We start from the raw sequence: 144,179 nt of genomic DNA on the forward strand, positions 1-144,179 counted from the left end.
TAAATTAAAGACCCAAGCAAGCTTCTCGTTTTAACAATAAATTGTCGAGGTCACCCCCTTTGCTGGGGAGGGTGACAATTTCGAAGCCTATATAACATAGAGACGAAATCGAGTGGTTTTCTTCCAAAAAGTGGGCCGCAACAGGGTAAGTCGAGTTTTTGCACCTACTGGTGCTCCGATATACGTACTTTTAATTTGTGCTTTGTTTTACTCAGAGCCGCGACCGCGGGGGGGGGGGGGGGTTATAGTTCTATGTGTTTGGCCTGGTATGGTTCCCAATCAGAGGCAGCTGTCAATCGTTGTCTCTGATTGAGAACCATACTTAGGTAGCCTGTTCCCACCTGGTGTTGGTGGGTAGCTGTTTTCTGTGTCTGTGTTTTACCATACAGAACGGTTTCGATTTGAATTTCTTTCCTGCACTTTGTTATTTTGTATTTTCTCATGTTCTGATTTAATAAAGTTAACATGGACACGTACCACGCTGCATTTTGGTCCGATCCTTCCTACTCATCATCAGACGAAGAAGAAGTTCGTTACACTACTTGGAACTTGTCTTTAATTTAAAGACCCTTGCTCCCTTCGGTCTTAACGTAGACTTTGATCTGAAGCCATTCTTGTGATTTTGCTATTGTAAATGTTTGTAGGCTTTGTTGCAATATTGATGTTATACAGGAAACGGAAACCAGTTGTTACTTACTTTATTAATGTGCTGATTGACAACATGCCTAGTAAAGTTTGCTTAACTATATATATATATATATAGTGCCGATTTTACAGGTTTTCCTACTTACAAAGCATCTAGAGGTCTGTAATTTTTATCATAGGTACACTTCAACTCTGAGAGAAGGAATCAAAAAAAAAAAAAATCCAGAAAATCACATTGTATGATTAAGTAATTTATTTGCATTTTATTGCATGACATAAGTATTTGATCACCTACCAACCAGTATGAATTCTCACAGACCTGTTAGTGTTTTATTTAAGAAAACCTCCTGTTCTCCATCTGTATTAACTGCACCTGTTTGAACTCGTTACCTGTATAAAAGACACCTGTCCACACACTCAATCTAACAGACTCCAACCTCTCCACAACGGCCAAGACCAGAGAGCTGTGTAAGGACATCAGATATAAAATTGTAGACCTGCACAAGGCTGGGATGGGCTACAGGACAATAGGCAAGCAGCTTGGTGAGAAGGCAACAACTGTTGGCGCAATTATTAGATAATGGAAGAAGTTCAAGATGACGGTCAATCACCCTCGGTCTTGGGCTCCATGCCAGATCTCACCTCGTGGGGCATCAATGATCATGAGAAAGGTGAGGGATCAGCCCAGAACTACACGGCAGGACCTGGTCAATGACCTGAAGAGAGCTGGGACCATAGTCTCAAAGAAAACCATTAGTAACACACTGCACCGTCATGGATTAAAATCCTGCAGCGCACGCAAGGTCCCCCTGCTCAAGCCAGCGCATGTCCAGGCCCGTCTGAAGTTTGCCAATGACCATCTGGATGATCCAGTGGAGGAATGGTAGAAGGTCATGTGGTCTGATGAGACAAAAATATAGCTTTTTGGTCTAAACTCCACTCGCCGTGTTTGGAGGAAGAAGAGGGATGAGTACAACCCCAAGAACACCATCCCAACAGTGAAGCATGGAGGTGGAAACATCATTCTTTGGGGATGCCTTTCTGCAAAGGGGACAGGACGACTGCACCATATTGAGGGGAGGATGGATGGGGCCATGTATCGCGAGTTCTTGGCCAACAACCTCCTTCCCTCAGTAAGAGCATTGAAGATGGGTCGTGGCTGGGTCTTCCAGCATGACAACGACTCAAAACACACAGCCAGGGCAACTAAGGAGTGGCTCCGTAAGAAGCATCTCAATGTCCTGGAGTGGCCTAGCCAGTCTCCAGACCTGAACCCAATAGAAAATCTTTGGAGGGAGCTGAAAGTCCGTATTGCCCAGCGACAGCTCCGAAACCTGAAGGATCTGGAGAAGGTCTGTATGGAGGAGTGGGCCAACATCCCTGCTGCAGTGTGTGCAAACCTGGCCAAGAACTACAGGAAACGTATGATCTCTGTAATTGCAAACAAAGATTTCTGTACCAAATATTAAGTTCTGCTTTTCTGATTTATCAAATACTTATGTCATGCAATAAAATGCAAATAAATTACTTAAAAATCATACAATGTAATTTTCTGGATTTTTTTTTTTTTTGGATTCCTTCTCTCAGAGTTGAAGTGTACCTATGATAAAAATTACAGACCTCTAGATGCTTTGTAAGTAGGAAAACCTGCAAAATCGGCAGTGTATCAAATACTTGTTCTCCCCACTGTATATCTTTGTCTGTCATGACTACAACACAAAGCATATTGAAACATGGTGACAGCGTTACTCAAAAGAACCTGGATCTCATCGATGTAAATGAAGAATACATCCCAGGCGGCAGTTTGAAAAAGTTCCGCGTTTACAGGCTTGACATCGCGCCGAACGTCAACGTTAGCTGGGTATCGTGAGTGACTCTATGCTAAAAGCTAGCTGGCTATTGAATACAAGCAGATTTGTGAGTAGCTAACGTTCCATTTTACAAATAAATCGCCATGGAAAATTCACTGAAACCTCCTGGAAAAATAGACTTTAATGATTGTAATTTAGCACTGACCTGGAAAAGATGGAAAGAGGAATTCAATTTGTACATGGCTCTTGCAATGAGAGAAAAACCTGAGGACTACAAAGTGAAGCTACTGTATTATCTCATTGGGGGAAAAGGCAGAGGGATTTGTGAGACCCTATGTGTGGGCAGTACAAAAGAGGAAGTAATTGCAGCACTGGATGCATTTTCTGATCCCAAGAAAAATGACACAATTGAGAGATATAATTTTTTCATGCAAAGTCAGGGCCAAGATGAGTGTTTATTTATTTATCTGTTATTTTACCAGGTAAATTGACTGAGAACATGTTCTCATTTGCAGCAAAGACCTGGGGAATAGTTACAGGGGAGAGGAGGGGGATTAATGAGCCAATTGTAAACTGGGGATTATTAGGTGACCGTGATGGTTTGAGGGCCAGATTAGGAATTTAGCCAGGACACCAGGGTTAACACCCCTACTCTTACAATAAGTGCCATGGGATCTTTAATGACCTCAGAGAGTCAGGACACCCGTTTAACTTCCCAGCCGAAAGACGGCACCCTACACAGGGCAGTGTCCCCAATCATTGCCCTGGGATATTTTTTAGACCAGAGGAAAGAGTGCCTTCTACTGGCCCTCCAACACCACTTCCAGCAGCATCTGGTCTCCCATCCAGGGACTGACCAGGACCAACCCTGCTCAGCTTCAGAAGCAAGCCAGCAGTGGTATGCAGGGTGGTATGCTGCTGGCATACCACCCTGCACACCAATTTCGGATGGGACGTTAAACGGGTGTCCTGACTCTCTGAGGTCATTAAAGATCCCATGGCACTTATCGTAAGAGTAGGGGTGTTTATACAAATATCTCACTGAATTGAGGACTCTAGTGGCCACCTGCAACTTTGGAGTAATCGCAGACTCTCTTATCAGCGACAGGATTGTGTGTGGCACGTGTGACCCACACTTAAGAGAGCTCTTACTCAGAGAGACTGATCTCAGTTTAGAGAAATGCTTACAGATCGGAAGAGCTGCAGAACTGTCCAGACAGAGAGCTAAAGACATAAATGTGCAGGGCCCTGTAGCAGTGCATGCAGTAACACAGAAAGAAAGACCGGGAGGGAGAGGAGACCCTACAGAGGGACAGAGCATTATACAATACAGATACTATGGACAGATACATGGGAGAAAAAAGGAAAAATGCCCTGCATATGGACAAAAATGTAAATCTTGTGGAAAAAACAATCACTTCTCTACGGTTTGCAAAAGTTACAGGGACCAGCAAGAGAAACAGAGTCCTGGCAATGGAAAATGTGTTAGCTGACTCAGAGAGCGGTGAGGATGTTCTCTGCATCACACTAGGGCCAAAGTCAGAGAGCATCAACGTTGTGCAGGAGAAAACCACAGACCCCAATGCAGCTCTCTTTGCAACCATGCTGGTCAACAAAACGTCAGTCAGATTTCAGCTAGATTGTGGTGCTAGTTTTAATGTTATCCCTGCAAACCTCATAAAAGCCAGTCACCTAGAGCCCTGCAGTCAGGTATTGGTGATGTATAACAAGAGTACTCTGACGCCACTGGGGAAGTGCACACTTAAAGTGATCAATCCACGCAATAAGAAAACACTTTTTTGGTTACTACATGATTCCATATGTGTTATTTCATATATTTGATGTCTTCAGTATTATTCTACAATGTCGAAAATAGTAAAAATAAAGAAAAACCCTTGAATGGGTAGGTGTGTCCAAACGTTTGACTGATACTGTATATATTTGCGCTTATCTCAGTGAACTAATCCATTGCGGACACCTAGACTAAAAGCCAATTTATGCTTGATCTGAAAATGTGGTCGGAGGCTCCATATGTGTGACGCTATATAAGAGCCTTCAGAGTCATGCAGAGGCTGACTTGAGCTCCGTACTGCATCGCAATGCGCCTCCCAAATGTTGTAACAATGCAGAGGGCCCTGTATAGCTCCGCATTGACATGACTGGTTGACTGTAGGTGGGGGCGGTACATCCTGTAGAAACACAAACTCACTTCCTTGACAACAGCTCTGCACTGCTCCGCAAAGCGCAAGAAGTATGAATGCCCTGACTTCTGCGTGGCCGCATCACCATAAATGCTGCATGGCCAATCTTTCCAGCAAAAATCTTTCCAGCTCTTTCCCTTTCGATAACCACTCAGCATGAAAGGGAAAAATCTAATGCTCTGATCCAGTGGAAACGTCATAAAATAGGCCTACCTGATTACTTCTTATCAGTGCTTGACTTGGACTGAAATAGGTTCCGATATCATTTTGTGTGCTGGTACTTTTTATATTTAGGTGCAGGAGCTCCACAATAGTTTTTAGCTAATATTCTATAAGAGAAACAGGAGCTCAAGCAGTGAAACATTTGAGGTGCCGGTTCTCAGCTCAAGTGAGCTCCTGCCTAAATCAAGCACGGTTTCTGATCCCTTGTGCAAATAGCCTACAGCTGTTTCTGTCCTGAGCTCACTAGCACAGGAAACTCTGAGGGCCCAGAATATTTTATACAATGTTGCAAGGTTGCTAGCATATTCGGGCCGGACCTAGTTAATAGTTGATACATAGTTGGCAGAAGTTACTTTTTAGGTTTTACATTTTTCCTTTAGATTTGGATCGAATTTTGATTAACTACATGTCAATGATTTTAAGATATGAAGACGTTATAAAAAAAAAATAAACTGTTTCACGTAAATTTGCATATGAAAACCATAACTGTCACTCAAATCGGTAGAAATGGTAAGATAAATTAGCATTCCATATGAGAAAGGTTGTATCCTATTGCCGGGAACTTAAGGAGAGTAATGGCAGAATCTGCGAAAGCAAGCAGGAGAATATATATATATTTTTTAGGAGGTTACCCATACTGTTACCCATTTTTCTGCCCAATTTCATGATATCCAGTTGGTAGTTACAGTCTGGTCCCATCACTGCAACTCCCGTACGGACTCGAGAGAGGTGAAGGTCGAGAGCCTTGTGTCCTCCGAAACACGACCCTGCCAAGCCGCACTGCTTCTTGACACACTGCTCCTGTAACCCGGAAGCCAGGCGCACCAATGTGTTGGAGGAAACACTGTACAACTGGTGACCGAGGTCAGCTTGCAGGTGCTGAGCCCGCCACAAGGATTCACTAGAGCACGATGGGTCAAGGACATCCTGGACGGCCAAACCCTCCCCTAACCCAGACGACGCTGGGCCAATTGTGCGCCACCTCATGGGTCTCCCAGTCATGGCCGGCTGTGATACAGCCTGGGTTCAAACCCGGGTCTGTAGTGACTCCTCAAGCACTGCGATGCAGTGCCGAATACCGCTGAGGCATAGTTGGGTCAGATTATCTAGATCTCTGGCGCCTTATTGAGGCATTTGTCTTATTAAAACACATTTGGTGTGTCTTTATATGGAAAATTGACGTTTAAAAATTTGGACCAATCGATTGATCGAAAGAACATACGACATTTGGTCGACCTAGATTTTTTTGGGGCCGGGGCAGGCCTAGTATACAGCAATAGTTAAATTAGTATAACAGTATGTAAACATTATTAAAGTGACAAGCATTACATTATTAAAGAGACAAGCGTTACATTATTAAAGTGACCAGTGAGTCCATGTCTATGTACATAGGGCAGCAGCCTCTAAGGTGCAGGATTGAGTAACTGGGTGGTAGCCGGTAATGACAGTGACTAAGTTCAAGGCAGGGTACTGGGTGGAGGCCAGCTAGTGATGGCTATTTAACAATCTGATGGTCTTGAGATAGAAGCTGCTTTTCAATCGCTCTGTCCCAGCTTTGATGCACCTATACTGACCTCTCCTTCTGGATGATAGCGGGGTGAACAGGCAGTGGCTCGGGTGGTTGGTGTCCTTGATGATCTTTTTGGTCTTCCTGTGACATCAGGTGCTGTAGGTGTCCTGGAGGGCAGGCAGTGTGCCCCCGGTGATGCGTTGGGCAGACCGCACCACCCTCTGGAGAGCCCTGCGGTTGCGGGCAGTGCAGTTGCCGTACCAGGCGGTGACAAGGCCCAACAGGATGTTCTCAATGGTGCATCTGTAAAAGTTTGAGGGTTTCCCTTTCGATAACCACTCAGCAATTTCTTCAGCCTCCTGAGGTTGAAGAGGCGCTGTTGCACCTTCTTCACCACACTGTCTGTGTGGGTGGCCCATTTTAGATTTTCAGTGATGTGTACGCTGAGGAACTTTAAGCTTTTCATCACCTCCACTGCGGCCTGTTGATGTGGATTGGGGCATGCTGTCTCCTGAAGTCCACGATCAGCTCCTTAGTTTTGTTGATGTTGAGGGAGAGGTTATTTTCCTGGCACCACTCCGCCAGGGCCCTCACCTCTTCCCTGTAGGCTGTCTTGTCTGCAAACTTGATGATTGAGTTGGAGGCGTGCGTGGCCACACAGTCATGGGTGAACAGGGAGTACAGGAGGGGGCTGAGCATGCACCCTTATTGGGCTCCTGTGTTGAGGATCAGCTTAGTGGGGGTGTTGTTTCCTATCAGGAAGTCCAGGACCCAGTTGCACAAGGCGGGGTTCAGACCCAGGTCCCTGAGCTTAATGATGAGCTTGGAGGGTACTATGGATTTGAAGGCTGAGCTGTAGTCAATGAACAGCATTCTTACATAGGTATTCCTCTTGTTCAGGTGGGATAGGGCAGAGTGTAGTACGATGGTCATTGCATCGTCGGTGGATCTATTAGGGCGGTATGCAAATTGAAGTGGGTCTAGGGTGTCAGGTAAGTTGGAGGTGATATGATCCTTATCTAGCCTGTGGTGATTAATTGCACTGTCAAGGTGGAAAGGAAGTCCAGGAAAATATATATTATTGTGGATGAGGCGGAACTGTTCCATGGACTGAAAGACTTCTCGGCTGAGGAGTTGCATGGAGTAACGTCAAAAGCCTTACCATCCTCTCAGGTCATAGAGCCTGAGAAGGGAGATTTGAAGATGTTTTTATTGTTTTATTTTGGGTGGATTAAGTTAGTTTTTCCTGTCACGTATGGGTTTTATTTATACGTAGTTTTTTCAACCCCTGCCAGTTGGTGGCAGTAATAAACCTTTTTGGGTTGTAGTCTGACATAAAAGCCCCAGAAGAAGAAGAAGAAGACTTGGGCGATCGCATCCCCGCTACGTCATCAGGAGAGCGACAGAGCCACTTGCGACAAATGTTTTGCTGAGCCAGAGTGGTTTGTAGTATTTGAAAATATGGTGAAATCTGGAAAATTAAAATCTGGGGCCGCATCGAAACTGAAACGATGGAAAAAGGGACACAGCAGCGACTCGAACCCCCAGACGAGCCGATTCAGACAGGCTGCCAAAAGCCGTTTCTTCAGCCGCCCCTCGGGTAAGCATTTGCAGCGTGCTCGGCCTGAGACGAGACAACACGTGGAAAGTCAGCCACCCAGCGAAGTTAGCAAGCAGTCTGTATTACACAATTTCTAAACAAAGAAAGGCTAGCTGTTTTCAACTTTTGTAACGTGCCCAACTTTCTGGAAAGTTGTCAGTGTCGTTTGAGTCCATTCTCATTGCTGTGTTAATAATACAGCTATGCTGACATATGAGCCAAATCATATGCTAGCTTCAACTAGCCTAGTGCCGACCATAGTAGTTCTAACTAACACAATCCTATGCTACGGGCTTTGGACGGTTTTATGGTTGGGCTCATCTTGACCTAGAAAGTATTGCACTAACAAAACACTTTAATGCAATATTTCTAAACATTCGAACCCAAAACAACCTATTGTACATCCTTCAGTCTATATTTTAAGCAATAAATCACGTGATCCGTCATGCCTCAGAACTGCGTTTATACAGCGGGTGGGTCTGATCCTGAATGCTGATTGGTTAAAAGTGCATTCCAGCCGGTGTCTATTCCACAAGTTACCACCGGCTAAATCTATGACATTAAAAAGCTTATTTACTCTTAGAAAGAGGAAGGGAAGCGCTACTAAGGTACACAATAGTACATTTTGGTAGACAGAAGGTGCTCTTTGGTAAAAGGGGTAAATTGGTCATCAAATTTGGCTGCATGGCCTTAGTCAGGGAGTACAAAAAAAATACAATGCCATTGTATTCTTTTTTTGTAGTCCCTGAGGAATGCCATGCAGCTGAAACACGTCAGATTTTTAAAACTTTGTTTCTATTGAACATGCCATACTAAAGGTGTTTTAATTAATTATATGAAGTGCCTTGGTCCTCCTTTTTGATCAGCCTATTTACTCTGTTCCATCTGTCTGCGCAACCCACTGTCTCATCAGCACAGGCATATAAACTTGATCTCCACTTTAAAAAGCATCTAGACATTATCGCACACTTATTTTAAACTAACTTTTAGTTTTCAACAGCGTGGATTTGTAAACCTTACTGTCTGTCTCCGACATTTGCAACATGGTTAAAATATTCAAATTCGATCTCCAACTGTCCATTGTAATGAACGTTAGGGGTCGGGAGTCAGGTCGAGAGGGATGCAGGCAGTGTTTCTCAGCCAGTCGAAATCATGAATCAGCTGGCATAGTTTATGGATGTAAACAGACATGTAAATTGAAAAAAGGTCAAATGAAAAGAAGTGCAGCTAGTTTGCCGTCTTTCCAGCTTCAGTTTGAAGTTGTTAGCTGTGTTGTTGGCTAGCTCCTCTGAACAACAGTGTCCTGACGAGAGAGAGCACAGTTTCTATGCCAGGTGAAATCGCGCCTCATTAGCTCATTGTTATGGAAGTATTAAAATTAATTTCACTAGAAAACAGCTTAAACAAATGCAGCTACTGTTATTCTGTCTGCAATGTTTGACGTGACTGTAAGTTGCCCGTAGTTGGCTATCAAGCAAGGGATAAGAACGTTGCAATCCAGTATGGCAATGGAACATTTGGAAAGAACGACAGGATCGCGTCCATAGATACAGAACAGAAAGACTGAACGACTGGGTTGTGTCGCTGGCAACCGAACCAATAGAACGACCAGCCGGCTTGGGTAGCAACCCTAGATTTGTTTCTGGACAATATCTTGTGCAAGGATGAAATAGTATTAATAAATGCATTTAAATAAGTTAATTAAAATACGTCAATCATTATTTGAATATGTTGGTAACTCGTTTGTCTCGGGCCTAACACTGGTTCCATAATATCCTCCAAACACAGACTTCTTGGGCATTGTCACTTGATTAGAAAATGATTGAATTTGTAATTGCATTACCCAATTTGAAAACCATCATCCACAAAGAGAACCTAATGTCAGTCAATAGTACACAACCCTTAGATACTGATATCTTCTCTCGCTCTCCAGAGAAGAGTGACCTGACAGTTGATGCACTCAAGCTGCACAACGAGCTGCAGGCAGGAACCCTGGAGAGGGGTGCGGGTGACCGGGGAGATGCCTGTATGGAGGAGACGGCAGAGCAGGCCCTTTCAGAGAGGAGCGCAGGGACCTTCCTCAGCGGGTTGTCGGACTGCTCTAACCTCACCTTCAGAAAGGTGCAGCGCTTCTGGGAGTCCAACTCAGCTGCCCATAAAGAGGTGTGTAACTCTGGGGGACTGTACTATTCTAAATGACCTGGTAATTGTACTTACAGTGCATTCGGAAAGTATTCAGACCCTTTGACTTTTTCCACATTTTGTTACATTACAGCATTCTAAAAAAGTATTAAATTGTTTTTGTTCCATCAATCTACACACAGTACCCCATAATGACAATGCAAAAATCGTTTTTTTAGAAATGTTTGCAATTTATTAAATAACATTTACATAAGTATTCAGACCCTTTACTCAGTACTTTTTTGAAGCACCTTGGGCATAGATTACAGCCTCAAGTATTATTGGGTAAGATGCTACAAGCTTAACACAACTGTATTTGGAGAGTTTCTCCTAATATTCTCTGCAGATCCTCTCAAGCTCTGTCCGGTTGGATGGGGAGTGTCACTGCACAGCAGTGAGAGACTTGTCTTGTAGCCACTCCTGCGCTGTCTTGGCTGTGTGTTTAGGTTTGTTTTCCTGTTGGAAGATGAACCTTAACCCCAGTCTGGGGGCTCTGGAGCAGGTTTGCATCAAGGATCTCTCTGTACTTTGCTCCATTCATCTTTCCCTCGATCCTGACTAATCTCCCAGTCCCTGCCTCTGAAAAACATCCCCACAGCATGATGATGCTGCCACCACCATTCTTCACCGTAGGGATGATGCCAGGTTTCCTCCATACGTGACGCTTGGCATTCAGGGTTTTCTTGTTTCTCATGGTCTGAGAGTCTTTGGTTGCCTTTTCCAAGCCGGCTGTCATGTGCCTTTTACTGAGGAGTGGCTTCCGTCTAGTCACTTTACCATAAAGTCCTGATTGGTGGAGTGCTGCAGAGATGGTTGTCCTTCTGGAAAGCTCTCCCATCTCTACACAGGAACTCTAGAGCTCTGTCAGAGAGACCATCGGGTTCTTGGTCACCTCCCTGACCAAGGCCCTTCTCCACCGATTGCTCAGTTTGGTCGGACGGCCAGCTCTAGGAAGAGTCCTGGTGTTTTCCAAACTTCAATTTAAGAATGGAGGCCGTTGTGTTCTTGGGGACCTTCAATGCTTCAAAAATATTTTGTTACCCATCGCCAGATCTGTGCCTAAACACAATCCTGTCTCTGAGCTCTACGGACAATTCCTTCAATCTCATGACTTGGTTTTTGCTCTGACGTGCACTGTCAACTGTGGGACCTGTATATAGACAGTTAAACCTTTCCAAATCATGTCCAATCAATTTAATTTACCACAGGTCGCCTCCAATCAAGTTGTAGAAACATCTCAAGGAGGATCAATGGAAATAGGATGCACCTGAGCTCAATTTTGTGTCTCATAGCAAAGTCTGTGAATGCTTATGTAAATATGGTATTTCTGTTAATACATTTTCAAACATTTCTAAACATGTTTTCGCTTAGTCATTATGAGGTATTGTGTGTAGATTGATGAGGGAAAAAATGTATTTAATCAATTTTAGAATAAGGCTGTAACGTAAAAAATGTGGGAAAATACTTTCCGAATGCATTGTATGTCAGGGTTTGGCCGGGGTAGGCCGTCATTGTAAATAAGAATTTGTTCTTAACTGACTTGCCTAGTTAAATAAAGGTGAGATGAAAATGTTGTAACAGAAGCTGACATCAACGGTGTATCACTGTTGTATTGATGTTATGTTAACCTCGCCGCTGCATAGGGTCTAAACCAATTACTTGCCAAAGATATTCACTATTCGTATCGGTCTCGTCCCATAGATATGTGCAGTGCTGGCTGCGGTGACTGAGGTGATTCGATCTCAGGGAGGGAAGGAGACGGAAACAGAGTACTTTGCAGCTCTGGTGAGTAGGGCCTAATTACCGCTTGTGCCTGTCTATCATAGTTTCAATATCACTAGATGAATGACCCTCCTACAAAGGTGTAATTGCGTTGGATGCTTGCACGTGCGTACGAACTGGAGGCATATTAAGATGAATGTTATTCTCTGTTGCATTATGCTCCTGCATTGGAGTCGATCAGAATTCATACGTACAGTGGACAATACTCTGGTCTAACCAGGAGAAAAATTGTTTTTCAGACTAAACTTGGTGTGTGTGTCTTTCTCTCTCTCTCTGGTTTCAGATGACCACCCTGGAGGCAGTGGATTCAGGGGAGTCTCTGGCTGCTGTAGCCTACCTCCTCAACCTGGTTATGAAACGGTTAGTCCCACAGTTCGTCACAGCTCTCACCCATGCTAACTGTGGTCACTAGCTCTGTTTCCATAAACTTGTCCAGTGATTTAACCTGTAGTGACGCCCAGCCGGTGAACGGGACCGTTATCATCATCTGACACTAATTAGCATAACGCAACGGACATAAATCTTCCTAGAAAATATTCCTATTCATGAATATCACAAGTGAAATATATTGGAACACAGCTTAGCCTTTTGTTAATCACCCTGTCATCTCAGATTTTCAAAATATGCTTTACAGCCAACGCTAGACAAGCATTTGTGTAAGTTTATCATAGCCTAGCATAGCATTATGCCTTGCTAGCAGCAGGCAAACTTGTCACGGAAATCAGAAAAGCAATCAAATTAAATCGTTTACCTCTGAACTTCGGATGTTTTCACTCACGAGACTCCCAGGTAGACAGCCAAAGTTAATTTTTTCCTAAAATATTATTTTTGTAGGCGAAATAGCTCCGGTTGTTCTTCATGTTTGGCTGAGAAATCGCCCGGAAATTGCGGTCACCACAACGCAGAATAATATTCCAAATTAGCGCCATAATATCAACAGAAACATGGCAAACGTTGTTTAGAATCCATCCTCAAGGTGTTTTTCTAATATCTATTCGATAATATATCAGTCGGGACAATTCGTTTTTCACTCTGACCGATTGGAGTAATGGCTACCTCTGTATTTTACGCGAAAATCTCTCTCGGAGCCACCAAATTTTGGAGAGTTTGGCTGTACGTCTACCGGCCTCTTTAAAAAATGTCTCCTATCTGCCATTTCCATTACACGTCATAATTATATTTTTTGCGACAATGCTTTTGTCAAATAAACCTGGGTCAATGGAAATCTTCCTACTGTTTTAGGTCTGACTGTGGTTTATGTGTTTTAAGTATTTGTTAAGTGATTTGAATATGTATGTTGTGTCCCTCAGGGTTCCAGCACCAGTGCTGATTTGTAAGTTCTCTGACACGGCCAAAGCTCTGATGGACGTCATGTCCACCCTGGCCAGCTCAGAGTCCGCCTCCGCACTCAGATGGGTGAGTGTGTGTGTGTATGTGTCCGTCCGGCGGGTACCTTTTAACATAACTTTATTTAAATGTTCAACGTGTGTTTTCTTTCTCCAGATCCTGTCGTGCCTCTCCACTCTTTTGCGGAAGCAGGATGTTACAGTGTGGAGTTACCCGTCTACTCTGCAGACATACCACGGTCTACTCAGCTTCACTGTCCACAGCAAGCCCAAGGTACGCGCGCCCGCGCACACACACAGAGTACCTTATATTCACAATCATTTGGCAATCAATTGTTTCCACTCTCCACCTCAGATCCGTAAAGCAGCGCAGCACGGTGTGTGTTCCATCCTGAGAGGCAGTGACTTACTGTTTACAGACAACGCCCCGACCCACCACCCTGCTGCCGCGATGGCCGCCAAGTTCTGCATCAAAGAGATTGAACAGGCAGGAGGTACAACCCCCAACCTTTGGGGATTTTTTTTTTGTCCATGGTTTTATTTGAATGCAGAGGCAACGATTTACATCTGTAATTTTATTTATGAGGTCCATTGTTTTAACTCTTTACTCTCAAAGCTTTGATTGACAGGGCTTGCGGCTTGTGATTATGCTACTGCAACACTGTCTTTAAGAAGGTCTGAAGCAAAGCTAGAGAACTCAAATCGCCCCTACATGACCCTTTAATTAAGCTTCTCTTGATTTGTTATTTTTATTCAGGCAGTAAGGAGGACACCACCACCCTGCACGTCCTGGGTCTCCTGAAGGACCTCATGGTCACCTTCCCTCTCAATGCCGTCAAGTCCTGCTGTGAGACTCTGCTCAGGGTGATGACCCTCAGCCACGTGGTGAGAACACACACACATTCATACACACACACACACCTCACCTTCCCAAACTGACCTCTCCCTGCTTTCTCTCTCTAGTTGGTGACAGCATGTGCCATGCAGGCCTTCCATAAGCTGTTCAGTGGGAAACCCAACCCTGTTACCCTGTCTGCTGAACTCAATGCTCAGATCATCACGGTAAGGTCACAAAGCTAAAGTCACAGCCTGGGATCCAAAAACACCACCACATATTCATACCCCCTTTACACTGTAAACCTGGGCTGAAAATGGGTTAACGGTGCTGTGTTATGTTCTTTCTCTCTTCAGGCCCTGTATGACTACCTGCCCAGTGAGAATGATTTGCAGCCTCTACTAGCCTGGCTGGCTGTCATGGAGAAAGCCCACGTTCACCTGGCCGGGTAGGGTACTGCACCCGGGAGGGTACACTACACCAGGGTACACTACACCAGGGTACACTACACCTGCAGCAGTAAAAATATATTCTTATTTTTAGTTAACTGAATGTTCTCTCTCTCTCTCTCTCTCTCTCCTCAGTGTTCAGTCATCTCTAAGTCTGGGTCATCTCCCTCGTCTCTTCTCCACAGCCATGTCCTGCCTCCTGTCACCTCACCCACAAGTCGTCTCTGCTGCCACCAATACACTCAAGGTAAGATACTTCAAGCTCACCACTTTGTTTACACCTACCCTGTTAAGTGGCCCTAACTGTGCTCGTGTGCTGTAGACTCTGCTGTCGGAGTGTGTGGCTCCTCGCATGGAGGAGATCGGCCCCGTCAGCCCCACCGCTTCCTCTGGAAACCCTTCCTACGTCTGCAAGATGTTCCGGTGAGAACGCACGCACACACACTCACCTAGGGATAGTGCGCTCGCTCACTAGGGCTGGGTGATACGGCCTAAAACTTATAGCCGATTCATGTTCTCTTTTTTTTTCGCCAAATAAGCTTTATGCATAATTAAAGGTATTTCAAACAGTCAGGAATAAAGTTATACCTAGGCTAAACATAAGACTTCAACCATAAGACCCACTAATAGTTTAATTGTTATATCAAAATAGTTTAACCTGTTTTTGTTTTGCAATAGTCACTGATCTGGCTTTCAAGTCTCTCTATAAAAATGACCTTTTTGTTACAAGTGTAACTAGAACCATGCACATCAGCTATTAATGACCAACTTCTGGTAGAAGGCATTATAGACAATTAATACAGGTCACATAATCAAAGACAAGCCCACTGAGTAGCCAGATAATCTTTATATTTAAAGTCAAGCCAACTTTGATCTATTTGCTTGCCTACAAGGTATAACAGTTGAGCAGTTATGAATACACCTTGTCTGTCTCCAACTGTTGGAACAACATACACTGTTCACTTTCTTTAGATGTTGAAATCAAAATGGCCTACCTGGATAAGAAGAAGCTTATTTCTCAGAATGAGAACGAGTTGCCAATTCCTTACACAAATATATTTTTATGCTCAGTGCACATTTTATAAAACACAGACTACAGCGCGCGTGCGGCATGAAATTGAGTGTTAGTTTTCCACAATCATTTTCATTGATACTCCTGTCTTAGTAGGCTTTGCCCAGTCCAACATTTTGGGAGTTGATACTTAAAACGGGTATTGTTACGTAGGTAAAGTTTTCCTCTATTACGTTAAAATAATGTCTCGATGTCTTTCGGTGTCCATATGACCGATTTAAAAAAAAATATTTTTATTTGTATTTTTTATGTCGGACCAAACCTCAAATGCAAATAGTGAGTGGAAACTGCTTGTCAGAGAGGAGGAAGGGATCTTTCGTCTCTTTGTTGTGAGTGGCAGGGGGAGGGGCTTGGTGTCTGTGCTAATGAAACAAAGAACGTCCTTGATTTTTATTGCGATACAGACATTTGGAACATCAAGCTAAAACAATTTCTGTGTCACTCACTGACTCACGCAGGGGTCAAGGCATAATTAAGGAGTATATATATATTTATGTTTTGATATCTAGTTTTATGCTGCCTCTGTGTATTGTAGTATCGTGGAGGAGGGTCTGTCGTATCGTTTCCACGCCTCCTGGCCATTTGTTCTGCAGTTGCTGGGCTGCTTCTACAGAGCAGCAGGGAAACACACACACCCGGTCATGACCAAGGTAACGCTCCCCGACAGGACCAAGTTAACACACACACACAGTGGCTTTGTCATGCCCAAATACTTACCACTTGTTCTATAACTGACAATCATTTGAACTTTGTTTCTCTCAGTCTCTCCAGTCTCTAGCGGACCTGCGCTCCACCCCCCGGTTCCCGTTCTGTGGTGAGCTGGACCTGGCTGTAGGTGGTGCTGTAGAGAGCATGGGACCTGAAGTACTGCTGACCGCTGTACCGCTCAACATCACTGGACTGGAGTATGTCTGCTACTGTGATTACTGTTTGTTACTAAGTTATAGCTGTTTATTACGTTAGTGGATTATATTTGTAATTTTTTTGAAGGTTAGTTTGTATTGTGTCTTTTCAGAGTTTAATAATTGTATGTGTGTGTGTGTGTTGGCAGAGACAATCTGGAGTTCCCTCGTAGTTGGTTGATCCCTGTCATACGGGATCACGTTAAGAACACGCAACTGGCTTACTACACATCATATCTCCTGCCGCTCGCTGCCACGCTCCGACAGAGAGGTAAATTAATGGTTTGTGTGTGAGTGGGTGTAAGCGTAAACAATGCATCGCTCATTTCTGTGCCTGTGTGTTGTAGCTGAGGAGCTGGAGAAGGCTGGACAGAAACTGGAGGCTAAAGTCTACAAGACACTCCAGCTGCAGGTAAGAATCTTGTTAGAATAGGTCTCCATGCTGTGAGGGTGTTCCGTCTTATCTGTCATTTTTTATTTAAAAAAAATTTATTTTTAAATGCCTCTTTTTCTCCCCAATTTCGTGGTATCCAATTGATAGTAGTTACAGTCTTGTCTCATCGCTGCAACTCCCGTACGGACTCGGGAGAGGCGAGGGTCGAGAGCCATGCGTCTTCTGAAACCCAACCAAGCCGCACTGCTTCTTGACACAATGCCCATCCAACCCGGAAGCCAGCCGCACCAATGTGTCAGAGGAAACACTTGTACACCTGGCGATATCTGTCATTTATACCACGGCATTGCTGAATACCCCATTCTGTTTGGCTAGAAAGAGATTCTAGAGTGGTCGTTAATAACATATGTGCGGACAGTTGGAAAAGATATCGGACATCTCTGAAGTAGTTCCAACAATAGGCACTGTTTTAAATCACTGCACCATGCAGTAGGGATGCACCGATATGACATTGTTGGCCGATTAGCAATATTTTCCTTGCCAAAAAACCCAATACTGATATTTAAAATTGTAATGGCCTTTTAAGCATTCTAATACAGCTAAATAGTTGAAACACACACACACTGACAAATGTTATTTTGTTGGCATTTAGGTATGTCCCCATTACCAGTGAAACATAATCAAAACCTATTTATTTCACTTACTTGCTGTGCTGTTTCGTTTTTCGTTTGTTCAGTCGTTTCATTCTCAACGGGGATTTCATCATACATGTCAAGCAGTGAAGTTTCAGCTCTGTCTGTCCGTGGCCTCTTCTGTCGTGGGTCCTCTTCCTCGGTGCGCACTGTCACTGTGTCCGTTTCCATCTTGTCCAGCTGTGTCTAACATTTCACGTAAACCCTGTTTCTTGTCTGCGTCGAAGTAGCGGTCCTTGTACCTAGCATCGAGCATGGTGGCAACACAGTCAAGAGGATTAGTGAGAATGCCACCGAATCGCTTGTTCACAGCCTCTACTAGAGTACTTTTCCAAGTTAACCCCACGGTCTGTGTCGGCAGTTTTGTTGAGCAGGTGTTTCAATGCCATGACAGAGGGTCTGCTGCAGACACAGTTGATGAGCTTATTTCTCGAGGCAGTTGTTCGAATGGAGCTTGGTGTGTGTTCATGTTTCAAACATCTCAAATGCCATTGAACTGGCAGCCAGCGGTAAGAGAACCAGCGCGTTCGGCTTTCCTCAGTACGAAATCCTCGTCGACCCACTGTGCTGTCAGACTGCGCATGCTCATGGGGCTGACATCGCTGGTCCAAATGTCAGTCGTGAAGCTAATAGCAAGTAGCTCATGGATGTGCGTTTCATTGGAAACAGAGGTCCAACAAGGAAAAAGCATTGATTTGGGCTCCCGAGTGGCACAGCGGTCTGAGACACTGCATCTCAGTGCTAGAGGCTTCACTACAGACCCTGGTTCGATTCCAGGCTGTATCACAACTGACCATGATTGGGAGTCCCATCGGGCAGCGCACAATTGGCCAGCGTCGTTGGGGTTTGGCCGGGCTAGGCCGTTATTGTAAATAAGAATTTGTTCTTAACGGACTACTTAAATAAAGGTAAAAAAATATTTGTTTCTAGAGATGTATTTTTTACAGCGTCTGAAGATAGTGAGCTTTGAGCATGATTTTCTCTGATCCCTCTTTTACTATGTTGCAGTCATGACGCAAGTGGCGCTCGTGCTCTCATACTCCAACATGCTTTTACGTTTGACCAGCTGTTTTCAGTGGAATTTGGTTGTCATATTGGCAGATTTTCTAGCAACAAACAATTTAGCTAGCTTCGAGCCTAGTGTTTGATTTGCAATGCCAATGAACAGTAAGAAACAGTGTCCTGACTCCTGGCTAGACGGGAACTTTTTCTGTACCAGCCGAAATCGGCCATCTGCATAGGCTACTTGTTATGGATGTATCCACATAAATGTCACTAGAAAACAGCTTAAGCCAATGCTGTTAATCTAGCGGCCCTGTTTGACGTGATTTTGTTAGCTGTGAAGGCAATGAATAAGAATGCTTCCAGCCTGCGTAGCAATCGAATATTATAATTAACTACTGGTGCACGTCTCTAGAAACCTTTTACCAAAATAACAAATGGCCAGTCCGCTTCTCTAGCAACCTAACCAATAGAACGAACGACCAGGTTTAGTGGAAGGATGAAATGGTATGAATTTACTTACCGACTGAAAGTATCGCTAAAAGTCAATTCGTAAATTTGTGCTTTAGTTTTGATTGGGTGGAATAAACCGCTCCGCATCGCCCATTATTCCCCCCCCCCCCCTGACAGTGTCAGTGTTTTATCCCTTACATATCTACCAGACTTGAGTGTTGTCTCTCTCCTTGCATTCCTGTCAAAGCTATTGTGTACGTCCTGTCATAGCTGTACTATTCCTACTTAGGCCATATACATTTAATGACATGTTTAACGGATGCCCCTCATTTTTCTTAATAAAACAAAAAAATTGCTTCCAGTAAAGAGAGACAGAACTTTCTCAAATTATGGCTGAACTATGCCTCTTAAACTCATATTTCTTGATTAGGCTGCTAGGTTTTGACTAATTTTTATTTTTTTTGCTCGCCTCACTTTAAAAACAACATTTAATACAATTTGTATGGCCTCTTGGTGTTCCGACACTGAGGTGTTGTGTGTCCCTGTCACATCTGCACCATGATAAGGTGTTTCGTTTTCTCCCGGTGATATGGTGTGTTCTGTGATAGTGTGTCCATTCCTGGACCGTACTCACTGGTGTGTTTCTGCTCTCGTCAGATCTGGACCATGCTGCCAGGGTTCTGTGTGGGGCCCTTGGACCTGCTGGTGTCGTTTAAAGGTGTAGCAAGGGCACTGGGCATGGCCATCAACGAACGGCCTGACCTACGACTGACCATCTGCCAGGCCATACGCACACTCATCACCAAGAGCTGTAACACCGGTACACGCACGCACGCACACAAACATAAAGCCTAGGCATTAGCTCAAGTTTCTCATGTGATGATAGTTCCCAGAACCTCCTCTACTACACACACACACACGCTATGTAGGTCAGTTGCTAAACTCTCCTCTGCTATGTTCCCCCTAATAGAAGAGGAGAAGGCGGAGGTGGGGCGTTTTGCTAAGAACTTCCTGCCCATCCTGTTCAACGTGTTCAGCCAGCAGCCTGCTCCTGGAGACATTGCCCCCTACAGGATGGCTGTCCTAGACACCATTAAAGTCTACCTGACTGTCACAGACCCACAGGTACACACTCTGGCTCCTTAACGATCACAATTTTTCTTTTGATTTCCTCGCCTCCTTCTCAAAACGCAATGGAGGATAAGTTCCAAAATTCTTCTCCTCTGACTTCTCCTCCCCTGAGTTTTGAGAAGGCGAGAAGAGAAGATTCACGGAACCTAGGAAAAACTGAGAGCCTCTTTCATGCTCATTCATTTAGACACACACCTCCATGCCTCAACAAAATGCCTAACAAAAATGTATGTTTTGTCTCCTGGTGGTGGTGTAATGTTTTACCTCTCAGATGGTGTGTACCTTCCTATCGAAAGCTACAGAAAGACTCAGCAGCCCAGACAGCACTGAGTTCATACGGTAGGAATGTGCTTAGTTAGTTGTGTTTGGGGTGAATTATAAGATTACATTTCTGTATTACAATTGAATTGCCAATTCAATTACTGTACAATGCCAAGACCACATTCCTATTAACATTTAACAAAATGAAATCAGAATCTTACATCTGTGTCTCCCCCCAGGTTGTCTGTCATGGACCTGATGGTTGCCATGGCACCCTGTGTAGATGAGGTCACAATGAGTCAGACCTTTGAGCTGATTAGGCCATACCTGGAGGTTAGGACACGTGACATTTTGACTGCGCAAAGATGTGGAGATGTTTTCCAAACCAGCCATATTATTTTAAATGCTAAACACGTCACTTTTAGCGTAATATATTGTTTAGATTACCAGGAGTTGAATAACAGATTTATTTCCCCCCCACAACTCATACATGTTTCCCTTTCTGATTTTTGGGTGTGTAGAATAAGGAGCCACACATGCAGAAGAAGGCATACCGTGTATTGGAGGAGATGTGCGGTGGAGAGAGGGAGGAGTGTAGATCTTTCGTTCTCTCTCACCTAGAGACGCTCAAACACGTTCTGCTGGGGACACTGAAGAATGCTTCATCTCCCGCCAAGAGGGTAAGACTGTGTGTGCTCCTCGCCCTTAACTGAGTGCAAGGACGGCTCAACCAGCTTAATTTTGTCTAACTCTCCCTCTTGTTCCCTTTTCCTCTCTCAGCCCAGACTAAAGTGTCTTATCCACATTGTGAAACAGCTGAGTGATGAACACAGAGACTTCATCACTGCCCTGCTACCAGAGGTATACACACACACACACGCGCACACATACTCACGCTAGCACTCACACACTTACACTATTCTTTAACTCTCCTAGGTGATCATATGTACTAAGGAGGTGTCAGTGGGAGCTCGTAAGAACGCCTACACTCTACTGGTGGAGATAGGAAACGCTTTTATCAGGTTCTGTGGAGATGCCAAAGGTAAGGATTACTCGACCAGAGGCATTTGGTTAGGCTACATGTCCTCTAGATTCTTACTGTCACGGAGAGTTACTCCCTGTCTTTCTGTCCCTGTCCCTCTGTAGAAGCCTTGGAGCAGTACCTACTGTTGGTCTACGTGGGGCTGACCGGCTCGGTCACGATGATCACATGTACAGTCCTGGCTCTCACCAGACTGGTCTTTGAGTACAAAGGTAAACCAACTCTATTCCCCTCACACTGACACTGTTTACGGTGTGTGTTTATGGTGTGTTTATGTCCCTCTAGTTCAGGGCTTTCAAACTTGTTTCATGGAGGGTCGAGTGTCTGCTGGTTTTCATTCATTCTTTCCTTTCAATTTGTATCCAATTAAGACGTAGACAACCAGGTGAGGGGACTTCCTAACTCATCAGTGACCTTAGTTGATCAATCTAGTACATGGGAGGAGTGGAAATCGCAGACACTCGGCCCTCCGTGGCATGGGTTTGACAGCCCTGCTCTAGCTGATTTCATCACTGGCGCAGCTGTTACAAAGTGTGTGTGTGTGTGCGTGTCAGACTCTATAGACATGGGATCGATGGAGCACCTCCTACACAACGTGTGCCTGCTGCTGACGTCTCGGACCAGGGAGATTGTGAAAGCAGCGCTCAGCTTCGTCAAGGTCATCCTCTTCGTCATGGACCCCAAGACACTGGCTGGACACGTCACTGTGATGGTAGGGTTGTGTGCGGTTTGTGTTGGGTTTCTGGGTCTGTGTAGCAGAAAACCACTTATGTTGGTGCTGAAGTTGGTTAGCTAAACTTTGCTTGAACATGGTTGTGTGTCTCTCTCAGATGGAGGGTGTTGGGAACATCAAGGATGACGTTAGAAGACACTTCAGGACGAAACTGAAAAACATTTTCACCAAGTTCATCAGGAAGTTTGGGTAAGTTTAGGAAACATATTTGATTTGACACTTTTCACTCTATCTTGCTAGAGGATTAGCCTTATGTGGATCTGAGTTGAAGAGTGGCATGCTGTATCTGTTTTTATCAATACCCACATGGCAGTAATGGACAGGGACATACGTGGATATTGTACATACATTGGCATAGATGTTCCATATCCTGTATGATACGTGTTTTGTCCGAGGTACTTGGTACACCCCTAATAATGATGTCATTCACAAGGGGGGGGGGGGCACGTCTAAGACCTCTCTCTCACACACACACAGTCAGTTCGCTGAGCCAGTAGATAATCTTTGGGGGAGATGTGCGAGAGGGACTGATTTTAAGTGAATTAATAAAGTTTGTGGCAATACGCTTTGCATATTTTGTGGGCGTTTCACAAAGAACGAGGGGAGTTTATTGATGTTAGCTTCAACTGTAAGCTAGCAAGGAAGGTTAGACGGCCAAGCTGAAATCTTATCGGTATCACCTTGCATTGTAAAGGCATTGTTTTTGTAACCGCTTCTACATGCCGTGTTGCATTATTCAAGAGTGTTAGCTCCCCACTCATGCTGCACAGAAGGGGGACATCGGCTGCGCTGATAGACTGACTTGATCCGTGAGACACAGTTGACATTACCGGAAGTAACAAACTCTAGTACCGAAAACAACTTATTTCATGTTCAGTATTGGAAGAAGTACAGAAGTTTCAGTACGCCGTTCAACACTACATGGGCATATGGTTTACATCATTTTCATGCTCATCAAACCATTGTGACCACGCTTGCCCTGTGGATGGGGGAATTGCCATGGTAGCCAAAATACCGGCCTGCCCCAAATTTTTATAGATGACTTTAAGCATTATGGGATGTTAGTCGGGGATGTTATACCTACCTACAGGGGTTCTAAAATCCCAACTCAAATGGCTAAATGATCCATGGTATGACTCTTACAACAATTCCATATGTTACCTAGATATCGCGAACCAAGGATGTAGACTTAACTCCGGAACCACACCTGTGTGGAAGTATCTGCTTTCAATATATACTATCGGTCAAAAGTTTTAGAACACCTACTCATTCAAGGTTTTTTATTTTTTACCATTTTCTACATTGTAGAATAATAGTGAAGACATCAAAACTATGAAATAACACATCAGCACTCCATCAGTCTCCTTCTTGGTCAAATAGCCCATACTAAGCATGGAGGTGTGTTGGGTCATTGTCCTGTTGAAAATCCAATGATAGTCCCACTAAGCCCAAACCAGATGGGATGGGGTATCGATGCAGAATGCTGTGATAGCCATGCTGGTTAAGTGTGCCTTAAATTCTAAATAAATCAGTGTCACCAGCAAAACACCCCCACACCATAACACCACCACCTCCATGCTTCACGGTGGGAAATAATCATGCGGAGATCTGTTCACCCACACCCAAAATCTCCAATTTGGACTCCAGACCAAAGGACACATTTCTACCGGTCTAATGTCCATTGCTTGTGTTTCTTGGCCCAAGCAAGTCTCTTCTTCTTATTGGTGTCCTTTAGTAGTGGTTTATTTGCAGCAATTCAACCATGAAGGCCTGATGGTTTTTGTGACAGCACTTGAAGATACTTTCAAAGTTCTTGAAATGTTCCGTATTGACTGACCTTCATGTCTTAATGTGATGATCGACTGTCATTTTCTCTTTGCTTATTTGAGCTGTTCTTGCCATAATATGGACTTGGCCTTTTACCAAATAGAGGTATGTTCTGTATACCTCCCCACCTTGTCACAACACAACTGATTGGGTCAAACGCATTAAGAAGGAAAGAATTTCCACAAATTAACTTAACAAGGCACACCTGTTAATTGAAATGCATTCCAGGTGACTACCACATGAAGCTGGTTGGGAGAATGCCAAGAGTGTGCTAAGCTGTCATCAAGGCAACGGGTGGCTACTTTGACGAATCTCAAAAATAAAATATATTTGTATTTGTTTAACACTTTTTTTGGTTACTACATATGTGTTATTTCATAGTTTTGACGTCTTCACTATTATTATATAATGTAGAAAATAGTAAAAATAAAGAAAAACCCTTAAATGAGTAGGTGTTCTAAAACTTTTGACCGATAGTGTACACTGAAAAATATATATAAACGCAACATTTAAAGGGTTGGTCCCATGTTTCATGAGTTGAAATATAAGATCCCAGAAATTTTCCAAACGCACAAAAAGCTTTACTCTAAAATGTTGTGCACTAATTTGTTTATATCCCTGTTAGTGAGCATTTCTCCTTTGCCAGTATAATCCATCCACTTGATAGGTGTGGCATAGCAAGAAGCTGATTAAAATCATGTGAAATACATTGATTAGGGCCTAATTCATTTATATTGACTGATTTCCTTATATGAACTGTAATTCAGTATAATTGTTGCATTTATATTTTTGTTCAGTGTACTTTATGTTCCCTCATTTACTCAAGTGATTCCATTATTTTCGCAGTTACCTGCACGTTATAAAACATTCAAGTTAAAAAACAAGTGAAATCATGACGATATGTACATTTAGGGCAATGTACATTGTGAAGGGGACTGGCCACCCCTCATAGCCTGTTTCTTCCTAGGTTTTGGCCTTTCTAGGGAGTTTTCTAGCCACCGTGCTTCTACACCTGCATTGCTTGCTATTTGGGGTTTTAGGCTGGATTTCTGTACAGCACTTTGTGACATCAGCTGATGTATGTAAGAAGGGCTATATAAATAAATTTGACTTGATTTGTAGGTTTGAGTTGGTGAAAAGCAAGCTGCCTGTGGAGCATCATAAGGTGTTGGTGAACATCCGTAAGGCTGAGGCCAGAACCAAGAGATCGAGACTGGCGGACGAAGACCACGACGACTCAGACAGCGGGGACGACAAGCCAAAAGCCCGGGGAGCGAGGTATACACACGCTACACTACTCTTGACTCCGTAATACACATCTTAACATTCGAGATGTGACTTTCTCTCTTCATCACTTCTTCTTTCCTCTTCCCTCCCTCAGTATTGAGGAGATCTTGGCCGAGTCGGACTCTGATATGTCAGATGACGAAAGGCCTAAGGGCGCTAAGACCCAGAAGAAGCCCACAAAGCAGAAGGGGCGGGCCTGGCTGAAGGAGGGACAGGGAGACGAACCACTCAACTTCCTGGATCCCACTGTCTCCCAGAGGGTCTTGGGTAATGGAGCCTTTATTCTCAACTTTGTGGTGTTGAAACTACTGCTGTGTTTCATTCCGGGGAGCGTATTTCCTTCCCTTTGGTCATTCAGATCAGGATGAAACGTCTAGAACTACTGCTAACATCCACCCGGTTGTCTCCGATCAACAAAGAGAAGTGATCGAGGGAAGGAAGGATTGTCTGGAATGAAATATGACTAATGTTGATCTAGATTTGTTCATTAGGACATGCAAAGGAAAATGTTTTAAACATTTTGCGATATGAAAATGAGCAGTTCTTATTCGACAAGTCAATGTAGTTTCTTGCTGTTAATGTCAGTTTTCTTTTTGGTGCTTAAGGATCACGACCCATGGTTTTTGGTAGACAAGGAGATTAATTGTTTTGTATGGAGAGTGTATGTATTGACCTGGGAGTGTGTGTGTGTTTCAGCCACCAACCCAGACATGAAGAAGAGGGCAAAAGTTCAGCACAACTTCAAGGTCACGTCAGACGGAAGACTCATCATCAAAGAGGACAATGACGAGGGAGACAAGACTAAAGGTAGTAGGACACACACACACAGACACCCAAACTCACTCTTTGTTATGGGAGTAGAGAGAGAAGTGATCTGAACTTCTCTTCAACCACATTTTCATCTAACTAATTAAAATAAAGTATATATTTTATCTTCCAGTTTGTGGAAATGGAAATTAGTATTTTGCCTTCACCCACATTACTCCATCTCTACATCTAGTAATAGTCTATCATAACCTGCTTCTGCTTTCTCTTTGCGGTCCAGGTTGGGTTACTGTGTAGCTAAATTATGATGTGAAAAGGGCTTTATAAATCCACAAATCCATCTTTTTTGTTCACATTTCAGTATGATGTTTCTCTCTTCCCTTACAGATGATGAGGGAGAGATGAAAGACATTCTGGAGGAGGCTGGAGTCAAGAGTGTGAGTATCCATCAGCGTTGCCTACTGATTTTCCACGTTACCATGGGATCTGTGCTCACTGTGGCGACTTCCTTTCCTAGACGCGGTACACGACCTCCCCATGTCCCGAATAAAGCTCCTTTCATGTTGTAGCATCGGGACAATATGCACAAACACTCGTGAAACCGGCTTCATCGGAGGGATTACAACCCGTTTGATTACAACCCAACCTGTTAAATGCGTCAACCCTAAAGTCCACTCAAGCCACATTTTCACTTCGGCTGCATTTACAAAGGCAGCCTAATTCCGTTTTTTTTTTTTTGGGCCGCTTAATTGGTCTTTTGACAAATAATTTGATAATTGTGCAACATGTCAGAATTGGGCTGCCCATGTAAACGCAGCCCAAGTCTCCCATTGTCATTAATTAGGTTGGATAAAGTTAGGATTTGCCAAAAAATGAATATCATTGCGTAAGAAGTTGCCTGCTGAGATTAATGACACAAGGGTGGGAAGAGTACTGAATATTCTACTTAAGGTAGAAGTACAGTTTAACCTCATTCGATGTAATGGCAAAACGTAGATTTCCGCCTAAATAGACATACCCAAAAGTACATGCTATTCATGTGTAATTACATGATTTTGACATGCAAAAACTTGGTATATATTTGGAAAGAAACAACTGGGAGATTGAGGAAATGATAGGAGTTGAAGTCGGAAGTTTACATACACTTAGGTTGGAGTCATTAACTTGTTTTTTTTCAACCACTCCACAAATTTCTTGTTAACGAACTATTGTTTTGGCAAGTCGGTTAGGATATCTACTTTGGCATAACACAAGTAATTTTTCCAACAATTGTTTACAGACAGATTATTTCACTTATAACTCACTATCACAATTCCAGTGGGTCAGAAGTTTACATACACTAAGTTGACTGCGCTTTTAAACATCTTGGAAAATTCCAGAAAATGATGTCATGGCTTTAGAAGCTTCTAATAGGCTAATTGACATCATTTGAGTCAATTGGAGGTGTACCTGTGTATGTATTTCAAGGCCTACCTTCAAACTCACTGCCACTTTGCTTGACATCATGGGAAAATCAAAAAAAATTAGCAAAGACTTCACACAAAATATTGTAGACCGCCACAAGTCTGGTTCATCCTTGGGAGCAATTTCTAAACACCTGAAGGTACCACGTTCATCTGTACAAACAATAGTATGCCAGTATAAACACCATGGGACCACACAGCCGTCATACCGCTCAGGAAAGAGAGGCGTTCTGTCTCCTAGACAGAATGTGAATGATGCTGGAGGAATGTGCTTTAGTACGAAAAGCACAAATCTCAGAACAGCAGCAAAGGACCTTGTGAAGATGCTGGAGGAAACCGGTACAAAAGTATCTATATCCACAGTAAAAACGAGTCCTATATTGACATAAACTGAAAGGTCGCTCAGCAAAGAAGAAGCCACTGCTCCAAAACAGCCATAAAAAAAGCCAGACTACGGTTTGCAGCTGCACATGGGGACAAAGATCATACTTTTTGGAGAAATGTCCTCTGGTCTGATGAAACAAAAATAGAACTGTTTGGCCATAATGACCATCATTATGTTTGGAGGAAAAAGGGGGAGGCTTGCAAGCCGAAGAATACCATCCCACCCATGAAGCACGGGGTGGCAGCATGTTGTGGGGGTGCTTTGCTGCAGTAGGGACTGGTGCACTTCACAAAATAGATGGCATCATGAGGAAAGAAAATGATGTGGATATATTGATGCAACATCTCAAGACATTTAGTCGGGAAGTTTAAGCTTGTTTGCAAATGGGTCTTCCAAATGGACAATGACCCCAAGCATACTACCAAAGTTGTGGCAAAATGGCATAAGGACAACAAAGTCAAGGTATTGGAGTGGCCATCACAAAGCCCTGACCTCAATCCTATAAAATGTGTGGGCAGAACTGGAAAAAGTGTGTGCGAGCAAGGAGGCATACAAACCTGACTCAGTTACACCAGCTCTGTCAGCAGGAACGGGACAAAATTCCCCCAACTTATTGTGGGAAGCTTGTGAAAGGCCTGAAACGTTTGACCCAAGTTAAACAATTTAAAGGCAATGCTACCAAATACTAATTGAGTGTATGTAAACTTCTGACCCACTGGGAATGTGATGAAAGAAATAAAAGCTGAAATAAATAATTCTCTCTACTTTTATTCTGACATTTCACATTGTTAAAATAAAGTGGTGATCCTAACTGACCTATGACCCGAGAATTGTTTTCTATTATTAAATGTCAGGAATTGTGAAACACTTTAGCCAAATACATTTAAACTTAAGTTTATGTAAACGTCCATATGTCCACAGTTTCTGGTTAGGGTAGATTCTAATAGTCACAGTGGGTACAACTTCTCCTATACACTTCCTGATAAACTCAGTCACCGTGTATCAGTGTATTCGTCTATGTTATTCTCAGATGCTTCCCGGAACATATCCCAGTCCGCGTGATCAAAACAATCTTGAAGCGTGGATTACGATTGGTCAGACTAGCGATGAATATTCCTTTTTCAAACTCCCGAAAGTGCCTAAACATTTAGCCTAGACATATCCAATGTATTGTCCCCACATACAAATTAACTGTTTCTAAAAAAAAAAAAAAACATATAAAAGCAACAGATATACACACAATAATATATAAAAATGTCTTATCAACTTGGTTACACACGTGTCCTTCACTAAAAAAGGTGCAAGAATAGAAATAAGCTGAACTTTACAAATGGCTTTTGTTTTGCATCAAAAGTGTAGATTAGATTCCACTTTCACCATAGCTTGTGCATGTCGTTACTTGTCTCTTGGCATGCGAGTTGGATAGTGGCACTCACCTTGTTGATAGTTGTGAGGTTGATTTGGGCCCCCAATTCAGCCATTCCCAACACCAACTGCTCTCGGAAGGCCAACTGGGAAAGAGGGGTTTGACCTTTTTGCTTTGGTCATCTGCTTGTGGAGATTTAACGCTTTTTTATTGTAGCAATGTCCACAAAGTGTTGAAATAGTCTTCTACTATTTCCTGGTCTTGTGGAGGACCTGGTAGTAGTGCAAATAGAAGCACAAATAAACAATGGTCATGAGAGTTTATTGGCCTCTCCAAAGTTACAAGGATGAAACGGCATACAGTGAACTAATATGAAACATGGACAATAACTACTTTGGAATTATATAACATTGAAATGACTTGTTACATAGGCCTATGTAAACTAAATAAAAAGCGCAAAATGCAGACAACTTATAACTACTCTAAAAGGGGATCCAATCCTCCCGGAAAGCAATCGGCCAAGTCGAAATCCTCGTTGTCCAAATATTTTGTACGTTTTTTTTCCCCTCCCCTTGAGAAGCCATCTTTTATGCTAAAGCGATATCACTTTAATTTCAGTCTGTTTACATTGTTAATGTAGCGTGCTCTGTGCGTCTTGTCTCTGAGCCAGGTAGCAATATTTTGCATTACGCATAAAAGGTTCTAGGCCTTGCTTTGTCCCACCCAGGTGAACTGCATATCCCTGGAAAGCTTATCTCATTGGCTACAAAACTGTCAATGTGCCATAACCAATCCACTGTGTAATGGATGCCTACAGTGTGTAAGCAAGCAACATATTTTTGATGCGCAAAGATATAGTCACTCGGTGGACATTCAATGTTGCTATTAAGTCATTTTCCGATAACATTGTCAATATGTTAGATTTGTTCCTACCAACCTAAGGATTCATTTGATACCCCCATGTTGCTATAGGTCAAACACAGACCAAATCGAAGCTTACCTTGTAAGATGTTTGGTGAAAACGTTGAGCGAAATAAACATTTTGACTCTTGGGGCTGGTGATCAATAACTGTAGGTCACAGGCAGACAAATAATATATTCCCATGATTTGTGGAGCCCTGGCTGTCGGTGTGTATCAACGTATTCAGTGTTTATTTTGTTTATGCTTCACAACGCTAACCGGAATGTAGGTAGTAGCCATCTTGAAATTAGGTCATCGGCTCGGCCTCCCCTTATATATTTGTATGCCAAAATATATGGTAGTAAATCACACCCAAGATTTAATTTCAGCTTTCCGTAGACACCCAGCTTTTGCAGATAGCCCCTATCGTTCTCATACCAGACTTTACAATTAAGAGGGTAATGACATTTTACTCAAGTAGAAGTCAAATTACTGGTGTAAAAAAACAACGTAATAAGTAGCTTATTTAAAAGGTACTCAGAGTAAAAGTAATTGAGTTATTAAAGATTGACCTTGAGAATTAGCTAATTTCGTTATTATAACAATTTTCAGGTAATCTTATCTTTTCCATGCATTAAAGGAAGATATTAAATTTAATGTACAGTAGGAACTAGGTTAATTTATTTTATCAGACTTCAATATTCTTCAGACTCCAGAAATAAACAATTGTAATTCTTTCAACCATCAATCACTCATTCACCCCTCTGTTACTTTTTACTGTCATGGAACTGGCTGATATTCACTCAATCACCCATTTACACTCTTTCCCTCACTCACATGCTCCCCCACTCACCAGGGTGGAAAGAGTACTGAAAAATCCCACTCAAGTAGAATAACTGTTACTGACTAAAAAAAATACTTGAGTACCAGTACTCGTAAAAGCTACTCTGACAGTAACAAGAGTATTTGAAATGTGTTACTTCCTACCTCTGCTGACACAACTTCTGAAACCTTTGACCCCCCCCCCCCATCTCTTTCTCTCTCAGATAAAGACTAAGAGGAGGACATTCCGGGATGGTCACTACGATGATGACATGGAGATTGAACCCCAGCTGAAATACAAAGGTACAGCTGACTATAAGTCTGTCTATTTGTCTGTGTGTTCTGGTTGCTGGTCTCAGCCATCTCTTGTGTGTATGCATTCATGCAAGTTTTCTTTCTTTCAGCTGGAGGCTCGGGGATCCACAGACCTCTGGGTGGGAGCAGAGACCTGGGGGGAGACTACAAGGCCAAGGTGACACATGCACACAGGCAGTGTGTTTAGGTTGATTTCAAGCGTGGACTATTGGTCAGCTCTTTGTTGAATCTCCGCAAGGCTGAAGTGTGTTTTTTTTGTTTGTTTTTTCTCCAGAAGGGTAAAGGAGATGTGAAGAGGAAAGGAAAGGTTGATCCATATGCCTACATCCCTCTGAGGAAAGCACAGCTCAACCGCAGGTAAACGCATAGCAATGAACTAGTAATAAACATTGTAGTAGAGTTGTAATGGCGAAAGCTTAATAACCCTTTGTTGTTGTTTGTGTGTGTAGGAAGAAAGCAAAGATGCAGGGCCAGTTTAAAGGCATGGTGAGAGGGGCCCAGAAGGGAGCGCAGTCTGGGAAGAGGATGCAAAGGAACAAGAGGAGGGCCTGAAAAGTTTACATCCCAATGGTTGAATGTGTGTCCTTCTGCCTGTTTTCCAAGAGGGTCTGTGCATAGAAATCTAATTAAAGCTAATTCTATGGGTCTGAGTCTATGCAGTTTATTGCTCAGGCATACCCCCCCCCCCCCCCCCCCCCCTGAACAAGCAGTCCATGTATGTCTGCGAGAAACAGAATGGGAGAAGGAACGAGAAGAGGATTTGAAAAGGTCTTCAAATGGATCTGTAGATTTCTCTTTTTGGTCGGTCTTGCCTAATTCCCATTGTTATCAATGGATACAATCAGGCATACACATGCAACTTTAGCTTTATAGGTGTGTTCAATTAAAATGTGTAAAGATGGATAAACATCTGTTTTTAAATGTATTTATGTTCCCTACTTTAAAGGATGGAAAAAAAATGTTGATGGTGTGAAAATTAAGAATGACTTGTTATTGCTCTGTTTGACCACTAGATGGTGGTCTAGATTGCGGTTGAATATAAACAAGAGTTGGTTAAAATTCATATTCCAGCGCATGAAATTAGGATTACTGTTTGAATGTATTAAACTATTGATTCATCAGACTTAAAACAGTTTTCTTTGTTTAAGATTGGCATGAAGGAAGTAGTTAACAGAAGTGGGTTTTTGCCGAATTCAAAATCAACAACTAGCCCCAGACACTTCTCCATTTAGATTTGATTAACATCAGCAATATGGCTTCTATAAGACGTACACTCATCCCTTTCTTCCAGATCTACAAGGCGGCATACCAAATTGGCTGTAGGGTTGGAGAGGCTGGGAGTTTATCCTTGGGAGGCTTTGGCTGTAGTGTTTGAATGAAGCAGTCCGTCATTGCTGTGGGGGAGCCCTGTTCACGCCGTACTAAAGCAACAGTGAACAGGAGAGCAACAGAATGGCTCCATTCATGAGATGACTAGAGTACTACAACACTCCTACTGTTCATTGTTCTGACCAACCCCTCTGACACAGCAGAGCAAAGGAAGTCTGGCCTGCTTGCTCTCCTTCCTTCCCTCACACTCTTTCTAATCTCGTCACCCAGACCCAAATAGCTGTGCTATCTATGTAAGTCTCATGAGAGAATGCCCTCTGTAACCTGAGCAGATTTCAAGATAATGAAGACCATGAGACTGCACAAGGGTTGGTGAGTGTGAGATCTGTGATCACTTGAAGCCTGAGTTCTTGTCTTTGGCTTGTGGTCAGCAAATTATTCATGTAAATTCAAATATTTTAGGGGTAGGGTCTAGGGAGGAAAAGAGCAGGGGGTAAGAGAAGGGGGGGGGGGGGCTAGGGAAAGAAGTGGGTTTTGTACAGACCAAGAAAGAGTCACCAGACACGCGAGTCATGTGAAGCCGTCACTTGTTACATAAATTAATCGTAGGGCTGCACACGGAACCGATGACCATTTGAGTAATTATCTATCTAAACCAGAGGTTCTCTGAGGAGACTTTCCCATGCTTCTCTGTTCTCAGGCCTCTCTGAGGGGGTAGGCAGATGTTCTGGCCCATTCTGGGAATAAATAGACAAACTCTTTATTGCCTTTTTGATATTTGGGAGCACTGAGTAATTATGAACTCATTCTGATAATTCATCAAGAGTTTCCTTACAGTACGATAAATTAACTACAATTTCCAATGAGGGCCTTAACAGAACCGAAAGTGTAATCTGTTTAATTAAAAGCACATTTACCGAAGATAAAAACATGACATTTTATTAACATAAAATAATAAATATATTTCAGCACCATAACTTATTTATTATACTCGTCATATCAGCTCAACTGGTTAACATGACTGGGAAAGTCACTCGCATATAGGGCTGGTGTATAAAGATACACCCCTTCAGCCACACCTGTTGCTGACAGGTGTATAAAATCGATCACACCGCCATGCAATCTCCATAGACAAACATTGGCCATAGAATACTGAAGACCTAAGTGACTTTCAATGTGGCATCCTTTCATAGGATGCCACCTTCCCAACAAGTCAGTTTGTCAAATGTCTGCCCTGCTAGAGCTGCCCCGGTCAACTAAGTGCTGTTATTGTGAAGTGGAAACGTCTAGGAGCAACAACGGCTCAGCTGCGAAGTGGTAGGCCACACAAGCTCACAGAAACGGGACTGCTGAAGTGCGAAGCGTGTAAAAATGGTCTGTCCTCGGTTAGAACACTCGCTACTGACTTCCAAACTGCCTCTGGAAGCAACGTCAGCACAAGAACTGTTAGTCGGGAGCTTCATGAAATGGGTTTCCATGGCCAAGCAGCCCGGCACAAGCCAAAGATCACCATGCGCAATGCCAAATGTTGGCTGTAGTGGTGTAAAGCTCACCGCCGTTCTCTGGAGTGATGAATCACGTTTCTCCATCTGGCACTGGGTTTGGCGGATGCCAGGAGAACGCTACCTGACCCAATGCACTGTGCTAACTGTAAAGTTTGGTGGAGGAGGAATAATGGTCTGGGGCTGTTTTTCGTAGTTCGGGCTAGGGAAATGCTACAGCATAAAATTACATTCTAGACAATTCTGTGCTTCCAACTTTGTGGCAACAGTTTGGGGAAGGCCATTTCCTGTTTCGGCATGACAATACCCCAGTGCACAAAGCGAGGTCCATACAGAAATGGTTTGATGAGATCGGTGTGGAAGAACTTGAATGGCCTGCACAGAGCCCTGACCTCAACCGCATCAAACACCTTTGGATCGGAACGCCGACTGCGAGCCAGGCCTTATCACCCAACATCAGTGCCTAATGCTCGTGGCTGAGTGGAAGCAAGTCCCCGCAGCAATGTTCCAACATCTAGTGGATAGCCTTCCCAGAATAGTGGAGGCTGTTGTAGCAGCAAAGGGGGAACCAACTCTATATTAATGCCCATGATATTGAAATGAGATGTTAGATGAGCAGGTGTCCACATACCTTTGGTAATGTAGTGTATTTTAAAACATTTTTAAAGGCAAATATGGACAATTCTTTTACTTGGTACACAGAATAATAATGCTGGATGCAAATATTGGAAAGAAAATGCTTTAATGATGGACAAAAATGTTTTTCACTGTTAACAGATGAACACAAAGCAGATTATCATTTTAGTCTCTAGTGAGGGACCTTTAGCCTGGCCTCCAGACAAACATTATACAGTTTAAGTTTGAGGTTACATTTAATTCCTCATCAGCCTATCAAAGATATTAAACTTTTTCTCCACCAACCAATGGCATTTCTTTAAATATGTCAACTCGGCCAGCAGAGGGATATTGTAAACTTCCAATGTCAAGGTTCACAATATCCCTCTGTGGCCGAGTTGACCTATTTACGATTCAATCCATGTACGATTCAATACCATTACAATTGGATTTCTGTTCATAAGACAACACAATTTGAGGAAACAGAATTTGTCTGCACCTCCTAAAGACCAGAGGCATTTAGTGTGAACTCAGTAGTTGATTTGGTATTCACCAAAATATGATATTTGCTGTCCAGCAACAAACCTTTGAGATCAAAGCCTGAACCCGTGTATTAAATAAATACCTTTGCTCTTGGTGGTGCGAGGAGAATGTTTTTGGGGGGTGTTACTACTGTGAGGGCGTAATAGGGGTTTGTCTTGTCCTCAAGGCCTGGGTGGCGGGCGAGAGGGAGGGGGGCCTGGGGGTGCACGGGCTGGAGGGGGGCCTGGGGGAAGTCGGCTGGACGGGGGGGCACGGGAGGGAGGGATGGAGACGGAGGGAGGAGTGGAGTGTGGGGGAGGAGAGGACGGTTGGACTAGAGGCCTCTGAACTGGAGGAGGGGGAAGGGTTTGAGAGCGACGGGCAGAAGGGGGTCGAATGGACTCCTTGTTTTTTACGCGTGTGAAGTTGATACAACGACCCTGCAACACAGACAGACGGAACCAAGTTAGACCAGGGGTTCAGGTCACAGACGCCTTTTCCAGTTAGTTACATCACTGTTTGGCTGCAGAGTCCTCTGATTAAAAGGTGACAAAGTAAACCAGCACGCACATACACACATGTGCGTGTGTATATGTCCTGTTTGCATCAAGATAGGTGAAGATTGGGGGGAACAATGCAAACTAAGAATAATGGTATTAGGGTGCTAATAAAAACAAGTGTTAAAGAATCCACTCCTCTAAGTGGTCCGAGTGTTGCAGAGAATTTAGAACTGGGCCGTTTAATTGGAAACAACTTTCCAGAGTCTGTAACACATCGTCTCTGAGCCACACACACACACACACACACACACACACACACACACACACACACACACACACACACACACACACACACACACACACACACACACACACACACACACACACACACACACACACACAACAAAGCCCCTTTACAAGTCCTTCACACGTCATTAACTGGGCAGAATACATCTTCAAATCTCGAGGTGAAATGGGGGAGAAATCAAAAGACAATGACTTCTCTAACTGTTGTTTTTCTGTATTGATATTTAGGGAGCCAATTTCAGATGCAAACACACATTTCTGTGAAAAGACAAAGCATTATCTCATCTCTGTTGTTTTTGAGTTATCTTCCAGGGTTTTATTCATACATAGGTGTTTTATTCATACATAGGTATTGGATGTATTTTAAAAATTGTCATACAACTTATTGACAAATCAAAACAACAAAAGGCACAACGACAAAAAGTGTAACAAAAACGACAAAAGCACACGGTTAAAAAGCACATCAACTACGAAAAGCACAACAAGAAAAGGCACAGGGATAACGAGCTCAACAATATAACACAAAGCACTAAGACATCCAGATCAATTATGAAAATCTCCCATCTCTGACAAACACACACATCTCACTCTCCCATCTCTCCACATTACTCTCACTCTAATGGGCTCATGAATGGCCATCAGCAGGTTACCAGTTTCTGCCACAATGTGTGTGTGTGTGTGTGTGTGTATGTCATCCTCTGTGAAAGCGCGTCACCCAACCAGATGGGAAGTTGAAAGGCCACAAGCCAAATTGTGACAGAAGAGATTCCCTTTCATTGTCCCCTGATGGCCCTGTCACACAGCGGAGAGGAGAGGAAATAGGGAAAAGTAGGAAAGAGGGAGGAGAGGGCCTTGTTTATTAAATATGCAACGCAAATCAGGACCTCCCATCTTCTCTCTCCACCAAACTCACAGGAACCTCTGGCCAAATAGAGATATCACATCTGCAGAATAAGGGTCTTGTTCCGCTATATGCATAGCGTGTGTGTAAGTGGATCCTTGGTTGTGAGATGGAGGGATCTTATACAGTTGCCTGTGAAGTGTGTGTGTGAGTGGATCCTTTTAAGGTCATGTGAGGTGACATGCAGAGTTGTCAGTTCAGAGCGCACTCTCATGAAACGCCGCGATGCGTGTGGTTTTGTTCTATCCTCGCAGGGACCTAAAAGTCCCCACAAGGATAGTAAAACAAGGAAAATTCTCCCTTGTGGGGACATTTCCCTCGAGGACAAAGGCTATTTTGACTTTAGGGGGCTAGGATTACGATTAGAATTAGGAGTTAACCCTAAAGCTAGGGTTAGGTTTCAGGAAAATTCTCCTTCGTGGGGACATTTCCCACATCCACACGAGGACAAAGGTTAGTTTAGGGGCTAGGTTTAGGGTTACAATTGGGGTTAGGGAAAATAGGATCTTGAATGGAAATACATTTTAGGTCCCCATGAGGATAGAAAAACAAGTGTGTGGGTGTGTGTGAGAGAGGGACTGAGAGGCTGGGTATGCTGAGGGTTGTAATGGAGCTGTGTTTGTTTCCCGCCAGAGGCAGGTTATGACTTGCCTGAGTAGTGAGTACCAGTATCTTTAGTTAACATTCCACTCCTTACCACTGCTTTCGGCAATCTTAACTATGATCTCAACTTTCAATATGTAGTTGTTGATTGGTAGTTGGAAACAACATGAATATTTTCTATGACGTTATGGAACACATAACGAAATTTGGCGCAATGTAGAATTTTTTAAGAACACAATCAAATCAAATCAAATTTTATTTGTCACATACACATGGTTAGCAGATGTTAATGCGAGTGTAGCGAAATGCTTGTGCTTCTAGTTCCGACAATGCAGTAATAACCAACAAGTAATCTAGCTAACAATTCCAAAACTACTATCTTATAGACACAAGTGTAAGGGGATAAAGAATATGTACATAAAGATATATGAATGAGTGATGGTACAGAGCGGCATAGGCAAGATACAGTAGATGGTATTGAGTGCAGTATATACATATGAGATGAGTGTGTAAACAAAGTGGCATAGTTAAAGTGGCTAGTAATACATGTATTACATAAAGATGCAGTAGATGATATAGAGTACAGTATATACGTATACATATGAGATGAATAATGTAGGGTATGTAAACATTATATTAGGTAGCATTGTTTAAAGTGGCTAGTGATATATTTTACATCATTTCCCATCAATTCCCATTATCAAACAATACCTTGATGACCTGCTGCGGTCATTCCCTTGTAAGAAGGCAGTGTCACTGCAAGATCACGTTGTTCAAAGTCAAGTGGCGAGAGAGGACTCCGTAATGAGAGAAAAAAAATATTTGGAAAATATCAGCCTACAAGATTTAATCGAGCCGCGTTTGCTTCAGTTGCATTCCATTAATGAGAGGAAAGAAACTCAAAAACCGGCCACCTGTCGTCATTCCTCGAACACATGCTGATCAGTGCTTGATATGAAAGAAGTGTGCGAGAAGTACAGGAACTGTTTTTTCCCCCCCAAGTTGGTACATTAGACTGTTCGCCGAAATTCACAAATTACATTATGCTATAGAGACCTCTTATTATTTATTCACTGTTAAGGTTTCATACACATTGTCCATGACTAGTATTATTATAGCTGACATGAAAAAAGTAACCATTAATGACACTGGAATGCTGCTGTATCTGATCGCATGCAGGCCTACCGTCTAATGCCGTTGTACACTTGATTGAGGCACTTAAACCCCCGCAAAGTAGAACTGCACTGTAAGTTACATGTGGCCAACCCACCATCTGCAGAGCTCCTGGGTGTGCAGGCTTGGCAGGCTTGGCTTTTGATCCAGCCCTGAAACACCCAAGTCTGCTTATCAAGGTCCTGTTGAGCAATTGGTGTTTAGGCTACAACGAGGTTAGTCCAAGGCTCGACGAAATGCCTGCACACGCAGTAGCTATCCTGGAGGATGGTTGCTACCCTTGATATAAAATATTGTTTAATTACAACCAAATACTTTGTTGTATTTATATAAAATCATTCCCCAATTCAATTAATCGGGGATCAAATGGATAAGGCTACTTTGAAGTAGCCTAACTAGACATGTTTATATACAATACCAGTCCAAAGTTTGAAAAGACCTACTCGTTCAAGGGTTTTTCTTTATTTTTATTATTTTCTACATTGTAGAATAATAGTGAAGACACATATGGAATCATGTAGTAACCAAAAAAAAGTGTTATACAAATCAAAATATATTTGACATTTTAGATTCTTCAAAGTAAACACCCTTTGCACAATCTTGGTATTCTCTCAACCAGCTTCAGCTGGAATGCTTTTCCAACAGTCTTGAAGTAGTTCCCACACATGCTGAGCATTTGTTGGCTGCTTTTCCTTCACTTTGTGGTCCAACTCGTCCCAAACCATCTCAATTGGGTTGAGGTCGGGTGATTGTGGAGGCCAGGTCATCTGATGCATCACTCCACCACTCTCCTTCTTGGTCAAATAGCCCATACACAGCCTGGAGGTGTGTTGGGTAATTGTCCTGTTGAAAAACAAATGATAGTCCCACTAAGCGCAAACCAGATGGGATGGCATATCGCTGCAGAATGCTGTGGTAGCCATGCTGGTTAAGTATGCCTTGAATTTGAAATAAATCACAGACCGTGTCACTAGCAAAGCACCATCACACCACCTCCTCCATGCTTCACAGTGGGAACCACATGCGGAGATCATCCATTCACCTATTCTGCATCTCACAAAGACACGGCGGTTGGAACCAAAAATCTCAAATTTGGATTCATCAGACCAAAGGACAGATTTCCACCTGGCTAATGTCCATTGCTCGTGTTTCTTGGCCCAAGCAAGTCTCTTTCTTATTGATGTCCTTTGGGCTCCTGAGTGGTGCAGTGGTCTAAGGCACTGCATCTCAGTGCTAGAGGTGTCATTACAGACCATCGTTCAATTCCCGGGCTGTATCACAACTGGCTGTGATTGGGAGTCCCATTGGGCAGTGCGCAATTTGTCCAGCGTCGTCCGGGTAAGGTTTGGCCGGGGTAGACCGTCATTGTAAATAACAGCAGCAAGAAAAAGTATGTGAATTACATGGACTTCTGCATAAATTGGTCATAAAATTTGATCTGATCTTCTGTTGTTGATTTACTTCTGTGTTTTGGGTCGTTGTTCTGTTGCATCACCGATCTTCGATTGAGCTTCAATTGGTGGACAGATAGCCTTACATTCTCTTGCAAAATGTCTTAAATTCATTGTTTCGGCGATGAAAGCTTCTTCCAATTCGAGGTGAGTAATCGCTGTTCTGATGTCCAGAAGTTATTTTCGGTAGCAGCAACATTATGTACAAAATAAGTAAAAAAATAAGTTACAAACAACACTAAAAAAATTATGTCTTTATATGCTTTTCCAAGAGAGAAATCACTTTGTTTAATGAAGCCTGATCACTGTTAGTTAGTGGGTGTGGCTGAATTATGATGACCGACAGCTTGTTGTTGAGTCATACACCAAGCGTTGGGGGTCATCGCGTCTTCTACCTTGGCAGTACTCTGCGCCTTGTGTCTGGCTGACTGTTCGTCTCTGTGATGGCTGTCAATCATTTCCTGTAAATCTCCAACGGTCCAATTTTCAAAAGGCTTGCACCTTTTATCTTTATCTTTCACCTTTATTTAACCAGGTAGGCCAGTTGAGAACAAGTTCTTGTTTATAACTGCAACCTGGTCAAGATAAAGCAAAGCAGTGCGACAAAAACAACAACACAGAGTTACACATGGGATAAACAAACATACAGTCATTAACATAATAGAAAAAATCTGTATACAGTGTGTGCAAATTAAGTAAGGAGGTAAGGCAATAAATAGGCCAATAGTGGCAAAGTAATTACAATTGATCGATTTACACTGGAGTGATAGATGTGCAGATGAGGATGTGCAAGTAGAAATACAGGTGTGTAAAAGAGCAGAAAAACAAAAACAAATATGGGGATAAGGTAGGTAGTTGGTTGGATGGGCTATTTACAGATGGGCTGCAGCGATCGGTAAGCTGCTCTGACAGCTGACGCTTAAAAGTTCGTGAGGGAGATATACGTCTACAACTTCAGCGATTTTTGCAATTCGTTCCAGTCATTGGCAGCAGAGAACTGGAAAGAAAGGCGGCCAAAGGAGATGTTGGCTTTGGGGATGACCAGTGAAATATACCTGCTGGAGCGCATGCTACGGTGACCAGTGAGCTGAGATAAGGCGGAGCTTTACCTAGCAAAGACTTATAGATGACCTGGAGCCAGTGGGTTTGGCGTCGAATATGTAGCGAGGACCAGCCAACAAGAGCATATAGGTCGCAGTGGTGGGTAGTATATGGGGCTTGACAACACGGATGAGACTGTGATAGACTGCATCCAATTAGCTATTTGCTATTTTGTAAATTACATCGCCGAAGTCAAGGATCGGTAGGATAGTCAGTTTTACGAGGATAGCCAGTTTTGTTTTACGCAGCATGAGTGAAGGAGGCTTTGTTGCGAAATAGGAAGCCGTTTCTTGATTTAACTTTGGATTGGAGATGCTTAATGTGGGTCTGGAAGCAGAGTTTACAGTCTACAGTCTAGAAGAGCATGCATTTAGTTTTACTAGCGTTTAAGAGCAGTTGGAGGCCACGGAAGGAGTGTTGTATGGCATTGAAGCTTGTTTGGAGGTTTGTTAACACAGTGTCCAAAGAAGGGCCAGATGTACTGTATACAGAATGGTGTCGTCTGCGTAGAGGTGGATCAAAGATTCACCCGCAGAAGAATGACATCATTGATATATACAGAGAAAAGAGTCAGCCTGAGAATTGAACCCTGTGCCAGAGGTCCGGACAACAGGCCCTTCGATTTGGCACACAGAACTCTATCTGAGAAGTAGTTAGTGAACCAGGCGAGGCAGTCATTAGAGAAACCAAGGTTGCTGAGTCTGCCGATAAGAATACGTTGATTGACAGAGTCGAAAGACTTGGCCAGGTCGATGAAGATGGCTGCACAGTACTGTCTTTTATCGATGGCGATTATGATATCGTTTAGGACCTTGAGCGTGGCTGATGTGCACCCGTGACCAGCTCGGAAGCTAGATTGCATAGCGGAGAAGGTATGGTGGGACTCGAAATGGTTGGTGATCTGTTTGTTCACTTGGCTTTCAAAGACCTTATAAAGGCAGGGTAGAATAGATATAGGTCTGTAACAGTTTGGGTCTAGAGTGTCTCCCCCTTTGAAGAGGGGGATGACCGCTGCCGCTTTCTAATCTTTAGGAATCTCAGACGATATGAAAGAGAGGTTGAACAGACTAGTAATAGGGGTTGCAACAATGACGGCGGATAATTTTAGGAAGAGAGGGTCCAGATTGTCTAACCCAGTTGATTTGTAGGGATCTAGATTTTGCAGCTCTTTCAGAACATCAGCTGTCTGGATTTGGGTAAAGGAGAAGCGGGGGGAGGCTTAGAAGAAGAAGTATCCTAATGTAATTGAGGATTAGATTGTCTCTCCAAAGTGCTGCCTCGGGATATTGTATTTAGCTTCAGGGTCTCTGCTTAAGTTAACGAGAGGGTTTCCACGGAGCCCAATCCTGAATATGTCTTTAGCCCGCCCCATTAGTCAGTCCTGTATCTCTTGCCCCTGTTCTGATATACTGCAACCCTTATTTTCCAAGTGAGCTTGCATAAGTTCTTGCCATTCAGTCACTGTGCACCGGTATGTGCTATAACCCCTGAAGTGGGGTGGTTCTCTGATGTCTGACTTCAGAATTAGATTGACCAATCGGGTATTAGTACTATGGGCTGGGGAGTGCTTGGAGCAGCCCCTGCTAGACTCGTGGCAACTTGATTTCCTATTTTACGGCCCAGTTGTTTGACCGACTCTGCTAGGGCTATGTTGATCTGGGTCGCGGCCCAAATCTGTAGCGGTCGTTATGTGTACCACGGAAGAACCAAGAAATGAAGAGCGACACCACGGCTGTCTTTTTTGGGCTTTAATGTAGATCTGCAATGGTATTAGGAAAAGTCAGGACAGGAATGAATCATTATTCAATGAACTATCTGACAAGTTGTTCTTTCTCTCTGTGTCACTGTTTCGTGAGCAAATTAGAGCAGATGGTGTTAATACTACATAGCCTTCCGGTATTTTGTTTCAATCCAAGCACATTCTGCCTAGTGGCACAGTTTTGGCCGCATGAGAAACAAAATGTGACTATTCAGCTAACCATCCTAAAATCTCATAAGAAAGGTGATGTTTTTGGATTAACAGTAAAGCCATACTATGCAAATATATTTGGTTCTGTTATGTAAAATACAAATGAATCATTGTGTGATCTTCCAAGACATTGATTCAGCTTTGATCTAACTTGATTAAACAAGCACCATTGTGAGAAGTGGTAGCTTGACACTACACCAATGCTTCCACTGCAGCGAACGAAGCGCACCAAGTAGACTATAGCCTACCTCCCGCAACATTTGGTGATGGCGAAACACGTGTGGCTTTTATGAAGATCTGGGAATATTTGGCCAATGAAACATTTCTGGTTCGTCTCAGAGAATGTAAAACAGTTAGGAAGGGAGACCTTTAAACAGTTTTGCATGAAGAAGCAGCAAATATGTTGAATGAGCAACTAATGATCATGGAGAGAATCACACGTTTGAGGAAATTACAAAGGGCTAAAATGCGGGACTGTCCCACACAATCTGGGACGTGGTCATCCTACTACCTGGGTGCCCAGGCCAGATGCATCGAATCCCCTTATTGAATATAACAGTTGTTCCCATTCAAGACAATGGTGGCATAATAGGTGGACTGGGGAGTGTACCCATAAGAGCAAAGCAGGAAGTTAAAGCATAAAGTAAAAGCAGGAAGTGTACCCATCAATCTGTGCTGTGATTTGTTGAGACCACTCAACAGACATTCCATTCCATTGTATGAGCCAAAGCTGATGTAATTAGCATAATTTGAATGTTACCATGGAAATTATTGCATCACAATACCAGGCAACCATTGCGAGTTTATACAACGGGTGGGTCTAATCCTGAATGCTGATTGGTTAAAACGGCATTCCCGATGTGTCTATTCCACAAGTTAACATTGGCTAAATCTATGACTTTAAAATGCCTATTTACTCTGTTCCATCTGACTGTGCAATCCACTGTCTCATCAGCCCAGCCAAGCAATTTATGAACTTGATCTCCACTATAAAAAGTATCTAGACATTATCTCACATTTCTTTTAGACTAATATTTAGTTTTCAACAGCGGAGATTTGTATAAATCTTGCCTTCTTTCTCTCCGACATTTGCAAAAAAATTTCAATAATCAAATTCGATCTCCAGCTGTCCTATAGGGATGAATGTGTAGGGACGAGACAGACAGACAGGCAACGTTTTTCAGCTAGTCGAAATCATGAATCAGTTGGTATCATTTTTATGGATATATACAAAGAAATGTCCATTGAAAACAGGTAAAACGAAACAAGTGCAGCTAGTTTGCAGTCTTTCCAGCTTCAGTTTGAAGTGATTGTGTTAGCTGTGTCGTTGTCTAGCTCCTCTGAACAACAGTGTCCCCATGAATGAGCATATTTTCTATGCCAGGTGTAATCGCGCCTCATTAGCTCATTGTTATGGACGTATCCAAATAAATGTCACTAGAAAACAGCTTAAACAAATGCAAATGCAGTTATTTTGCTGTTATTCTAGCTGCAGTTTTTGACGTAAGTGTAAGTTAGCCGTAATTGGCTAGCTAGCAAGCAAGTGATAAGAACGTTGCCAGCCAGTATGGCAATTGAACATTGAGAACGAACGACAGGGTCGCATCCATAGATACAGAACCAAAAGACTGAACGACTGGGTCGCGTCTCTGGCAACCGATTTGATAGAACGAAGGACCAGCCGGCTTGGGTAGCGTCCCTAGATTTGTGTCGGGACTATATCTTATGGAAGGATGAAATGGTATGAGTAAATTAATCAAAATAAAGTTTTTAATTCAAATATGTCAATCATTATTTGAGTATGTTGTTAACCCGTTGTATAAAAGTGATAACACCCTCGAAGCCGGTGTTTTGAGGATATACTGGCTTGGTCTCGGGCCTAACAACACCCATCCCAATATATCCTCCAAAACATCGGCTTTTCGGGCATTATCCCCTAATTACCAGTCAAATTGCCATGGTTAGAGGTTCCAAGTCTAGTCATTCTGATTTCCATGCCCATGGGTTTACCAGAAGGAATAAACCTGAGGTAGAGAATGGTGATGTTCTAGGTGGTCTACATAGCAGTAACACTACACGCAGCCACCAATGATTACATGACATGTTGTTGATGGCGTTGCACATTATACTGCCACTGCCATCATTAGGCTGAAAAGTTCAGTTGTGTCTCAAAATTACACTTGCACAGTGATACTTCTTGTGTAAACCTGTTCAGTCATTTTGCCACCAGCTCCTCCTCGGTTGGTTTTTCAACCGGGGAGATGTTTGGAGGTCAGTCTGGTGTGTTAACTTTGAAGTCTTTGTTTATGACCCATCTATCTTCCCGCCACTTGACAGCCTGCGGGACCAATCTGGTTCTAAAGTTGAATTTCTTCTCTTCAGACACTCGCTTCTCTACCCAGTCCTTGGCATGTTTGGAATACTCGACACGGCTTCTCGGATCTCCTGAAGGATGTGTGACAATAACGAAACATTTAAATGAGTCTTAATTACTCTTTCCTTGCATTCTCCTGAAAAAGTATTGGAGAAGGCATGTGTGGAGAAACCTTGGGTGTGAAAAGGGTACAAGGATACAAAGATGTGAGAGATTGAGCAAAGATACAATCTGAGACAGTATAGTTCATTGCCCTATCCTCATGTCTGTTCCAACAACCCCTTTCTTTCCATTCCCTCCGAGGCAGGTATAAAATGGAGTGCACAAGCATGATGTCAATCTGCTATTATTTTGAGCCAAATCAAACTTCTACATAAAGTGGGAATAGGGTCTGGTTTGAGAGTAAGAGAAAAAAAAAGATGATTACACGTGATAAGAGGGAAGTAGAGTGGCTTGCGAAATTATTCACCCCCTTGTCATTTTTCCTATTTTGATGCCTTACAACCTGGAATTAAAATAGATTTTTGGGGTGTTTGTAGCATTTGATTGACACAACATGCATACCACTTTGAAGATGCAAAATATTTTTTATTGTGAAACAAACAAGAAATAAGTAAAAAAAAACAGAACTTGAGCGTGTTTAACCTGTTGTAGCAATTACAGCTGCAAGACTCTTGGGGGTATGTCTATATAAGCTTGGCACATCTAGCCACTGGGATTTTTGCCCATTCTTCAAGGCAAAACTGCTCCAGCTCCTTCAAGCATTGGCTTTTTTCTGGCCACTCTTCCATAAAGCCCAGCTCTGTGGAGTGTACGGCTTAAAGTGATCCTATGGAGAGATACTCCAATCTCCGCTGTGGAGCTTAGCAGCTCCTTCAGGGTTATATTTGGTCTCTTTGTTGCCTCTCTGATTAATGCCCTCCTTGCCTGGTTCATGAGTTTTGGTGGGCGGCCCTCTCTTGTCAGGTTTGTTGTCGTGCCATATTCTTTCCATTTTTTAATAATGGAAATGGACTTCTCCACAACTTTGTCCCTGACCTGTTTGGAGAGCTCCTTGGTCTTCATGGTGCCACTTGCTTGGTGGTGCCCCATGCTTAGTGGTGTTGCAGACTGGGGCATTTCAGAACAGGTGTGTGTGTGTGTGTGTGTGTGTGTGTGTGTGTGTGTGTGTGTATATATATATATATATATATATATATATATATATACTGAGATCATGTGACACTTAGATTGCACACGGGTGGACTTTATTTAACTAATTATGTGACTTCTGAAGGTAATTGGTTGCACCAGATCTTATTTAGGGGCTTCATAGCAAACGGGGTGAATATATATGCACGCACCACTTTTCCATTGTTTATTTTGTAGAATTTTTTGAAACTAGTAATTTTTTACATTTCACTTCACCAATTTGGACTATCATGGACTATGTCCATCACATGAAATCCAAATAAAAATGTATTTAAATTACTGGTTGTAATGCAACAAAATAGGAAAAACGCCAAGGGGGATGAATACTTTTACAAGGCACTGTAGATGGGAGGAGAGGTGAGAAAGGGAGAGGATCAATCTGTTCATAAGAGGCATTAAACCAGATAATGTGATGTGTCCTGAAGCTGTAGTGGCTTGTGCGCGTCCTGAATTTTCGTTGTGATCCAGGATGACAAGAGAGGTCCTTGCCTCAATAAATGGATACTTAAAGTGAGCAAAACATGGGCTGTCTCTCTGTCGCAAAGGTTATTGATTCAACCTCCTACTCACAGAGAAAAAAATGGAAGTCAGAAGTCAAAATAAAATGAAATGGTAATTGCAGTCTATCAGGTGTGTGGAGTATAGTCTACCTTCGTACTATGTGTTGTTTGCTCCATAGCTGGGTTCATAGTAACTCCCTGATGTTGAGGGACCTCCTCGGCAGACCATAAAGAGGCGAGGCTGTAAAGGGCTTCTCAATTGCAAGCGCAGGACAAGTGACATCTGGCTTGGTTTCAATGGTGATGTTGGCTGGTGTAGCAGAGATTCAGTCATTACATGTCAGTTCAGGGCATAAGCTGATATTGTAAATGTTTTAATTTAAATAATGTAAAGGTTGGGCTAGTTTGCCGTCATTACAACTCATGCACCTAGCTAGGGCCAGAGCCATACATTTACCTATATGGCTCTGGCTAGGGATAAGTGTCCTACTCATGGACCATAGCTAGGGCAAGGAATTGTTTGCAATCAATAGCACTACAGGAAAATGTGAAGCCTAGTAGCAAAGAATATAGAATTTCTTATCAGTGTAATGGAAATTTTGTCACAAAGTTTTTCAAAGTTTTTTAAACAGTCTGTAGGACAGTATAACGTTAGAGTAAGTTAGTAGCTAAGCTAAAAATATCACAAACTATTTCAGGGAATGGCAAACAAATAACGTTATAAATGACTTTATGGTGACTAGCTACAGGTGTTAGCAACTTAGCTAGCTAGCAACATACCTTGAATGGTTGGATCTTTCCTGTCCATGGTGGAAAGACGGTGGAAACAGAACCCGGTTTCAACAGGTCACCATTGTAGTCAGTGGCCACAAAGTGATCACATGATCAACCGCAGCTGGTGAATGACTTCAGGTGTCATATCGACACCATAAGCAGGAAATTATTACAACACACCGTTGTAAGCATTTCACTGTACACCCGTTGTATTCGACGCATGTGACAAATATGTCGGATGGTCTGCAGCCATGCCTGACAAACAGCTCCATCGCGGACAGGAAAAGAGTGGAAATGTGCAGTGTACTATATTTGTATCTGACCTGGAACATTATCGCACCCTGGTACAATGCACTTATTTTTGTCCAACTTGACTTAGCTACTCAACTACTAACATTGTTCACCTTACTTTACTTCAGAGATGACTAACTGCTAGCCTAGCTACTAGCTAACGTTACCATCGCTTCTTCTTTTTCTTCTTCTATGGAAACAGGATTCCCCCAAAAACTGAACTACCAAAAAACTACCCAAAAAGATATAAACTAAATCAACTTTTCTGTTAAAAAATAAAACAGATCTGATCCCTACACAGGCTCAAGGGGAACCTGGGAGGGCTGGTCTTCCGTCGCCAGTACCCCTTTGCAAGTATTCAGATGTAAAATCCTTGAGTCTCAAAAATAATTCTGCCGCAGCCACAATAATGTCCAGTTTCTTCGACTTCTTTGAGACTTGTGCTGTACAACTGTGGCAAATAACGCAAAAAAAATCCACTTTTTTAACACACAGGATATATTTTGTCTAGCAGCAAACATTTACTACAGGCTGTTGTGTATCCACAACCATATCTTCACTAGCATCACTTGTTTTCTCAATTCTTTTAATCGCCTCCACATAGGAGATTCGATTGACCGCTCTAACTTTTGCCACCACAATTTCCTTCACCCTTAAAGGGCCCAGGAACTCAGGATCATGATTCCCAACACAATTGCAACACTGTCGTCCTTCTACACACCGTTCTTCAATACACTCTGTCCGTCTGCACACACTTGAAACATGGCCAAATCCTTTACAATTCTTACACTGTAATGGTTTGGGGACGAACGCTCTTACAGCATATTTTACATAACCAAGCTTCACATGTGTAGGTATTTGCTCTTTATCAAAAAACAACAGGACCGACAGACTTTCTTCTTTTTCTCCATTCACCCAGCGGGTCAGATGCCAGGCACCAACCACAGCAGGTATTCTCTTCAGGTATTCAACCTGAACATACGTCGTCACCCCTGAGATGACTCCTTTGACAGGTGCTCTACTCCGAATTTCAAAACACAAAACTTCTGTTGTCCGGATTCTTTTGAGGCCCGCTGCAATCTTCCTCTGCTCTTCAGAAATACAATTAATCAAAATAAAACCAATCCGGGTCACGCTGACAGACTCCACTTTTCCAAGTGCATACTTCCCAATTTTTGATAACTCAAACGAGATTCCCACATATGCATCATTATTCAACCAACGCATCCCAATAAGAAGCGATTCATTATCATTTACACACGTATCCTCCACTCCAATTTTAGACAATTTCCTTTTTGTTCCAGTTTTCAAATGCTACTGTTGTCCAGCCAGAACATTCGTCTTCACCAAATTTACTTGGCGCGCTTCTTCATTCTAACTCAGCATCCACTTCTGTCATCTTTCCACTAGACTGTAACTCCAAGACCACAGAGTGGAGTCTGACATTTGCAACGGCAAATATACTTTTGACACGTTACCATCTCATTGTTTACTTTAACTTTCGTTCTGACTTCCTTGCTTGAAGACCAATAGTAAGATGCTCCTTTGTCCCACCTGCGTCCTGCCTCCTGTAATTAATCAATCTAGGAACCACAAAGAAGAGTATCTACCAGATTACAGATCAAATGGAAGGCCTTTGCACTAGCATGAAGTAGGACTATGTTTTTTTTACACTTTTTACATAAAAATAACAACATTTATTTGGCAATTCAGTGCCGAGACATCAATCGCTGTTCATGTAACAATAAATACACATAGTTTTGAATGCATTTGAAGTACTTTTGGAAATTCTGCATTTTTATATTAAACAATGGACTTGAAAACTGTCTGGGGTACTGCCAGGCAAATGTTATCAAGTGGCCAGAAGTGGTTTTGGGTGAACTTCACCTTTAACTTAGAAATTAGACGTTTGGAGCAACTTCGATATTTGAAGTTTGAAGAAACTGAACAATGCTGAGCAGGAGTCAACCCTGGATGTCAAAAATAATTTGAAATTTGATGTTTGGAGAAAAGTGCAAAAACCTATATAATTCTACAGTGAGAGAATGTTGGCAATAAGCACCTGAGACACAACTCTCCCCTACCCCAAACCACATTGGTTACAATACACCCGGCTCGCCACGCTGGTTTACAGCAGCATATGGAGGGGATTCCCTCCTCCCTCTCTCTCTGATATTCATGAGCTTGTGTTCTCATTGTGTCCATATGCTGTCTCTGGTGTAGGTCTGCTACTCTGCTGCTTCCCTTTTCACGACCAGACCACCGCAGTCAGAACCAACCAGGCTGCCCACATCAATCTACTGTTGCTACACTCTCTTTTCCCCTCTCAACTCAACAATGGGACTCCTTCTCAATGGGCTGTGTAATGTCCCCTGTGTGACTTTAGGGCCTCTCGCTCTGTGTTTTTGTGTGTGTGACTTTAGGACCTATCGATGTGTGTTTGTGCATGTGTGCACATGTATGCATGTGTGAGTGTGCGAATTTAGGGCCTCACTGTTTAATAAGGTGTTAAATCAGACCACCAAGGTTCTGTTAAAGGCATCTCTAACCTCTCTCCCCTCTAACCCTAACCCATTCACCCAGTCAAGAAGGTGTGAAAGACAGGATAAGGGTACAGAGAGATAAAAACAAAGAGCACTGAGAGGGAGAATGAGAGAAAGATGGAAATAGAGATAGTGAGAGAAAGGACAGAGAAGGAGAGAGACAAAGAGAGAGAGAGGGAGAAGAAGAGAAAGAGGATGAAAGAGAGGAGTAATGTGAAGAAGATTCTCATTGAAAAGGAAGAGAGATAGAGAGGGCGGGTGGTCTCTGTCTCTCTCCTCCCCTTCTTTGCACAACAATAACACCAACATAACACAAACAATAGCAGTCATGAAGTAAACCTGACCCTGTCACATCCCAAAACATATTTTCTTCCCAGTGAATGAAACAGAGACTACTGGAAAGGTGGCTCCTATCTGTACTCACTGTCGTGTTAAATGACATCATCTCTGCCTGATCCTTTTTTTAAATCTCTTTTTAGGCAAACTACTGTATCTGAGCTCGCAGTTTCTCTCAGGAGAGTAGCAGAGGACTCCTACACAAAGCTGGAAACTCCAACTCCCGGTCAGTATCAGTACATAACTCTCCCTGTGTTTGAACAATAGTAGCTTTGTGTGTGTAGGACAGAAAGAGTGTTATTGGCGGTTCATTCAGAAAGTATGTGTGCACATGTGTGTGTCAGTAAGAGACAGATTTCAGCAGATTATTCACAGAGTTTATATAGAAACATCCATCTGTGTGTGTGTGTGTGTGAGGCCGATAGCTGTACTATGGGAGCTACCAGTGACTAATAGTATAGTACTGTGATTGTTTCACTAGCACCTGCCATTTCTATGGTACAGAGAGTGCAGATGCTTCATTGAAAAGGATCACTGGAACACACACAAACGACCCAGAAGAGCGCTTTAGAGGAACCAGACTCTATAGGGGATTCCTGTGTGTGTGTGTGTGTGTGTGTGTGTGTGTGCCTGTGTGTGAATAGTAACAGTCTCACCTTGTCTCCAGGCTGAGGTCTCATCAGGGACACCTGATCATATCCTCGACGACACAGAGCCCGCAGAGCATCCAACTTCCCCTGCGGATAGAGAAAGGGGAGTGGAAGAAGAAGGTTCAGGGGATCATATTAAACGCTGGGGGTAAAAAAAAGAAGCTTTTCTATGGTGCTCTATTAATTCTTTATTTATCTTGGTGAATACCATAGTCCTTATTCACAGCGGAACATTCTACCATAGAAGGCTATTGCATCGAGCTAATAAACTGTTGGTGTATAATGTCAGGACTGATAATGACAAAAATATAGTTTCAAGCAGCCATGCCGGGGGTTCAAGCCAGAGTTATGGACTCGAGTCACCAATTTGATATCAAATAAAATAACTTGAGACTTGACTTGGACCCTAGACTCAGGACTCGAATGATCTGGCCAGGTTTTGGACCGTTTTGTCACTCATTTTGTGGCACAGTGTCTCTGTGGATTATATTCTTGTAAAGCTCAAAGAGAATCTCATGACAAATGAAATTCAAGTTCTGTGGTTGCAGCTTCACGTGCCTCATCGAAAGCCTTTTAGGGTGCTGCTATAGGTCACCAAGTGCAAACGGTCCGTATCTGGAGAATGTGTGTAAATGTCAGATAAGGTCTCTGATGCCAAGAAAGAAATGTGTTTTCTTGGTGACCTGAACATTGGATTATTATAATCTAGTTGTCCTCTCAAGAGGAAGCGTCTTACTGTTTCTAATGATGTACCATGACCCAGGTTATCACTCAACCAACTAAAGCAGGGGTAGTAAACACTGTTCCTGGAGTGCCGCAGGTACTGCAGAATTCTGTTCAAACTTGGCGCCACACCTGACCAATTGAGCTAATTGATCAGTTCAGTGATTTCCTAAATTCAACACACCTGGTCTTCCAGGTCGGTTAAATCAAAAACATGAAGTGGCTGCGGCACTCCAGGACCAGGGTTGCCTACCCCCGAACTAGAAAGTATACCAACAGTGTTGGATCTGTGACATCCACTTGTATTGATCATATCTTCACTAATGCTGCAGAACTTTGCTACAAAGCAATATCAGTACCCATTGGCTCTAGTGACCATAACATTGTGGCAATAACAATGACAGCAAAAGTAGCAAAGGCAGGGCCTACAATTATTTATCAGAGATCATACAAAATGTTTTCTCGGGACTCTTTTGTTGACGATGTAAAACATGTATGTTTGTCTGATGTGTTTAAGGAGGAGAATTCAGATCCAGCACTTGGGACTATTTGTAAAATTATTCTTGACAAGCATGCACTTGCTAAGAAACTAACTGTGAGAACTACTGTGAGCCCCCTGGATTGATGATGAATTGAAAAATGGTATGGTTCAAAGAAATTATGCAACGAAGGTGGCAAACATGTCAGGCTGCTCAGCTGATTGGTTGACATACTGTATATATTGAAATTTGGTGGCTTAAGAAATTATATTACCAAAACAAGAGACATTTCATATTACCATGGAAAAAAACTTTGGAGCACCTTAAATGATATTATGGGCTGAAAATGCAATTAATCTTCATCGTTCATTGAAGTTGATATGATTGATATAGCCATTCATTTCAATGACTACTTTACTTGTAACGTGGACAAACCGAGATGTGAAATTAAAACATTGAACAGTGAACCAACATATCTGTGTATTGTAGATCTAATAATGAAAGAGAAGGATTGCTCTTTTGAAGTTGGTCAAGTTTGTGCAGAAGAGGTGGAAAAACTATTGTTATCCATCAATAATAATAAGCCACCAGGTGTAGACAACCTAGATGGGAAACTATTGAGTATGGGAAGAACTATTGGATAGAACTGCCGGGAAGAACTATTGGATATCAGAGCGACGTCAACTTACCAGCATTTTGACCAGGAATACGATTTTCCCGAAGCAGATCCTTTGTTTGAACCATCCAAGGCATTCAAACTGATTCCAGACGCTGACCCAAAACAACGTTGCCGCAGAATAGATAGACTGAGCGGCATTCTGGTCAGACTTCGGAGGCGTGCACACCACCCACCACTTCCGAGTATATTACTCACTAATGTCCAGTCTCTAGATAACAATTTAGACGAAATTAGGGCAAGGGTTGCTTTCCAAAGAGACATCAGGGATTGTAACATACTCTGTTTCATGGAAACATGGCTCTCTGGGGATATGCTGTCGGAGTTGTTACAGCCACCGGGATTCTTTGTGCGTCGCGCTGACAGAAATAAACATCTCTCCGGGAAGAAGAAGGGCGGGGGTGTATGTTTCATGACTCAAGTCCTTTTGTTCACCTGACCTAGAATTCCTCACAATAAAATGCCGACGTATTATCTCCCAAGATAATTCTCGTCGGTTATTGTCACAGCCGTGTATAATATATCCCCCCTCAAGCCGATACCACAACAGTCCTCAAGGAACTTCACTGGACTCTATGCAAACTGGAAACCATAAGTCCTGAGGCTGCATTTATTGTAGCTGGGGATTTTGAACAAGGCTACCTAAATTCTATCAGCATATTGATTGTAGTACCCGGGCTGGCAAAACACTGGATCCCTGCTACTCTAACTTCTGCGATGCATACAAGGCCCTCCCCTGCCCTCCTTTCAGCAAATCGGACCATGACTCCATTTTGCTTCTCCCCTCCTATAGGGAGAAAGGAGTCGCAATTCAACAGCTCAGACACGAGGCGTATGTGGCAGGGTCTACAGACAATCCCAGACTACAAAAAGAAAACCAGCCACGGACACCGACGTCTTGCTTCCAGACAAACATAACACCTTCTTTGCCCGCTTTGAGGATAATACAATAAGACATTTAAATGTGTTAACCCTTGCAAGGCTGCCGGGCCAGACGGCATCCCTAGCCGCATCTTCAGAGCATGCGCAGACCAGCTGGCTGGTGTGTTTACGGACATATTCAATCTCTCCCTATCCCAGTCTGCTGTCCCCACATCCTTCAAGATGGCAACTATTGTTCCTGTCCCCAAGAAGAAAGTAACTGATCTAAATGACTATCGCCACATAGCACTCATTTCTGTCATCATGAAGTGCTTTGAGAGACTAGTCAAGGATCATATCACCTCCACCTTAACTGTCACCCTAGACCCACTGCAATTTGCATACCGTACCAATAGGTCCACAGACAATGCAATCGCCATCACACTACACACTGCCCTATCCCATCTGGACAAGAGGAATACCTATGTAAGAATGCTGTTCATTGACTACAGCTCAGCCTTCAACGCCATAGTACCCTCCAAGCTCATCATTAACCTTGAGGCCCTGGGTCTCAACCTCGCGCTGTGCAATTGGGCCCTGGACTTCCTGACGGCCGCCCCAGGTGGTGAAGGTAGATCTTCAACAGTGGGGTCCCACAAGGGTGCGTGCTCAGCCCCCTTCTGTACTCCCTGTTCACCCATGACTGCGTGGCCATGTACGCTTCCAACTTGATCATCAATTTGACAGACGACACAACAGTAGTAGGCTTGATCACCAACAATGACGAGTGTGGTGCCAGGAAAATAATCTCTTACTCAATGTTGACAAATGTCGACAAAACAAATAAGCTGATCGTGGACAGCAGAGGGAGCACGCACATATCCACATCGACGGGACCGCAGAGGAGAAGGTGGAAGGTTTTAAGTTCCTTGGCATCCACATCACAGACAAACTGAAATGGTCCACTAACACAGACAGTGTGGTGAAGAAGGCGCAACAGCGCCGCTTCAAACTCAGGAGGCTGAGGAAATTTGGCTTGTCACCTAAAACCCTCAAAAGCTTTTACAGTTGCACAATTGAGAGCATCCTGTCGGGCTGTATCACCGCCTGGTATGACAACTGCACCGCCCACAACCACAGGGCTCTCCAGAGGGGGGTGTGGTCTGCACAATGCGTCACCGGGGGCAAAGTACCTGCACTCCAGGACACCTACAGCACCCTATGTCACAGGAAAATAGCTTCTATCTCAAGGCCATCAGACTGTTAAACAGCCATCACTGCTGCCTCTGTGTTGAAATCATTGGCCACTCTAACAAATTGATCACTAGTCACTTTATTAATGTCTCTTTAATAATGATGTTTACATGTCTTGCATTACTCACCCGGATGTACAGTGCCTTGCGAAAGTATTCGGCCCCCTTGAACTTTGCGACCTTTTGCCACATTTCAGGCTTCAAACATAAAGATATAAAACTGTATTTTTTTGTGAAGAATCAACAACAAGTGGGACACAATCATGAAGTGGAACGACATTTATTGGATATTTCAAACTTTTTTAACAAATCAAAAACTGAAAAATTGGGCGTGCAAAATTAGAGCATCCTAATCAACACCAAACCAAAAAGCAATAGTTTCTTGTAACTTTAATGCTTGAACCTCTAACTACAAAATGTATAAAGTTCCTTGTGTGTTTGACTCATGCAGCTATCTAAAAGTTGCATTTTTATGCTAGTGGAAGAAGTTTAAATTGTCAGAGGCTAGAATTGCAACAGAAAGGAAGCTGCAGTAGGAAGGAAAGATGGATGGATAAGTACGTCAGGCTTGATAAAAAAAGCCTGGAGAAAAAGAGATGAGTAGATATGGATCAAGAGGCCACCAGCATTGCAACATAAAGGAGTAAGACAAGTGAGGGGGGATAAGATATAAAGCCAGTGGCTTGAAAGTGTCACAAGGTCAGAAGCAGAAACAGAGTGTGTGGAACCAGCAGACAGATACCCTCGAACAAAATGTTCAATACTGAACATTCTACTGGCTATTCCCATCAGCGCCAACCATGCAGACCAAGATACAACATGACATAAGGTACTGTATATGAAGAAGGTAAAGCATATGACTCTTCCAGTAGGTATGACAACTTCTGTTTGATAGTCAGATCTGAAGCTGAAGAAAGCCGGCTGCTGTCTAACACGTCTAACCCTTCACATCCGCGTTGCATAAAGACTTAAAACCTCTTAGATGTAAAGTCCCCCTGTTTAGGGGATGTGCGTGGTTCTGGTACCAAATAGCTTGCATTAAGCGATAGACCTGTTTCCCCCAGACACAGTAGTATATTTTCTGAGCCAGTTTGATGTAGGATGTGAAACCTGAAACCACTTGCAGCTGGGATGTCTCTCCGACCATTTCATTCACTCTTTAGACTCTCCATCAACTCCTGGCTAAACCATATATCACACTGACAAAGCACATGCCTGCAATCCTTACATTATAGCACAGCAGGAAGGAGTGGTTTTGTCATGGTAGCACATTCAGAGATCGATTTATAGCCATTAATCTAAAATAAATGATAGATTTTAAACACAATAAAACTGTTCTGTTTAATATGAGATGAAAGGCGAGTTCCTAACAAGTTCAGGAAGCAAATGTAGAGCTCTGTGAGACGTTCACAGCGATAGGGGCAGATGTTTTGATCAAGAGAGACCATTAGAAAATATTCACTAAACATGCAACGTGTTTTTCTTTACCCCTTTTTCTCCCTAATTTCCTTGTATCCAATTTGTAGTTACAGTCTTGTCCCATCGCTGCAACTCCCGTACGGACTCGTGAGAGGCAAAGTTCGAGAACCGTGCGTCCCCTGAAAACACGACCCCCCAAAGCTGCTCTGCTTCTTGACACACTGCTCGCTTAACCCAGAAGCCAGCTGCACCATTGTGTCGGAGGAAACAAGGTCGAGAGCCCTGCGTCCTCCGACACATGACCCCGCCAAGCCGCACTGCTTCTTGACACAATGCCCGCTTAACCTGGAAGCCAGCCACACCAATATGTCGGAGGAAACACTGTACACCATATTTAGAAAGCATATAAGTGTAGTCTGGCTCAGTTGATTGAGCGTAGTCTGGCCCAGGAGTGGGAAGGTGAACGGAAAGGCTCAGGAGCAACGAACCGCCCTTGCTGTCTCTGCCTGGCCGGTTCCCCTCTTTCCACTGGGATTCTCTGCCTCTAACCCTATTACAGGGGCTGAGTCACTGGCTTACTGGGGCTCTCTCATACCGTCCCTGGGAGGGGTGCGTCACCTGAGTGGGTTGAGTCACTGATGTGATCATCCTGTCTGGGTTGGCGCCCCCCCCTTGGGTTGTGCCGTGGCGGAAATCTTTGTGGGCTATACTTAGCCTTGTCTCAGGATGGTAAGTTGGTGGTTGAAGATATCCCTCTAGTGGTGTGGAGGCTGTGCTTTGGCAAAGTGGGTGGGGTTATATCCTTCCTGTTTGGCCCTGTCCGGGGGTGTCCTCGGATGGGGCCACAGTGTCTCAGCCTCCAGTATTTATGTTGCAGTAGTTTGTGTCGGGGGGCTAGGGTCAGTTTGTTATATCTGGAGTACTTCTCCTGTCCTATTCGGTGTCCTGTGTGAATTTAAGTGTGCTCTCTCTAATTCTCTCTTTCTCTCTTTCTTTCTCTCTCTCGGAGGACCTGAGCCCTAGGACCATGCCTCAGGACTACCTGACATGATGACATCTTGCTGTCCCCAGTCCACCTGGCCGTGCTGCTGCTCCAGTTTCAACTGTTCTGCCTTATTATTATTGGACCATGCTGGTCATTTATGAACATTTGAACATCTTGGCCATGTTCTGTTATAATCTCCACCCGGCACAGCCAGAAGAGGACTGGCCGCCCCACATAGCCTGGTTCCTCTCTAGGTTTCTTCCTAGGTTTTGGCCTTTCTAGGGAGTTTTTCCTAGCCACCGTGCTTCTACACCTACATTGCTTGCTGTTTGGGGTTTTAGGCTGGGTTTCTGTACAGCACTTTGAGATATCAGCTGATGTACGAAGGGCTATATAAATACATTTGATTTGATTTGATATACGTCCTTTTAAGCCTCATTCATATAGTTTAATTGAATAGGAAATACATAATTAAATATTTCATATTTTCGATCATATTTGTACTGTGTACTTGAGCTTGTGTCCTCAAAAGTGACTACACCTCAGCAATTTATAACTATTTTTACCAGACAGGTTAGATTTTAACCGGGAGACAAATTCACCTTTCAGCCGGACAATAACCTAAAACACAAGGCCAACTACACACTGGAGTTGAAGATGTTGATTGTTCCTGAGTGGACCTAGTTACAGTTTTGACTTAAATCGTCTTGAAAATCAATGGCAAGACTTGAAAATGGATGTCTAGCAATTTTCAACAACCAATTTGACAGAGCTTGAATGATTTTGAAAAGAATAATGTGCAAATATTGTACATTCCAGGTGTGCAAAGCTCTTAGAGACTTACCCAGAAAGACTCACAGCTGTAATCGCTGCCAAAGGTGATTCTAACATGTATTGACTCAGGGTGTTGAAAACTTATGTAACCAAGATATACTGTATTTGTAGGAATGTTTTGCAAATTTTAGAATTTATCTTCCACTTTCACATTACAAAGGATTTTGTGTAGATTGTGGACAAAACGGGCCTCCCGGGTGGCGCAGTGGTTAAGGGCGCTGTACTACCAGAGACTCTGGGTTCATGCCCAGGCTCTGTCGTAACCGGCCGCGACCGGGAGGTCCGTGGGGTGATGCACAATTGGCCTAGCGTCGTCCGGGTTAGAGAGGGCTTGGCCGGTAGGGATATCCTTGTCTCATCGCGCACCAGCGACTCCTGTGGCGGGCCGGGCACAGTGCGTGCTAACCAAGGTTGCCAGGTGCATGGTGTTTCCTCCGACACATTGGTGTGGCTGGCTTCCGGGTTGGATGCGCCCTGTGTTAAGAAGCAGTGCGGCTTGGTTGGGTTGTGTATCGGAGGACGCATGACTTTCAACCTTCGTCTCTCCCGAGCCCGTACGGGGGTTGTAGCAATGAGACAAGAAAGTAGCTACTAAACAATTGGATACCACGAAATTGGGGAGAAAAAGGGGTAAAATATAAATTATTAAAAAAAATATATATTTCAAAAAGATTGTGAACAAAAAAATTGAATTAAATCAATTTGAATCCCATCTTGTATCAAAGCAAAATGTGGAAAAAGTCAAGGGGTGTGAATACTTTAAGGCACTAAATATTCTGAGAACATTGTAACCATGTATATATATAGATAAGTTCTGCTTGACCTTAAGGGAATGTTCTCCTAACTTTAACACCAAATAATGCAAAATAAATTCTCTGAAGGTTTTTGTTAACATAGATGGAATGTTCTCCGAACTAATGGAAAACTGGAAACTCAAACATTTGGTAACTTAACATTACAAAAACATTGTTAGCTGGGGAGGAAGAGGAGGAATAAGAGAGTGAATAAAAAAGAGGAGTTAAGAGAGAAGAGTGAAGATATCACATTTGCATACGTATTCAGACCCTTTACTCAGTACTTTTTTAAAGCAGCTTTGGTAGTGATTACGGCCTCGAGTCTTCTTGGGCGTGACGCTACAAGCTTGGCACACCTGTATTTGGGGAGATTCTCCCATTCTCTGCAGATCCTCTCAATTTCTGTAAAGTTGGATGGGAAGTGTCGCTGGACAGATATTTTCACGGCTCTCCAGAGATGTTCGATCGGGTTCAAGTCCGGCCTCTGGCTGGGCCACTCAAGGACATTCAGAAACTGTCCCAAAGCCACTCTTGCATTGTCTTGGCTGTGTGCTTAGGGTCGTTGTCCTGTTGGAAGGTGAACGTTCACCTCAGTCCTGAGCTCTCTGGAGCAGGTTTTCATTAAGGTTCGCCTCTGTACTTTGCTCCGTTCATCTTTCCCTCAATCCTGACTAGTCTCCCAGTCTCTGCCAAAGAAAAACATCCCCACAGCATGATGCTGCCACCACCATGCTTCACCGTAGGGATGGTGCCATGTTTCCTCCAGATTGGTATTCAGGCCAAAAAGTTCACTCTTGGTTTCATCAGACCAGATCAGATCTTGTTTCTCATGGTCTGAGAATCCTTTAGGTGCCTTTTAGCAAATTTCAAGCAGGCTGTCATGTGCCTTTTACTGAGGAGTGGCTTCCATCTGGCTACTCTACCATAAAGTCCTAATTGTTGGAGTGCTGCAGAGATGGTTGTCCTTCTGGAAGATTCTCCCATCTCCACAGAGGAAATCTGGAGCTCTTACAGAGTGACCATCGGGTTCTTGGTCACCTCCCTGACCAATGCCCTTCTGCCCCGATTGTTCAGTTTGGCCGGGCGGCCAGCTCTAGAAAGATCTTGGTGGTTCCAAACTTATTCCATTTAAGAATGATGGAGGTCACTGTGTTCTTGGGGATCTTAAATACTGCAGAAATGTTTGGAACCCTTCCCAGATCTGTGCCTCGACCCACAATCCTGTCTCGGAGCTCTACGGGCAATTCCTTCAACTTCATGGCTTGGTTTTACTCTGACATGCACTGTCAACTGTGGGACCTTATTTAGACAGGTGTGTGCCAAGTCATGTCCAATCAATTGAATTTACCACAGGTGGACTCCAATCAAGTTGTCGAAACATCCTGAGGATGATGAAGGGACACAGGATGCACCTGAGCTCAATTTCAACTCTCATATCAAAGGGTCTGAATACCTATGTAAATAAGGTATTTCTGTATTTTATTTGTAATAAATTTGCAACACATTCAAAAAAATGTGTGTTTCGCTTTGCCATTATAGGTTATTGTGTTTTGAAACCCGAATGAGCTAGCAATGTTCTATGTTTGTGTGTTACCTGTATAGGTGTGTACCACCTTCTGTCCTGAGGAGGTTTCCAGGGCTTGGGTGTGCGTGGTTTGGGTTGGTACGCTTCATACTCCTGTTCAGGCATCTTCACCACTGCATTCTTAGGCTTGTCTAGCTTAGCCCCTTCCTCTGTAGAGCCTTTATCCCCCCACCGCACCTACACACACACACACACACACACACACACACACACACAAAAGACAGGAATTCCTTTCATACAATTCTATATTATCTGATATCCATTTCCGCACAGGGTCGGCACTGCTATAATTTGTGTGTGTGTGTGTGCGCGCGTGTGTGTGTGCGTGCTTGAAGGTATACCTCCATGCGTTTGATGCCCCCCACCCCTCTCCCTCCGTAGTAGGATGCGTCCACTGTGGGCCATCGCATTTTGGGCATACCATCTTCATCATCAGACTCCTGACATGGGAAGAGTTAGTTAGGAGTTGAGGTTTAAATTAAAGGTTTTATTTGTATAAATATGAGTATGGGAGTGGAGGTGTACACTGTGTAACCATTCAGACATGTAGAGGAGTTTCCTTGGGTGACCACACAATTAAATATAACACTAGAATGGACATTTGCATCCTAGCAACATCAGGAAAACAGAATTTTATAATATCTATGTGTGTGACTTACTGGCTCTGGGGGAGGAGGTGGTGGGGGCTCTTTAATGACCTGGAGAGAGAACCATTCACATTGAACAAGTAAATCAGGAAGAAGATACATTAAACACAACAAAACATCCTCCCTCTCTATATGCAAAATAACTACAATTCCCATAGTAATACCCCTGACTCTACTGAATGAAGACACAAGAGCTAGTCTTACCAAGGTGCAGCAGAGGGGCCAGAACCACCACATGAACAGCAAGCCCAACAAAAGTGTCAGAACTAGCAATGAGATCAGCAGGAGGGTCCCATCAAACTGCACAGAGAGACACAGCAAAGGTGTAATTGCAAACCAATATGGTATCTTGTTTGGAGTTAGACTGAGATGAGATTGAAGGGGGGCTGTTTACTGGATTACGGTACAATTCTGGTGTGACTACAGACAGATCAAAAGATGAAGGAGAGAACATACCCACAGCCTCCTCTGATGACAGAGAGAGCAGAGGAGACCGCAGAGAATAGGCAGAGGGAAAAAAGAGGAGGAACTATAGGAAGAACAGAAATACAAAAAGGGCAAGATTATACCAAAGAACATTATTTTGAATTGCTTCAGGATATGTGTTGCTGAATGTTGCTTACCATTTCAGAACGTTGCTTTAGTGCTTATTTTTTATTTATTTAACTATGCAAGTAAGTGAATAAGAACAAATTCTTATTTGCAATGACGGCCTAGGAACACTGGGTTAACTGCCTTGTTCAGGGGGTAGAACAACAGATTTTTACCTTCTCAGCTCGGGGATTCAATCCAGTAACCTTTTGGTTACTGGCCCAACGCTCTAACCACTAGACTACCTGCCGCCCCAAATAAGTTATTATTTTTTTTACAACAAAATCAACATTTTTGATGTAAATGGTGTGTTATGGAAGAAGGGTCCAGTCAACTTTTTTGTGATTTCACATGTTTTTGAGAAACCCAAAACAGAAAATCCCTTCTTCATCCTCGTTGTGTGGTATGGGAGCCCGTAAAACACATGAACAAAGGCCACGGAAATACTCAAATATATCCCGTTAGAACTGGAAAAGCTCTTATTATAGTGACGCAGGTCTTTCAATGTTGTGCACATGAAACTGTGTCATTCGCAAAGTTATATTTAATTTTGTTGCGACTCGAGCGATACCTCTCCCTTCACTCTACAGGTAACTGCCGAAATAAAGGAAACACTTGAGTAAATAAGGGATACAAAGTATATTGAAAGCATGAGGTGCTTCCACACAGGAAGTCCCAGACAATTATTATTATTCTGTCATTTTTGGAGCCTTTGTTCATGTTGTTGAACATCGCTGTACTCACACATTCGATGGTGGTGATGTGAACAGAACTGGTGATGTAGGAGAGTCCTTCATTCATACTGACCTGGAGATAGATCACCCTGTAACACACACACAGCACTACATTACCCATCAACCCTCACAACACACATTTCAGAACCCATATTTTTTGCCCCCCCAAATCCCCTGAAAAAAACACATCCATGCTCTTTTCAGACTTAAGCTTAAGATATACCTTATGTACTGTAAGTAAACAATGCAAGTACACAATTAGTTACTTACAATGGCTGTTCTGCGTACTTGCGTACCAATAATATGTGCAGCCCACAATTTGAGTCTCTATGCAATCACGCAGGATCGCCATTTTGCATAGTTAATTGAGTTATTGCGTTGCATACTTGCATAACGTCGCTGTCGTATTAAAAACTTGTAACAACATCTTTGCCAATTTTAGCAGTAACTCCCCTCAATGTACTCGGAACATTTCATGACTCTAGGACCAAGAATACTTACTCAAAATACTTGCTGAAGTTGCACAATTGCGTGTTCGCTAATTGGGAAAATAGTTTCTGTTTTGAAGATAAAGGTAGAAATGAGGCTGTAGCATGAACGCAAGACATTACATGCATCATGTCAAGGGACACGTGGATGCCCACCTGCACACAGATCTACGTTTGATACTCATGGCTTTCTTTAGAAATCTGAAGCATGAATAAGATCTAGGCCATTAACACATTCCTGTCTCCGTCTCTGTCTGTTCTTGCTCTCTTTCACTAATACCTGCTTTCGGACAGCCATCCCATTTGGCCCTGTGGACTTTGGTTCGGTATGGGACCTGTAAGGCTTACCGTGTTGGGGAATGCGTCTTTACGGGGTCAGGGTAGCAAAGTAACATTTGTTAGGATTGCATTGTCGACTGCCAGCAAGTCTTTAAAAAGGATGGGACCTGTGGACTTTGGGTTGATTCCAGAGTCCCAATGTGGAAAGTTGTCATTAGGCCACTGAACGACTTCCCCGCCCTAATGTTAGTGCTTCTATCTACAACACAGATCGTGGAGACACATACAGAGGGGAGGAATGTACATGTGTGTTTGTGTGTGTGTGTTTGTGTGTGTAGGGTTGTTGCAAAAAAAAACTCTACTAAATAGTGATTTGAGGTTGGTGGGTTGATATTTGAGAGGAGAGTGTGTAAGTAAGTTGTAATGATTTAGGAGGCATGAGAAGAGAGGGGTCATTGAGAGTGTGGTTTAGGACTGAGGGAGGGGAGGGAAGGGAAGGGGGAGGCTAGGGGAAGGGGGGTTGAGGTCATTTGAGGGTGGATGAGAAAGGAGGGAGCAGACAAAGACAGGAAATGGAAAAGGGAGAAGGGGGAGGTGAGGAGAGGCGAGAGGGAGTACATCCCCCCAGACTCCCTTCTAGGACCTCCCCCTCCCTCTCTCTCTAACAGAATGGAGAGAGAAAACAAGAGAAAACCAGAGATCACTACTGAGACTCACAGAAAAATATGTATTCCCTCTCCCTTTTCCCCCTTTTCTTTTGCCTCTGTACCTCTATCTCTATCTCTCGCTCTCTCTCTCTCTCTCTCCCTCTTTCTCTCTCTGGGCAGGCAGGGGGCACAGCGCGATCAGCACCCTGGTGACAGAGCCATCGTACCACCCATCAATCAGCCCTCCGCCATGAGTGTGTGTGTATATGTGTTTGTGTAGCTTCTTCCAGAAGGTTTCCAGTCACCATATGCTTGCGTGACAGCAGCAATGATGACTTCATCATATGAGACAGGGCTGAGGGGTGTGTGTGTGTGTGTGTGTGTGTGTATGTGTGTGTGTGTGTGTGTGTGTGTGTGTGTGTGTGTGTGTGTGTGTGTGTGTGTGTGTGTGTGTGTGTGTGTGTGTGTGTGTGTGTGCGTGTGCGTGTGTGGGGGGGCTTACATCTCATGGGCCCTCAAATGCTCTTAAACATTTCAAATATACACTGAGTATTCAAAACATTAAAACACCTGCTCTTTCCATGACATAGACTGACCAGGTGAATCCAGGTGAAAGCTATGATCCCTTAGTGATGTCACTTGTTAAATCCACTTCAAACAGTGTATATGAAGGGGAGGAGACAGGTTAAAGAATGATTTTTAAGCATTGAGATAATTGAGACATAGATTGTGTATGTGTGCCGTTCAGAGGGTGAATGGGCAAGACAAAGAATTTAAGTGCCTTTAAACTGGGTATGGTGGTAGGTGCCAGGTGCACCGGTTTGTGTCAAGAACTGCAAAGCTGCTGGGTTTTTCACGCTCATCAGTTTCCCGTGTGTATCAAGAATGGTCCCACTATCCAAAGGACATCCAGCCAACTTGACACAACATTGAAGTCAACATGGGCCAGCATCACTGTGGAACACTTTCGACACCTTGTAGAGTCCATGCCCTGACAAATTGAGTCTGTTCTGAGGGCAAAAAGGGGAGGGGTTTGGTATACTAAGTGCAGTTTGACATACAGTATTGTTAATGACACATAACCAAACCATCAACCATCCTGTTTTTAAAAATAACCTTATGATTTTGCATTTTCAGACAAGTGTGAAAGATAGAAATATGATGACCTTTAGGGTAAACACATAAAAACAGGCCTCATCGTCTCGCCCTTGGGTTGTTCACAGTTGATTTCCTCTTACTCACATGCCCCAAGTGTTGTTGGTCGAGCATGTGCTAATGGGGTGACTCAGTAACAGTAATAGAACAACACAGAGACTCATGGGCACCATTATGGGCACAGAAATGGAGAAGCAGCACAATTATGCCCATAGGGAGTGGGGGGGTGTGGGTGTGGTTGTGGGAACCAGCCAACCTGACAGCCAGGTATTGACTGCTCCTTTCTACCCTTCTAGTTTTTGCTGAACAGTATACAAGCAGTTGGTTTAAGGGAGTGAACATGATTTATAATAAGGGTTACATTGAGAAAATCAAACCCCTGAAATGCAAATAGATGGCCCTCCCTTCAGCAAAACATATTTTACCTAAACCGTCCCTGAGAGCTTAAAAAAAAAACAAGTGACCCTCCCCTATAACCAAAATAATAATGAAAACAAAGTGGATAGAAGAGAACATGTCTACTGTTTACCCTCGCTTCTTGGACAGACCAGAGTTTTAGATATGCAGTTTTAGAATAAGTTCTTTGTTCAGTAAGCATTACATGTCAACGTGGGCTACGGGCCAGAAGGTTGTGGGTTTGCAGACCGTGTGGACAAGAGTAGGGGTGGAAAGATATCTTTTATATTAAAAACATTGTGCCTTTTAAAATATGTTCATGCAATTAACCTTTATTTTTTATTTTTTTACATATCACCAGAAACTTAATACCACACAAATTACTGAAATTACAGGCTAAGAATGGACAGAGAGATAGGCCTATGTGTTTATCTTGTCACGTTTCTCCAATGCCAAATCAGTGTGTCTTGTTTGCAACGAAACTGTCCCTGTTTGCAAATAATTAATAAATCTGAGCCATCATTAGGCAACTGAGCATGGTACTTAAAAAAGTTAGGCCTATCTTTCCACACCAGACAGACGCAGAAAAATGTAAGCTATTAAATAACTGAAGGATCCGCCCCTTTTTATCAATTTTAGCCTAAAATGACATACCCATATCTAACTGCCTGTAACTTCCCTGTTGCTTCAGGGAAGCAAGGATATACATATTCTTGGTATCATGAAAGGAAACACTTTGAAGTGTGTGAAAATGTGAAAGGACTATAGTAGAATATAACACAATAGATCTGGTAAAAGATAATACAAAGAGAAAACCAACCATTCTTTTGTATTTTTTTGTACCATAATCTTTGAAATGCAAGAGAAAGGCCATAATGTATTATTCCATCCCAGGTGCAATTTAGATTTTGGCCTGTAGATGGCAGCAGTGTATGTGCAAAGTTGTAGACTGATCCAATGAACCATTTCCATATTTCTGTTGTGCCTAATTTGTTTATTAATAACTTTTCATGTTCAAAATCGTTCACTTTCCTCAAACAATAGCATGGTATTATTTCACTGTAATAGCTACTGTAAACAGTGCAGTTAGATTAACACGAATTTAAGCTTTATGCCATTATCAGATATGTCTATGTCCTTGGAAATTTTCTTACTTACAACATGCTAATCGCATTAGCCTACATTAGCTCAACCGTCCCGTGGATGCTACACCGATCCCAAATAAGTTTTTAAAGATTGTTGTACACCAACGGAATCAATCCAACTTGAATGAGCTGGAGCAGTTTGCCTTGAAAAATGGGCAAAAATCCCAGTGGCTAGATGTGCCAAGCTTATAGAGACATACCCTAAGAGACTTGCAGCTGTAATTGCTGCAAAAGGTGGCTCTACAAAGTATTGACTTAGGGAATTATGCACGCTCAAGTTCTGTTTTTTTGTCCTATTTCTTGTTTGTTTCACAATAAAAAATATTTAGCATTTTCAAAGTGGTAGGCATGTTGAGTAAATCAAATGATACAACCCCCCCCCAAAATGTATCTTAATTCCAGGTTGTAAAGCAACAAAATAGTAAAAATGCCAAGGGGGGTGAATACTTTCATAAGCCACTGTACAGGTACAAATGACCTCAACCCCTATACAGCCTTGATACTGTTATGTAATTTTCTTTCTTATGTAATTTTCTACTTTAGTTTATTTAGTAAATATTTTCTTAACTCTATTTCTTGAGCCGCATTGTTGGTTAAGGGCTTGTAAGTAAGCATTTCACAGAAAGGTCTACACCTGTTGTATTCGGTGCATATTACAAATCAAATTTGAAAGGTGCGAAAGGTGCTTCAACAAAGTACTGAGTAAAATATCTGAATACTTTAGTTTTTTATTTTATAATTTTGCAAACAATTCTAAAACTCTGATTTTGCTTTGTCATTATGGGTTATTGTGTGTAGATTGATGAGGGGGGAAAACATTTGAATTAATTTTAGAATATGTCTTTAACGTAACAAAATGTGGAAAAAGTAATGGAGTCTGAATACTTTCCTAATGCACTGTATATCATTGTTTAATTTCTTTGAGGCTGATTTTGCTTGGGAAGTAATCTAAGTCTGTCACTATCAATTGGTTAAGCTATTCGCATTCTGTACAATAGAAGATGTTTAAACAAAGACAGCTTTTAGGGAAACACTTCTTCAAAGAAGAGTAGCTAGCAGTTAACAAAAAAATACAAAAGAACGGTTGTTTTTTTCTTTGTATTATCTTTTACCAGATCTATTGTGTTATATTCTCCTACATTCCTTTCACATTTCCACAAACGTCAAAGTGTTTACTTTCAAATGGTACCAATAATATGCTTATTCTTGCTTCAGGGCCTGAGTTACAGGCAGTTAGATTTGGGTATGTCATTTTAGGCGAAAATAGAAAAAAAGGGGAGGATCCTTAAGAGGTTTTAAGTCTTACCACAGATTCTCAATTCAATTGAGGTCAATTGAGGTCCGGGCTTTGACTAGGACATTCCAAGACATTTCAGTGTTTCCCCTTAAACCACTCGAGTTTTGCTTCAGCAGTATGCTTAGGGTCATTGTCCTGCTGGAACATGAACCTCCGTCCCAGTCTCAAATCTCTGGAAGACTGAAACAGGTTTCCCTCAATAATTTCCCCGTATTTAGCGCCATCCATCACTTCTTCAATTCTGACCAGTTTCCCAGTCCCTGTCAATGAAACATCCCAGCGTGATGCTGCCACCAACATGCTTCACTGTGTGGATGGTGTTCTCGGGGTGATGAAAGGTGTTGGGTTTGTGCCAGACATAGCGTTATCCTTGATGGCCAAAAGCTCAATTTTAGTCGAACCTGACCAGAGTAACTTCTTCCATATGTTTGGGGAATCTCTCAGAATTGGTCTTGTGGACAGATACTCATATTTTTTACAACCCAACCCTGATCTGTACTTCTCCACAACTTTCTCCCTGACCTGTTGGAGAGCTCCTTGGTCTTCATGGTGCCACTTGCTTGGTGGTGGTGACCCTTGCTTAGTGGTGTTACAGACTTCGTTTCAGAACAGGTATATATACTGAGATCATGTGACAGATCATGTGACACTTAGATTGCACACAGATGGACTTTATTTAACTAATTATGTGACTTCTGAAGGTAATTGGTTGCACCATATCTTAATTCGAGGCTTCATAGCAAAGGGTGTGAATACATATTCATGCACCACTTTTCCATTTTTTTTCCCTCAACTTTTTTGAAACAAGATCTTTTTTTAATTTCACTTCACCAATTTGGACTGTTTTGTGTATGTCCATTACATGAAATGTAAATAAAAATCTATTTCAATTACAGGTTGTAATGCAACAAAATAGGAAAAAAGCCAATGGGGATGAATACTTTTGCAAGGCACTGCAGGTAGGGGTAAAGAGACCATGAATAGATAATACACAGTGAGTAGTAGCAGTGTAAAAACAAAGGGGGGTCAATGTAAATAGTCCGGGTGGTCATTTGAGAAATTGTTCAATAGCCTTAAGGCTTGGGGATAGAAGCTTTTAAGGAGCCTTTTGGACATAGACTTTGCACTCCGGTACTGATTGCCGTGCGATAGCAGAGAGAATAGTCTATTTCTTGAACTGCATTGTTGGTTAAGGGCTTGTAAGTAGGCTTTCCTCTGACACCGCCTAATAAATAGGTCCTGGAAGAAAGGAAGCTTGGCACAAGTGATGTACTGGGCCATACACACTACCCTCTGTAGCGCCTTACGATCAGATACCGAGCAGTTGCCATACCAGGCAGGGGTGCATTTTCAGGCCTGTTCAGACCACTTTTTCCTGTAGTCCACAATCAACTCCTTTGTCTTGTTCATATTGAGGGAGAGGTTGTTTTCCTAGCACCACATTGCCAGGTCTCTGACCTCCTCCCTATCTCATCGTTGTCTGTGATCAGGCCTACCACTGTTGTGTTGTCAGCAAACCTAATGACGGTGTTGGAGTCATGGTTGGCCATGCAGTCGTCGGTGAACAGGGAGTACAGGAGTGGCCTAAGCACGCACCCCTGAGGGGCCCCCGTGTTAAGTATCAGCATGGCAGATGTGTTGCTTCCTACCCTTACCACCTGAGGGTGGCCAGTCAGGAAGTCCAAGATCCAGTTGCAGAGAGAGATGTTCAGTCCCAGGCTCCTTAGCTTAGTGATGAGCTTTGTGGGCACTATGGTGTTGAACACTGAGCTGTAGTCAAAGAACAGCATTCTCACATACGTGTTCCTTTAGTCCAGGTGGGAAAGGGCAGTGTGGATTGCGATTGAGATTGCGTCATCTGTGGATCTGTTGCGAATTGGAGTGGGTCTAGGGTTTCTGGTATGATGGTGTTGATGAGCAGCCTTTAAAAGAACTTCAGTGCTTTGGGGCGGTAATCATTTAGGCACGTTACCTTCGCTTTCTTGGGCACAGGGACTATGGTGGTCTGTATGAAACATGTAGGTATTATAGACTCGGTCAGGGAGAGTTTCAAAATGTCAGTGAAGACTGGTCTGCACATGCTTTGTTGGTCTGCTTTGTTGGTCTGCGCATGCTTTGAGTACACTTCCTGGTAATCCGTCTGGCCCGCGGCTTTGTGAATGTTGACCTGTTTAAAGGTCTTGCTCACCTTGGCTAAAGAGAGCGTGATCAAACAGCTGGTGCTCTCATGCATGTTTCAATGTTGCTTGCCTCGAAGCGAGCATAAAAGGCATTTAGCTCATCTGGTAGACTCGCGTCACGGGGCAGCTTGCGGCTGGGTTTCCCTTTGTAGTCTGTAATAGTTTGCAAGCCCTGCCACATCCGACGAGCGTCAGAGCCGGTGTAGTAGAATTCAATCTTAGTCCTGTATTGACGCTTTGCCTGTTTGATGGTTCGTCTGAGGGCATAGCAGGATTTCTTATAAGCGTCCGGATTAGTGTCCCGCTCCTTGAAAGCGGCAGCTTTAGCCTTTAGCTTGGTGCGGATGTTGCCTGTAATCCATGGCTTCTGGTTGGGATACGTACGTGCGGTCGCTGAGGGGACGACGCCATCGGTGCAGTTATTGACGAAGCCGGTGACTGAGGTGGTAAACTCCTCAATGCCATTGGATGAATCCTGAAGCATATTCCAGTCTGTGCTAGCAAAACAGTCCTGTAGCGTAGCATCTGACCACTTCCGTATTGAGTCTTCTTGGATATGATGCTACAAGCTTAGCACACCTGTATTTGGGGAGTTTCTCTAATTTTTCAGGTCTCTCCAGAGATGTTTGATTGTGTTCAAGTCCAGGCTCTGGCTGGGCCAGTCAAGGACACTCAGAGACTTGACCCGAAGCCACTCCTACATTGTCTTGGCTGTGTGCTTAGGGTCATTGTCCTGTTGGAAGGTGAAGCTCCACCCCAGTCTGATGTCCTGAGCACACTGGAGCAGGTTTTCATCAGGTTTCTCTCTGTACTTTGCGCCGTTCATCTTTCCATCGATCCTAACTAGTCTCCCTGCCACTGAAATATATCCCCACAGCATGATGCTGCCACCACCATGCTTCACCTTAGGGATGGTATTGGCCAGGTGATGAGCGGTGCCAGGTTTACTCCAGATGTGACGCTTGGCATACAGGCCAAAGAGTTCAATCTTGGTTTCATCAGATCAGAGAATCTTGTTTCTCATGGTCTGAGAGTCCTTTATGTGCCTTTTAGCTAACTCCAAGTGGGCTGTCATGTGCCTTTTACTGAGGAGTGGCATCTGTCTGGCCACTCTACCATAAAGGCCTGATTGGTGGAGTGCTGTAGAGATGGTTGTCTTTCTGGAAGGTTCTCCCATCTCCACATAGGAACTTTGGAGCTCTGTCATAGAGACCATTGGGTTCTTAGTCACCTCCCTGAACAAGGCCCTTCTCCCCCAATTGCTCAGTTTGGCTGGGCGGCCAGCTCTAGGAAAAGTCTTGGTGGTTCCAAACTTCTTCCATTTAAGAATTATGGAGGCCACTGTGTTCTTTGGCACTTTCAATGCTGCAGACATTTTTGGGTACTTTTCCCCAGATCTGTGCCTCCACACAATTGTTTATTTTTTTTTATTTAACCTTTATTTAACCAGGTAGGCTAGTTGAGAACAAGTTCTCATTTACAACTGCGACCTGGCCAAGATAAAGCATAGCAGTGTGAACAGACAACAGAGTTACACATGGAGTAAACAATAAACAAGTCAATAACACAGTAGAAAAAAGAAAAAAAAGAGTCTATATACATTGTGTGCAAAAGTCATGAGGAGGTAGGCAAATAATTACAATTTAGCAGATTAACACTGGAGTGATAAATGATCAGATGGTCATGTGCAGATACTGGTGTGCAAAAGAGCAGAAAAGTAAATAAATAAAAACAGTATGGGGATGAGGTAGGTCAATTGGGTGGGCTATTTACCGATGGACTATGTACAGCTGCAGCGATCGGTTAGCTGCTCAGATAGCAGATGTTTAAAGTTGGTGAGGGAGATAAAAGTCTCCAACAATCATGTATTGGAGCTCTACGGACAATTCATTTGACCTCATGGCTTGGTTTATGCTCTGGCAGGCACTCTCAACTGTGGGGACTTATAAGGTTGGTAATCTTTTCCAAATCATGTACAATCAATTGCATTTACAACAGGTGGACTCAAGGATGATCAATGGAAACAGGATGCACCGGAGCTCAATTTCAAGTAGCAAAGGGTCTGAATACTTATGTAAATAAGGTATTTCTGTTTTTTGTTTTTTTAATAAATGTGTAAACATATATGGGTTATTGTGTCTGTTGAATCTGCTACTGCTTCATGTTTCAGCACCACATTCTAAATGACTTGAATCTGGCTTATAGAGAGTTTAATAACTCTGATAAATACATAATGGGCAAGAAACCTATTGTTTTTAATCAAATCAAATATAGTAATAGCAAGCTATCAAAGTTGACCTCTGGTCCTCCTCCTAATCTTCACGCTCTCATTCTCAAACTGAACAGAATTTAGGCTATAGGCTAGTCCACGTGCAAGATTTTTGGACTAGGCTTAATCAACAACAAACAATGTCAGATGAAATCTTTGACTCTCATCCTCCTACACAGCACAGCCATTGGTTAAGCAGCACACAAAAACGTTTTTTTGATCAGCAAGAGCAGAGCAGGCCGGGACTCGGGGTTGGAATATCCCCTGTAGTGTGTAATGCAGTTTAGTTTAATTTACACCATCCCAGCAGCTATCTTAAAAATATAACCTTTGTGCTTCTCCGAGCATGCACTTTGTAGCCTATCGCCTATAGGTTATGGATAATGATTGAGACTACATTAAATAGCCTATAAGCGCACTTGATATTGCGCGCCAAGTGGAGAATCAGAAATGGGGGACAGCATCAGCCACACATCAATATCTAGCCTAATAAGGTATTAATTCTTAAGCACTGAGAAATATGGAAATATTGACCCTCCACTGGATTATATTTAACAAATACTAAACCCTCCCTTTGACTGAAATTTAAAAAGCATGACCCTCCCTCTTCCAGGTAACCATTCTGTAAATTTCAATCCATCCCTAAGCAGACTGACTAATAACAGATGGAGAAATTGAGAAATAAAATTCACTCACCAAACCAACTTCTAAATCCAATGTCACAGCAAACAAAGACACATAATAAACTCTCTCTCCTTGCTACAGCTTGCAAACAAATTGTGTCTTTAAGAGTGGTGTTGCAGTGGTGAATCGATCTAACCGCGAGTCAAGAAAATCTCAAGCCCTCCTCAGACTTCTGAGTGACAGCAACAAGACAGTTGATCACCTGGAGGTGTCTGTGGGTCGGGGACAGCGGTATAATTATGTGCTGGGCTGGAGGGCAGTTTGTCCCAGCTTCCAGCCCAGAGTAGATCTTTCTCTGCCCCCTGAGGTGCTCTCAAATTTGGGGTGGCTACGGAGGATGCTGGGGTGAAGGGTTTAGACAGGGCATACTTCTCTCTTCCGTAGTGACTGTGTTCATACACACACTCACGTGCACGCAAGCAAACTCGACGCACACACACCCTGTCTTTCTCCTGCGTTTTTTCCCCCAAGTCTCATTAAACCATGTTCTTAGGCTCTACATCTCTCCTCCTCTATTCTTTCCTTTCCTCTCTCTAACTCTTCGCTCTTTTCTCTCTGATTACTGTCTAAGGTTGTTAGCGGTGACTGATTGATCACAGCAACAAACGACTTTGGCCCTAATTCGTTCAAGGACACTGATCTGCTAAACCAATCTACCAATCCAGCAGCATTGGCAGAGCGCTACAGAGTGTGCAGGTTAGTAGGCTGGAACTAATGCCCTAACTTCCTGTAGCACTCCAGGACCACGCAGGATTGAAGAATACACTGGAATACTGCAGTAGGTAAAGGAGTAACTTACCTTCCTACTTCCTTTATAACAGGAGCAGGACAGAGCAGGAACGTTTCCTCTACACCAGCAGGCCTCTCATCTAAAGAAACATTATATTCTGTTAATTGAAGAGGTTTAACATCATATTAAAGCTAGAATCCGTAGTTGCTACATTCATTTTTGGACTTGTAATTATTATTTTTTTTTAATTTTACCCCTTTTTCTCCCCAATTTTGTGGTATCCAATTGTTGTAGTAGCTACTATCTTGTCTCATCGCTACAACTCCCGTACGGGCTCGGGAGAGACGACGGTTGAAAGTCATGCGTCCTCCGATACACAACCCAACCAAGCCGCACTGCTTCTTAACACAGCACGCATTCAACCCGGAAGCAAGCCGCACTAATGCGCCGGAGGAAACACCGTGCACCTGGCCACCTTGGTTAGCGCACACTGCGCCCAGCCCGCCACAGGAGTCGCCCTCCCTAACCCAGGCGACGCTAGGCCAATTGTGCGTCGCCCCACGGACCTCCCGGTCGCGGCCGGTTACGACAGAGCCTGGGCGCGAACCCAGGGACTCTGATGGCACAGCTGGCGCTGCAGTACAGCGCCCTTAACCATTGATTCACTATTTTTGTTTTTACCCCAATTTCGTGATATCCAATTGGTAGTTACAGTCTTGTCCCATCGCTGCAGCTCCCGTACGGACTCAAGAGAGTTAACAGTCAAGAGCCATGCGTCCTCCGAAACACAACCCTGCCAAGCCGCACTGCTTCTTGACACACTGCTCGCTTAACCCCAGAAGCCAGCTGCACCAATGTGTCGGAGGAAACACCGTACAACTGGCGACCAAAGTCAGCGTGTACGCGGCCAGCCCACCACAAGGAGTAGCTAGAGCACAATGGGACAAGAACATCCCAGCTGGCCAAACCCTCCCCTAACCCGGACGACGCTGGGCCAATTGTGTGCCATCTCATGGGTCTCCCGGTCAAGGCCGGCTGCGACACAGCCCGGGATCAGACCCGGGTCTGTAGTGACACCTTAGACTGCTGCGCCAGTCGGTAGGCCCATACCCATTGATTCTTAAATAATATAAATTATAAATGCCTCATGAGCTTAGTTCAACTTTCGGAACCCATCAGAACCCAAACTATAAGCTTGTTTTACTCCAATGTTTGCATTAACAAACACTGTATAGCCTGAAAACATGGTTTAAACTATAATTGGATGGTCAGTCCATGGCTTTGTCTATGAATTTGAGAGTGGTTACATTTCTCCAGGGCCATCCCTCAGCTTTTTACCAAAACAGAGGAGCAGTGACCACTTGTTTCAACTGTGTACTGTAGCTTTCATGTTGCAAATAAACACAGAAAACATCTGTGTGTGAGCATTTGTGTGTGTGAGAGAGAGATTCATCAGACATGTTCTTAGTATATAATTATAGACAAAATGATGTCCCCATTTCTTACATAAACATCGGTGTTTGTGTGTCTCACCCAGAGTGTGTGTGTCGTTGAGTTTGAAGCTACAGAGGACCTGGTCGGTGTTTCTGGCGTGGAGAAAACCGTTCCCTCGAACTACCACCTGAAACGACTCTGAGAGAAAGAAACAAAAACGGTAAGAACCATTTATCTCCAACCATTCAACGTTATTTGAATGCATTATACTTTTCTAGCAAAGTAGTCTCGTGAAAATTTGTTTTTAAAAATATGACCGTGAGGATGGCAGCAGCACTTCTCTGCCACTTCTCTGCCTTTGTCTCATGTGGCCCTGTTTTACATTAGAAAGTGTTCACAGCCTGAGGCCTTGTGTGTGTGTGTGTGTGTGTGTGTGTGTGTGTGTGTGTGTGTGTGTGTGTGTGTGTGTGTGTGTGTGTGTGTGTGTGCGTGTGGGGCTCTTTGCCTGCTCTCTTATGTGCTCCATGCTTAACCTTTCAGGAAGACTCAACTCAAGCTGGAGAAAAACAACCAGCATATGCTTCACTGGTGCTAACGTTGTGTGTGTGCTGATGTGCGTGGTGCGTGTGTGTACAGGCATATGCTCCACTGGTGCTAATGCTAAAAGTGCTGCTGTTCACAAATCTCTGCCTGCACAGCCGGGAGGGTTTTGAGTGACTGTATGTGTGTGTGGACAGGAATATGTGTGTGTGTGACTCTGACCTTTCGGTACCCCCAGGCACCACTAAAGCGCATTGATGGAAGCTAACCAGCATATGCTGGAATGTGAGTGTGTGTGTCAGTGTGTGTATGTGTGTACAGCGTTTGTTGTAGAGGGGGGGGGGGGGGGGGGGGGGGGGACGCTCGCTTAGAAAGCGGTCTGCAGGGTTACCAGTGGAAACAGAGTAGATCTGACCTTACCTATGACATCAACGGTGTGTCTGTGTGTGTATTCCTCCATGCACGTTTGTGTGTGATCTTTGCTGTGCACTGAGGCATATTCTAGCCTCATCCCTTCTTAATAGAAATTAACCTTCGCCACACCTTTAACATTTAAAGCTACAGAAAGTGTACAATTCACTGGATAAAAACATCACGGTGTGTGTGTTCCCCACAAGGGAAAAAACAGTGTTTCAAAAAGGTCAAGGCAACTAAGGTAAAACATTGTCACTTTCACTGAAATGCCACCAATACACCATAATTAGTTATGTTGCTGTATTGAAGTGAATGTCATGTTCAGCACTAATGTAAAAACGAAGTCCTTCATGTTCTTCATGTTGTGATATTTAGTGCCACATTTGAAGATGTTCTGCTCTTTTTTCACTGTTGGTCACATTTGCGTTTGCCTGTGACGCTGAGAGCTGTATTCATTGGCTGTATCTAGTGCATGTGTGTGTGTGTGTGTGTGTGTGTGTGTGTGTGCGTGCGTGCGTGCTGTTTAAGTTTCAGGTTTTAATGTCACATGGACAAGTAAAGTGAAATGCCTTTCTTGCAAGCTCAAAACCCAACAATGCAGTTATAAATATCAATGTAGTACTAAAAATAATCGCTAACTCAATATATCCCCAAGCAAACGTGAGAGCGTGAGTGGTCAGTTATATACGACAGCGGACCAATCTGTGGGTAAAGCGACGCTGCGACTTGAACCCAACAAGCCATAGCTTCCCTTAGAGGAAAAGACGAAGAACAACTTGGAGATACAAATTAGAGCAATGAACAGATAAAGTATATCCAGGAAATGGATGAACAGGACAACAAAATTGGCCTTCTGGAAGCAAATGTGCAAACTTTAGAAGATGAACTGCACCAGCAAGTAAACAGAATGAGACCAAACAACATGAGAATATTGTCCCTACCGGAAGACAAGGAAAAAGGAGATCTTTCCAGCTACGTGATCAAGCCGATTTCAGAGGAGGTTGGCGTAGATGTATCACCAGAGGATCTGCAGGGGTAAATACCCTTGCATGTCAATCTTTAAGCTGTGGAACTATTAAACCAAACTCAACATTCTGAAGGCACAAGGGAAAAGGGGACCTGTCTGCTAAGCTGAGGAAAAAACGCACACAATTTATTCCAATCAGGCAGTCATTGGAGGAAAAAGTCTCAACTCTGATTCCTGGCAGTGCAGTGGGTATGGAAGGGAACACAGAGGATGGAGGGCACAAGTGCCAATGGAGCCCTGAACAGGCTACAGGAAACCTTTCCAGGTGAAAGAGAGCCCAATGCCCCAAAAAGAAGTGGAAAAAGGTGATAAGCACACTACGCTACATATAGTGATGCACAAGACCAGCTTATCTTATGTTGAGACTATATTATTTCCCCCTTCCCCCAACACAACCTTGAATCTATTGTCCCCGAGTACCTGTTCTTCTCTAGGAGGTAACAATAGAATTAGCCAATGGCAATGAGATACATAGACACAGAAAAGACAATAGAAAATAGGAAATATAGCATGTATGTCAACAATTGTCAATAACTGTTCAATGAATGTGTGTGTAATGTGTGGGCGAGAGGGTGTGAGTAGATGTGTGTATGTAGCTGTGCTTTTGAATGGTAGAGTGAAGGAGGGGGAATATGAACAAGTTCAAGGGTGTTGGAGAGAATGGGTGTGGGGAAGCATAGGGTAAATGTTGTATGTGAATGAAGGAGAATGGATAAGTAAGTAGTTGTATGGAGGGGTATAAATGGGTCTGAGAAGACGGGAGGGGGAAAAGATGGGAGGTTGGGATAAACTTGGCCTGGATGGGTAAGGGTGGTAAAGAATGGGATGGTGGGACAAGGTTGGCTTGGGTGGGCAAGGATGAGTAAAGATTGGAGGTTGGGATAAGCTGGACGTGGGTGGTGTACTGGGAGGGGTGGTGGAGAGGGATGGATTTGGTTTGGGAGGGAGAAAAGGAAGGACTTCATTACATTACAATGTCATTTTATTTAAAAAATGTGTGACGTGCAAACCCGCTGTAAAATGTCTGGCTCTCACAGACCTGTAACTTCTTCTTTAAGAGGCTCCTCTGTCCTCCACTCGTTACCTGTATTAATGGCACCTGTTTGAACTTGTTATCAGTATAAAAGACATCTGTCCACAACCTCAAACAGTCACACTCCAAACTCCACTATGGCCAAGACCAAAGAGCTGTCAAAGGACACCAGAAACAAAATTGTAGACCTGCACCAGGCTGGGAAGACTGAATCTGCAATAGGTAAGCAGCTTGGTTTGAAGAAATCAACTGTGGGAGCAATTATTAGGAAATGGAAGACATACAAGACCACTGATAATCTCCCTCGATCTGGGGCTCCATGCAAGATCTCACCCCGTGGGGTCAAAATTATCACAAGAACGGTGAGCAAAAATCCCAGAACCACACGGGGGTACCTAGTGAATGACCTGCAGAGAGCTGGGACCAAAGTAACAAAGCCTACCATCAGTAACACACTACGCCGCCAGGGACTCAAATCCTGCAGTGCCAGACATGTCCCCCTGCTTAAGCCAGTACATGTCCAGGCCCGTCTGAAGTTTGCTAGAGAGCATTTGGATGATCCAGAAGAAGATTGGGAGAATGTCATATGGTCAGATGAAACCAAAATAGAACTTTTGATAAAAACTCAACTCGTCATGTTTGGAGGACAAAGAATGCCGAGTTGCATCCAAAGAACATCATACCTACTGTGAAGCATGGGGGTGGAAACATCATGCTTTGGGGCTGTTTGTCTGCAAAGGGACCAGGACGACTGATCCGTGTAAAGGAAAGAATGAATGGGGCCATGTATCGTGAGATTTTGAGTGAAAACCTCCTTCCATCAGCAAGGGTATTGAAGATGAAACGTGGCTGGGTCTTTCAGCATGACAATGATCCCAAACACACCCGGGCAACGAAGGAGTAGCTTCGTAAGAAGCATTTCAAGGTCCTGGAGTGGCCTAGCCAGTCTCCAGATCTCAACCCCATAGAAAATCTTTGGAGGGAGATGAAAGTCCGTGTTGCCCAGTAACAGCCCCAAAACATCACTGCTCTAGAGGAGATCTGCATGGAGGAATGGGCCAAAATACCAGCAACAGTGTGTGAAAACCTTGTGAAGACTTACAGAAAACATTTGACCTCTGTCATTGCCAACAAAGGGTATATAACAAAGTACTGAGATAAACTTTTGTTATTGACCAAATACTTATTTTCCACCATAATTTGCAAATAAATTCATTAAAAATCCTACAATGTGATTTTCAAGATTTTTTTTCCTCAATTTGCCTGTCATAGTTGAAGTGTACCTATGATGAAAATTATAGGCCTCTCTCATCCTTTTAAGTGGGAGAACTTGCACAATTGGTGGCTGACTAAATACTTTTTTGCCCCACTGTATAGTTAAATGCTTTAAAGAGGAACAATGGGTAAATATTGAAGATTCGCCTGCTCATTCCCAGAATCGTTTTGTGTCTATTTTTGGAGGATAAACCTAAGAATATTAACAAGAAAAAGAGAAATTGTAAAGTATTCTACAAGAACCAATGAAACTTCCTAGAAACACAACACTATGGAATATTCCTTGGATTGTTTTTCTGAATGGTGTTGAACACTGAGCTGTAGTCAATGAACAGCATTCTCACGTACAGTTGAAGTCAGAAGTTTACATACACTTGTTGGAGTCATTAAAACTTGTTTTTCAACTACTCCACAAATTTCTTGTTAACAAACTATAGTTTTGGCAAGTCGTTTAGGACATCTACTTTGTACATGACACAAGTCATTTTTCCAACAATTGTTTACAGACAGATTATTTCACTTATAATTCACTGTATCACAATTTCAGTGGGTCAGAAGTTTACGTACACTAAATTTACTGTGCCTTTAAACAGCAAAATTATGTCATGGCCTTAGAAGCTTCTGATAGGCTAATTGACATCATTTGAGTCAATTGGAGGTGTACCTGTGCATGTATTTCAAGGCCTACCTTCAAACTCAGTGCCTCTTTGCTTGACATTATGGGAAATTCAAAAGAAATCAGCCAAGACCTCATAAAAAAATGGTAGACCTCCACAAGTCTGGTTCATCCTTGGGAGCAATTTCCAAACGCCTGAAGGTACCACGTTCATCTCTACAAACAATAGTACGCAAGTATAAACACCATGGGAGAACGCAGCTGTCATACCGCGCAGGAAGTAGACGCATTCTGTCTCCTAGAGATGAACGTACTTTGGGGCGAAAAGTGCAAATCAATCCCAGAACAACAGAAAAGGACCTTGTGAAGATGCTGGAGGAAACAGGTACAAAAGTATCTATATCCACAGTAAAACAAGTCCTATATCGACATAACCTGAAAGGCCACTCAGCAAAGAAGAAGCCACTGCTCAAAAACCGCAACAAAAAAGCCAGACTACAGTTTGCAACTGCACATGGGGACAAAGATCACACTTTTTGGAGAAATGTCCTCTGGTCTGTTTGGCCATAATGACCATCGTTATGTTTGGAGGAAAAAGGGGGAGGCTTGCAAGCCAAAGAACACCATCCCAACCATGAGGCACGGGGATGGCAGCATCATGTTGTGGGGGTGCTTTGCTGCAGGAAGGACTGGTGTACTTCACAAAATAGATGATGAAATAGGAAAATTAGGAAAATTATACGGATATATTGAAGCAACATCTCAAGACATCAGTCAGGAAGTTAAAGCTTGGTCGCAAATGGGTCTTCCAAATGGACAATGACCACAAGCATACTTCCAAAGTTGTGGCAAAATGGCTTAAGGACAACAAAGTCAAAGTATTGGAGGGGCCATCACAAAGTCCTGAACTCAATCCTATAGAAAATGTGTGGGCAGAACTGAAAAAAGTGTGTGCGAGCAAGGAGGCCTGTCAGGAGGAATGGGACAAAATTCACCCAACTTATTGTGGGAAGCTTGTGGAAGGCTACCTGAAACGTTTGACCCAAGTTAAACAATTTAAAGGCAATGCTACCAAATACTAATTGAGTGTATGTAAACTTCTGACCCACTGTGAATGTGATGAAAGAAAAAAAATCTGAAATAAATACTATTATTCTGACATTTCACATTCTTAAAATAAAGTGGTGATCCTAACTTTCACTAGGATTAAATGTCAGGCATTGTGAAAAACTGAGTTAAAATGTATTTGGCTAAGGTGTATGTCAACTTCCGACTTCAGCTGTAGGTCTTCCTCTTATCTAGGTGGGTGAGGGCAGTGTGGAGTGCAATTGAGATGGCGTCGTCTGTGGATCTGTTTGGGCGGTATGCAAACTGGAATGGGTCTAGGGGGTCTGGGATGATGGAGTTGATGTGTGCCATAACCAGCTTTTCATAGCTTTTCAAAGAGGTTAAAAATTACTGTGAATATGCCTGGTAGCTTTAAAAAAGATATATGTTATGACTCTGCGGAGGTCATAGCGGGACTTCTTGTACTTGTTGTCCTCAGCTGTAGCCTTAGGGTTGTCTGTGACAGCCCTGTGTGCGGTAGCGCTGTCCTTTGGTTTAGCGCCAACCTCTGTTAACCAGGGCTTTTGATTGGTGAAGCAGCTGTGGGGACAACGTCTCCGATTCATTTCTAATGAAGCCGGTGGCAGAGGTGGCTAGCTCGTCGACGTTATCGGTGGAGTCTCTGAACTTATTCCAATCAGCGCTAGCAAAGCAGTCCAGCAGCATAATCTCTGATTCTCAACGGAGCGAGTCACATGTACTTCCCGTTTGACATTCTGCGAGTAAACAGGAAGCAGGAGTACGGAGTCATGATCTGATTTGCTGACTGGGGGACGAGGGAGAGCCTTGTATTCTTGCTTGTGTGTAGAGTTATAGAGGTCTATGACTTTTTCGGCCCTAGTGGCAAAGGAGACGTATTGATGGAAGTTGGGCATGACGTGACTTAATGATGCGGAATTAAAATAGCCAGCAACAAGGAAAGCAGCCTCCAGGTGCAAGTTTTCCTGATTGTTTATAGCCTCATAGTTTGTTAAGTGCTATCTTGTTATTTTTCTTTTCCTGAGGTGGAATGTCGCAGTAACAGCTGAAAAGACATTTGACAATCAGGTATCTTGTCCGAAAGCCATGTTTCAGAAAAGCAGAGACTATTGCAGTTACAAGAGTCCCATTGGTAGCAAATCGGCGATCGGAAGTCATCCATGTTATTATCAGGTGACTGTACATTGGCCAATAGAATGGAGGGAAGCAGAGGCTAGTTTTCCCTTCGTCTACATCTAGCAAGTACTCCCCCTCTCTTGCCTCTATAACGCCAGTGTTTCCTCTTGGATAACCCAAAAATTGGGTCGGAATTACAAAAAAGCCAAGTACAGATGAGTCGAAGCCGGAATTTAGGTAAATAACTGCCGATCTGATGTTCAAAAGTTCTTGTCAGTTATAAGAAACGATAGCGGATACATTTCATGAAAATAATGTAACAATAAACGCCAAAAGAATCACAAAATAGCAAAGTTGGGTCAGAGCTCGCAAAACGGTGGCCATTCAGTATGACGCCATCTTATAAGAGTGTCAGGGGCTTGTGACTTGTCACTAGTGCTCTTGTCGCCTTGCGTGGCCAAAACTGTGTGTGTTGATAGGCCAGGGCTGTGTGTGTGTTTGCATGTGCGTGTCTGTGTTTGTAGGGGGATTTGGCATGTCCGATTGTGGCCACTTCAATCACGTTAGTGCGACGGGACAGTAATGGGGACGAGGGGTTGGGGGTACAGGGAAATGCGGACAGAGGGGGGAGGGAAGGGGGAGGCGGGGTGAGAGGTCAGATGTTAATGAAAGCAGCAATCTCTGCTGTCAGGTTGGATAGCAGGACCACCTCTCACTGGCCTGTGTGTGTGTGTGTGTGTGTGTGTGTGTGTGTGTGTGTGTGTGTGTGTGTGTGTGTGTGTGTGTGTGTGTGTGTGTGCCTGATCAGTGCTGTCAGGTTAGATAGCGTGGCTGGCGTTCACTGTCCAATCTGATGGCCTGTTTGCAGGCAGTGCGGTCTGGTCACTTTATATCAGTGTGAGGGACGTGTGTGTGTATGCTGGTTAAAAGAGCGTCTGGTTGTGCTTGTGTGTGGACTGGAAGAACGTCTATGTGTGTTTGTGTGTTAGTATGTATGTGTGTTTGCTGCCATCATTGTGCGCTGGGCTCATGGCAGGAGGAGAGATCCATATAGACAGTTAAACCTTATCTAAATCCTGAAGCGACTGTAGCACTAACTTACATTTCCTGTGCAATTTTGTTATCTCATCTCATAACCTTTTTTGGTTAGGCTTCATGGTGAAAAACAGCCCCAGTCCTTCTCTACCCTCATCTTATCATTCATAACAACATCCGGACTAGGGCATTTTCTGTCCTGGAAAAATACTTTCATATTGCCTCAGTATGTTCCCATGTTTATCACCACCTTCGTTAAGAATGACTCTGTCACACCGTAATATGAAAACGTATTTTCAATTAATACCAGAGTATATCTTAATTGAAAATGCATTAAAACTTTTACACATTTATATTGTATTTTTTTAAATTAATGTTTTATTTATTTAACTAGGCAAGTCAGTTAAGAACAAAGTCTTATTTTCAATGACGGCTTACCCTGGCCAAACCCTAACCTGGACGACGCTGGGCCAATTGTGCGCCGCCCTATGGGACTCCCAATCACGGCCGGTTGTGATACAGCCTGGAATCGAACCAGGGTCTGCAGTGACGCCTCTATCATTGAGTTGCAGTGCCTTAGACAGCTGTGTCATCTCAGATTAATGGACAGTGCTTGAAACAGTCCTGGATTATTGCAAAGTTTTAAAAAGATTTAGTCCAGAGTTTCATCTAACGTCATCTTTGTATTAAAGACATCACATTTACATTTGCTGCTCTTGATTGACAACTTAACCTCTAAATCTACTTATTCTGTCTCTTAGTTCACTGACCATTACTGTTCTCATTATTCAAATAGTAAATTAGGCTGTTTGGGACATTTGGGGACAGGCTGACCAGGCAAGGACGTGCTGTTCCTGATCCTGATTAGCATATTATTATACAGACAAGTCTTTATGAAGGGTCTGTCTCTCTCTCACTCTCTCCCACTCCCAGTCTCTGTATCTTCCATCTCTCTCTTCCTCTCACTCTCTCTCTCTCTCCCCCTCTCTCCCTCCCTGCCTCGCTCTTTCCCTCTTTTCCTCTCTTCCTCTTGCACTTGGCCGTCTCTGTCTTCTCTTTTTGTATCTCTAACCCCCCCCCCCCCCCCCCATTCTCTCATATTCCATAATGAACATTGATCATGTCTGGTGAACACTAATCCCTTCCGCTGGTTGCTGTAGAGACAGAACAGTAGGAGCACTCTGGTAAGTGAGTCCTAATAAGGTCATGTCAGCCCTCATCCATCCTGCTGGCTACACACACCAGACCACTCTCTCACTCACTCACTCACTCACACACACACACACACACACACACACACACGAACACGCACACGCACATTTTCTTTCAGAGTGGCTACTTAAGGTATCAGATGTGGAAAACTAGGCCAGAGAGGCAGCCAGGCTTAAAGAAGCACAGCTAATTTCCTGACGCACACACACACACACACACTAATTTCTCAGGACAATACGCTCTCTGTCACTTCCTTGGTCATCATGGTTGGCCGGCCATGCGCTCACCTCACACACCGCATTATGATAATGTATTCTGATGACCACCACTCAGCTGGACCAGTGGGCCAGAACACATTCACTGTCAGGTGTCAGTCTTTGACAAATACCATAATCGGAAATGGCGAAATTCCATATGTTTGATCCAAATAACTACAGCTCCATCAGAGAGTATTCCCACCCCTTGACTTTTTCCACATGTTGTTGTGTTACAGCTTGAATTTCAAATGGATTCAATTGAGATTTTGTGTCACAATACCCCATACAGTCAAGGTGGAATAATGATTTTTAGAACTTTGTACAAATGAATAGGAAATTAAAAGCTGAAATGTCTTGTGTCAAAAAGTATTCAACCCCTTTTTTATATGTGCTTATCAAGCCACATAATAAGTTGCATGGACTCACTCTGTGTGCAATAATAGTGTTTAACCTGGTTTTTGAATGACTACCACATCTCTGTACCCCGACACATACAATTATCTGCAAGGTCCCTCAGTTGAGCAGTGAATTTAAAAACACAGATTCAACCACAAAAGGTAGGTTTTCCAATGCCTCGCAAAGAAGGCCACCTATTGGTAGATGGGTTTCAAAAAAGAAGACAATGAATATCCCTTTGAGCATGGTGAAGTTATTCATTACACTTTGGGTGGTGTGTCACCCGGTCACTACAAAAATACAGGCGTCCTTCCTAACTCAGTTCCCGGAGAGGAAGTTAACCGCTCAGGGATTTCACCACGAGGCCAATGGTGGTGACTTTAAAACAGTTACAGAGTTTAATGGCTGTTTTGGAGAAAACTGAGGATGGATCAACAACATTGTAGTTACTCCACCATACTAACCTAAATGACAGAGTGAAATGGAGGTAGCCTGTACAGAATCTTGTTTGCAATAAGGCACTCAATTAAAACTGCAAAAAATGTGCCAAAGAAATAAACTTTATGTCCTGAATACAAAGCGTTATGTTTGGGGCAAATCCAACACAACACATCACTGAGTACCACTCTTCATATTTTCAAGCATGGTGGTGGCTGCATCAAGTTATGGGTATGCTTGTCATCGGCAAGGCCTGGGAGTTTTTTTTAGGATAAAAAGAAACATAATAGAGCTCAGCACAGGCAAAATCCTAGAGGAAAACCTGGTTCAGTCTGCTTCACAACAGACACTGGGAGACAAATTCACCTTTCAGCAGGACAATAACTTAAAACACAAGGCCAAATATATCCTGGAGTTCCTTACCAAGCTGACAGTGAATGTTCCTTAGTGGCCTAGTTTTGAATTAAATTGGCTTGAAAATCAATGGCAAGACTTGAAAATGGCTGTCTAGCGATGATCAACAACCAACCTGACAGAGCTTGAAGAAATTTAAAAAGAATAATGTGCAAATATTGTACAATGTGGTTATGAAAAGCTCTTAGAAACTTACCCACGAAGACTCACAGCTGTAATTGCTGCCAAAGATGATTCTAACATCTATTGACTCACAGGTGTGAAATCTAAATTAGATATTTCTGAATACATTTTTTAAGAAATGTGTTTTTTTTTTATTATAAATTGAATCAATTCTGAATTAAGGCTGCAACACGACAAAATATGGAATAAGTCAAGGGGTATGAATACTTTCTGAAGACACTGTATTTATTTGAATCCACGAGTTGGCTTAATCTGGTCTTTAAAGTTTTTCCTAAGAGACTCGGTAGCAGAACTAATATTTTCAGCCCAGTTTGACAGCAAAAGATCCATTGTGCATAGCTCATGGGGCATTTCAAACGCATCTATAATGCATTATGAAGAGGGTATTCATAAGAAGTGTAACCCAACTTTGGTACGACCAGCTCTTACCTCCTGCACACACACTGGACGGTTCAGCAGCTAGAATCTCAATGCAGGACTTCTTAATGATCTGAGAGATGAAAACACAGAAGACATTTTGTTGTTGTGGGCAAGTATATCTGGGACTCTATCTACTGAGAAAATACATGGTAAAATAGTTATTCGACAACTATAACCTGATAGATACACTTATTTCTATGGACCACTGAACCATTAATATGGTGTTGAATTCCTTGAAGTACCAAAAACTATCCTTTGATTCTGGCATAAATACCATACGTACCGAGTTGATGATGCCCCTGAGGGCTTGGAAACCCCCCCAGACAGGGAACACATGCTCCAGGGTGTCTGCTATGGTAGCCAGCTATAGGACACACACACACACACACACACACACACACACACACACACACACAGAGGAGATCAACTTGTTGCATTGCAGATGATCACAGAATGGACTATTGAGTATGTATTTATGAGTGTCAGTTACCTGCGTCTCATTAAACTCTTTGACGCCCACACAGTAAACTATGGCTCCAAGCGACCGTGCCCTCTGCGCCTGCATGGAGAAAACACACACCGTTTTGACAATCTGTTAACGGCAACTTTGATTTTATAGTAGGACGCTACTGACCTATCGTTATGAAGTGTCAAACTGTGTGTGCATGTTGCTCCAAACGTCAAAATATTTTGACGTGTTTGGAATGAAATATCACATTTGTAAGTAAAAAAAAAACACAACCCTCAGAGCTGGAGCTCATGGATTATGCACAGCCAGCACCCCCGTCCACAACGCCTTAGCAAAACCCAAGCCTGATTGATGGTAATTGTACTTACCGTTTCCCTTGTATTTACTGGATATAGGTCCTGCATGAGCTCCAGAAGTTTTAGGCATATTAGGCACAAAGAAACAAGTTAAGACATTAATTCTGACTAGGTTAAGTTAGGGGTTACGGTTTGGGATACTGAAACAACTCCAAGGTGAACCTCAGTCATTCATTTTGATTGGTTAACAATTCAGGCATTCATTCTGATTGATTAAGTTAAGGATTAAGGCTTGGGATCGGGTTAATTAACTTCAGGCATTAATTCAGATTGGTTAAGGATTAAGGTTTAAGGTTTGAGATCGGGTTAATTAACTTCAGGCATTAATTCAGATTGGTTAAGGATTAAGGTTTGGGATCGGGTTAATTAACTTCAGGCATTAATTCAGATTGGTTAAGGATTAAGGTTTAAGGTTTGAGATCGGGTTAATTAACTTCAGGCATTAATTCAGATTGGTTAAGGATTAAGGTTTGGGATCGGGATAATTAACTTCAGGCATTAACTCAGATTGGTTAAGGATTAAGGTTTGAGATCGGGTTAATTAACTTCAGGCATTAATTCAGATTGGTTAAGGATTAAGGTTTAAGGTTTGAGATCGGGTTAATTAACTTCAGGCATTAATTCAGATTGGTTAAGGATTAAGGTTTGGGATCGGGTTAATTAACTTCAGGCATTAATTCAGATTGGTTAAGGATTAAGGTTTGGGATCGGGTTAAATAACTTCAGGCATTAATTCAGATTGGTTAAGGATTAAGGTTTGGGATCGGGTTAATTAACTTCAGGCATTAATTCAGATTGGTTAAGGATTAAGGTTTAAGGTTTGAGATCGGGTTAATTAACTTCAAGCATTAATTCAGATTGGTTAAGGATTAAGGTTTGGGATCGGGTTAATTAACTTCAGGCATTAATTCAGATTGGTTAAGGATTAAGGTTTGGGATCGGGTTAATTAACTTCAGGCATTAATACAGATTGGTTAAGGATTAAGGTTTAAGGTTTGAGATCGGGTTAATTAACTTCAGGCATTAATTCAGATTGGTTAAGGATTGAGGTTTAAGGTTTGAGATCGGGTTAATTAACTTCAGGCATTAATTCAGATTGGTTAAGGATTAAGGTTTGGGATCGGGTTAATTAACTTCAGGCATTAATTCAGATTGATTAAGGATTAAGGTTTGGGATCGGGATAATTAACTTCAGGCATTAACTCAGATTGGTTAAGGATTAAGGTTTGAGATCGGGTTAATTAACTTCAGGCATTAATTCAGATTGGTTAAGGATTAAGGTTTAAGGTTTGAGATCGGGTTAATTAACTTCAGGCATTAATTCAGATTGGTTAAGGATTAAGGTTTGGGATCGGGATAATTAACTTCAGGCATTAACTCAGATTGGTTAAGGATTAAGGTTTGAGATCGGGTTAATTAACTTCAGGCATTAATTCAGATTGGTTAAGGATTAAGGTTTAAGGTTTGAGATCGGGTTAATTAACTTCAGGCATTAATTCAGATTGGTTAAGGATTAAGGTTTGGGATCGGGTTAATTAACTTCAGGCATTAATTCAGATTGGTTAAGGATTAAGGTTTGAGATCGGGTTAATTAACTTCAGGTATTAATTCAGATTGGTTAAGTATTAAGGTTTGAGATTAGGTTAAAACAGAAGAACAACCATACGGTTAATTTGAGCTATTAAGTAAGACTCGCCTTGCTAACTCATTGTGGACGGATGGTGCAGTGGTCTAAGCAGTGAGCCCCCACTCCATATACTGTGTGTTCAAACCCAATTCTGGGTACTTATTTAGATTATAATTTTTTTTGCTCCTAGTGGACAATTTTTAAGATCTCTCCCGACATCCTGGGTACCTGCAAAAAAAAAGCATACAATTTTGACTTGAATTGCAAGTGCTGTCTCTGGTGTGTGTACTCACCTCTCGTTGTGCAGTAGCAAACTGCCACTCATTCAGTTCTCCATCAGTCAGTGCAATGATCACACTGGCTGTCCCTTTAAAAGCAGATAACATCATATTTCCTCAATACCAGCCTGTGCATACAAATACATACTAACAGAGCCATGTCTGCAGAAATCTGTATAACACATACCCATACAAAACACACGTGCTCAGCACAGCACACAGACACTTACCATGGTTCTCATAGTGTATCTGTTCGTTGGCCTACAAAAATGGAACGATAGAGTATCGATGTCAAGCATTAAAACAGTATGGATACTATGAGCTAGTTAGTGAGAGGTGATATATCAAAGGGCGATAGTATTACCTTCTCCAGGCCAAGGTTCATGAAGGTGTCTCCTCCTGGCGCCTCCCTCCTCAGCGTGGTTAGACCTCTGTTAATGGACTCCCTGTGAAGGGGAGGAGAGGAGAGGAATGACAGCTGATCAAATACAGTGGGGGAAGACTAAGAACACTAAGGGACACACAGCGGTAAGATACACTGAGAGAGAGAGAGAGATCCCCCTGGAGGGATTTGACAGGTAAAGTATTGACAGACGAAAATGTGACTGTACGACGGTGTGTAACTCAATACCTGCTCTCTGTCAGTTTCATGATGGTGGTTCCTCTAGTGGAGAAGACGATGAAGGACATCCGTAACATGGGGCTGTAGACAGACGGGGTTAAACAGTCAGAGGCTTCTTTACGCAAGTGCAGGAGAGGACACAAGGAAAGGGAGCCATTTGAGACCACAGAGACGCAGCTAAAGAGGCAAGCTGTACTACAGCATGAAAGATCCTACCTGAGGAACTTCTCAGCCAGCTGCTCCACGAAGGAGTAGATCTCTATCCAGTGGTGTTTGACACTGCCAGATCTGAAGGAACAAAACAAAACTAACACTATAGCAATGTACATTTGCCACATTTCTCTGTGCGCAACGCTTAAACAACTGCACCACCACGTACGGGTGTAAAGCCTTACGGTATAAGTGAAGAAAGAAAGTTTGCTTGTAAGTGTAGCGTACGTAAGCTACACAACTTTGGAATTGCAGAGCGCTAACAACCAGGATTCAACAGCAGCCAGTTGGATGAGCTCATTTCCCAGGGGGCTAACGCTAATAATGCTAATGAGGGCTAATTGCTGGTAATAATGCTGATGCTAAATGCTAATAATGCCAGGAGGCTGGGGGCTAGATGTTCCAGCAGGGAAAGTGGGGTGTCCTCCCTCTCTCCTCCCCTTGTCTCCTCCCCCACAATGGCTGTCTGTGTGAGGGGGAACAGATGGTCCTGGTGAGCAGGGCAAACCTAATAACAGGTTGGGGGTCCGGGGAGTGAAAAGGCTGCTGTATGAACAACGGAGGGACACAGGGCTCACCTCTGCAGTGTGTGTGGGGGGGGGGGAAAGGATAAATGGGGGGGGGAAGTTATAAATAGAGAGACTTTGAGTGTGTGTGTGTGTGTGTGTGTGTGTGTGTGTGTGTGTGTGTGTGTGTGTGTGTGTGTGCGTGCGTGTGCGTTAACACATTGCTGCCTCTTGGCATATTGGCATAAACTTCATGTTGAAACTCCATCTCGTTATGTCTCTAGCTGTGTTCAGTGTGCCTGTATGTATTTCACCAACCACACTAATTATAACCTCTAAGAGCAGTACAAGCGCTTTCATAAGTATGTCTACATCAGACATTACATAAAGATATATAATCTCAGTCAATGATGGGAGTCATTTCATGTAAACGATTCGTGTGTGTGTGCGTGCGTGCGTGCGTGCGTGTGTGTGTGTAAACTCAAATATGCCGACTGTCTGGGACTCCTTTTAAGTCTGTTCCTCTGCTATGCTGTGTATATAACTGGAAAGTGACATTGTAATACACACATCACAGTATACTTAGGTGCTGGGCCCAGAAACATAAAGGATCCTAAACAGGACCAAATCAAGGCCTTTCTACACATCACAGCCAGTTAAAACACTTTAATACTTGAGGATTATTCGGAGGTCACTGCTTGGCATTTAAAAACCCCAGACAGCCAGACAACAACGTGGAGACACTGTACCAGAGGCTTGGTGATGTGTGTGTGTGTGTGTGTGTGTGTGTGTGTGTGTGTGTGTGTGTGTGTGTGTGTGTGTGTGTGTGTGTGTGTGTGTGTGTGTGTGTGTGTGTGTGTGTGTGTGTGTGTGTGTGTGTGTGTGAGTGAGGCATGGCCATGCGTGGCAGCTCAGCCACCTCAGGCGTGTTTTAAACTTTCAGGATTAAAGGGTAACGTGTGAAGGCTGACTAACAGATGTTCGGGGTGGCACAACAATAGAAAAGGTTAAAAGAAAAGGCACAACAGGGGAAAGATATAAAAATGTTGATCAACACTGAAACCAGTGTGAGGAACTGCAGCTAGCCTGATGTGATGCTGAGGACGTGACTAACTGGGGTTTGAACTTGGGTCAATTGTATGTCACAAGACTGTCGGGGAGCTAACACAAGTTTTACACAGACAAATGTCTGTTCTCACACTTATTCTTTGTGATGAATATCAGTGTTGTACACCCTGTGGGGTGGTAGGTAACCTAGCAGTTGAGAGCGTTGGGCCAGTAAACGAAAGGTTACTGGTTTGAATCCCCGAGCCGACAAAGGTGAAAAATCTGCCGATGTGCCATTGAGCAAGGTACATAACCTTAGTTGATCGTGTAAGTCTGACGTAAATGTAAAATGTACACCTGTTAAATTGCCTGGAAGTCTATACACTACCTATATTCAAGACCTCTCTCTGTTTCAGTGGGAGAAAATTGCTCATGTACAACACATTGCCAGTTTAGCCTAGCACCTTATGATGACTGCTGTTTTCAGAGTTCTCGGCGTGTTCAGACATGCCGGCCTATTCTGCGTCCTCCTCTATAACCTCTCCTCGCCTCTCTGATCTGTATCAGAAATGTTGCGAGGTTAGACGGCCCGAGCCTCTGCTCTGGGACTGGAGCGATCACACAGACAGAGTAGCCTACTGCTGTTATGATGACTATCGTCCATGGCATTCCAGTAGCGGGGAGTGGCCTATTCTGAACGAGTAGCAGGGATTGGCCTATTCTAAACGAGTAGCAGGGATTGGCCTATTCTAAACGAGTAGCAGCCGTTGTAGGTAGGGCCAGGAGGTTTTCCTGAAAATGACCTGGCCAGGCGAAACTCTGGGCCCTATAGTCACAGGACATAACATTAGTCTGTAACACGTCATAATCATGTATAAGCCATTAATAGATCATTCATAAACGCATGTTTTCTTGACATGTTACACAATTTGTCAACCGTTACTGCTAGTTTGTTAGACATCAGTAAGCTGTGTTAAACGCCACCTAATTCTACCTTGTTACTGCACAGTGCTCGCATCCAAAAGCCGAACAGCAGCCAAGAAACAATAGCAGGATGAGAGAGAGGATACCGTACTGAAGACTTTAACACAGCCTCTAACAGTAGGTCTTTGTGCAGTCGGGAATACAGCTGCTGTACACCTCAGGGGTGATATATTCTTTAAAAATACCATTACTCTTCAAGGTTTTCACTGTCTGTCTGCCAGTGAACCATTCACTCTGATGTTCTGTGCCTATGAGAAGGTTCTGCCCTCCCCATATCCTATCCTTAACCATTGGGGGAAAGCACCACGCTGACCTCAGATCAGTGTCTAGAGGGATAGCTTCCTATGGTCTGCCTGGCAGCTGCAGCAGTGTCTACTGGCGTCATCAGTCTGTAACTCAATCCCTGCATCCTGCCTGCCCTGCCTATCCCCTGGGGGAGAACAACTGTTTGCCCCAGAAGCTTTCAGTGGGCTGGAGGGGAGGACTATGCATTTATCATAATGAACAAGGTGTTTACATCAAAACAGGCTACACAATCGAATGGCCACATGCAGTTAATGACAGACACTCCTATTCAATCAAATGAATCTGAGACCACACACAAGTAAAGACCTAAAAATGTAGCATAATTTGAGTAAAAATATAATAGCAGAAAAAGTTACTGGTGGCATAGCTTGCTTGTCAGGGCGGTTTTGAAGATATGGGAGAAAGAATTGGGAGACCGGCGCGCTGCTTCTCGCAGCAGTCAGTTTGACAAATAACTGGGCGGGTTGCAAGTAGATGTGCAGTGAGGAGAAAGTAACAAGTCATAAATGAAAACGGACACTTACTTGTCGAGGACAAAGTATAAATCGAAGGCACCTTGACAGGACCTCTCCTCCTGCTGTTCTTCTTGCATCTCTCCTTTTATGGAGGGAAGTTTGACAGTAAAAATCGCTAATCCCAAAAACACCACGGCTATAGACACGCTAATGGCAGCTCTCGACATCTTTCCCGGACAGCTGTGTAGACTAACACCTCAAAACATCACCGAGTCCGAAATGTGCGCAAATTTCGATATGGTGGTCATTAGATCGGTTGTCCACGGTGACGCGATAAACAGCCGTCAGTCCCAAGTCCCTCTTCACTCCGGATTTCTCGCCTCAAGCAGCTCCTGGTGGTGTTGTGGAGGACAGGACTCAGCTCAAGATTTCTTAGACAGGCACCGATCAGCCAGAATACTTCCCATTTCCGGGATAAAAATTATCATAATGAATATCCCGATAGCCCTATAATAGGTTGGGAAGTTAAATAGGCAACAAAGATATAGGAAACGACTCACATTTCACTATGCACAAGAAAGTGCCTCTTTCTCCCCACCCTACAAAAACATGACGGATGATGAGAGATGTGGACTTTAAAAATACATTGCCGTGCATAAAAAGTTCAATTTGAGATCCAGACGTTTTAGTTGCTGTATAGGCTGTGCTTTGAGATTATGGCGCAATGGAAATGGATGGCAAAACAATTTGTTTAAGATTGAAACAGCACAATATGGATTGTTATGCTTGTTAAAAGTTGCATTTACATAAAGTTATTTAAAAATGCAATTACTTGTAAAAATATATATATATATGTTTTGTAATTCTTTCTCCACCCCACGTCTGGATTTCGAGCGCATCAGATGAGGGCATACCAGTTAGCGGCGGTGGCGAGGCGCACACACCCCCGGGCACAGATTTAATTTATGCCAACTACCAATTAGTGTAAGGGTGAATCGAGTATCGGAGGAGAGGTGTCCTGACATCTTGTTGTTTAGTTAGAGAGAACATCTTTCCGGTGAAACGCTGTTCTTCAGAAGTCTACTCAATATGATTCAGCCAAAATGTCTGATAAAACAAGGATGCTGAATTGACTGGATTGTAGAGGTGTGGATGCAAAAAGTAAAGAAATACATATTTCATACAATTTATAAATGTCCCTACGCATCATATTTCAACGAATGTATGACATCAACTAAAAAGTTATTGGTAGTAAATGTATTTGAGTTTCAGGAAATGCATTAGCTCTGTTGAAGTTACAGTGCATAAGAGATAATGACAAATTGGCCTCTCGCTGAGGTGATAATAACGATAGGATACTGGTTAATTTGCAGGGGCTAAATGTAAAATTGAGCATTAGCTTACTAAATGCCATCTGATCCAGGGGGTCCGGCCTAGCCACTGGGCAAATGCATTATTCATCAAATTAAACTGGAAACGATTTTATTATTATTTCTTTTTTATCTAATGGGAATTTAGTAGATTATTCTGCATCACGGGTTTAGTTGGGGTAAATATAATCTCTTCCAGGCTGAGAAATGTGTAAAATACAGTAGAACTACCATGGGACTATTGGAAATGTTTCAGCTTCGGTTGGTGGCCTACTATTTAGGGATAATGTTAACATGTATTTGGTATTTGAAGATTTAAAATTAAATGCTTATACTTTGTCACTAAATATCACTGACACATAGGAAATACTTCTGCATACAGCTGCGTGTAAATTAATTTTGAATAGGACCACTTCGAAATATTGTGTCATTGTTCTGTGGATTTGAATAGCATTCTTATGCAATTGAACATACATTTCGATGGAGGCTACATTTATGCTGAGTTAACATAGCTACATAGCCTTCTCATTTCCATGCTCCTAACCAAGAACATTAGATAGTTCCATGTTCGATTTGTCAACACAGGCATGACATGTAGTATGGTTTTCCCAGAGAAGATGGATAACAACACTTAATAACAATTCGTTTGGGTAAAAATGAAGCATAACGTTATCTCTTTGCAACTAACAATTCGACTCTACTAAACAATACTGACGATGAATTGTGCAACCTTGAGCAAAAATGGGCATCTCTCTCTCTCTTTACCAGTTCAGAGGTCCTCTTATGCTAATTATCCGGACTGTAAAACCAGAAAAGAACCAATCAGAGTTCCCCTGGAGGGACAGATGTAAGGTAGAGCATGTGTGAGTGTGTGGGTGTGCGCGCGCGCAAGCACGCCTCACTACTCCTGTCACTGATGGAGATAATGGGCTTGTTCCGACATTGCAGCCGAGAGTGCAGGCGAATGCCGATCAACAAAGACCTTGCATCATAAATAACCACTCATTAATATTTGTAGAGCAGTCAGTCAGTCACAATTTACCCATGATACAATACGGTTTTGATCCTTTCGAACACGGCAATTAAGTGTGTGTGTGAGCGGAGCAGAGAGGCAGTAACGAGGCAGACACTGTCGTGATCACTCTCGTTTTCAGACCGTAACAGCAACCGAAGGAAGGAGAATCGTTCTAGCGGCCAGTGTACCTGCTGATAACCAGCCTCCTCGCGGACATACCAAACCACACGCTACCTCCACGACCAGACGGTGAGTGGGCTATGGGCATGCAACAGACACTTTTGGGTTCTCTTGGATTAGTTGTTTTTTTGGAAAAGGGAAAGTGTTATCTCTAGCAAAGCTTTACGCTACAACTGGTGTTTGTTTGTGAATGAAAACCTTCTCATCAGACATTGTTAGGCTATTACATTTATTGGAAAAATACCTACATCTTTATATAAATGTTTTAATTTAATATGCATTGTATTTGATATATCCAGAATAAATATTCCTTATTAATCAAAAGCCTATAGCCTACACTAAAATAGACACAACGTCCAGCTCAAGTAAATATACCAAAACCTGTGAATGGACATTGTTTACAACAAATCTCAGTGTGGCTATAATGAATATATTAATATGACCAAACTGACTCGAAGCAGAGACGCATGTAGACCAACGAGGCAGTTGCAGCGCAGATGGGAAGACAATTGGACAAACCGGCTGAAAAACTGAGACAAAGGACGCTAGAAGTCAAACCCATTACATGCCTGCTGCTACACATTGTCGGAGGAAATTTAGCTGAATGATATCATAAATCAGAATTTGCCACTCAAAAATATGGTTGAAAAATATAAACTACAAAAAAGTCAAATCATGTTTAAAAAACAACAACTTATAAATGACAACGGTGCCACGGGGATATGAACTCTCAAATCTGTGGTTTTAAACATTTAAAAGTATGTATATGTAATAACATTGAACGTGATTCATATTGTGGCATAATAAAGATACAGCATGATAAACCAAAAAACACATTTTCCTATAGGTCTAATTGTATCTGGAGTCTGAACTATATTTGCTATTAAAAAATGGATTTCTGATGGAAAACAACGAATATTTCGATTAAATGAATAGGCCTATTTATTCAGAAATAGAAAACTAATCAAAACCTCTAGTCATAGATCTAGTCTACTATTTTCGAAACTAATAAATGATAGTTATATAGGGCTACTTATTTGGGATTGTGCATGTTTAAGCCAAATTGATCAGGCCCACGTTTTAATATAAGAATGCAATACATTTTCACAATTATTTGACAAAAGCATCACATTCAAACGCTCTATTCCTCACCGTTAAAATGTCCTACACTTTGGATCAGACGGTGATAAAATAACATTCATTTTAAACAATGGATTGTTATTAACGCATTTTGTTTTTCCTACAGGCTAACCATGGACCAGAGTTTTTTATCTCGTTCCCTCTGGACCATTGAGGGTAAATTCCTCCAGCACCACGCGACAGACCTCTATACCAGCGTGCACGTCACTCGCAACATCCCAGCTGGGGCACAGTTCGGCCCGTGCATCCTTCAGAATACTTTCTATGACACCGTCGCCTTCATAGCGCTCAAATCCCGCGACAAGAGAAGCAAATCATACGTGTTCAGAGTAAGTTCGTTTTTTGGAAATATTTATTAATAACACAATTTAACTTGCAAGCTAGGATACCACAGAGACAATGAACACATTAGACGTCGTTCTATATATAGAAGGGAGTGCATACCTTCATAAAAACATAGGCTAAATCTAAATCTTATTAAAAAAGAACCATCAACAACAAAATGACATGTTCTACAATGAGATATGTGTGTTGGTGTAGCCTAATACATTTTCATTGCCCTCCATATAGGCTACCCGTGGGAAATGATTGACCATGCCATTCGGTCACATTTGCACCTTTACAAATTCGAATCAATTCAGTGTTTTCACTGTGACTGAGGAGAGGTGAACCTCATTGAAACTTTGACAATGTTGTCTCTATGAATGAATATTAACAATGATTTCTCTCAACAGGTGGATCCCGAGGCTATGCGGAGCTCTGCTCTAGTGCTGTCCTGGCTGCGACTGGTGCAGGCGGCGTGTGGCAGGGAGGAACAGAACACCGAAGCGTTCCTGAAGGGAGGCCAGCTGTATTTCCGGACCACCAGGGACATACGTCAGGAAGAGGAACTGTTGGTGTGGTATGACCAGGAATTGTCACATCTACTGGGCTTCACTGACATCTCAGCCAGAGGACAAAATGAAGGTGAGAGAGAAATAGACACTTGGGAAAGCGCTATAGAAATACCACTCTTCGTCACCATCCTAATCATCATCCTCCTCATTTCAACATAGGCTTACTAATGTTACCGATGTTGTTTGCTTGTTTTAGCATTTTGCCAGGAGTTTTGTTGTAGCCTGCGTAAATGCGTAATGCTTATTGGAAAATACAGAAGGAAGAGGAAACGACTGAAACTTTTCAGAGAATATATATGGACTATTGTTATTTGATTAGTTTATATCTGAGTTAATTTTCCCCCAATGTGTTTTTTAATGTACATATTAACGAACAAATTGTAAATCTCTTCACAGAGCTTAAATGCGCAACATGTAACCAGGTCTTCAAGAATGAGCATCCCTATTTGGCCCACTGCCGCTTCCTGTGCGCGCAGGTGAAGTATGACGCGCTGAGCAGAGAGTTCTACGAACACAAACACATGGAGATCAAGCGGCAACGACGCGTCACAGACTTCCACAATATCGCCAGGGATCTGGAACATAAAAGATACGGCGCCAGTGAAGACGCTGAGATTTCCCCGCGGAAATGGAAACACGAGGAGACGGGTTATCCCCGATGGAGGAAACCTGTGCTACTTGAGAAAACTAACATATCGAACAACAACAACATCACACAGATAACCAGAGACTACCACCCCACTGCGCCAGAGTCAACTGGCTCTGCATTGAAACTGAAGGCGGAGAAGTACCAGCTCAAAAAGGACCACGTGGAATGTAAAAACAGTGCGTTTACAGAGGTTGGAGCAGCGAAAATGAGTTTTACGCACGAGAAAGAAAAGCCAACGGAGGCTGATTCTGAGACAGTGCGGGAGATGAGCGCTGATTTAAACTCAAACAGCAACAGCAGTGCCTTTTCATTCGTTCTGCGCAGTGGAGCGGAGGAGCAGAAAAGCGCTTTCTGTAAACCCTGTAAAAGGACTTCTAACCCCTCTACAGCGCACCCATCCAACACATTACCTGCTCCATTGAACCGCCTAGAGGAAGTGAGAGACGTTTTTACCTCAAAGACGGTTCTGGGATACAACAATCTATTGGCTACTAATATGTTGAATGGTGATTTACCTCGCGCACAGACACTACCCACATCGGTTAATGGAAACGCTTTCCCGTACGCGCCAGAGCACTGGTCCAGGAGCATTGGAGACCAACTACAAACCACGTCGTCTTTAACAATTCTTCCACCAACGTTTACCACCATTGGGGTGTCAGTGCAAAACTGGTGCGCCAAGTGTAACCTCTCCTTCCGCATGACGTCTGACCTAGTGTTACACATGCGCTCGCACCACAAGAAGGAGTTCGCGGCGGAGTCCCAGGTGAGGAGGAGGCGAGAGGAGAAACTTACCTGCCCTATCTGCCACGAGTTCTTCCGGGAACGGCACCACCTTTCACGTCACATGACATCGCACAATTAAAACCCATTGGGCATAAGAAAAGCCATTAGAAAACGTATATTTAAAGAAAACGACATCGGATTGTAATTACATGTATGTAATTACAAGAGTAGAACAGAGTAATTTAGAGTAATTAAGCATTTAATGACAATTTGAAGTCACTAACATCTTAATGTAGGACCATCCACTTGTGATTATCGATCATTACGCATTAGGGCGTATTTGGGCACGTAGTTTTTCATTCAGGATTGCACACAGTGTCCACTAGATGTCCACAGAATACGAAATTGAATACACAACATATTCATTTTGATTATCTGCACAGTGGGTGAGAGGAATATTGTGTGTAATTGGGATTATAAGGTTCTATCTGCATTTTTGTCAAAATGTAGTAATTGGCATTCCTGTTTTACTCAGTGTTCTATATAGTACTCTAAATACCCCCAATTAATGTTGTTAAGTTAAAAACAGTACACAATCAAAATTACTGACACCATTCAAACCAATGAGGGTTCAGAACTTTAAAGACAATTATCTCAGAATCATATTTTTTGCAGATATAACCTTAAAGTCCCAAGCTCTCGGTATGTCTGATCCGTGCCTTATGAAACTCAGGGTGGGACTGAAGAGAGAGACTGAAGGTCGCTTGCAGCTCTTGCGTTTGACCTCTGATTGTTATAAACATGTTTATGTCCATTACTCATTGTTTGACTAGACATACAGTATTACCAGAGCTTGTACGGAGAGAGATTGTGTAGATTAATTTAGCTGTTTTTGATGGGAAAAAAACAACAACAACATCAGATCCAAACTCTACTTGCCCTGTGTTTTCTTTAAACCTCCATAAAGACATTTTGTGTGAAACATATGGACATTGTATTACTTGACCCACTATATTCCCTGGCTTCACCCATACGTGACACAAGACATACAACCTGAACTATTTGTCCCATTTCATTTTGGCCCATTTAATGTATTGCTGAATAAAAACATATACAGATGAAAATGACTGTAAATAACACAGTGGATGATAATATGGAAACACATCATTTATCTGTTTGAAGAACCATTTTAGCAAGTTGTCTCTCATATGTTTGAGACGTCATTGCCGTAAATCGATTCTATTCCAACAGGTGGCATCAGCCACCAATTTTCCTCCAATCCAACGGCCAGTGAGTCCAGTAGCCTCAATCTCATTCCAAGATACTTGCTGTTCTTTTTACCTTGTTTAAAGGTGGGTAACGACTCATCTATGAGGCCAGGTGGGGCTAGTACCCAAACCAACAATATTGGTCAAGGTGTTATTAGGAAATTCATTATAGTGCTGAAAAACATCAACTAATTGCGTCATACATTTTTTTTGTGTTAATCTCATTCACAATATTCTGACTCATGTCTTCGTGTATCAACCATCAAGCTAATAAGACATAATCTACAAGGTGACAGCGAGAACAGTCTCAATCACTTGGTCCCCATTTAATCAGATCCACTTTACCCGAAATCCGCATAGCTGATGTTTTGACGAAGTGGAACTGCGCTGTCAAATCCACAAGCGCGGCTTCCCGAAAACACTGTTGCGGTGAGTTAACTCGAGCGGATGATGATACGAGCAGTACTTATCTCAAAGAGCGCTCATAAACCAGCTCTATGAGCAGACCAGTTGAAACTTGTTCCCCAAACTTGTGCCCCCTCAGTTTTGCTTTGATGTCCCTGTATTAAAATAGCAAAAAGTTCAAATTTTTGAGTGACAGGTTGGCGCAAAATCTGTGTCTCTGCTGCGCTGTCAGCACAGTGGACAGTGTGTGTGTGTGTGTGTGTGTGTGTGTGTGTGGGGGGGGGTTACGTGAATAACGTGATATACCTCAGCCTGTAATATTTGAATCCTACCCTAGCCGCAGGTTTTCTAGACACTGGTGCATAAGGAGAGAATGGCTGGAATACTCGGTTACTGCGGATGCGGCATTTTGTATACCATTTCGAAAGTTCTGTGTTGCGTCCAATGCTAACGCAGACAAGGCCTTCACCCAAGCTGGGTTTTTTAACCGGAAGCATGATATTGAAAAATATATTTTTCATATATATTGACTTTACCAAACGATTAGCTAGGAACGAATCAAGCAAAAAACATTTGAAATGCATTGCACTGTGAAAGAAAAACAAGTGCTATAGGTACATCGGTGTCAACACTTGTTAATGATGGGCAGTTGGCAAGAAATCGTATATATTTTGTCGGCGATTGTGGACATTATTCAATTCCTTGTTGCAAACCAGCAACCACAGAGGCGGACATTAGACGCGATAGAGTAAAGAGGGGAGGGGGCAGTATACTTTTTCTGTCTATGATGGAATATACTCTCCGAAAAGACAATTAACTTGCCGAGGTGTTTAGCACCATACCTCACTATGCCACATACATGTCACACGATATTCAAAATTAAATAATAGGGCTCATGAGTGGGGAGTCCACAGCTACATGCGAAAACTCATGTTCCACTTTGATAAATGTGTTTACTGCGCACAGAAGAAACATGCTACACCTAAGGAAAGCTCAACTAATCCAACTGGCAATTGAAGGGGATCCTACAATAATATTTCGAGGAGAATGGAATGATCGATTACTCAGAAAAACAATCCAGCTTGTTGGTTTAGATCAACATCTTGGTGGTATAGCCAGTGGCGTCATTTCAGCAAAAATCGAGAGTATGGAATGGCAAAGTCACTTCCATAGCAAGCAAGCTATTCAACGGCCTTGCTTTAGTGTGTAGGGTGCTGTCCATGGTGCTGATAGAGCGCAGTGGAGATTTCGCCGCAACCAGTCACTTCCTTTTCAAAAGCACTCAATGGTGTCGGCATTTGAACTTTTAGGTTTATTGTGGTATCAATGATATAAGCAGAATTCAATATAATTCCAATGTAAGAACCCAAATTACGCCCTGGGTCTAGCTACATATCGGTATGTTTCATCCTAGAAATAGATACCTTCTATTATGGTTTTCTTTGTAGCCTATTGTTATTTCGTGGTTGTAAATGGAACTGTACGTATTGGAAACGTGTTCATCGTAAGCTGCCATATAATAACGTGTTTCTGTACTCATGAGCGGCATGGTTTCCCATGCTTGAAGCGGTTTTATAGGCCTATTTGTTTGGCAAGGCAACTGTGCATGGCTGCAACTCACTGATGTAGGTATCTCACTGCAACTCACTGATGTTTTGGTTATTTGGATCTCTATTCGCCATTTGTTTATTACGTTTGTTTATTGCTAATGTAACTAGCCTAAATATAGATTAATATTCTGATATTTTTTTTTTACTATGCCTTCTTGGTACCGCTGTTTTGTTCTGTTTGCATTCATTCGTTCACATTCGCAGTTGTGTCGGTATACTAAGCCAAACTGCTATTCAGTATTTTTGTTTGGGTGCATGATTAACTAGGCAACTACTTTCAGCATTTAGTTTGCTGAGCTGTCTGTTATAGTGAGCTCGAAAATTGTTGGGACAATAACCACGTTTCCATCTACTGTTTTTATGAGAGTAGTCATACTGTGTATTAAAAAAAAAGAATCCCGACAGCTGTGATGGAAGGCGGAAGTTTGGTAAATGCCAACAGATAATTACTTCCTTCGACATGGTGGGATCTTTTTGTGTCGGTAAAATTAATTATGCGAGGAATGGGGACGGGAACGCATTTATGCGGGAATATTGATAGAATGACCATCATATTGAAGTTAACTTGGAATCACACGATGATATGTTGCGTGGTCCTCCCACTACGACTAGGGAAACCATGCAGTTTATTAGGCTACATATGAAATACTTTATGATCAACTTCACAGGGCGGTGAAAGTGCACGGTGATCTTGATGCTCCTTTCCAATAAATATCGACGGTCTGATTCTGGTGTCGTGATAATGATCGATGCTTAACTGCCGTTTGACAAATACAAATATTCTTGATGTTATCCATAATAATTTCATCATGTAGACTACCTGTTGGCTATATGCCAGCTGTTGGCTCGTGTGCACGTGCCAAGACCAGAGGTTTTGTTACAAAACTATCTGTAGAGTCGAAAATGTTATTCACACTATACAAATCACAATAAAGACTACCACAGTGACAGTCACTTCATCCTTATGTTGTTGTATTTTTTCATATATTTTTTGGAGGCTAGACCCTGAAGATATTTACCTAACGTTGTGTGATGTGTATAGTGGCCTTTCAAGGAGGACCTTCCTGCTATGGTACATGGGTGAGAATGGCTGTCCAGCTGTAGACAAGAAGGCTAGACCCTCAAGACATGTACCTAAATCGACATACATGTCGTTTACTGAGTGACTGGCAATTTAAACAACCCCCAAAAACACAGAGTGCCAATAAGAAGAGCATTTTGCCATGTCAAACAAAATATGCATTAAGAAGACTGTGCTCTCAAAAGTGTGATGAGGGGGCAAATAATAGGGAAAAACACAAAGTAAACATCCGTAAATTACCCACCACCTCAACATGCGAATGGGAAAATAACACAGCACTGATCGATGGTCCTGTGAAAGTACATCGTCATGTCCCTGACAAACGGGAGACATCGATCAGGAGGAATAGACACACCATCCATGGTACCATGAGGTTGTAGATGGACTTTGCTGTACACTGCTGCCGTTTCTCTAGCTCCTGCTGCCATTTCTTTAAAAGAGAAGTCGGTTTTTTTTTGCAACCAAATCTCTATTTTTCCGATTTAAATGGCATTCTGTAGAAGGGTCCAGGCACAATGGAATATGAAGTTGCGGATGAAGTTCAGAATGACACAATTTCATGTGTACAACATGTCAAGACCTGCAATACCACGCTCAGAGCTTTGCCGTTTCTAAAAATACATACAATATTTGGGTGTTTTTGGAGCCCGACTAGCATCACTACTCTGGACGGTTCTGACTTAGAATATGTGGACAACTACAAATACCTAGGTGTCTGGCTAGACTATAAACTCTCCTTCCAGAATCATATTAAACATCTCCAATCCAAAATTAAATCTAGAATCGGCTTCCTATTTCACAACAAAGCCTCCTTCACTCAAAGCCCCAAATACCACCCACCACTGCGACCTGTATGCTCTCGTCGGCTGGCCCTCGCTACCTATTCGTCGCCAGACCCACTGGCTCCAGGTCATCTATAAGTCTTTGCTAGGTAAAGCTCCGCCTTATCTTAGCTCCCTGGTCACGATAACAACACCCACCCGTAGCACGCTCCAGCAGGTATATCTCACTGGTCATCCCCAAAGCCAACACTTCCTTTGGCCACCTTTCCTTACAGTTCTCTGCTGCCAATGACTAGAACGAATTGCAAAAATCGCTGAAGTTGGAGACTTATATCTCCCTCACTAACTTTAAACATCAGCTATCTGAGCAGCTAACCGATCGCTGCAGCTGTACATAGTCCATCTGTAAATACCCCATCCAATCTACCTACCTCATATATTGTTTTGATTTACTTTTTTACTCTTTTGCACACCAGTATTTCTACTTGCACATCATCATCTGCACATCTATCACTCCAGTGTTAATTTGCTAAATTGTAATTACTTCGCTACTATGGCCTACATATTGCCTTACCTCCTCATGCCATTTGCACACAATGTACATAGACTGTTTTCTATTGTGTTATTGACTGTACGTTCGTTTATTCCATGTGTAACTCTGTGTTGTTGTTTGTGTCGCACTGCTTTGCTTTATCTTGGCCAGGTCGTAGTTGTAAATGAGAACTTATTCTCAAATGGCCAACCGGGTTAAATAAAGGTAAAATAAATAAATAAATACATCTTTAAATCTCCATATATCTATATATATACACCTATCTACATATATATCTCCAGTATAATCTCCATGGGCTTCTTTGAGATAAAATACTTACTCAAAACAAATGATTTCATAAACATATCGATTTAATTATCACACATGCACCACAGTGTCTGTTTTCAGATGTTTGAACTAGCACGGCTAATCATTATGATAGCACAGGCAACAAATATTTCACACTCACAACGTTTCCCATTCAGAAAAGAGCTGATTTAAACAAAAGATCACAAACACACACACTGTACCAAAGGATTTGGCTGCATGACAAGAGTACATACCATATCTGGCATATTGGTGTCTGTCTGAAGATGTTTCACATAAACACTCCATTCCCGTCTCCTTCACCGGTCCCAATTCTTTCTCCATGTTTCTTTGAAACATGGACATATTGTGCATTGCAAAACTCGAAATAAAAGCACAAAACGGACCCTTGCAAGTAGAATAGCAAGTAATAGCAGTGAAGTAGAAGTATGTCCATCTCTTCAGTGTTTATACCAAAAGGGACACCAGAAAATATGTGATGTAGACACAGGGGCAGGACTTAAGTTGCAAAACTCACTCAATATTGCCCCTCAAGTCTTTGCAAGGAATTATACAGCGATAATTACAATTCAGGTAAAGAGCATCCCAGTCAGGCTGTAACTCTCGTCGTTGGAAGGAGTAGACCAAGGTGCAGCGTGGTAGGCGTACATCTTTCTTTTATTGATGACACCGAAAAAACAACAAATACAAAACGAAACGCACTGTTCTGTAGGGCTGGAAAGCAACAGTACAAAAACAAGATCCCACAAACTAAGGTGGAAAAAAAGACTGCCTAAGTATGATGCCCAATCAGAGACAACGATAGACAGCTGCCTCTGATTGGGAACCACACCCGGCCAAAAAAGAAATAGACAACATAGATTGCCCACCCTAGTCACACCCTGACCTAACCAAATAGAGCAACTAAAAGGATCTCTAAGGTCAGGGCGTGACACAGGCAGAATGTTCTATCATAAAGTGAGAACAATTAGTGACCCTGGCTGCAATTTGGCTGCTACTTACAAATACTATAACAGTAAACGAATAGATGACATTCACTGTTATAAACCTGTCTCCAATATAATCGCATAGCTTACTGCAAACCTTTGACAAATACATCTCCTTTGTGAAAAGGCGTCCCATGGTCTGTTTTGTCAATGAGCTCAATGTATTCCAAACACTGGTGGTAACCAGATTATCCCAATCATTTAGGTAGTAATCGATGCCCCCCCTCTGGTATGTTCTATTGCAAACTGTCTGAGACTCATTGTGCATGAACTACTAATAGCTAGTTAGGTAGTAGCTACCACAGCCAGTTCAGCTAGCTAGCCTCTAACTAGCTATCTGTCAGGTAGCAGTATCTAACAACTGTTGTGTGAATGGAAAAGTTTTGTAGCCTTTGTTTTGTCCCGTTTCAACAGAAGTAAATATGATAATGTACATAATGTACATTGTACATTGGCTAGAACCAGCCAAAAGTTGGCTAACGTTAGCAAGCTAGCTAGCTCACTAACTTTAGCTATTATTTTTTTCTCAATCATACTAGACCGGAATCAAATGATGAAACCAGCGGCCAAACGATTGAATACCGATATTTTGAATTTATTTTTTATTAGTCAGTATAGGTATTTAATGTTATCGATCTGTCAGTTTACCCAGCTAATTCACTACTTTTCACACTGACACGGTATAAACAGCTCTGCAAAACACTATGCTCATCAAGTCTTAGCTGGATCAGAGGGTGACAGGTGTTCCTGCAGGGTCAGACAGCCAGGGAAAACCAGTCTACGGAGCTCAGGTGAATTTTGCAGTAAATTATAACAATCAGTGAATGGATACAAAGTTCCATCTTGAGTTGATGGGTAGTATACAGTCTGCGATCTGGGAATAATGCTCATTTCAATTATTGAACCATTGATTCGATTCATGGATAATATAATGTATAAATGTACACCAATGTAATTGTTTGTCATACCTCATCTGAGCAGGATCAGATTATGACAGGGGGAAGACCAGTCTGTGATGGTGCAGAGGTGAACGTCTGCAGATGTAACATTTTATTCTCTCTGTGCAGCAAACACTGGACAAGTAAGACGCTTCAAAGATTGAACCTATTTCAAGGCAGTCTGACAAACCTCTAAAGTTGATTTCCAAACTGTATCAAGGGTAGATAGAGGCTTTGACACAAAGCATATAAAACAAACATGTGAGGAAGACCTGGGAGACGCTGTTACTGATGATGAATGGATGCAGATATGTTAGAATGTCCAGTCATGTTCATATAATCTGACATAATATTACTGCAGTCTAAGACCATCCACAGAACGTACCACATGCCACTGAAACTGAATTACATGCACTCAGAAATGTAATTACTCTGCTGGAGGTGTAAAACACTATAGGGGACATACTGTATTTGCATGTGTTATGGTCTTTTGAAGGCTGCCTGAATTCTGGCAAAGAGTATGTTCTTTTATCTCAGCATGTCTACAGATTCTCCCTTCTCCCTGTTTTTGTTTGCTTGGAAATTTTGATACTGTAGACTGTTATCAGAAGAAACTGAGTAACCCAGCATTTATAGCAGCTAAGAAATTCATTGCCATTAATTGGAAGGTTGGTTGTCCTCCCACAATGGCTGGGCAGTCTGGCTCAAATTTGATATAGTGGATGTCTTAATGAAGCCAATAAAAAGTTGGCTTTATTAAGTAAAAGTCTTTATACTTTATTTGCAAGAGTTGTTAATTTTTTAGGCTATTGGTTAAAGGTGCAACACAATAACACAATATTGATGATCATTGATCGTCTCAAACGCATTAATTCTTAGGGCTCGGCCCCTTTTTTCTCAATTTCCGCCTGAATGACGTGCCCAAAGTAAACTGCCTGTTGCTCAGGCCCTGAACCCAGAATATGCATATAATTGGTACCATTGGAAAGAAAACAATTTGTAGTTTGTAGAAATGTTAAAATAATGTAGGATAATATAACACAGTAGATATGGTAGGAGAAAATCCAAAGAAAAAACAACCAGATTTATTTTGTTTGTTGAGAGACCATCCTCTTAGAATGGCAAGTATAAGGTCATACTGAGAATTAGCTCCCTGGATGCAATTCCTATGGCTTCCACAGGGTGTCAGTAGTCTATGTTCAAGGTTTCAGGCTTGTAACTTCAAAAACAGGGACACAGTACAGGGACACAGTCTTGGAAATTCGTGTTTGTGCGCGCCATGAAAACAGGACGCACCTGCTAAAATCGGTTTCCTATTGAGCATACTTTTTTCCATAAGAAATATTATAGTTTGATTACATTTTAGGGTATCAGAGGAGTGAATAGAAATGTATTTTGACTTGTTGAAACAAAGTTAGATTTTCAGATTACTTTCTCTGCATGTTGAACGAGTGGATTACTCAAATCGATAGTGCCAACTAAACTGACTTTTTGGGATATAAAGAAGGATTTTGTCTAACAAAACAACACTATAGCTGGGACCCTTTGGATGACAAATCAGTGGAAGATTTTCAAAAAGTAAGTGAATATTTCATTCAATTGTGAATTCATGAAACCTGGAAAAATAATTTGACGTGGGGCGCCGTCCTCAAACAATCGCATGGCATGTTTTCTCTGTAATATCTACTGTAAATCAGACAGTGCAGTTAGATTAACAAGAATTTAAGTTCTCAACCGATATAAGACATGTATGTATGTACAGTGCCTTGCGAAAGTATTCGGCCCCCTTGAACTTTGCGACCTTTTGCCACATTTTAGGCTTCAAACATAAAGATATAAAACTGTATTTTTTTGTGAAGAATCAACAACAAGTGGGACACAATCATGAAGTGGAACGACATTTATTGGATATTTAAAACTTTTTTAACAAATCAAAAACTGAAAAATTGGGCGTGCAAAATTATTCAGCCCCTTTACTTTCAGTGCAGCAAACTCTCTCCAGAAGTTCAGTGAGGATCTATGAATGATCCAATGTTGACCTAAATGACTAATGATGATAAATACAATCCACCTGTGTGTAATCAAGTCTCCGTATAAATGCACCTGCACTGTGATAGTCTCAGAGGTCCGTTAAAAGCGCAGAGAGCATCATGAAGAACAAGGAACACACCAGGCAGGTCCGAGATACTGTTGTGAAGAAGTTTAAAGCCGGATTTGGATACAAAAAGATTTCCCAAGCTTTAAACATCCCAAGGAGCACTGTGCAAGCGATACTATTGAAATTGAAGGAGTATCAGACCACTGCAAATCTACCAAGACCTGGCCGTCCCTCTAAACTTTCAGCTCATACAAGGAGAAGACTGATCAGAGATGCAGCCAAGAGGCCCATGATCACTCTGGATGAACTGCAGAGATCTACAGCTGAGGTGGGAGACTCTGTCCATAGGACAACAATCAGTCGTATATTGCACAAATCTGGCCTTTATGGAAGAGTGGCAAGAAGAAAGCCATTTCTTAAAGATATCCATAAAAAGTGTCGTTTAAAGTTTGCCACAAGCCACCTGGGAGACACACCAAACATGTGGAAGAAGGTGCTCTGGTCAGATGAAACCAAAATTGAACTTTTTGGCAACAATGCAAGACGTTATGTTTGGCGTAAAAGCAACACAGCTGAACACACCATCCCCACTGTCAAACATGGTGGTGGCAGCATCATGGTTTGGGCCTGCTTTTCTTCAGCAGGGACAGGGAAGATGGTTAAAATTGATGGGAAGATGGATGGAGCCAAATACAGGACCATTCTGGAAGAAAACCTGATGGAGTCTGCAAAAGACCTGAGACTGGGACGGAGATTTGTCTTCCAACAAGACAATGATCCAAAACATAAAGCAAAATCTACAATGGAATGGTTCAAAAATAAACATATCCAGGTGTTAGAATGGCCAAGTCAAAGTCCAGACCTGAATCCAATCGAGAATCTGTGGAAAGAACTGAAAACTGCTGTTCACAAATGCTCTCCATCCAACCTCACTGAGCTTGAGCTGTTTTGCAAGGAGGAATGGGAAATAATTTCAGTCTCTCGATGTGCAAAACTGATAGAGACATACCCCAAGCGACTTACAGCTGTAATCACAGCAAAAGGTGGCGCTACAAAGTATTAACTTAAGGGGGCTGAATAATTTTGCACGCCCAATTTTTCAGTTTTTGATTTGTTAAAAAAGTTTGAAATATCCAATAAATGTTGTTCCACTTCATGATTGTGTCCCACTTGTTGTTGATTCTTCACAAAAAAATACAGTTTTATATCTTTATGTTTGAAGCCTGAAATGTGGCAAAAGGTTGCAAAGTTCAAGGGGGCCGAATACTTTCGCAAGGCACTGTATATGTAACTAAATGTTTAATATCCATAATTTGTATCATTATTTATTTGAATTGCACGCTCTCCAGTTTTACCGGAAGTTGTCCCGCTAGGGGGACACCTAGGCCTAAAAGGTTTTTAAGAAGGAAAGAAATTCCACAAATTAACTTTTAACAAGGCCCACCTGTTAATTGAAATGCATTCCAGGTGACTACCACATGAAACTGGTTGAGAGAATGCCAAGAGTGTGCAAAGTTGTCATCAAGGCAAAGGGTGGCTATTTTGAAGAATCTAAAATCTCAAATATATATTTTTATATAATAACACTGTTTTGGTTACTACTTGATTGCATATGTGTTATTTCATAGTTTTGATGTCTTCACTATTATTCTATAATGTAGAAAATAGTAAAACATAAATAGAAAAATCCTTGAATGAGTAGGTGTGTCCAAACCTTTGACTGGTACTGTACAAACAGCCAAATCTTAAAAACAGAGACAGACCCTACACACACTCTCCAAGCCAGCGGTGGACAACCCTGCTCCTGGAGAGCTATAGGGTGTGCAAGCTTACATATCAGCATCAACACACATGATACAGCTTATCAAAGACTTGATGAGAGGTTGATATGCCGTATCAGGTTTGTTAGTGCTGGGCTGTCCAATGCAATTCACCTCCCATTCAAATACCAATCCCTCAGTATCAGGAGAATACGTATCAATTCTGAAATAATATAAAACTACATATTATACGCTACACAGTACATATTGTGAATAAATACCAGTGACATCACAGGGTCAGAGGTGATGAACTGGTTTGGAATGCCGCTACAGACTCAACTCTAACCACAATCTCATCTCCTAGTGCGAGAGAAGGGAATGAGAGAAGGAGGATAAGAAGAGAGGAGGAGGAGACTTTCACCCAGGGGTTGGGTTTGGTCCAGATTTTGTGTGTGTGTGTCTAGTTGACATACTTTAGTTTGACCCAGGGGTTTGGTCCGGCGTACCTCCATGGGCGGTTTGTTGGCGAAGATGTGGTTGCAGAGCTCGTCCAATGACGGCTCTGGCTCAAACTGGGCTCCATTCTCGTTCACCTTCCTGATCTTTACATCTATTTCTTAAGGATTGAAGGAGGGAATAAAAAAAATATATTTGAGCACTTGGACCACCTGTGTGTGTGTGTTTGTGTGTGTGTGTGTCTGTGTGTCTGTGTGTGTGCGTGCATGTTGATGAAAATGTGTGTACCTTGAGCTCCTTGAAGCCATGTTGTTGGACAGCATGCATTCCTTCAGCATAGTGATGGGGTCACTCTTACTGCACACTTCCTGGATCTCCTCACAGGTATGGTTGCTACAGGAAGTTAAATCTCACACAGGCAGATGGGTTAGACCTGATTAGCAGGGTTCAGCTCCAGCCTTTGGTTGATGAGAGAGAGAGAGACAGAGCCCTGGAAAGGAAGCGGTGCTAGAGTAATAGGATGCATCCCAAACCAATACCGAACTAAAAGGGTGTCTAGACAGGTTCAAATAGGGAGTGAGGGAGAGTGGCAACACAAGAAGGTGGGTCAGGCTAAAACAGAACAGAGTACGGGATGAGAGAGAGAGTAGAGGAGGAGTGAGGAGGCGGAGAGAGACCCGGGGTTAGATAACGGTCACAGGGTAAGAGGTCAGAGATTACATCTCATCTAACCCCAGGGTCGCTCATGCTGTGTCCATGGTAACAGTAGGTCTCCAGCTCCATGACAATAGGACCCTGCCAGAGAGGTTTCCAAACCAAGAGAGTCAACAAGGTAGCCAACATCATGACAGTGCTGATCAGGGATTTCTATTGGAGCAGCAGTTTCTCAGCATCTTCCTATATCTATGCTTTTTGGCCCTGCAGTACACAAGGAGTGTCAGTAGTGGTTCAACGGGGACCAGTTGCAGCTCTGTACTGGAGTCTCTTCCACAGAGTCTCTCAGAGTTGGTCACATAGCCTCCCTCTGTCAGGGAAGAGACACTGGTGCGATACTAGAAGCTGATCATCACTCTGAGATTAGACTGTCTGAGACAAGGTGATTCTTAGCACTCTTCAAGCTCTTAAACCACTTATAACATTCTCATCTCTGCACCAATAAGAACTAATCTTCTCAAGCTTTACAAGCAATCACAGCTCACCTTCCTGGCTTTGCAGTGGTCTGCAGCGAACCTGTTGGCCTCCCTCACACACAAAACGTCCATGCCGTCCACCTATACCCAGAGTTAGGAAGGTCAATATAGCAGAGATACTGTACACTCACTGATTGTGTGTGTGTCCTACCATGAGGCCAAGAATATTGTTTCTTGAAGTACCCAGTGCTAGCAGAGGATCTCTCCACATGCGTTCCCATGCCAAACTTGTTTTTCTCACAGATACAAGATATGTTGCTTCCACAGAGACATCATGTTGAAAGACTCAAAGATCTGGCCCTGATTGGACAAGAGGAGGAGAGTCGATGATGATGATAAAGATGACTACTGCAACCGTTAGATGTTGCACTGCTCTGTCTACAGTTTATTAGGCTACAGACAAAACGGTTATGATGAACTTCACAGGATAGTGAAAGTGCCTGTTGATGAGCTTGATGCTCCTTTTAATAAATATTGAGGGTCTAATTCTGGTGACATGATGGCTGCCATTTGACAAGTTTGTCCAAAATAATCTCATCATGTAGTAGGCTATACCTGGTCTGTATCTGCAAGCTGTTGAGTTAGAGCGAACATGCCAATACCAGAGTGGACACATTCGCTATATCTACAGTGGCTTGCGAAAGTATACTCCCCCCTTGGCATTTTTCCTATTTTGTTGCCTTACAACCAGGAATTAAAATATTTGTTTTATTGTTAAACAAACAAGAAATAAGACAAAAAAAATTGAAAACTTGAACATGCATAACTTTTCAACCCCCCCCCCCAAGAGCCACCTTTTGCATCAATTACAGCTGCAAGTTTCTTGGGGTATGTCTCTGCAAGCTTGGCACATCTAGCCACTGGGATTTTAGCCCATTCTTCAAGGAATAACTGCTCCAGCTCATTCAAGTTGGATGAGTGTACAACAATCTTTAAATCATGCCACAGATTCTTAATTGGATTGAGGTCTTGGCTTTGACAAGGCCATTCCAAGACATTTAAATGTTTCCCCTTAAACCACTCGAGTGTTGCTTTAGCAGTCTGCTTAGGGTCATTGTCCTGCTGGAAGGTGAACCTCTGTCCCAGTCTCAAATCTCTGGAAGACTGAAACAGGTTTCCTTCAAGAATTTCCCTGTATTTAGCACCATCCATCATTCCTTCAATTCTGACCAGTTTCTCAGTCCCTGCCAATGAAAAACATCCTCACAGCATGATGCTGCCACCACCATGCCTCACTGTGGAGGTGGTTTTCTCAGGGTGATGAGAGGGGTTTGCACCAGACAGCGTTTTCCTTGAGGGCCAAAAAGCTCAATTTTAGTCTCATCTCATTCTTCCATATGTTTGGGGAGTCTCCCACATGCCTTTTGGCAAACACCAAATGTGTTTGCTTATTTTTTCTTTAAGCATGGCTGTTTTCTGACCTCTCTTCCATAAAGGCCAGCTCTGTGGAGTGCACGGCTTAAAGTGGTCCTGTGGACAGATACTCCAATCTCTGCTGTGGAACTTTGCAGCTCCTTCAGGGTTATCTTTGGTCTCTTTGTTTCCTCTCCTATTAATGCCCTCCTTGCCTGGTCCGTGAGTTTTGGTGGGCGGCCCACTCTTAGCAGGTTTGTTGTGGTGCCATATTCTTTCCATTTTTTAATATTGGTTTTAATGGTGCTCCGTGGGATGCTCAAAGTTTCGGATATTTTTTTTATAATTCAACCCTGATCTGTACTTCTCCAAAACTTTGTCCCTGTTTGAAGAGCTCTTTGGTCTTCATGGTGCCGCTTGCTTGGTGGTTCCCCTTGCATAGTGGTGTTGCAGACACTGGGGCGTTTCAGAACAGGTGTATATATACTGAGATCATGTGACACTTAAATAAAGTCCACCTGTGTTCAATCTAACTAATTATGTGACTTCAGAAGGTAATTGGTTGCACAATATATTTTTTAGGGGCTTCATAGCAAAGTGAATACATATGCACGCACCACTTTTCCACTTTTTCTTTTTTGAAACAAGTTCTTTTTTTAAATTTCACTTCACCAATTTGGACTATTTTGTGTATGTCTATTACATGACAACCACATAAAAATCAAATGAATTACAGGTTGCAATGCAACAAAATAGGAAAAACACCAAGGGGAATGAATACTTATGCAAGGCACCTAACATTTTTGTGACAAAACTATCAGTAGGCCTAAAGCTTAAAATGCAATGTAAACTCATTTAACTTGTATTTTTTTATTCGATACCTGGAAATTCAATGGCTAAAGTTATTTTTATGTGCATTACATATTTACACATACTTTTATCCTCAACAAGTCAATTTGATTGAAACACAATTCCATTTTGTTTTTATGCAGATTTTAGAATATTCACATGAAAATATGTCGCCAATTGGATGGAAACCTAGCTATAGACACCCTAAAGACTCTGCCAAGTGCGCTAGTCCGGCGTCACTTTGATTATGGCTGCACATCATGATTCTCCAGCAGAACCAAACATCTAAAGAATAAGCTACAGACCAGCCAAACAAGCTTGTAAAAATTGTTTTGATAATCCCCCCTTCATACTCATCAGGAGGTTGAGCATTTTTTTGTTTGTATCTCTGTAATGTGTCTGTATCTATGTAATTGTATATGTATTTGTGTAAAAATAGGGACCACAACGGAAATAAGTCCGCAACTTTATTGAGCAATCCTAGTCACTTTAACAAATCTTTGTACCCACTGGGCACACACTGGTTGAATCAACGTTGTTTCCACGTCATTTAAATTACATTATGTTGAATCAATGTGGAATAGACAATGAATTGACGTCTGTGCCCAGTGCGTACTGTGTGTGCATATATATATATATATATATATATATATATGTATACATGTATTTTTTTCTTCTGATAACTAAAATCAATCATTCTGAACTGTACAGTGGCCACTTGTTGAATGGCAAGAGACATCTGTTACAAAACATAATTTTTTAAAATGACAATCAGAGTTTGTCGAGCCAAGCCTTCGATACTTGGTAAGCCTACAAGGTAGGAGGATGTATTTTCTGTTTTTGACAAGATTGACAGAGTTTATTTATTGTAGTGTTGAAAATGCAATCCATGATATTGAAGTGCCTGAAGTGTCAGTATGCTTTGTTTGTTAATTAATTCATACTTTTTAAAATATATTTTTTATTAAACAAAATACGATCATGACAACAACAAGACAAGACAATCATGAGAAGTGAGGACGATGTATATACATGACAATACTCAAACAGACAAACACACACGATACAACACATTTGGACAAAACAGTTATCGGCAATGCCATGGTGTAGCCTAATACCAAAATAAATAAATAAGGAAAACCATTGTTAGCTTACATTCCATGGCATATGGAGCATTTTGCCTTTATAGTAACATATATTTACTTTAATTATTATTGTTCAAAAACACTAGTCGACTTTGTCAAAGAAATATGCCTAAAGAGCTTCCCAACACTCCGCCTTGCTTAGCTTCTCCCACTTTCTTTGATGCTGTTGAATTTTCTGATTTCTAGTAGCAATTGTACTTTTAAAAAATGAATCAGTGTATTGAAAATTGTCCAAAATGGTTTGGTGTTAGATATGTCAAATTGTGTGTTTTGTATATGAATATTTTGCCTAGAAGAAGTACAGTGTTGTTATTTGAAGGACTATGAACATTGAGGTCACCAAAGATGACAAGCCGAGGGTTATCCCTCTAGATTCTAAGCCCTGTCTCAGCCGGGGGAGGGGGGGCGGTTAAGCTAACATATGGAATTGTTTTAGATGATCAGTGCATGCAAACAACAGATATCTCTACCTTAAACAGACTGATTTTTTAATTATGTTAATTAGTTGCGGAAATTGTAGGCTAAGGGTTAATATGTAGTTTGATGGAGTGATGGGAAAGCCGGCCTTGAACTTGTAGCCAAAATGAGCTCATTGTTGGACATGACCAATTCAGATGGATTATGTCCTCCTCCTCTTCATTGCAGAATCTGCATTTAGAGTATTGCTCAATACCCCAAATGCAAAGCATTATCTTTGTTGACAGAATATAAAAAATATCTTTAACTGAAAGGCTCTTGAGTATGTATCTGTTGTTGTTTTGTATGTGAGTTTGAAGACCTGCTTCCGTGATTATGGGTTGTCAAAGACATCTTCCCAGTATGTTTGAAACTTTTATGGAATAGGTTGTTAAAATTCAAAGTAAATTGATATATTTCAGAATGTATTTTATGTTTTTCTAACCATAAAAAAATATATAGTTCCCCATTCAAATGAATGACATCCGGCGCGTAACAGAGTGCTTATTAATAGGTTAATGTGAATGAGGCATATCGCAGTTCCACCTCCAACAAAACACCAGCTATACGAATATCGGCTAAAGCGGATCTGCTTGAATCTGGCCCTAAATCTGCCAAGTTGAACAATGTCTGGTTAATTATGCTGAACATTGAAGAAAAAAAATCCTTAATTTAATCAACAACAAAGCGGTCATCTCACCTCTGCTTTTGAAAAAGCTGATGGATGGGCCTGGAGAAATGCAACCCCTCTCAAATTCATAGACAGAGCTATGGATCCAAGGACTGACCATCCATGATGTCAAAAGTGTAGTTTTAACCATGTTTTTCGGGCTATACAGTTTTTGTTCACATTTGCATTGTTTACAAACATTGGAATAAAAAGAAGCCTATATTTTGGGTTCTGATTGGTACGACAGTTGAACTAAGCTCATGAGTTATAGTCTTCAAGAATCAATGGGTATATTGCATGAATTAACAAGTCCAAAATTGTATGTAGTAACTAAAGATTCTACCTTTTATCACTGGATATAATGGCTTGTCTACGGTGGCCTATAGGGGGCAAAGTCATTGTTAGTCTGTAACCTGAAGACAAAAAGAACCAGTGTCAAATGGCACACAAGGTCAACCATTTGGCAATTTCTCACATTGATAAAGCTGGAAAGATGACATTTCTTCTCAGTTTTACTTGTTAAGATTGAACTCACCTCTAGAGTGAGCTCTTTCCACATGATTGACCAGGTCCAATTCCATTTCAGAAGTCAGGTGCTCAGCCCAAGTCTCTTTCCCCTGCCCTACGTGTTCTCATAGATCTGACAGAAGAGTGATGCCTTTAGAGTGTCGCTTCAGCCATATTGCTGACTGTCTAGTCCTTTCAGATAGTCATAGTGAACTGAACACCACATGGTCAGCATAGAAGTTAGGGGTTGAAATGGAAGCATCTGAATCTATTTACAATATTGACTTTTTAGTGATTCATTTTAAGAAAGGCATCCTTTGTTTAACCAAAGTAACCAATATCTTCTTGCAGATGCAGTAACTTGTTTTGAGTCTGTATAACTGCGCTACCCTAAGTCCGTACAGAGTTTTCAGCTTCACTCTTGTATAGAAACTATTTAAAGATAATTACTTTTTTGGTGAAAACACCCTAAACCTAAATTGAGGCTGCAGGGTAAACCTGGCCTACAGACATTACCTCTCTGTTGCAGGCAAATGAGGCGGGAAGTAGGTACCAGGCCCTGAAGGTTCATGGGTAAGTCAGGCCTCGACCTCTCTGAGTTCAATCACAACGTAACCAAACCCAATAGCATTCACCGTGGAAACACAGACTCTGACTGTGACTATTCAGTTAAACAATCATAGTTCTGTTTAAGACATTACAGAATAAATGTGAATGTGATTATATAAATCCACACAATATTAGTCCTCCTAATTAACAGAATGACGATTCGCCTCGGGTTCTAATCACTTGCGGAAAGACCCGTTTCAGACGAGCACAGAAAATCCTCTGTCGTCTCATAATAGCTGCCTTCATATCCTCCATTAATTGTTCAGTCTCCATTTGGAAACCCAAATATTGCCCTTAGCCCTCCCAGCTAAACTGCACTTTATTTATAAAACAGGAATACTGTGGTTCTTCCCCGAACGGAGGCTTTGAACCACATTTGCATATTAAGCTGACGGCTCGACAGGATTTTCACGCATGATGCTGATTGCAGCTGACTTCGGGTTAAATTTCAGCCCTGTGCTGCTGGTCTGAAGGGAGTCGGACCGCCGGAAACAGAGCACAGCTGCTGGACCGTGAGGCTGTTCAGAGACACAGGACATTTTTTTAAATGAACTGACCTGAAATCTGTCTTCAACTCAGTAGGCCACAACTCTAATATTTGGCATCATGGTATGCTATTACCATTATTGTACTTGCACAAATGGTCTAGTGTGAAAAGATGATTGCCCAAATAATTCTCATGATTTAAAAGTTGGGTACAGATAATTTAGAGGACTCCTTCTTGTTGAACGATCTCACTACTACCCTCATTGAACTCATCAGTCTGTCAACATAGGGAATGTCAAGGCTACAGTTTGTAATCTCAAGGTAATGAACCTCTTGCACTTTCATACACTGAAGTTGAATACAGAAAAATGTTAAACTCTTATATTAGGCCTACATGACCAGTATGTGTGTGTGTAGCTCGCTCTGCATGTAGCTAGCTCTGTACCAATATAACAACTATGATTAGAAAGTACAGTAAGTAGGCTAGCCTATCTTAGGCTAAATCAATCCAAATGGTTCATAGCCAAATAGTGACAACCTGTTTACTCTGTGAGGATCTTAGGGACTGAATGACAGGCTGACAAGAGTCTCAGTTCAAGAGGAGTGAAATCACCCATAAGGGAAAAAGGCCATTGAGGGGAGCAAACGTATTCTCCTCTTGAAGGGGGCACAGATGGGTAGCGAGGGGAAGTGCAATGCTCCTTCTTTTGAAATTCAAGTGGATGACATCTTAATTACTGCCTGGTTGTTTCTTGTGTCCGCCAATGTTCTATAGCGGCATCAGTCACATCACACACACACACCATGTGCGCGCGCACACACACACACACACACACACACACACACACACACACACACACACACACACACACACACACACACACACACACACACACACACACACACACACACACACACACACACACACACACACACACGTCGGGCTGTGTTAAAGTGGGTTCACCTTGGAACGAGAAGTTTACCCTCTCATAGCTTTGGGTAAATGTAATATGCTGGATGTTCATAATTTTCTACCCACATGACAGGATTTATAAGTGGAATCATTTACCGTTGTCAATGAAGGATTAAACCATCTCTCCACTTCCATTTAATCTTGGTATAAAATAGTACTTTGCTAAGACACAGTTTGAGCAGTTTGGGTAGCTGGATTCATCTGGTTAAAAATGGCCTCCTCCTTAAAGCACGTTAAAACACCAGCCAGGTTTGTGGCCTTGAAGTTTTTGCATGTTTGTCATAGAGTTTGATACTTTAATGTTTTTTTGTCTTGTGTTTATAACAGGCTTCAAAACATTATTGTCACCATTTTCACCACATAGTGACTTAAAAACAATGACATATTCCATTGACAAATTTGGATTAAATTACTTTTTATTCTAGTTCTTACAATGGCTTTTTCATAATTTAAAACACATGTACAAAAACAAATATTTCCTTCTAAAATATAATACTTTTTTTATTGCTTTGGCACTATTTTTTACAAGTATGTGGTGAATTTTCAAAACCCTTCGTACAAAACTCCAAACTGGTAACACCTGGAACGCAGCCAGTCGTACATTCAAAACCTTTCATTTTTCATTCATTTTGTTTGTAGATGTCTTTCACCACATAACCATTGATCCCAAGTACATTTGTTTAATCACCAAAACACAACACAATGATGTCATCTCAATGTTGTTAGTTTAACAACCAGTTAATCCAATAGCAAAAAACTGTGTTGATACATGTTTCAGAATTGCCATTTGAATGTAGTATGCTACAGTATTGTACATTACACTGTTTTCACACTAGGCAATACACTTGCACTACTCATAAAATTGTCTAAACGTCCAATTTCCATCATTTATATCCCATGTGGATCAAAGGTGTGATCACTGAAGACATCTTTCACAACATAAACAAATGAAAGAAATTAAAGCAACAATAATGTTTCGATGGCACTAGTTTGCATCAAGCCTATCTTAAGCATCTGGCCATAACTTCCGTAAATATCCTCACTGTTCATGCACCTGGGGAAATACCTTTTGGGAAGGCGGATCCAAGTCTGACATAGCTCTGGATTGAAATCATTTTGGATATACAGTACCAGTCAAAAGTTTGGACACACCTACTCATTCAAGGGTTTTTCTTAATTTTTTTTACTATTTTCTACATTGTAGAATAATAGTAAAGACATCAACACTATGAATTAACACATATGGATCATGTAGTAACCAAAAAATTGTTAAACAAATTAAAATATAGTTTATATTTCAGATTCTTCAAAGGAACCACCCATTGCCTTGATGACAGCTTTGCACACTCTTGGCATTCTCTCAACCAGCTTCAAGAGGAATGATTTTCCAACAGTCTTGAAGGGGTTCCCACATATGCTTTTCCTTCCCTCTTCAATGAGCTGGACCTCAGAGTGAAGGAAAAGCAGTGGATTTTACTGAGTAGTGGCTTCTGTCTGGCCACTCTACCATAAAGGCCTGATTGGTGGAGTGCTGCAGAGGTGGTGGTCCTTCTGGAAGGTTCCCCAATCTCTACAGAGGAACTCTGGAGCTCTGTCAGAATGACCATCAGATTTTTGGTCACCTCCCTGACCAAGTCCCTTCTCCCCCGATTGCTCAGTTTGGCCGGGCAGCCAGCTCTAAGAATCACGGAGGTCCACTCTGTTCTTTGGGGACCTTGAATGCTGAATAATTTTTTTGGTACCCTTCCCCAGATCTGTTCCTCCATACAATCCTGTCTCGGAGCTCTAGGGATAATTCCTTTGACCTTGTGGATTGTTTTTTGCTCTGACATGCACTGTCAACTGTGTGACCTTATTTAGACAGGTGTGTGCCTTTCCAAATCAATATTTTTTGGGGACAAAAAATTTGATTAACCTGTTTTCCCTTTGTAATTATTGGTTATTGTGTGTAGATTGATAAGTATTTTTTAGAATAAGGCTGTAACATAACAAAATGTGGAAAATGTCAAGTGGTCTGAATATTTTCTGAATATATATTTTTTACTTTACGGACACGTGGCTCTCAACATCTGTACAAACCAGTTTGCATGTAAAATCTATAGGTTTACCAAAGTGATCATCAATTAAGGGCAGTTGGATTTAGTAATACTAAAATCTGTTTTAACAAAAGAGAAGAGAATCATATCAAAAGTAATGTGAGCATTACATTGTGAAAAGCAATTACTTTGACTATGTATTGCAAAGTGAAACGCAAAAATATAAACGCAACATGTACAGTGTTGGTCCCATGTTTTATGAGCTGAAATAAAATATCCCACAAATGTTCCATATGCACAAAAAGCTTATTTATTTTGAATTTTGTGCACACATTTGTTTACATCCCTGTTAATGTGCACTTCTCCTTTGCCAAGATAATCCATCCACCTGACATGTGCGGCATACTAAGATACTGATTAAAACTTCTTCAGGGATCGGTGTCCCTTCCATGGGACGGTTGAGCTAATGTAGGCTAATGCGATTAGCATGAGTTTGTAAGTAACAAGAACATTTCCCAGGACATAGACATATCTGATACCGGGATACCCATGAGGCGGCGCATAATTGGTCTAGCATCGTCCGGGTTTGGGGATGGTTTGGTCGGCCGGGATGTCCTTGTCCCTTTGCGCTCTAGTGACTCCTGTGGCAGGCCAGGCCGGGCGCAGTGCACGTTGACTTCAGTCGCCAGGTGTACGGTGTTTCCTCCGACACATGCGGCTGGCTTCCAGGTTAAGCGAGCATTGTGTAAAGAAGCAGTGCTTCTTGGCGGCTTCGTGTTTCGGAGGATGATGCATGGCTCTTGACCTTCGCCTCTCCCGAGTCCATACGGGAGTTGCAGCGATGGGACAAGACTGCCTATTGGATATCACGAAAAAGGGGTAAAAAAATTGCCAGTTGTCTCATGTTTTGAGTGAGTGTGTAATTGGCATGCTGACTGCAGGAATGTCCACCAGAGCAGTTGCCAGAGAACTGAATGTTCATTTCTCTACCATAAGCCGCCTCCAACGTCATATTAGAGAATTTGGCAGTACGTCCAACCGGCCTGACAACTGTAGACCAGGTGTATCCACACCAGCCCAGGTCCTCCACATCTAGCTTCTTCACCTGCGGGATCGTCTGAGACCAGCCACCCGAAGAGCTGATGAAACTGAGTATTTCTGTCTGTAATAAAGATATTTTGTAGGGAAAAACTCATTCTGATTGGCTGGGCCTGACTCCCAAGTGGGTGAGCCTGGCTCCCAAGTGGGTGGACCTATGCCCTCCCAGGTCCACCCATGGCTGCGCCCCTGCCCAGTCGTGAAATCCATAGATTAGGGCCTAATAAATTCATTTCAATTGACTGCTTTCCTTATATGCACTGTAACTCAGTAAAATCATTGAAATTGTTGCATGTTGCACCTATATTTTTGCTCAGTATATTTCTAGATGAAACACTTAGTCACTTTTTACCAAATTCAATATGAATTTGTGTTGTACTTGGTCAGTTTTGAAACAAATGCCTTTGGCTGATCAGTTTTGAGGCTTTTACTAAGAGTTGTGAAAATCTACCACATACTTCTAAAAATTGCACCAAAGCGATGTGTTATAGTATGGTAACCCAGACAAATGAATTTCAAATTACTCTCACATACAATATAGTAAAATATTTCTGTCTTTCTTTTTCCACTTATACATAACAAGCTTGAAAATATTATTAAGGAGGGAATAAAAAGACAAACTAATTCCAGAAGCAATCTTTATGATTCACTTGAGGGTAGTTTTAGTAGTAGAAAAAAACTTTATAATAACATTTTTTACAACATAACAAACGTCCCTCAAACAAATACTTATGATATGTACACAGTATGCTTAACCTTATAGTGCCACTTGAATGCATCTGTTTTAAAGCGGTCTGTGTATTTAATACATGTACTTTGTAAGCTGCCCATATAGAACACTGAGGTCTTTTACCGTAATTCTAGCTTGAGCGACCAATGGGCCAAAAAAAAAAAAAAACATGAACACAAAACAACATGAGCTCCATCCCTTTGTGCACTGTTCAGATAGGGGAAAGTATAGGGATGTACAGTACAGAATGAACTTGTCCAATAAGAAACCCTTGTTTTCATTTTCTGTTGAAAAAATATTTTTCTACGGTGTGCCCTAATGAACATGACCCTAGATTCTGTCTCCAATCCCTTTCATATACAGACAAAAATCCCACTATTTTACCATGCCATGGTTTTAATACTAGCTTTACTGAGCATCTGAAATAGACAGGGGGTAAAAAAAAAAACATGGCAAATTAAATCCCACCTAAAGACCTGATTCCGTCAATTTCACAAACCCTGTAACCAAAATACAGGTATCAGGTCTATGTGAATGGTTCTCTGCTTTTTTTGCAGGTAAATTCATCAACACTTCCATTGTTTAATACCTTCTTAATTTGAAATGTAAACACCTCCCACCCCTCCTAATTTGCCAGTTAGCCACTGATATATATAAAAGGGATATACCTACAAGTAAGTAGTAAATAAGGGGTTGTTTGAAAGTGGGTCCTAAAAATATTGCAATATATAATGAATGTACACAACATTATGAACATCTGCTCTTTCAACGACATAGACTGACCAGGTGAATCCAGGTGAAATATAGGATCCCTTATTGATGTCACTTGAATTAAATCCACTTCAATCAGTGCAGATGAGGGGGAGGAGAGAGGTTGAAGAAGGATTTTTAAGCCTTGAGACAATTGAGACATGGGATTGTGTGTGTGCCATTCAGAGGGAAAATGGGCAAGACTAGAGGGCTGTGGTGGTCATGACATTTGTCTGCCAGTGATTGTTGAGCAAATAACTGCCGGTCTCATGGTAATTGACTGTTAATTAACAGTAACACATTTAGCATCTCCTGACTTCCATGCATAGCCCAGAAGCCACTGATGCAGACCTTTTAAAGTCCAATAAATCCATGTAATGGAGCCGACACCGGGGTTCCCCAACTGGTGGCCCGCGGGTGGTTTTATTTGGTCCCACAAGTTTTCTGAGCAAATTTATTTGTTGCTGAATTTTCATTTTTGTGCCAGAACTCTAACCACACTTCAGCTTTCAGGTAGAGAGGTGAGGAGTGATATATATATATTTTTTACCTTATTTTCAATGACAGCCTAGGAACAGTGGGTTAACTGCCTTGTTCAGGGGCAGAACGCCAAATTTTTACCTTGTTAGCTCAGGGATATAAACTTTGCAACCTTTCGGTTGCGAGTCGAATGCTCTAACCACTAGGTTAACCTGCCACCAATTAGTAATGAGGGGGATGATTAGGTGGCCATGATGGAATGTGGACAGTTTGGAAATTTCGCCATGACACCGGGGAAAACACCCCTACTCTTACAATAAGCAACATGGGATTTCTAATTGCCAGAGTCAGGACACCCATTTTCACGTCCTATCCAAAGATGGCACCCAACGCAGGAAAATGTTCCCAGATGTAATCAAGGTGTGAAATTATTATGTTTTAGTCAAATATTATATCGGTTTAGGCTTCTAGCGACCAATTTGCAGTATATACACACTACCGGTCAAAAGTTTTAGAACACCTACTCATTCAAGGGTTTTTCTTAATTTGGACTATTTTCTACATTGTAGCCACCCTTTGCCTTGATGACAGCTTTGCACACTCTTGGAATTCTCTGAACCAGCTTCACCTGGAATGCTTTTCCAACAGTCTTGAAGTAGTTCCCACATATGCTGAGCACTTGCTGGATGCTTTTCGTTCACTCTGCGGTCCGACTCATCCCTAACCATCTCAAATGGGTTGAGGTCGGGGGATTGTGGAGGCCAGGTCATCTGATGCAGCACTCCATCACTCTCCTTTTTGGTCAAATAACCCTTACACAGCCTGGAGGTGTGTTGGGTCATTGTCCTGTTGAAAAACAAATAATAGTCCCACCAAACCAGATGGGATGGCATATTGCTGCAGAATAATGTGATGGCCATTCTGGTTAAGTGTGCCTTGAATTCTAAATAAATCACAGACAGTGTCACCAGCAAAGCACGTGGTGGTTTCTTTGCAGCAATTCAACCATGAAGGCCTGATTCACACAGTCTCCTCTGAACAGTTGATGTTGAGATGTGTCTGTTACATGAACTCTGAAGCATTTATTTTGGCTGCAAGTTCTGAGACTGGTAACTCTAATGAACTTGTCCTCTGCAGCAGAGGAAACTCTGGGTCTTCCATTCCTGTGGCGATCCTCATGAGAGCCAGTTTCATCATAGCGCTTGATGGTTTTTGCAACTGCACTTGAAGTAACTTTCAAAGTTCCTTGAAATGTTCCGTATTGATTGACCTTCATGTCTTAAAGTAATGATGGACTGTCATTTCTCTTTGCTTATTTGAGCTGTTCTTGCCATAATATGGACTTGGTCTTTTACCAAATAGGGCTATCTTCTGTATACTCCCCTACCTTGTCACAATACAAATGATTGGCTCAAACGCATTAAGATGGAAGAATTTCCACAAATTAACGTTTAAGAAGGCCCACCTGTTAATTGAAAAGAATTCCAGGTGACTATCTCATGAAGCTAGTTGAGAGAATGCCAAGTGTGCAAAGCTGTCATCAAGGCAAAGGTCGGCTTTTGGAAGAATCTAAAATATAAAATATATTTTGATTTGTTTAACACTTTTTTGGTTACTACATGATTCCATATGTGTTATTTCATAGTTGTGATGTCTTCACTATTATTCAACAATGTAGAAAATAGTAAAAATTGAAAAACCCTTGAACGAGTAGCTGTTCTAAAACTTTTGACCAGTAGTGTGTGTGTATATATATATATATATATATATATATATATAAAATAATATTGAAAAAATTGGCCCACGGCTGAATCTAGTTGATGATCCCTGCACTATTCTATGTTAATCTGTTATCCCACATAGTACAAAAGTTGACTTATGCTATTCTTTGCGAGAAAGAAATATTCCAAACATAGCCTGGGGCAGTTGTGGGATGCGGTAGATCCTAAAAAAAAAACTGTTTAATAGCAATGAGGATGTAATGCGAATAAGCACGTAATACTTTTTTATATAAAGTTGCATTTTTTAATGGTGTAAATGATCTTCCCCAAACTTGAAACTCACTTGTTGTGTTTGTATGCCAGTTAGGCTCTACACCCGGTGTGAAGCGGATTAATGTGCTTAATTTTAAGAAGTTACTTTAGTTGTGATTACAAACCTTATCAAAACATACATGAGGTGTGAGACTATGAATTTAAAAAATCGCAAAAAAACCCCGCTGTTTCTTGCCTTACTGCACACAGGCTGGGCATCATTCACAAGTGATAGGCTAATATTGTCACCCATCAGACTATTCTTGATTTGATCTTGTCTTTACATATACTAAATAATATATGTGTGAAATTTGTTTTGATTTAGAATAGACCATTATCATGCACCTGTCTGGAAACAGGGGCAGGGGAAAAAATTACATGTCATCTATGCACTTAAATGGAGAATTTAGGATGCTTTTCCTGTGTTTCATTTTCATACCAGCCAGGTAGGTTATACTCCTGATTTTCAATAACAATTGCATTGATGTCAGAATGATAAGAATGACAAGTTTGGTAGGATACTAGTTTGGTAGGCCTAATTACCGTGACTAAACGTGGAATTTGACTGCCGTCATGATGTGCCGCCACGACTGCGGTAATATGGTCACCTTAACTTGCCCTAGGCAAGACTAAATATTTAAGTGCTGTTGAACGGGTTATGGTAGTAGGTGCCAGGCACACCGCTTTGTGTCAAGAACTGAAACGCTGCTGGGTTTTTCACGCTCGACAGTTTCCTGTCTGTATCAAGAATGATCCACCAGCCAACTTGAAACAACTGTGGGAACCATTGGAGTCAACATGGGCCAGCATCCCTGTGGAACGCTTTTGATTCCTAGAGTCCATGCCACGAGGAATTGAGGCTGTTCTGATGGAAAAGAGGAGGGGGTGAGCTACTCAGTATTAGGAAGCTGTTTTGTACACTCAGGGTATTTGTTTTACAGGTCACATGCCCCATCTTCTGTCTGAAATGGGTATATTAAAGTAAGCATGATCAGTGCCTAAACAACTAAAAATAAACACAGCGCCAGTCAAGCAGCCCTGGTTTTTGAACGTAACAATTTTAATTAAAGTTGTTTGGAGGGAGAGAGCTCTCTCAGTACCTGTAGTCCTTGAAGTGGTGATGCTGCTTTGTCGAGGGTATGGTAGATGTGGAGAATATTGTGGTGGCGTGTGTCTACTGCTACTGGAGGACATGACTGGTGCTGCAACGACAGATAACGTGCCTCTTCAACTCTTCTTTGCGTTCACCTATCTCAGCGTCAAACGCCTGAGGGACAACAAGGGACGAAGAGATGGACAGACACCTCAACTCATCCGTCCGTTTATGAATATATCTTGTGTCTTTTTTTCCTTCCCTTTTTTTTTCTTCCTTTTTCCTTTTAAATCCCTGCCATTCCATCCTGTCTTGTCCAACATTGTTCCCCTCTGTCCTTTGGGTCTATCTGCAGGCACAGCTCTCCACAGACATGCTGGGGTAGACCTTGAGCACCAGGTTACCTCCCTCGTCCTGGTAGAGAACCACCAGAGGGCTCATCTTCTCTGGGGCACAGCAGGGCTCTGGGACCCCTGGAACTATCCCAACCGCACGGACTATACTCTGGATGGTTGCATGGTTAGAGGGATGCAGCACCTGGGAGAGAGGGAAGCAACGGGGAGAGAATGGGAAGGGCCGGTGAGGTAGAGAAAGAGATGGAGAGAGAGAGAGAGAGAGAGAGAGAGAGAGAGAGAGGTTACAGCATTGTAACTTTGAATCAAATCCAATTTTATTGGTCACATGCGCCGAATACCAGAGCCTTAGACCTTACAGTGACATGCTTACTTACAAGCCCTTAATTAACCAACAATGCAGTTTTAAGAAAAATAAGTCTTAAGAAAGTATTTACTCAAATAAACTGAAGTAAAAAATAAATAAGAACATTTAAAAACAACAAATATTTAAAGAGCAACAATAAAATGATAGTATCGAGGCTATATACTGTACAGTTAATGTGTTGGGGGCACAGGTTAGTTGAGGCAATCAAGTTCATATGAACATGTAGGTAGAGGCAATGCCTGTAATAAAACTGGCAATGCCTGTAATAATTCAACAGGAAAAATTACATGAAGGTCATTCTGTTTTTTTTTTTTTAAAGAAGGAAGACTAGCCTTGATAAAAGCTATCTATGATTTAGGAGCACAATGGTTATTCATTTAATAAAGTGCAAGTAGGGAAAACATAACGTACATGTAAGTGTGTCCGCACTGGCCAGTAATGTATCTACTGATTTATACTATTTCATAAATGTTGTAGACATATCATCAGACTGGGAGCAATGGAGCAATTCCAAATTGAGAACCAGAAAAACATTCTCCGCAGTCATGTGTCCTCTCTGCCTTACATAAGCTCTGCTCTGTGCTCTAACATTGGCCATATGTATTGAGTCTGTATCTCTTCTTTAGCTCAGAAGGCTACCAAAGACTGGATTTCACATGGGTTCAAATCCGGCTAGTCATAGTCTTTACCTTGGGCATGGGGAATCCACAGGTTCCAGCGCAGTAAAAGGTATCGAAGGCTTCAGGCGCCAGGACCCACTCACTCCAGCCGATGTCGGCAAAGTCGACCCTGAGTGTCCTCCTAGAGCAGCTCCTAATCTGGGGCTCCGATCCCCACTGTCTCTTCTTCGCCTTGCGCATTGTCCACTCATCAAAACTCAGCATTGGAGACTTACTTCCTCCTGCCTTCCCTCTATCGTTTCTTTCATCACTCCTTCCCTCAATGTTGTCTTGCAACCTACTCCCTCTATCGCTGCTCTTCTTTGGGGTCCTCTCGTCCAAGCTCAGAACTGGCGATTGACTCCCTCCATCCCTCTCTCCATCTTTCACTTCTTCCTCTCCATCCTGGCCGGTCCTCATCCTCTCCTTCCTCCCAGGCTTGGGATTGATAGGTTTCAGGGTGTGGTAGGCGGTTTCAAACAGGTCATCTTTCCTGGATCCGCTAGGCCTGTACTCCACCTCTGGTAGCTCGTTGTTCTGGATGGAGTCTGGGTGGGATGGTACCCCCCTTCTTACACGACCCTTTGACCCCTGTTTAGGGGGAAGACGAGAAGGGTGAGAAGAATTTTCCTTCACCTCAGCCTCAGGGCCATACCTCTGTAAAGTCTGTGCCACACTGTTGGGCTCATCTAGCGCATGGTCATCAGCATACATCAATAAATAAGGTAGACTGGCCCCCGACAGTGTGTCCTCTGGCTGTCTGTGGTACTGCAGTCCAAAGTCCAGCTCCACCGACACAAAATGACTGCCCTTTTCCCTGGCCTCTTTTATCGCCACAGTCACGTCCTGCATCTGCCACAACCCTTTCTGGTTAGGGTGAAATGTCATGTTGCCTAGCAATGACACCTGCGACCCTGGATTGAACCCTGACCCAGAGGGGTTGGAGTGAAGGAAGAGATGGATGTAGGGAGCAGGGTGGAGGTGTAGAGAGCGACAGGCCGGGATTTTGTAGCGTTTGCCCAACCAGGCCCTTGGCCGTGGGCACCGGTCGAACAAGAAGTGAAACGTGGCAGAGAGGATGAGCTCTGAGTCCTGGAGAGACGTCAGGTTCAGATGGTAAAACGTCCTCTGGTCAGACGAGTCTACAGGGGGAGAAATGTGTTACTTCAGATAGTCTTTCACAGTGACCCAGGCCTTAACAACTAAAGAGCAGACAGAGGCACATTGATTCCCTAGGTGGGAAGAAACCTTGAGTGGAACCAGAGTCTGGAGAGCGAACCCATCGTTCTCTGGCTGTTATAGGAGAGGATAGGAGAGGTGAAGAGTTAGGGAGATGGGGAAGGAAAGAGAGAGGGTGAGGGGGATGGGGAGAGAGGAGAGGAGAGGAGAGGAGAGGATAGGGGGAGTGAGTGAGGGAGGGAGATGGGTGCAGAGGAGAGGGGGGAGGGTGGCATGAATAACATATTCATGATGTACACTAGGCAAACAGCAGACGTATTGTCCATTGTATATGCGTCTGCGGATGTATGGAGTGACTTAAGAGATATACATTACTCTGTATCCAGCCTCAGGCATATGGAAACGCTTATTTCAGTTTCCTCCAAAGCTTCCCCTAAGCCACTAATACAGCCAACACTGTCTGCCACGCACCAAGACACTAACCTAATGTTTTTACAGATCTCCTGTTGTTGTCAAAACTCCCTTACATCTCTCCTTAGATTACATGGCTTCTGCAGTTAAAAAAAAAACATGTGTTATGATATCTGATAACCACTTAAAGAAAAGCTCCTCCTTAAATTGACATTTTTATATTATATGTAAACAGTTGAGTTATTTTAGTGCATTGCTGTGTTCTGCTCATCGAGGGGAACGTTCGTTTGTGCAAATGGTTTGAAGAGATTTTGAGAGATCGATCGACTTGGTTCTTGCAAGACTCAACTGCTGAATCATCAGGCAACCCAAGGAAGGGATGGGATAGGAGGACTATAAACCCAACAAAAGGACAACCACAAGAATTAGGACAGAGGTAAACAAACACAAAACCCCCTGGGGGAGAAAGCGGAAGGATTTCTAAGGGATTTCTGGAGGATCGTTCAGGCCTGATAGGGAAACAAGCATTCAGATGAACAAAAAAACAAGCAGAAGAGCACTTGGAAAGGAGGCTGAAGCGGTGAAACATTCTGAACCTTGAGAAAGTATCTTAATCTATGTGTAATGTGCTGTTTCATTGTTCATAGAAGTGCAGAGAGAATTTATCTATAGGTGCATTACTTAAACAAGTGAGCTCATCAAGGGGAACATGCACATCATTCTAGAGAAGTGTGCATTGTTTAAAGAGGTCCACATGGAGATGAAGATGGATGCATTCTCTACGCATTATTTCAGAGACCTTGCCAACGCGTATCCTGAAAAAAATTCTAAAAGAAATTGCTAAGGGAATCTCCAGAGACTCTGAGGGCAGACATCCTAAAAGCGAACAAGGAAATAAGAAATAAAAGGAGACCTTCTGATGATCCTAATGCTTGGCACACAGTTCTCCACAAGACCAATAATGATCTTAAAATGTCAGAAAACAGAACACTGAGGCAACTGTATATTGATTCCACCCCCAAATGTAACATTGATATATATATATATAATAACGGTACTGTGATGGTTCAAGGTTCGGAGGCCAGTCTGGATCAATTTGACCACTAGCTCGACCAAATAAAACCTTTTGTTGCTGAACTTAAAACCTCTCTACTGTCACTACCTACAACAGCCTTCACTCCCTCTGTGCCTCGGTATGTAGTCCCCAGTGTCCCTCTCCCTCCCTCGCCTGGAGCAGACACAGCCCTGAGCACGCCTCTCTCACACGCAACACCTGCAGTACCACAGCATATTATAGAGGAGGAGATCAGCCTGGTGCGTCAGCATAGGGATGGGATCCGGGAGCTGCCGTGTGCAATGAACAATGTTGAGGACGACAGTTAGGCTGTCAGGATGTTTCGGCTCTCAGGGTGGCAGTGTGCAGACGGAGAGAGGCACTATCCGGCACAGTCAATGCCAGCCACATGCACAACCTGCAGAAAGAGCTATATGAACTAAGGCAGGAATTTCTTAGCCGCCATCATCCACTCTACAAAGGGTCCCACAAAAACCCTGGACCAGGCCAACAGCTGAATCAGAACCCACCAACGAACCCAACCAACCCAACCAACCAATGCACCAACCCAGCTGACCCCCTCCATCCCCATCTCACGGCCTGTAATTACTCCCATCACTCCTGCCATCCTCCATAGACCTGACGAGAAACCAGACATAATATTAATGATGGACTCAAATGGAACGATTCAATTAGAGAATACAACTTTCCCAAATAAAAAGGTGTCAAAGTGCCCAACAACAGAGAGAGCTTATGGAGCACTTGACTGTGGCCCAGCCTAGCTCTCCAAGCCATATAATCATTCACGCAGGGACCAATGACCTGTGTGCCAAACATCACAGCACAGCACAGCTCTACATGACCTGACCAATCACAGAACAGCTCTACCCGACCAGGCCCACCTCAACTCAGCCCAGCTCTACCCAGCACCGAAAAACACCGTTGAGGGTAGTGCACCACATGATGCAGTCCACACCATGTATCATTCACATCATCAGCCCTCATATGCTGAGAGTTTGGAGCTTTGCCAGCCACACTGCCCTCCACACCACCCTCCTCAATTACCCCCACAACCTCCCTCCCAGACTAGTTTTGGTTACCCTCCCTACTCCCATGCCCAGGACAGGCCTGGGACACTCCCGCCCCCAATGGCAGCCCCAACCCTGCAACAGGAGGCACACCAAGGCCTCCTGTGCACACACAGAATTGAGCACCAACAGCCACTCCTTTGGCGGGAGCTTCATCCAGGTAGACTGAGCTCTGCCAACACTGCTATCCCAGTTCCCGCCCCAGCCACTGCATCCAGAGAATTAAGGGAGGTTTGTCAAATGCTTAGACTACTTTGCTCTCACGTGGTTGGCCCAGGACCTTGGCAAAGTCTCAACTTATTCAACAAACAGCTGTAGATGACCCTACGCCTGTTAGCTCTTATGGGAATGAGCTGAATATACCCCTCTGACTTTAAATCTCAGTTTAGGTCTAATGGACCTAAACGTGCTAAGAAACATGGTTCAATGGTTCTGTATCTGAAGAAGACTTTGAAGTAAATTATTCTAATATATTTAGAGGAGTGGCCATATATACTACAGGTTAAACGTTTTAGAACAGCTACTCATTCAATGGTTTTTCTATATTTAAAATATTTTCTACATTGTAGAATAATAGTGAAGACACCACAACTATGAAATAACACATATGGAATCATGTAGTAACCAAAAAAAGTGTTAAACAAATCAAAATATATTTTATATTTGAGATTCTTCCAAAAGCCACCATTTGCCTTGATGTCAACTTTGCAACCTCTTGGCATTCTCTCAGCCAGCTTCAAGAGGTAGTCACCTGGAATGCATTTCAATTAACATGTGTGCCTTCTTAAAAGTTGATTTGTGGAATTTCTATATTTCTTAATGCATTTGAGACAATCAGTTGTGTTGTGACAAGGTAGGGGGGGGGGGAATCAGAAGATAGCCCTATTTGGTAAAAGACTAAGTTCATATTATGGCAAGAACAGCTCAAATAAGCAAAGAGAAACAACAGTCCATCATTACTTTAAGACATTAATGTCACGATCGTCTGAATGAATAGAACAAGGTGCAGCGTACTTAGAGTTCCACATGTTTAATAAATATGCAACTCACCAAAAACAAACAGAAGAAAACGAAACGTGATGTTCTGGGCTGCTCACAGGCAGCTACACAAAAACAAGGTCCCACAAACAACAGGTGGGAAAAGGGTGCCTAAATATGACCCCCAATCAGATACAACGATAGACAGCTGCCTCTGATTGGGAACCATACCAGGCCAACAAAGAAATAGAAAACATAGATTGCCCACCATAGTCACACCCTGAACTAAGAAAAATAGATAATTAAAAGGATGCCTAAGGTCAGGGCGTGACAGTACCCCCCCAAAAAGGTGCGGACCCCGTCTGCAAACCTGAACCTATAGGGGAGGGTCTGGGTGGGCATCTACCCTCAGTGGCGGCTCCGGTGAGGGACGCAGACCCTGCTCCGCTCGTAGCGCCGCCAACTTCGGTGGCGCCACTGGCGCGGGGATCGTCACCGGAAGCTCCGGACTGTGAATCATCGCCGGAGGAATCGCTGGGGACTCCGGACCATAGATCGTCGCAGACGGCTCCGGACAGTAGATCGTCGCAGACGACTCTGGACAGTAGATCGTCGCAGATGGCTCCGGACCGTGGATTGTCGCCGGAGGAACCGGGCCGTGGATTGTCGCCGGGGACTCCAGACCGTGGATTGTCGCCGGGGACTTCGGACCGTGGATTGTCGCCAGAGGCTCTGGACCGTGGATCGTCGATGGTGGCTCCGGGCCGTGGATCGTCGCCAGAGGCTCCGGACCGGGAACCCCCGCCGGAGGCTCCGGCCTGGGAACCATCACCGGAGGCTCAGGACCGGGAACTGTCGATGGAGGCTCCAGGGCTCCGGAACGGGAACCGTCGCCGGAGGCCCCGGCCCGGGAACCGTCGCCGGAGGCTCCGGACTGCCGACCGTCGCTGGAGGCTCTGGACTGCAGACCGTCGCAGGAGGCTCTGGTCTGCAGACCGTCGCAGGAGACCTGGAGCATGGAGCTGGCACAGGACGTACTGGGCTGGGGAGACGCACAAGAGGCCTGGAGCGTGGGGCCGGCACAGGACATACCGTGCTGTGGAGGCACACTGGAGGTCTGGTGCGTGGAGCTGGCACAGGATGTACCGGGCTGGGGAGACACACAGGAGGCCTGGTGCTTGGAGCTGGCACAGGACATACCGGGCTAAGGAGATGTACAGGAGGCCTGGAGCGTGGAGCCGGCACAGGACGTACCGTGTTGTGGAGGCTCACTGGAGGTCTGGAGCTTAGAGCTGGCACAGGATGTACCGGGCTGGGGAGACACACAGGAGGCCTGGTGCGTGGAGCTAACACAGGACATACCGGGCTAAGGAGATGTACAGGAGGCCTGGAGCGTGGAGCCGGCACAGGACGTACCAGGCTGTGGAGGCGCACTGGAGGTCTGGAGCTTAGAGCTGGCACAACGTGTCCTGGACAGATGACAACCTTTGCACGGCAAGTGCAGGGAGCTGGCACAGGACATACCGAGCTGTGGAGGCGCACTGGAGACACGGTGCATAGAACCGGCGCACATTGTACCGGAACGATAACACGCTCCTCAAAGCGAGTGCGGAGAGCTGGCACAGGACGTGCAGGGCTGGGGAGGCGTACTGGAGACCTAGTGCGTTGGGCCGGCACAGTCTTCACCAGATGGCTAGCGGCAATAAACTGAGGACACGCTCCTTAGGACGAATGTCATGCCTCATGCACCAACACAACAGCTCTCTCATAACACTCTCCTCCAATTTCCCCATCAACTCACTGACTGTCTCTGATTCACTCCCTTCACTCCCCTCCAAGTTCACCTTCCTCTCCCAGACTGGCTCTGGTTCAACCCTCGGCTCCGCCGACCAACCCATGTGCCCCCCCCAAAATATTTTGGAGGCTGCCTCTCCGGCTTCCGTCTTGGCCGCGAACCCCGGTGTCGTCGTTGTTGCTCCTTCCCTGCCCCCGCCAGCTTCCATGGCAGGCTCCTGTCTCCTGACATGATTTCGTCCCACGTCCAGGATGTCCTCCACTCTTGGCTTTCCTCCCAGGCCCAGGATCCCTCCTCCTGGGCACGCTGCTTGGTCCGTGGGTGGTGGGATCTTCTGTCACGATCGTCTGAATGAATGGACCAAGGCGCAGCGTACTTAGAGGTCCACATGTTTAATAAATATGCAACTCACCAAAAACAAACATAAGAAAACGAAACATGACGTTTTGGGCTGCTCACAGGCAGCTACACAAAGTCAAGATCCCACAAACAACAGGTGGGAAAAGGCTGCCTAAATATGATCCCCAATCAGAGACAATGATAGACAGCTGCCTCTGATTGGGAACCATACCAGGCCAACAAAAGAAATAGAAAACATAGATTGCCCACCCTAGTCACACCCTGACCTAACCAAAATAGAGAATTAAAATGATCTCTAAGGTCAGGGCGTGACAATTAAGGTCAGTCAATACGAAAAATTTGCAGTCGCGAAAACCATCAAGCGCTATGATGAAACTGACTCTCATGAGGACCGCCACAGGAAAGGAAGACCTAGAGTTACCTCTGCTGCAGAGGACAAGTTCATTAGAGTTACCAGCCTCAGAAAATGCAGCACAAATAGATGCTTCACAGAATTCAAGTAACAGACACATCTCAACATCAACTATTCAGAGGAGACTGTGTGAATCAGGCCTTCATGGTCGAATTGCTGCAAAGAAACCACTACTAATAAGAAGAGACTTGCTTGGGCCAAGAAACACAAGCAATGGACATCAAACCGGTGCAATTTGTCCTTTGGTCTGGAGTCCAAATTGGAGATTTTTGGCTCCAACCAGCGTGTCTTTGTGAGACGCGGTGCGGGTGAACGGATGATCTACGCGAGACTCCTCCATACTTTACGGTGGGAAATTCAAATGCTTAGATAATCTGAGGTTTTATGGTGTGGGGCTGCTTTGCTGCTGACACTGTCTGTGATTTATTTAGAATTCAAGGCACACTTAACCAGCATGGCTACCACAGCATTCTGCTGCGATACGCCATCCCATCTGGTTTGTGCTTAGTGGGACTATTATTAGTTTTTCAACAGGACAATGACCCAACACACCTCCAGGCTGTGTAAGGGCTATTTGACCAAGAAGGAGAGTTTATCAGATGACCTGGCCTCCACAACCCCCCGACCTTACAAAACAGAAAAATACTAATCCTTGTTAAATTAATTAAGAAGAGACATTGTAAAATGTTTTTGGCTCTAGAACATTTATCCTCTATATGTATTCCTCTGGAATAATAAACAATTCAGAGTCAAAGATAGATCTAACCCTTGGTTTTCTTTCAGAGCTATCATAGCACATTCAGATGAGATATCAGACCTGGGCCAAAGCAAGGAAAACAGTGTAGTGGACTGGTAAACTTTCAGACAATGGAGAAACAGATTAAAAAAGCTAAACCAAGCCACTTTTTGAGCTCTATCTATGACTCTGCAGGTGATCTTTCAACATTTTGGAAAACAGTAAATGCACTGAAGCGTACAAATTCCTCTTCTTCCCTGCCTAAGCAAGTTCTGCCTGACTCTGGCATCATAACTGAGAAGAGTGGAATAAGTGATGCTTTTAATCACAATTTTATCTCAGCAGGATTTTTATTTGAGATAAACAGTGGTTTAATTGACCCTTTTCATTCAATAGACTGCTCCTCCCTCTGCCCGCCTATGGCTGACTCAACGTCTAACCTGTCTACTTCTAGTGAATCTTTTTTTTCAATTCAACAATTGACTATCTGTGATGTGCTAGATGTCTTGCTTAAGATTGATGTCAAAAAAACTCCACTGGGGAGGACATGCTTTATCCATTTTTACTGCTGCTCTCTGCCCCCCTGATTGCTGAATAGTTAACCAATATTTTTAACCTGACGATTATATCTGGTACCATCCCCAAGGTTCGGAAGGTGGCCCATGTACTCCCCCTTCACAAAGGTGGTGACCCTTGCGACCTAAATAATTTTTCCCTCTATTTCTATACTTTTTTTTGCCTAGCTAAAATATTACAAACCTTGATTAATTCTCAGCTAAGATATTTCTTATCTTTGAAATGTATTTTAAATGTACTGTACATCAGTCAGGTCATAGCACTCTCTCGGCCACATTCCTAGTTATGAATGATGTGGTTACCTGTATGGATAAAAGACAACATTGATCTTCCTTGACCTGTCAAAGGCTTTCGATACAGTTTTATCACTCACTGCTAATTCAGAGGCTTTCCTCAGTTGGCCTAGACCAGGCTGCATGTAGCTGGTTTAACAATGACTTGACAGATAGAAGTCAATATGTATCTACTGATGGTGTTAAATCAGGTTTCCTGGATATTACGAAAGGTGTCGCACAAGGGTTGATTCTGGGTCCTGTACTTTTTACTGTTTACATTAACAAAAAAATGTAGCCTGCATGCTGTATGCTGATGATACTGCTGTATATGCTATTACCCCCACGGTTGACCAGTTTTGTCTTCATTTTACTATAGAAAAACTTTATTGACCTAAATTTTTTATTGAATGCAGGTAAAACTAAGTATATGTTGTTCTCCAGAGAGCATAAAAATGACTGATTTAAGCATACGTCCATAATGCTTACAAATATCTGGGCATCTGGACAGATGAAAAGCTGTCTTTTAAAAAGCATATTGATGCATATTTTCTGTAATTGATTTAATTCAGGGATCCTCTGTAAAAGAGACCTTGGACTCCCTGATAAAATACAGGTTAAATAAATTAAACAAAATGTTAAGTCAATGTGGGCCTGTTTTGTTCATAAAAAAACACCACAGGAAAATGGCATCAATACATGCTAAGCCTTCATACTCCAGCCCAGGATACAGTGGCCTCTTTATAGGAAAATAGATATGGTGCATTATTGGTGTCCGCCTGTCTCCTAGTTACCGCATTGTTGTCGTGGCCAGCGCGGCAGCTGGGCTCCACTTGGGGGCGAATTCTACACACATTCTTGTGCGTCTGCGGCTGGAGCTGTGGCAGGATTACACTACAGCTGAAGCGACTCATACAGATCTGCCCAAGTGCGTCATAAAATGCACTGTGGTATTCTCAGAAGGTTCCAAAACAATCCTACCTATTTGGGGTGTCTGACCACATGCGTCGGCTTTTTTCAGCCTGCTGTTGGCTATTTCAATTAATTAGGTTGCCTACTAGAAGGGAATTGGGGGGGGGGGGGGGGGGGGGGGGGTGGCAGTACATCATTGATATTATTGAAAAACATAAAGACATTTCGGTTGTTATATAATATAACCATAAATTCATCATAACTGTGTGAGTGAAGGCACCTCCTATGCACGTTGCATTTCTCTCCATGCCTATCTCATCAGCGCCTTTCCCTCTGAGGACAGACATACTCTGAGAATTTAGGTCACATATCAGAGTTGAGGATATTACTAATTGATCTACATTAATTTTCCTGTCCAGCATCATAGACAGCCATACCACAGTCACACTCACCTTGGCTGGCTCTGAAACTCCTGACAGTGTTTCCCTCTCTGAGTCGTTTCAGATCTCTGTTGTATTTCTCATACAGCCTGTACATGTGCTGTGAGACCACATCCTGATTAGCTCTGTCTCGGTCAAACGGAGAATCAGTTCCATCGCTGCCCTGTCCCTGCAAGCCCCATGGGGTTCGGCTCGAGGTCCGACCCTCCAAAGTTCCAAGACAACAACCTAGCATTAGAAAAAGCATGTGCGCGGTAAACTCGAACCAGACTGCCATTTCAGAACCAAACACAAAATCCTTTACTTCAAGGGAGAAAACGCACATCCGAGGAATGACTTGTAATGATGGTGTCTGTAATAAAGGCGTCCGCTTTTACTCCTCTTTTATGCCGTGTGGATGCTGGAGGTTAGTTAACTCTCCTCAGAGCTACTTTAACACTTGTTTCTCCTTTACAGCCAGAGGTTAGAGGGGTAACACTGGAGTAGTGAAAGGTGCTGACGTCCACTTCTGCAGCCAATGAGAGAACTCACACACTACAGTTCCAGTTCGTTATTCCCGTCTCGCTCTCTCTCACAAGCATGCGCGCGCACACACACACACACACACACACACACACACACACACACACACACACACACACACACACACACACACACACACACACACACACAATTCCATCTTGAAGCAAATATTTCAAACCCACAAAAATGTAACAATCCAAATATGTTATTAATAAAATTGGACGATGATGACGATTGATATGCTGTTGGTGTTTTATTGATATTTGTTAAATGTGTCATAACAAGTATTGTTGAGTTATGTCGTCAACATTTCTGTTTCAAATAGCATCACAACATTGTCTGCAATAACTGCTTTTGATAGCAACTCAGTCACAAATGATTAGTGAACTACACCTACAATAACAGTCGGGGTATTAACCAACCAGGGCTTATTATGAATAGTGTTATTGTGTCTTTGTGTGTGTGTGTGTGTTTGTGTGTGTCTGAGAGAAAGAGAGCATAATGAGTGTGTTATTGAGAAGTGGAGTGTTACAGAGAGGCTGTGAGAAGAGAGGAGGGAACTCACATTTTATAAATGGGATTCAGAACATGACTCTACCAATGGTCTTGCCACCTCGGGTGTTATTGTGTGTGTATGTGTGTGTATGTGTGTGTGTGTCTGTCTCTGTGTGTGTCTGTCTGCAGCTCCATGCCAACAATGCTAGTTCTGTGAGACCGGCGGTCTCCAGCAGAGAGGCTGTAACTAGCCCGGCCTCTCAGGTCACCCTCTGTCACCACACACACAACCAAACCCACACCCACACACACATTTTTTTACTATCTTTGTGTGGACCAAACAATTGATTCCCATTTAAAGTCCCATTTTCCCTAACCTCTAATTCTAAACCTAACCCTTAATCTTAACCTTAACCAGTAAACCCAAAACCCTAACCCTAACCTTAATTCCTAACCCTAAACCTAACCCATAACCCTAATTGTAACCCTAACACACAACATACATTCCCCCCCACTCCCGGACTTCAGACCTATATCATATCTATACCCCCCCCCCCCCCCCACACACACACACACACACACACTGAACTTAGCCATAAGATGCTTTTGGAGAGGGCTTTGGAGAGACACACAGATTGTACAATATTAGGAGGGAATATATCAATATTATAAGCAACAGTAGGCTACTAAATCAACTTTTCAGTGGCACTGACTAACCCAATGGTGAAAGATAGATAGCATGACTGTGTAGCCTGGGCTCACCGTACAGGTGATGGTCTCGAGATAAGTCTGAGCTACTTTGAAAAACAGTGCTGTTTGTCCGAGTTCTGGAGAAAATAAATGGTAGCTTCTACTGCAGTGGAGGATACTGAAGGGAGGACGGCTCATAATAATGGCTGGAACGGAGCAAATGGAATGGCATCAAACACCATGGAAACCATGTGTTTGATGTTGTTAATCCCTTTCCACCCATTCTGCTCTGACCATTGCCATGTGTCTGGCCTCCCCAATCAAGAAGCCAACCTCTACTGACAAATTAGTCTTCTCTTTTCAGCAGTAGGCATTTGCAGAAGGCACAGCAATTTTGAGCATACCCATGAGTTTATCAGTCAAATGACCAGGGTGAAGTTCCAAAACCCTTCCCAGCTAGCACATTTGGTACCTTGGAAGTTGTAGGAATGTAAGCTTTTGGTTTCCCATGCGTTTTCTGACCGTTAAAATGCAACTTTTTTTTTAATGTTCTGCGAATGGAAGTAACAATTTCACCTGTTTTGGGAATGTACATTTGTCGGTTGCAGTGAGGTTCTGAGAACGTTTTTCGATAGTTCTGTGAAAGTTTTCCTGGGTGGTTTTATTAACATTCTAATAACAGAAATTATAGGTTATTTCAAATCAAATCAAACTTTATTTGCCACATGCGCCAAATACAACAAGCGTAGACTTTACCGTGAAATGCTTACTTACAAGCTCTTAACCAACAGTGCAGTTCAAGAAGAAGAAAATATTTACCAATAGGGCAAAAAAAAGTTATAATAGAAAGTAACACAATAAGAATGACAATAACGAGGCTATATACAGGGGGCACCGGTACCTAGTCAGTGTGCAGGGGTACAGGCTAGTTGAGGCAATTTTATGGGCTTTCTTCTGACTCCGCCTATTATATAGGACCTGGATGGCAGCAAGCTTGGCCCCAGTGATGTACTGGGCCGTTCTTACTACCCTCTGTAGCACCTTATGGTCAGATGCGGAGCAGTTGCCACACCAGGCGGTGATGCAACCGGTCAGGATTCTCTCGATGGTGCAGCTGTCAAACCTTTTGAGGATCTGGGGACCCATGCCAAATGTTCAGTCTCCTGAGGGGGAAAAGGTTTTGTTGTGCCGACTGTCTTGGTATGTTTGGGCCATGATAGTTCGTTGGTGATGTGGACACCAAGGTACTTGAAACTCTCGACCCGCTCCACTACAGCCTCGTCGATGTTAATCAAGCCAAAGCAAATTCATTTCCAAGTGTCCTATCTGTGCTTGGAGTTTAAAACAGTTAACCTAAGCTAGCAGTGTTATTAAAAGTCTTATTAATAACACGTTATCAGAACATTATTTAATTACCTTCAAATAGGTCCTTCTACACCGGCTCTGACGCTTGTCGGATGTGGCAGGGCTTGAAAACTATTACAGACTACAAAGGGAAACCCAGACGCCACCTGAGTGACGCGAGCCCACCAGACTAGCTAAATGCCTTTTATGCTCACTTCGAGGCAAG

At 42.8% G+C, this 144,179-nt stretch overlaps 4 protein-coding genes and 1 pseudogene across 5 annotated transcripts; 2 read left to right on the top strand and 3 right to left on the bottom strand.

Moving 5' to 3' along the window:
• The first annotated feature begins 7,761 nt into the window (after window positions 1–7,761).
• LOC139409286 (ribosomal RNA processing 12 homolog) lies at window positions 7,762–32,525 on the top strand. The gene is made up of 34 exons (XM_071154209.1): window positions 7,762–7,989; window positions 9,923–10,152; window positions 11,872–11,955; window positions 12,236–12,312; window positions 13,263–13,368; window positions 13,456–13,572; window positions 13,654–13,792; window positions 14,056–14,183; window positions 14,262–14,360; window positions 14,490–14,581; window positions 14,718–14,829; window positions 14,905–15,005; window positions 16,190–16,304; window positions 16,417–16,559; window positions 16,706–16,827; window positions 16,904–16,968; window positions 19,755–19,917; window positions 20,068–20,222; window positions 20,500–20,567; window positions 20,729–20,822; window positions 21,011–21,169; window positions 21,270–21,350; window positions 21,426–21,531; window positions 21,636–21,743; window positions 22,086–22,243; window positions 22,362–22,453; window positions 25,214–25,369; window positions 25,473–25,645; window positions 26,075–26,185; window positions 26,531–26,580; window positions 31,305–31,383; window positions 31,485–31,552; window positions 31,670–31,752; window positions 31,845–32,525. The coding sequence occupies exons 1-34, from the start codon at window positions 7,851–7,853 to the stop codon at window positions 31,945–31,947; spliced, it is 3,876 nt and encodes a 1,291-aa protein (XP_071010310.1). The 5' UTR covers window positions 7,762–7,850; the 3' UTR covers window positions 31,948–32,525.
• A 2,426-nt stretch (window positions 32,526–34,951) lies between these two features.
• On the bottom strand, window positions 34,952–95,056 carry LOC139409577 (anthrax toxin receptor 1-like). Of its 2 annotated transcripts, none has more exons than XM_071154943.1 (18): window positions 94,703–95,056; window positions 91,342–91,413; window positions 91,135–91,206; window positions 90,868–90,949; window positions 90,734–90,764; window positions 90,519–90,592; window positions 88,264–88,332; window positions 88,057–88,137; window positions 87,783–87,843; window positions 76,411–76,509; window positions 74,947–75,016; window positions 63,618–63,696; window positions 62,487–62,582; window positions 62,295–62,333; window positions 61,977–62,075; window positions 61,645–61,812; window positions 52,033–52,113; window positions 34,952–35,803 (listed from the first exon to the last, which is right to left on the bottom strand). In XM_071154943.1, the coding sequence occupies exons 1-18, from the start codon at window positions 94,858–94,860 to the stop codon at window positions 35,546–35,548; spliced, it is 1,689 nt and encodes a 562-aa protein (XP_071011044.1). In that variant the 5' UTR covers window positions 94,861–95,056; the 3' UTR covers window positions 34,952–35,545. The 2 variants fall into 2 exon arrangements, with proteins under 2 accessions (XP_071011044.1, XP_071011052.1); XM_071154951.1 differs by lacking the exon at window positions 34,952–35,803 and adding an exon at window positions 36,370–36,961 and having other exon boundaries at window positions 94,703–95,052.
• Window positions 95,057–97,191: 2,135 nt separating this feature from the next.
• On the top strand, window positions 97,192–100,841 carry LOC139409585 (zinc finger protein 488). Its single transcript, XM_071154966.1, has 4 exons — window positions 97,192–97,267; window positions 98,445–98,667; window positions 99,073–99,304; window positions 99,631–100,841. Exons 2-4 carry the CDS (start codon window positions 98,452–98,454, stop codon window positions 100,746–100,748), a joined length of 1,566 nt encoding a protein of 521 aa, XP_071011067.1. The 5' UTR covers window positions 97,192–97,267; window positions 98,445–98,451; the 3' UTR covers window positions 100,749–100,841.
• Window positions 100,842–112,856: 12,015 nt separating this feature from the next.
• Window positions 112,857–115,804, bottom strand: LOC139407112 (pyruvate dehydrogenase E1 component subunit alpha, somatic form, mitochondrial-like; annotated as a pseudogene).
• Window positions 115,805–129,573: 13,769 nt separating this feature from the next.
• Window positions 129,574–141,179, bottom strand: LOC139416682 (growth/differentiation factor 10-like). Its single transcript, XM_071165649.1, has 3 exons — window positions 140,915–141,179; window positions 130,720–131,831; window positions 129,574–129,847 (listed from the first exon to the last, which is right to left on the bottom strand). Exons 1-3 carry the CDS (start codon window positions 141,177–141,179, stop codon window positions 129,656–129,658), a joined length of 1,569 nt encoding a protein of 522 aa, XP_071021750.1. The 3' UTR covers window positions 129,574–129,655.
• Window positions 141,180–144,179: the final 3,000 nt, after the last annotated feature.

Source organism: Oncorhynchus clarkii, chromosome 1 (assembly GCF_045791955.1).
Source record: "Oncorhynchus clarkii lewisi isolate Uvic-CL-2024 chromosome 1, UVic_Ocla_1.0, whole genome shotgun sequence".
Classification (NCBI taxonomy): Eukaryota; Metazoa; Chordata; class Actinopteri; order Salmoniformes; family Salmonidae; genus Oncorhynchus; species Oncorhynchus clarkii.

What these genes read in the sequence shown, in the direction of transcription:
- LOC139409286 (XM_071154209.1), top strand. Translation starts at nt 7,851, where the DNA reads ATGGTGAAATCTGGAAAATTAAAATCTGGGGCCGCATCGAAACTGAAA. An exon ending in CCGCCTCCGCACTCAGATGG is followed by an intron (nt 13,369 to 13,455) that starts GTGAGTGTGTGT and finishes TTCTTTCTCCAG; the next exon opens with ATCCTGTCGTGCCTCTCCAC. An exon ending in GTTCTGTGGAGATGCCAAAG is followed by an intron (nt 21,532 to 21,635) that starts GTAAGGATTACT and finishes GTCCCTCTGTAG; the next exon opens with AAGCCTTGGAGCAGTACCTA.
- LOC139409577 (XM_071154943.1), bottom strand. Translation starts at nt 94,860, where the DNA reads ATGTCGAGAGCTGCCATTAGCGTGTCTATAGCCGTGGTGTTTTTGGGA. An exon ending in TTATACTTTGTCCTCGACAA is followed by an intron (nt 91,414 to 94,702) that starts GTAAGTGTCCGT and finishes TTGTTCCTTCAG; the next exon opens with ATCTGGCAGTGTCAAACACC. An exon ending in ACATCACCACCATCGAATGT is followed by an intron (nt 62,583 to 63,617) that starts GTGAGTACAGCG and finishes CTCTCTGTGCAG; the next exon opens with TTTGATGGGACCCTCCTGCT.
- LOC139409585 (XM_071154966.1), top strand. Translation starts at nt 98,452, where the DNA reads ATGGACCAGAGTTTTTTATCTCGTTCCCTCTGGACCATTGAGGGTAAA. An exon ending in GCAAATCATACGTGTTCAGA is followed by an intron (nt 98,668 to 99,072) that starts GTAAGTTCGTTT and finishes TTCTCTCAACAG; the next exon opens with GTGGATCCCGAGGCTATGCG. An exon ending in AGCCAGAGGACAAAATGAAG is followed by an intron (nt 99,305 to 99,630) that starts GTGAGAGAGAAA and finishes ATCTCTTCACAG; the next exon opens with AGCTTAAATGCGCAACATGT.
- LOC139416682 (XM_071165649.1), bottom strand. Translation starts at nt 141,179, where the DNA reads ATGGCAGTCTGGTTCGAGTTTACCGCGCACATGCTTTTTCTAATGCTA. An exon ending in GAGTTTCAGAGCCAGCCAAG is followed by an intron (nt 131,832 to 140,914) that starts GTGAGTGTGACT and finishes CTCCCCCTGTAG; the next exon opens with ACTCGTCTGACCAGAGGACG. An exon ending in GTGGATTCCCCATGCCCAAG is followed by an intron (nt 129,848 to 130,719) that starts GTAAAGACTATG and finishes CCTCTCTCCCAG; the next exon opens with GTGCTGCATCCCTCTAACCA.